At 37.1% G+C, this 144,179-nt stretch overlaps 1 protein-coding gene across 1 annotated transcript; it reads right to left on the bottom strand.

Moving 5' to 3' along the window:
* Positions 1-35,077: 35,077 nt before the first annotated feature.
* On the bottom strand, positions 35,078-94,899 carry AHR (aryl hydrocarbon receptor). The gene is made up of 11 exons (XM_062508169.1): positions 94,844-94,899; positions 87,047-87,234; positions 55,596-55,711; positions 52,311-52,400; positions 50,382-50,505; positions 46,022-46,152; positions 44,981-45,183; positions 43,204-43,313; positions 40,443-40,584; positions 38,387-39,659; positions 35,078-35,233 (listed from the first exon to the last, which is right to left on the bottom strand). The coding sequence occupies exons 1-11, from the start codon at positions 94,897-94,899 to the stop codon at positions 35,078-35,080; spliced, it is 2,589 nt and encodes an 862-aa protein (XP_062364153.1).
* Between the last annotated feature and the right edge of the window lie 49,280 nt (positions 94,900-144,179).

The following is a 144,179-nucleotide window of genomic DNA, read 5'->3' as shown; positions in this document are numbered from 1 at the left end:
TTTTAAAAAAGAGCTGAACCCAGGCTCTTGCCTGGGAATCCCCTGCTGGACAACTTAAGTTGCCTCAGATACATCTGGGTGTTTTTTAATGAGCCTCCTGGCTTCAGATATTTAAATGTTCTCTATCAGTTTCCTGGCTGTTGAGAATTGCCCACTTGTGCAACTGGGATCCATTTCCATTTCTGTATGTGCTCAGGCCAAACAGGAGGGAGGGTGATGGCTCTAGGGGCTCTTTGAACATTTTGGGGACAGCAAGGGTGGCATTGCCTCCTTGGTGGGATGGAGAGCCTGGAGACACTGGGAAAGTTCTGGTGGGCTCCAGGCCAGGGAGTGGAACAGCCCACCTCTCTCTGCAACACCACCTGAGGCAGAATCCTGCCCTGAAACTTCAGGTAATTGTGCAAAAGCCAAGGAGAAAACATATGGAAAGAATGAAACCAGGGAACCTTATAAAAAGACTGCATTTAGAAAGATGCAAAACATAGAGAACAACCTGAGAGACTTTGCCTGAAGCAAAGGCTGTGGGTACTGCCAGGCTTTTTCTGTGCAAATAAAAATCTCTGGCAAAGATTTGGGGTATGAGGTAATTGTTAGCCATGTTATGGTTAACCAATATCAGACTGGTACACTTGCAATATTCTCATTTTAGAATGCTGGATTTTAAGAAATGAAGTGAGACTTCCAGAATTTCTTGCACTTGATAAATCTAGTGAAAATTATTTGGATTCCTCAAAACTGTTATTCTCAGTTTCCTCTCCTGTTCCCATCCCTTCACATTCCCATAACAAGCTGTGATCTCCTAAATAATTTTCCATAAGAAACCTTCAACTTAGCCCAGGTAAACTCTGTCAGGATATTATGCCCCTGTTTCATTTGCTATTTCTCATTCCCTTTATTTGAAGAGTGAGAGGAATGTGTCTCATGTGTCTTGCCCCAGGGAAGCTCCCCAGCACAGCACAGCACAGCAGAAAGACAGCACCTGAACCAGTGCAATCAAGTTCTTCTCAAAACAATTTGCTGACCCACTATTTATGACAGTGTGTCTTGCATCTTTTAAGGTGATTACTGCCAAAATAAAGGATGGCAAAGGTAGTGTGCTGTTCATGGCACATCTGCAAGCACAGCCATCTCCTGTGTCCATGAATGTTGTGTTCTGTGTGCATATCTCAAATATGGGTGAGGAAGTGTATTTCTTTGAATATGATTGTTAGTCAACCTTCAAAGCGTAAAAACGTTTTGGAACAGAGTAAATTGTAAGCATGTAATTAACTGAATTATTTTTTGCAGCTGAGTTGCTGGTGGGATTTCATCCATGCTTATATTGCACTTTCAGCAGCTTTCAGTATTTTGCTTCCTGGTTTATGTTTGCTTTATGATCTGTAAATATATCACAAGGAAGATTATTACCAAGGGATACATCAAACTAATATTTTCTAATTAATAAATTAAGAATCAATAGCAGGTTACACCTAATCTTTCAGGGAATCTGACTTGGAAATTTTGAAGTTGATAAATGTACAACATTAGTGAGCAAAGCTAACAATGATTCATTCTCCTCAAATAAGTCCTGTTTCTCTTCCAGGAAAATGTAAGAACTTTGCTTATATAATAAGAATGAAGAGAAATTATTTATGAAAAAATATTAGTTTTTGATAAAACACCACACGCAGATTGAACAAATGAACTCATAAATGAACATATGTTAAAGAAAACACAGATAAATTACACGCTCCACCCCCACTTCCCCAGACTATTAGAATTGATAATATCTTGTTCAGGCCAAAATATATTTCAGCCCTATTCTGTAACAGACTCGAAAAGAACTGGGTAGTGTCAACATTCAGCTTTCAGCTGTTGCCCCTGAAATGCAGAAAAGGTATTTTGGTATTGTCTGTACCTGTCTGAACTTGCTGCACTTGCTGCTCCAGGGCTGCTTTCCACACCACTATGTCTGATGTCTCTGCTTTGAAACAACCAGCATGTATTGTGGGAAATAAACAGGTCAGTGGCACACCTACTTTTTTTGTTATGCCTGTGTTATCGGAGAAGGAATGTACACAATGCAACCTCTTGTGTTCTATGTTAATGTAGAGTGACTATAGAATTCTTTTTGAATTACTCTGCAATCTGCAAGAACAAGCAATTACAGTAGGTACAAAGCATTACCTATCAAACATCCTGTACATATCATGTAAGCAATGAAGGGTTACATGATTGCCATACTCTGTAACTTTAGCAACTTTAACTCTGTTAAATGTTTAAAAGACTTTTCACAGGGCTCCCCACCAGTATAAAAAAGTAAAAAATAATGTCAGCAGATGATATGTCACAGCCATGTTTTTAGCAGGACTAGCCACTGAAAATAATGAAAGACAATGGTTTATGAGACCTAAAATAACTCTTCAATTAAAAGCGCGGTGGGCATTCTATTTATTCAATCAAACTAAAACAAAAATGTTTGCTTGAATAATATAATTGAAAACATTTTTAAAAAAGCAAGTTAGCAATCTAAAATGAATTCAAGCAATCTTTATTTCACAGTTGGACAGTTTAATTCTGATCTAAATTATGCTGGGACTCTTATTCTTATACACTCTAGCGTTTTTAAAATTTATTTAAAATAGTCATTAAAAATTCCTTTACATGTTGAAAGCTGTTCATTTATTCTTGCTTTATAGTAAAATCCTCACTCATGATAGAACTTTGCCATTTATGCTGTTGCACCCTTTTTGAATTAATATTAACTAATTTCTTAAAAATATTTCTCAAAGGGTGTTTGATTATTTATAGGCTATTCCACAATTTTTCTTAGCCACCTGAGAAAAAGCAATCGTGTTATTGTACATATACACATATGTCTGATAAATTGAGCTTAATTTTCCAATTGATTAAATACAAAAGAGTAATTTAAATACAGTGGACAGACACGGTGCATACATGAGGGATCAGACTCATGTAAAATCACTTTTCTGTTGTTCTGGGAATTGTCAGAGCCTCTTCTACAGCATTTGTAATCCTTTAGAGCTGGGACTAAGTTACATCAGTATTTCTTCGCACAGGTGTACGTGCTCTGGGACTGACAGATGATTTGGCACAAGGAACTGAAAGATGTTCAGAGTGAAGAATAGAGTGAGAGTGAGGACAGTTTATCACATTGTCAGCAGCTGATGGAAAGCTTTATCTTGCCGAAGGAGTTCTGTGTCACCTGTAAAGTGTAGGCATAATACTGAATATAATGAAAAAATATATAATTTTCAATGACATATGATGCATAAAACACCTTGAGCCTCCAATGCATAAAATCCTAAGCTCAGCATCTCATCTTTATCTCAGATGAGATAACATCTGTACTTCATTATCTTCACATACAGATTTCTCTCTGATGTGTTTGTGAATAACTCTTTTATTTTCTCTGATAAACCTGAAAATACAGGACTGTCGCATCAGAAAACAAGGCTTCTTTTTGTTGAATTACTAGTAGTGAGTCTTTCAGAGTTATGTTTTTAATGAAAGTTTCCATAGATGGTGGATTTTATTTGGATGGCATTACACTTCCATAAAAATAGTAGGTCTTTATTGTTTCCATATATACCTTTTAGGGTAGTTTTTTGAGCTGGTCACAGGGAAAGTTGATGTCATGTAAAACTTCTGTGAAGGGACCCTTCCAAAATTTTTTGGATCATTATCACAGAAACAGAATCAAGAACAAAAATTTCTGAGTGGCCAGAGGAATTTTTACCAACCCACCTTTCTCATATTGAGGTACAAGGTTCAGCTTAGCTGTTCTTGTTCTCAGTTTTCTTAGCTGTCCTTACACTCAAATGAGCCACAGAAATAACAATGAATGTGGTGTTCTCTAGCCATGATTAATTTTAGAGCCAGGTTTTAATTTCACCTATAGTCTCTGAAGGTCTCTACACAAAAAACTTCCAGTTATCTACATATAGTGGTTTCTAGGACAGTATGTAGCACTAGCATAACAGATAACTAAGTCCTAACAACTTCCAATTCCTTTGACTAATCCCAGGTTGAGCCTTATCTGTAGCTTCAACTGAGGATTAAGTGGGTATGATCTCAAACTCCATGTATCTGGAGAAGATATATGTGTTTCCCAGAATTTCTCACGATACTAAAACAACTGCATGAATATTGATGTTATTAGCTAAGGATGTAAATTGTCACAACAAGGTGAAATAAGTTATGTGAATGAGGCAAGAAAAAATGCTAAGTATACCTTTTCTCTGTAGTGGAGATGATGTTAAATACACGTATAAATAAATGTATATTTCAGCAGGAGTGCTCATGGTACTTTGCAGACATAAGAGAGCTCCTAGAGAATTTACCATTTAAGGTTTTTTGTCATTGCTTTACATGAAACTACTAAACTTGGCAGGATCCATATTCTTTTCTAATATTATGAGGAATAAAACAAGCAGCCAGGGATCCCATAGACTGAGTAATGCTAAAAGAAGGTGTTTTATACTGTAAATCTGGCACCCTCTACTTCTGTATCTGGATGCATCTGGTCTCAAGATGGCCTGGAGTGGAAGTGGACATCATGGTAGTTTAAAAAAATCTCTATCTCAGCTTGAGATCTTGGCTGCTCCTGAGCTGCAGGTGGTCCTCTGCTGGGGACACTGTCTCTTGCCAAGAACCCTTAGCTGAGATGGGAGAAAGGAAAGCTCCAGAGTTTCCTGTTTTTTTGAACTGAAGTGTCAATGAGCATTATTTATTAACTGACAAAGGGGCCTTTTTTTCCTCTCTTTTAATTAGAAACTACAACAACTTGCTTTTCAAAGCTAAAAATACTTGAAATGATCCCAAGTAATATTCCAAAACCACTAGCCTAAAGCTGGCAGCTAGAAACCTAATGAAATCTGATCGACTAGTTGAGCCGTCCTTTTCCTACACACATACTCATATGCACACACATGCTCTCCTGTCCCAGAAACACAAAAAAAGACCCCAGACAAGGCCAGTACATTCTTTTTTAACAATCATCTAAATCTGTCACATATTTAGAGGACATTTTGGGATCTATCCATGAGAGAGTGCACTTACTGCTTTGAGAGGCAAAATCTCTTTCATGAAACCACCCAGAGCAGAGTAAGAAAAGTACATTCGTTTCACAGGCTATATATAATTTCATCCCAGGCTCATCACAGGGGTTTATAATCCTCTTCTGTGGACAGAACATCTTCATAGTTTGAACTCCTCTTTAGCAGGGTAGATTTAGCATTTGCTGTGGGAGGGGGAGAAAATCTAAATGAAGCAGTGCTGAGTTGCAGCAGCTGCTCCAGCGCAGGCTCTCTTCTTCCCCATTTAGCATGATCTCTATTCCAGCTCAGGCCTCTGCAGCACACAAACACACACACACACACCAGCTCACAAGATGTGAGGGTTTTTTCTTTTAATGGCAGAGTCTGACAGGCAGCTTGCTGCTGAGATTCAGCCAAATACAGCTGGTCAAAGCAATGCTGCTCATTTACATCTGTCTCCCATGCACTGAATTCTGTCAGGGTTTATTTGTCATGGATGGAGTTAATTGTGAAATGCTCAAAACTGAGAGACTATGGAAGATACAACATAAAACAAGCATCTTTTCTGTGAGAAAACTGAAATGCTGACACAAAGCAGGGCTAAAACTCAAGCAGTTTAAAGGGCTGTATAGACCTCATGTGTTTGAGAGCTCCAGGATTATTTAGTCGGTCCCATTCAGTCTTCTTCCTAGTGAGTTCTGTCATAGCCTGCCCACAGAAACAGCTTTTGGGTCTGTATTTCCACTGTTTTGCATCTCAAGAGGAGCTTGAGGATTATGATTGGACAGAAATAGTTAAGACTATGTCACAGGTGTACAAAGAGCAACCTTTAGAGATGGTGTGTGACTGAAATGGTTTGAGGAAGGGGGACTTGGGAGGGGGAGTGGGCAGAAGCTGGGGAGGTGGGAGACGTGTCAGTAGTGCAAACGTGAAGTAGGGACTTCTGAGATTTGGCTTGAAGAATGCCCACATCACCTCAGGCCTATTGCAGGCCTATGCTCCTTTTGCAGAGGAATGCCTTATTTAAACTCATCAAATCAGCTGTGTGTTGTCCACCTGATCCTCTTCAACAACAGCAGGATCACTGTTAGCTGGTCACAGAGCCTTCATGATATATTTGCCACCAAGCAGAAACTAATTTTTAAGACTTTTCTGAAGACATTATGGTGCCCGCAAGTTTCCACAGGGAAAATATTTCATCTCTCTGAAAACATGGAAAATAACTTCTTCTCTATAGATCTTCAGTCAATGGCTGCCTCTAGGAAATGAAGGTTTGTGGGAATATAAAACTGGCATGTGGTGCTTTTCATGCAGTATAGAGACTTTTTTTTTTCAAAAGCACAGATATTTATGAGAAATCATGTTTCATTTCCATTTGCACAAAGTTTTATCACATGTTCTCATAGCTATGTTTGATTACTTATTTGGTGTCTCTTCCCATGAAAGCAAATCTCAAAAAAGAAGCTTTCAAGGATAACCCTACTCAATATAGTTGGGATACACTTTTTCCTATGCTAGCTTTTTTATAGGCACGGGAACATCAGTGTTTTCAAAATATTCACAACACATATTGCATATGCGAAGAGACACACTTAAATCTTGTTGATTCAAGTGTGACTTCAGCATTGGAGGTTAAGCACACACTTAAACTCTTTGCAAATGGTGCCTCAAACACTTGTTAAAACCTCCCTCTTTCGTACCAAAGGGTCAAAATAACTTGGAGTTAGTGCTGCCACTCTGAGCCCTTTGATCTATGCAACAAACTCTTCCTCGTTGTCTGCTGCCCATCTGTTCATCTCCTCGCCCCAGTTGCACTCCATGAGAGGCTGTGGGCTTTCTGAAGTCTAACTTATTTAAGTGGGATGCAGCAAAAATTCAGTCCTGATCCACCAGAAAAGCTAAAATGCTGACACTCTTGAGTCAGGGGTTAGAAACTATATCAAATGTGAAGAGGAACAAATCACAGGTAACTGCAGAAAACCACTAGCAATCCATGGGAAGAGGCAGAACTCAAACAAGAAATCACACAAATTTTGGGAACCTCAGAGTTCCTCTTGCCCATGGTGTCTGCACAGTCTTTCGCTAAACTCATCCTCTTGTCCTTTCAATGGCAAGTTAGCTACCCCTTTGCTCCTTTTGTGTATATCATTCTTTGCCATTTTTTTTTTCACAATCCCTTTCCCATCCTCCTCCTTACCTCCAAAAATATACAAGTAGATAAATAAGCAGTGCCTGTGACCTCTCCCTGTCTTTGCTCTGCTTCCAATAGAAACAGGGTGCAGGTTGATGCTTGAGCAGGATTCACAATAATTTTAATCCTTTTGAAACAAATGTTTCAATGTTTTTGTCATCTGGAGCCCTAGGATAAACTTTGGAAAAAGAATATTCTGTCTATATTTGTTTGCATAATTTTCAAGATCTTTATGTCGATTTGGTTTTTATTTATATACAGTATGGTGCTCACTACCAAATGTCTCTGTGGAATCATCTAGCTATCTGTGGAAAGTCATGCAGAAATTTGGAACTCTCTTCCATGTTCAGGGAGTCAAACGCCTTCAGCAGATCAGTATCACCCTCTTCCAGGTCATAAAAAGCAATATTAAACCTGTCATGATCACTAACTGGTTTGTCTTTTTTCTTTGAAGTGTCATCATATGGAAGGCTGTACAAAGAGCAGGTTTTTTTCCTAAATCTCCCTATTTCTTTATGCCAGCTATTCCCCATGCTTTATATTTATACTACTTCTCTTACATCAGCAGTTCCAGAGTAACAACATCTGCCTATTTTGTCAAAAATATCAAAAAATGTTGCTTTTTCACATTGATCAAGCACTTGACGCATGATAGGTACACAGTGCAAAAGGTGTCACACACCAAAACCCTGTGACTGAGCAAAAGGCTACAAATATTTCCAATCTACAGAATTCAGAGCTCCATTCCAAATGCAATTGGCAACTAGTTTTGGACAATTTGCCAATATTTTTTCCAAAGGAACTTATGGATTTGCTTGGAAGAAGTGAACAGGATTGCTGGACTGTCTAAATTATTACTTTCTGTAATCCTGCATTGGGCTCTACATTGTGCGTTTATGCTTCCAAATTCTACTGTAAAATAAAGGAAGGCTAAGTCTCAGCTCGTCCAGCTGGTAAATGTCAATATTTACACCTTTTTGTCTGCATTAGGAATTCATAACATCTTAATATAGAGAAAATTAATGTAGGTACCCAATAAGTACTGATTTCTTTGGGCCCATAAATACCATTTATTTAATATAAGAAAACAGAAGAATTAAATAAAAACAAATGTGTAAGTGTGTTTTAATTTTCCCATACTTAACAGTTAAAGAAAGAGCTTCAAACATGTAGTTATTTCTGGGACTTGCAATACCAAATCTAAGATCACGAAATTTTAAAGAGCATAAAATTTATTGGAACAACATTGTGCTTGTTCATAAAAACCAATATTTTGGCTTTTAAACTCAGATAATTTTTGTGGGAAATTAATGTTTACTGCTAATAACTGAATACCATTTCTAATAAATCCAGGAACAGTCTTCTGATAAAAAAATTAAAGATAATTTGTGAATTTACCGCATGGCCCAGATTAAAATTTGATCAGGTTCTCTACTGTCTTCATTTGCATTATTGAGAGCTAGTTTCAGAATTAAGTGGCTTAGTTGCAAATTTTTGAAGGACAGCGATGACGATGATTATTGCATGAACAAAGCCTAGGATTTTTTAAGAACTTAGGGGAATTAAAGGCCCAGCTTGCAGTGGAATGTAGACACCTAAAGCTCCTAAAGCTTATTTATATTATGACTAAAAGATGTTTTGCTACAGAGTTACCTCCTTACAGATGGTAGTGCTAACTATTGGTTAAGTTTTGACCCAAGACCTCTATTGTAGGCAGGAACATGAGAAGTGCATGACCTGCATGTAGCACTGCCTTTTTGGACCTCCAGCCACCACCCACTAACAAAAATTCCAGGCATGGCATTGTGAAGAAATATCCTGTAACAGGGAAAATCTCCTTGTTTCACATCAAGCTGTCTTACTTAATCATGAACATGAGCAGAACAAGAACAACAAAGAAGATGAAACCTCAAGGAAATGGTCAGTGGGTGAACATGTCAGCTTCTGCCGCCTCAGTAATGGTGTAATACTATCAGTTCTTAGAACATGTTATTGATATTTCTCCCATCCTCCTAGAACTGCCTCAACAAAACCTCGGGATAAGATGGAAATGAAAAAATTAGTAGTTTAGATCTGAGGGAGTGTACAATAGAAAGGCCTTCAATTTTCCTTTTTCATTTGACATGCCCTTGTGAATCTTCAAGCTTCCCCTTGAACACTTGCTTTCAGCTGAAAACATGGCACTGTGCAATCCTGTATCACAGGTATTTAAAAAAAAAGTTGTTTCTTAATATCAATTTTAGCCCATTTTAGAATATCAATCTGCCGGGTTTCTATCTGAAATGTTAATGCAACAGCCTTCTGCACACCAATTGGTGGTGCCATTCAAAGCTCTAAAAGACCTTTCTCCTAAACTGTGCTGGCCAGAGCAGTGGGAGATGTGAGGCCTGGAATCTGATGTCTGCTAGCAATGCACATGTATGGACAAGACTAAAAGAACAAAGGTGATCTTCCAATTCTTCTTCTGAATCCTGGATAGCCAAGAAGAGAGACTTAGGGAAGTTCAAGGTCAGGCAATATTTTGGTTAAATATGGGGATTCTGAAGAAGAGAGGGAAAATTCATTTTACTTCCACGGGAGAATAAATATGGTGATTGGAGTTGTGTGAGATGAGTCCTCCCACAGCCATTTATTATAAAAAATTTTGAGGTGGGCAAGCTGTGCAATGCATTGCTTACTGCGTTAAATTTATTGCTTAGGTTAACTAGAATGTCATATGTAAACTTATGGTACTATTCAGCCCATACTCTCCCATAAAAAGGGACTGTTTTTAGCTGTAGCTAGTAATTATAGAGCATTAACTTGAAGCTCTGGTCCAGATGACAAGGATCTGCACCTTATGATCTGGTCTGGTCTGTGTTACTGATTTGAAGAACAAATAGGCACAACCACTGTTTAAGACACCTATTTAGATCACACTTGGCAACCCCCAGAATGGTTAACATACACACTCTCTCTTCAGATTATGTTTCAAATTGAACTGACACCTCTCTCTTTCCATTGACTTTCAAACCAAGTATAAATCTTTGACATGCCTCAAATGAGAAACTGGCTAACCCTATTATTTTTCTTGAGATGAAAAAACCCACAAAACAGAACCTAATAGCCAAAACAGAACTAGTTTAGTTGCAATACAATGGACTACTTTTTGGGTGTAAACCCCATATATGGTGACCTAGAGTACACCAATAATTCTTCCTAGATAAGACAAAAATGTATATGGTTGTCTAAAGCATATATACACATAGAAAATGTCCCAAACCTTATTCACTTTGGCTGTATTTGTGCTTATCTAACCATAAACCATGGTTTAAACTATTTTGGCAGTGTTACAGTGCATTATATAGTTTATTGCTTTTTTGTTTTGGAAACTGAAGGCTGCTAAGATATTGCGGTTTGGAAGCTGCTTGCAGAGCATATACAGTGTTTCTCAGAGGCACACACTTTCACTGTATTTTTGCTTTGTCAATGGGTTACAGACATCTCATACAGTTAGGCTTTTATGTACCTTTTCAAAGACTCTTAAAAAGCATAGTTGGGCTTTCCACTCAGTTTAATTTGAGTCACTCCTATGGCACTAAGAGTTATGTGTTATATCATAGTAAACACAATAAAAATGTACCATACCCCCCCAGAAGTTTTTTGGTTTTTATGGATTATTGTACCAGATTTTGATTTCTTACTTGATAACTGAATCTTTATTCATTTTACCTTTCCTTAAGGAAGGTTTCCTACTGAAATCTACCTCTTTCTTTCTTTCTTTTTCTTTTTCTTTCTTTCTTTTCTTTCTTTTCTCTTTCTCTTTCTTTCTTTTCTTTCTTTTCTCTTTCTTTCTTTCTTTCTTTTCTCTTTCTTCCTTTCTTTTCTCTTTCTTTCTTTCTTTCTTTCTTTCTTTCTTTTTCTTTCTTTTCTTTGTTTTCTTTCTTTTCTCTCTTTCTCTTTCTTTCTTTCTTTCTTTCTTTCTTTCTTTCTTTCTTTCTTTCTTTCTTTCTTTCTTTCTTTCTTTCTTTCTTTCTTTCCATTCTGAAAATTATTGAATAAATGAGAAAGAAATTCCAGTCTTTCTTTTTCTATTGTGTGTACTGTGTGATGCCAACACACACACAGAAGTAGATATGGAGATACAGGTGAATAAAGAAAAGGAATTAGAGGAGAAATAATGGCAGGGGTGTGTGATGGGTCCAGATCCTGTGGGGTTGCAACAGCAACAGAATTAGATTTCGTATTGAGAAGGATCACAGTGTTTATGGCTTAGGTTATTTTTTGAGGACACTGAATGTACAGAGGGATATGAGGGGTAGTATCACCATAGAAGTGGTGATTAACATTTAATTGGAATTGGGAAGTCTGTTGAGTAGCTTTTCACATAGGGACACTGGGGCCATCAGAGTTGTACCAGAGTCCTGCTTTACCTGGAGACCTGAAAGGTGACCTGAGGCTACTGGAGCACTGATGGGTTGTATACATTTTTCTCACCAGTACTTCCAGCCCTTACAGTTGTGTTGTAATTACCTCTCATCTTTAAATCAGGATTGTTCCTGCACCCACTGTGCTGGGTGGTGATAGGAAACTCCTTCTCTGTTTTGCTGAAAATTAAACCTAGTGTGGTGAGATTTCAAGGATTGATAGGGTAAAGATAAAATGTTTCTGTCCAAAGGTTACAGCAGAGATGCAGACTCTGTCAGGGGTCCATGGACCAGATCGCTTAACTTCCCGGCATGCTCCCAGTGGTAATTTCTAACATGGGATACATCAATTTAGTTTGAGGAAGGTTTCACAGGGATTCCTGTGTTTCCTCCCTTTTATGAATAAAATGGCCAACGACTGTTTAGGTCCATCTCAGTGTCTCTTTCATCCTTTATACCTCCCACTTGTATATCACTATCAGGGAAAGAGTAGCTTGAGCATAATTAACAGCTTTGAAAAAGGATAAAATTTTTTTTCTCTTCACTTTTATCTCAGGACAGAAAAGCTGACAGAAGTCCAAGGAAATAAATTACTGACTTATTAAAGTGCTTGTCAGAGAGAAGAGGTTCAGTTTTGCATGGCCCAATATGTGAGCTGAGAGGAAGTAGGGAAATATTTTTCTAATGGAAAAATATAATCTCCAAGTAGTCATAAGAGTGAGCGGAGGCTGAGTGGTGCCCAGTTTCCAGTGTCCTCCCACCACATCCATGTCTCCCAGGCAGCTTGCCTGGCTATGCCTGGCACTGTTCAACCCAAGCATGCTGGGGCAGGCACCCCAGATCATGGGTTCCAGGTATGCCTGGGGCCACACCTGGAGGCATGTGGCACATGGAGAGGAGTCTGGCCTGATCAAAGACCATGTACAGAAATTCAGAGCTAGAGGAAGCAACCTGAGGACACAGGCTTTTAAGACCACAACACATGGTAAAATACAGACTGCATTTATATGTGGTGAAATAAGGCACATACTTTATAACATAATCAAGCAGATATCACACTGATTGTACACACAGTGGTTCTCACACTATTCCTTTTTTATTGCCTCCTGTTACTTGTAGCCATGCATTGACATACAACAGATATGTGTGTGGAATAAATATTTGGATGCTCTCATTTATGGCATGCCACTGAAGGGAGTAAATCAATATAAAAGAGATTAAAAAGCAAATTAGTCTTAAAGGCTGAAGCTACAAATCAGTACTGTGCAAAGTGTCAGTCAGATTTACTTGGTGCTTTTACTGCAAAAATACATAGCAGTAGGAATTGGCTTGCATGGCACAGAATAGCAGGTAGGGCACACAACCACACCTTTGCCTTTGCTGCCAAGGTCTGCCTCTGCCAACACAACCATGCTTTGACATACTAAAGATCTCCTTTTTTATGTTAATCTATCTCCCAGCACCCTGGCACCTGCACTGGGCTGGGGGGCCCTGGCTGTGCACGGGGGCCAGCAGAGCCCTGGCAGACTGCAGAGAAGCTGATCTTTTAGCAGTGCTTGCAGAACATGCTGCCAGGATGGTTCACCCTCTGTCCCACAAGAGCATCCTCCTCCCTGTCTCCACCGTGGTGTAGACATGCAGATTCTTCCAGATCTGTACCACACACTGGTCCAGGTGAAGCACACTCACTCCTACAAATGTACTACAAACTGGATGCAAGCTTTCCTTTTCCAGGAAACACAGCTTTCCTGCTGGCCTGACTAGGAAAGCTAAGTGTAGGTCTAGGCTGAGTTCCCAGATCCTGAAGATAACTGCTGGGGAAACAGAGGTGCTTTTCTGCAGCTCGGGTAAGTGCTGTAGCCCTGTCAGTGAGCGAGAGAATGCTGCCAAGGAGCCCCTCTGCTGTGGCAATGTTTAAAGGGATGTGTCAGTCACGAGTGTGCTCAGCGTGCCTTGCAAATGCCTCTCCAGCCATGGCCCGTCAGGGATTTAGGAGGAGGAATGCCTGCATCCCCAGCTGCTCAGCCCTGTCAGAAATGGGCCTGTTCTGGTGATGTGCTGAGATGTGAACCCTGGCCCCAGGGAATTGTGAAGAAAGAGGAAAGCATCTCTGGTGTCCGCAGGCTTCTGCAGCAGCTGTGTGCTCATATTTGGTGCCCCAGTGCTGCATTCACCACTCAAATCTGCTTGAGACCCCAGTGTGAATCCAGGATCTGGATCTGTCCCACTTGGGGTGCATTAACTGGCACACAGAGTAATCCCTACTCTTTCTAAAATGGATCTTTTCTTCTCTATCTTCCTTTGGTTCACCTCTTGTTGACTCCAACCCTTCACCTGGCCCCTAAACTGGCCCTTTTCTTTTGACCAGCAGCTCTGGTCCCATCCTGATAGGTCCCAGTCTGTCCTGTGACCACCTTGTCCAAACCCAGGTTTTTCTCTGTCTCCCTCTCCAGGGTCTTTCCTAGCTCTGGCCAGGCACTACACCTCTGGCTGGTCTGCCTCAGATTATTCCCCAAACATCTCCAATTTTCTCTAAGGCTGCAGTCAGGATGCTTTCATGGTCTTCCACTCCCAGTGACTACAGCTGCTCTTCACCAAAACCATGGGGCAAACTTTAGTTTCCATAACACAAGGATGATTTTATGTGTGAACCGTAGATTTTTTTAAATTATTTTTTTCTTTATTACTTCCTTCCTGAAAGTCTTCTCTGTGAAGGTGCCTGCAGGTAACACACGTATTGCATAACCTGGTCCAGTTTTGTGTTTGATCTGGTAAACAAACGGGGTGCAGAACACAGCCAGTTCCCAGATTTCATACTTCCCCCAACTGTTTTCACAGGAAAGAATTCACATTTCACTTCCTCTGTTGTTGCAAAGGTTCAAAGCATTCATACTTGGCATATGGTTTTATTTAGAATTTTATTTATCCTTGTTTTCCCTTGGTATAGAAGCCGCCGTAACGAAACTGTTCTGTAATTCAAATATATGGATAACTACATAGTGAAAAAATGAAAAGGGAATTTAAACAAAAAATAAGTGAACTCAGCACTAAACCACAGCATATATCCAAATGAAACCCCATAGAATCATTACATTGAGTGTGTGGTGGGATAAAATGAAAATAGCCTCCATTAATGTTTTTCAGCAAAATGACAGCTGTGACTACATAAATATATATATATATATACACGTATATGTGTGACATAAAATTGGCTAATATCACTTGAACTTTATTCCTCTCTAGAATATCCTTGTTTGCACAGTGATTACCTTTGATTTATATCAATCTGAAGAAGAAAAGGCATACCTACCACTTACAGACAATCAGACCATCAGTCTCAAATGTAACCTCTGTAACAAGCATATTTTCCATTATATTTTGTCTTCTTGCATTGAGGGCTTTACTTTGCATTTATCTCTTCTGTGATTTTTTTCTTTCAAAAATTATTCTTATGGGGGAAGGATGACTGAGCTAATTTCAACAGCTGTTGAAATTTTCAAAAGTAGAGAAATATTTATTGTGTAGTATGGCTTTCAAGTAAACAGATAATTATGTCCAAAATTCGTATTTATGGATTGTTTAGGAAAAAAACTGTACATGGAACAGAAAAACCCTTCCAAACTAGATCAAAATAGATAATCCCACATTTTACCTTAGATTTTAAAATTTAGGGGAAATCTCTGTGTGAAGCAAACTCCATATACTAGAAAGAGAATACTTTTTGGCTAAAATAACATTAGACAAGGGATTTATTAGTGCAGTCAGATATCAGTCAGCCTAGCTGTTATAACTCCTTCAAAACTTAATGCTCAATGTAGATTAATAGAATTCTTAGCAGTCACAGAAAACACCACTATCCAACTGGAGAAGAAAATGTTGACAAAATATGGGAGTGTCGTAGTTAATCTCATGGAGAACAATGAGTTCTTCAATAAAAAAAAGGGAGGATTTGCACTGCAGGAATTTTATATCCCACATTTAAAATTAAATAATGATCAAACAATTTGCTGTGAAGATGCATTCTCCTTGCATTAATTGTGGCAGAGTGAACAAGTTCTAACAATATGGTGATTAAAACCGATCATATTTCAATCCAGAGCTGCAAGGTTTCAGTAGGTAAGTACTGCAAGACAGCATGTTTCATCTTTTTGTAGCTGACTGGAGGCAGCCCAGATCAGTAGTAACCTAAAGGTTTTATTGTCCTGAATAAAGATCTACTGGTTTGTTTTCTTGGAGAAATGAAGCAGCAGGTTCAGTTCCATGTACCAGTACAGCTCCCAAGGGCTCATCAAGGGCTCTGTGGGCTGTCTCAGTATATGAGCAGAAATTCAGCATTTGGGACTGTGAATTTAGATCTGACCCTTAGCAATATTCACCTGAAGGGCAGGCTGGGAGAGCTTGCTGTGGGAATGTCTGATGGAACAGACAGTATTAAAGTCACCCAGGTTAAATTAACATGTAAATTATACAAATTGCTTCAAATACTTGTACTTTGTTTTTTTTTATTTGGCATGCTGTCACCTGCTACAGACTTGCTGCAGACCTGGTGAACATCTTCAGAGGCTGCAGGAAATGTGCTTACTCTAAGTCATATGCTGCACTATGTTAGCATCAAACTGCAAAGCATAGGAAGACTGCTTTCTCTGCACCTTCTGCACTCTTTTTATGCTTTAGTCTTCTGTAAGAGTTATATTAACACTCAGTGACAACCTTATTCTGCTTGTGTCTGAATTTGAACCAGTCAGGAAAAAGTCTGCACTATATTTAGAGAGAAAGCCTTGCTTTCTTTTTTTATTAGTGTAAATTATTTTGCTCTGAGTCAAGAGCTGCCAGACTTACAGGAAATAATAAATAGGCCTCTGCTTTACATGCAGGAGTAAAAGGCAGGAGGGAAAACCCCTCTAATTTGTTTGTATGAATGATAGCATATCTCTTTTGTACAGTGCCTGAGGTAGTCTCGTTGAGGAGCTGATGTTTCAGTTTTGGAAATGACACTCTGCAGTGAATCTGTGCAGATCTACAGAGCTGGTGCAAAGAGGGGGATGGCTGAAGGGCAGGAGCAGTGCACATCCCTGTGCTAACAGGTACAGGACTCCTGCCTCAGTAAAATGTAGTTTTCAACATGGTGGACTGAGTGAAACTATTTTTTCACCTGATCTTTAATTGCCCAGCCTTATGTAGATGTTATTCCTCCTACTGAGAGCTTCTCTGTGGGACCGCTCAGGCAAGAGCTGAGCTAATGACTTAAATCTGTGAAGCTGAAGCATACAGTCAACATCACAGAGAGAGTGGAGAGTGTAGGTCAGACTCAGCCTGCCTCTTTGAGCAGTCTAAAGAGATATATAAAATCAATTTAGAGTGAGAGGGAATTATTTTCTAATTGTTCTGGAACTAATCAGTTAAAATTTTGGACTGCATGTCTGATGCTCAATTTCTTCTAGCTTCAGTTTCTGTAAATATATTTCCAAACAAAACAAGCCTGTATTCCCCACAGATCTTGGGATGCTTTTAAAGAACTACTGAAAAACATCACTCATGGAAAGGACTGCTTATGACCCTCTGCCCTCCTAGTTCAGTCTGAATATGACCCTGCAAGATTTTCCCATGTGCTGAGAAAATCAGAATGTTCTAGAGCAGACTGCAATGTACCCTTTTTCTTTTGTCTGTGTCACACCATGTGCCCTGATGACCAAAGGTGGGGGGGGGGGGGGGGGGAGGGGCGCTACAAAATTAATTCTGAAATTAATATATATCTTGCAATTATCACAGGTAGGAGCCTTAGAGACAGATTTTTGCTTTTGCCCTTGAACAGTAGTAAAAGAACATTTTGAACAAGAGGACTTATTTGACTACTTTCAAAGTTCAAAATATATTTTTAGAAAGTTGGGAAAGAATAATAATAACTCCAGGTTCAAGAAATTTAATCTTTTGGAATATGAACAAAGCCCTGAAAGTCTTCAGAAACAAAGACGTTTTAGAAAATAAGCCAAACTGATAGAGAAGCATTTTTTGAAAGTTACTTCTCATGATACCAAAAAAGATAAGAAAATCAGAGAGTCACTTTGCACACAATACTGTGCCACTTGCAAGCAAGAAACTGAAAATTGATGAAGACTTTTCACTCTGAAGGCAGGAGTCTGAAGATGCTTTTTTTATTGTGCCCTGACTAAAAGGTAATCAGAAAAATTAAAAGGACACAAATTAGAACTGCTCTTGCTGCAAATGAACCACATTTTGAACTCTAATGGATTCTGGTTTATCCATAGTGTTGTGTGGAAGTCTAAATTATAGTGTTGTGTGCAAGTCTAAATTATAATGTTTTATGTACATGTAGTGGTAGGTTAAAGCTACGTGTTTATTAAAATAAAAGCTACAAGGCTTAACCAATATATGATCATCCTAGATAAAAGCTGATTCACTTTGGCCCAAGGGCAGAATCACTGGGATAAAGCCTACTAAGCGCTAAAATCAGAAAGAATCAAAGCTACAAATCTGGCATGCAAGAGCTTTAATCTAGAAGCACTATATACATTGTATTATAGTTCTGATTTTAATGTACTTGTTGCTTGAGGAAAAACCATCTGCTTTACATTATGCCTGTGGTGCAGAGTACATAGATTTCATCACATCTCTGTACAGAATAACAATAAATGGACTGTGAACCATTCTTCAAATATCTTCTTTAAGAATATAACAACTGGTATAATATTTCAAGGTATGAATACCACAAAGAGAATGAAACAGAGAAACTGCAAAAATGCACTTTGAAAGAAAGATTCAGAATGTTCTTGGTCATGTTCTCTTTATCTTAATTGTCCACTTTGACAGCTGGCCATCTTCAGCTGTCAGTGAAAAGATCGATTCAAAACTTTCACTTTATTCCTGCTTTAGAGATACTAAAATAATAAAAGAATTATTATATTGGGAAGATATATTTACTTTCTACAACATGAAAAGTGCCGGACACACTGTGTGTTTTGTTTTGGTTTTTTTTTCTCACAAGAAAGTTGTTAGTTAAAACACTGAGGAAAAAATTTACAAAACTTCAGATTTTCAAGAATAGATTAAGATGGAAAACTTTTCTAGGCTTTACAAATAGCTGGGTTTAGAAAACGTTGTCAGGTTGATTTCTGGAATGGAACTTCCATAACAAAATAAAAACAAACAAACAATCAAACAAACGAACAAACAAAAAGCTCACAAGTGTTTTCTAAAAGAAGTCAGTAATCTGTTTCTACAAGAAGTAAATCTAACTATCTGGAACTGTCAGAAAAGCAGCACAGATGTGATGATGATCATAATGTTACACAAGATATATAATTGTGCAAATATTATCTACAGCATAAAAAGACATACATTGTTATGGTCACCAGCCAGCACAAAGAAAGTTCAAAGGATGAAGCAACAAGGTGAAAGTAAATATAAGTCAATGGCACAGTTCTCCACTGTTTTGATGAAGAACATATGCTTACTCCATGTAGTGTAAGGCAAGGTACTGCAGCATCCAGAACAAATGACAAGAGCCTGAAACATCAGTAATAGCCAAAACAGAACTGATCTGGGATTATGGGACTGCATGGTGTGAGGAGCAGGCCCTTAGGAGCTGTTGTTCTATCAGTGTGTGATCCAGATTCCACTGCTGTGGAGGATAAATGATCATGGTCTAACCACAGTTAGGCCAGTAATTAGAAAATTTGTCCTAACTGTCTGAAAAATGCAGTGGTGCTTGATAACTTTGTGAATGGGATGATATGAACATATTCCTTTACCACTAAAGACCTATGCTGGTGACCTGGAAGTTATTCTCAACTGATATCAGGGAGCCTTTCTGTTTACACTAGACCAGACTTCAGTGTCTGAATCACTCTCCAGACTTCACTTGACTGCAGGTTGAGATCTTTGCTGATAATAATAATTGAAGTACTGACATCAAGCTCACAAGTAGATTCTAAAATTAGGCTGGTGCTGACTCCACACCCTTTCAGTCTGCTGCTGTTTCTGTAGCACTTTTTCAATTGTGTGAATCAAGACAGAACTAACCAATGGTCATGCAGACTAGCTGGCACAGATCATTCTGATTCATCCATGAATCTGTAAATCAAAAGAAGTTTTAAATGCTCAATAAAAGAGTCACATATGCTGAGGTCTGCATGCACAGAATATGAAAACGTATTTTTTTAAACCCAAATTTAATTAAATGAAAGGGTTGCTTATTTAAGCAGGGACTCTAGAGAGGAGTTACATTTTATTGCTGGGGTAATCTCCCCTGCTTTGGGCCAGCCCCATTACATGACTCAGTGGTTCACAAGTGAGCAACCAAGAGTGCAGGTTCTCCATTTCCATCAAGAGCTAGTCTTACTTATGGGAGAAAGTGAATGGATCACTTCGGAACAAAATCTGCCACTGCAAAGGCAAAAAAAGAAAAAAAGTAACCTTTTCCATGCTCAAGTGAGAAAGGTACATCTCTAGAAGCTTCTATGTCTGTGCCTGACTGTGTCAGGGGAGAATGGGCCAAGCTCTTCTGTGAGTACATCAAAGAAGTTACATTTCTTTCAGTCTATTTTGACATATTTGCAAAGACAGAAAAAAAAACCCAACAGGAAATGTAAGGCAAAAAACTGAAATATGTGTAATGGGACCCCAAACTAACTTAAATTTATTACTTTACATTTTATTTTCGCCTGGGACTGAAAATCATGTGGATGCAGGAGATCATAGAACCAAAGAGTATCTCAAGTTGGAAGGGGCCCATAAGGATCATGTCATACCCTGAGCCTTCATTTTCCCTGTTTGTGGACAAAGTACACTTCTTCCACTGCAGTAAGCAGAGGAAGTGACCATACATTCTAGTTCCCATTTTGGTACCTAAAAGAAGACTATGAAACTAAATTAAATTATGCTAGCACTTTGTCTGATGTGACATTGTGTATATTATTTTTTTCCTCAATGTAATTCAGTGTCTCTCAGCAAACAGCAGAATCCAATTAAACGTAATAAATCATTATAAACATAGATTCAAGTGGGAAAGGGGGCTTCCCCAAAACTAATCAAAGCAATAGGGAAAGACTACTAAATTGGTCAAGGGGATAAAGCAAAATATTATGCTATAATTACACTAAATACAAAGAAGGAGTCTGAAGACCTGACCATACCTGGCATCTGTTGCAATCCAGATGTCAGAACACATCTACAATGTTCTGCAGTGTTTAGAGTCTGGCACAAGTGGCTCTATGACTTCAAATGACAGTCATCCCCAAGCAAAGCATGTTGTACAGAAAAAAACCCCTTAAGCAAATGACCTTTCTGGAAAAGATCATGTTGGTATTTCAGGTAAATCAGCGTTTATAAAGAAAAATGCACAAAAGCCTTAATGAGTGGCTCTGCTTTTGGCAAAAAGCCAAAGAAAAATGCTGCACCACTGTTTTTCAGAGAAAGTTATTATTCACTTCATGGGTGTGGGATAATTGTTATACTCTTCTTTGAAGCCAAACTTTTTGAAAGGCAATTTAAAGCATCAAGTAAATTGCATGTGTTTTAAAAATAAAATACCTCTTTTATTGACAATACAGACTTTTGGCCAGGAGGAAATCTATAAAAGGAGCAGATTTATTGGAAGAAGTGATAGGAGGGTTTTCTAAAGTTTAGAACTCAATAACATACAAATTTTTTTGTTGATCGTTACTACAGCTATTCTAACAAGATGACTTCAGTGGTAATTTGGTTCCTATGTAAATATGAATGTATGTATGTATGTATGTATGTATGTATGTATCTATCTATCTGTTTAAAACTCCCTGATTCCCCTATCAGCCCAGACCTTGGTAAAAGATAGTTCTCAGCCATATTCTCTTCATAGTGGAGATTCTCAGTACACTCTTTGAAACCACTCAGCTCATATTTTAGTTTTATTTGAAGTCTTTTCTTGGATAGATAGTCTGAATGATTTAATCACTTGCAACAGCTAATGTAAGGGTTTACATTCTGTACATGTCCCAGGTGAGTCTTTTCACATAGTTCTCAGAATTCTTTGAGTCATAGATCGGTTAGTTTGTAAAACTGTGAAGAATCGTCCACAGAATTTTTGGCCTGGTCATCAAGCTTGTCTTTAGCCAATTACCTCATCTGCAAACAGAAAGTCTCTCCAGAATGCGAAATAGGAGATAAGAGGGGAACAGTTATGGCAGAGTTTCTATTGGAGAAGTGGATGCATCATCTATGAAAAATATCCAGCACTGTCCCAGCTAGCTGATGCTACCCAGAAACATGCAAGACATATCCTTAAGGGATCACAATCAGCTTTAAAAGACTTTGCTTGAAAAATACCTCTTAAAAAGTGTTCTTCCTCCACACCAGGCCAGAGATCTGAAGAAAAAAGAGCAAGCATAGAAAACTAAGCTGTGTGCCAGCAGTTCCAGCAGAGCTCAAGTGCTGGGATCAGTGTATCTGGCTTTCATGCCTGCCTAAGGCAGCCTGCACTGATTGCTGTAACACCCACTGGTACTGGCAGACAGCCGGCATCCCTGTCACTGTAAAAGCTTTCTGGTCGACTTTCATATCCCCTGTCACAGAGAGGGGAACAGGCAAAATGCCACTGGCAGAAACAAATGGATGATTCCCAAGGATTCTGCTCACAGGATACTTAAAAGCAGGATGCAACCTAGCTGAAGGTGTTGGATAATTGATAGAATGAGTTTATATTGAAGGCTGAGCACCAGAGGCCGGAACAGATGTGCTTTCATGGGGTCACATTTGGACATAAATTCTGCATTTTCTTTAGTGAGGGGAGATTGGCAGTTTCTTGTACATAAAAATATAAGTTGCTTCTGCATTCCAGATGCTGTGGTGTTACGATTAAGTCTTTCCAACTTTAAAAAAATCTTATCACAATAATATTGACACAAAAGGACTGCAACCTGGGGGTGGATTAGAAAGATAAGAAATTACTAAAAAGAAATTAAATTCAGTTTTGCTCTCCTGATTTCCATGTCTGTGAGATGGTATGTAAATCAAACTGATTGCCTATTAACATGTTAAACAAATCCACATGCTGATCATGTCAGAATGTAAAAGGAATGTAATTATTTATTAACTTTTTTCCTCCTAAGTGCTTCTCAACAACATGCAGACGCCTCAATGTGGTGGTGATTCCTATATCTGGAATAGGCACCAATCTCCCCTGGCCTACCAGCTGCTTCTGTAAAAGTTGTGGAATTGTTTATGTAGATATTTTGGATAGCCTATAGCTAAAATGGCACTAGATGTCCGTGTTTTAGTCCTTGAATATCTTCCAGTGTGTCATTCATTGACGTCCGTAGGAGATTGAATTTAAGAGTTCAGAATTTCTAGATTTATTTGTGTTACCACTGGCTATGTACACTCTGAGTAATTAAATGGCTGATCTTGATCTTACACCCTAGTCATGCTCTTGATATTCTATAAAATACAGAATAAAGCTACATCTAGCATTACATCTGGTAACAGATCTGTTCCATTTCCAACAGTGAAGTATTTCAAAAAGTCACTTTTTATTACTCCAAGTTAAGAGCAAAATGGATGATGACATTATCACTGAGTGAGGAGGAAAAGATGCATACCAGTAAGACTGTGTCAGTAGATTGCTAATTGCTGTGTCAGTAGATTGCAAAGGTTTCAATTTCTCAGCAAAGGGCAGGGATTACATTCTCTGAAACTACACAGATGCTGAGGACAAGCTGAAAGGCTGAGGAGAAAATAAGAGAAAGGACAAACAACACAAAAGCTAATTCCTCCACCTGTAGAAAAGATAATTTTCCAAAGGTATTTAGAAAATAAACTACTTTTTTTGTTCTAGTGCCCAAACCTCTTCAAATAGTATAACATCATTTATGAAAAACATCTGCCAATTAGTGGCAGGACTGAAATGTGGAAAGATCTGTGGTTTTATTCTACTGTCATTATTTTCTCTCTTCCCTTCTTTGATGCCAGAATAGTTGTAGCACAGGTCAGAAAACAAAAGTTTAAAAAACCCACAGTCAGTGTTTTCAAAGCTATAAATATTGATTTTTAAAACAGGCATAAGAGCTTTCCCTGTTTTGCATGAAGCTTCAGAGGCAGTAACCATTCCTGATGGGATGAGAGAAAATTTAGGAGACCCAGAGGTGACATTCAGAGCCAGAGACTGCCAGAATTGTTTTAGGAGCATGTGGACAATACAGTTATTTTTGCAAATATGTTCTGTATTTTTCCACATCAACAGGCAGAAGTGATCTCTATCCTGAGGCACAGAGTTCCTAAATAAGGTAGGCCACTTCTAAACTCGCCTGTCAACTTGAAACCAGGTAATTTTCTTACTCTGCAGACTGAACTAAATCCAGTGTGACTGGGCCTCCAGGTGAAGAAGAACAGTCAGGGTACAGACACTGACAGGGAGTGGGTAAATTTATACTTATCTTTTTGTTTGTTTCTCACATAAACCAGAAGGATTCCACAAAACATTTTCAGAAATATTTAGAAATGACAAATATAGGATTTCCCTGCAGTTTTTGCAAAGAAGCTCAAACAACTTATGCTGCAATTTGACAAGTTCCATAAGGTAAACGAATCTCATGAGCAAAGGAATATGTATGTTCAGCTGCTGTGAAAGCATCTTGATGATAGCTGAGAACACCTGCTACAGGCTGAGATATGACACAAAAAGGCTGTCAGCTAGGGAGCAAACACCTTCCTTTTCCAATACTTCTGGATGGATTTTGAAATGTTTGTGTTAGTTATTTCCAAAAGTTTAGTATGAATTTAAAAAACACATGAAACCAAGAAGAAAAAAAAAAAACAATTTGGCAGGCAGCTATGAGCCCTTTAAAAGCACACAAGCAAGCATCCATTCTTGAGCTGTGCGCATATATTTTTCCCACAAAATGAAAGGCTCCAGTCATGGACAAAGCAGACTCATGAATAAAAGATGGGAGAAATCCAGTAAGTCATATAAATTGTTTGCAGAGTACAAGCCAGCTCAGTTTAGGTCTGAATGTCCAACATGATGGCACATATAACTAACTCCCAAGGGACCATCACTGGGTGTCCTATTACTCCCCAAGCTTCCTTAATATTTTGGTCTTTCTTCCACAGTTTTATGCAGCTCCCTGTTGCATCCTCTTCAGCCAGAACAGATCTCCTTTACCTTTTTATCTCAATTGTTTGGGAAATGTAGGCTGTCAACTCTTCAAGTATGAAGGAATTGAGGAATTCTTAGTGGTGCAGAAAGAGATATTGGATAGGCATTTGGCAAGAGTTTTCAACATAATGTTTAGCAAAATCAAACCAATGTAAGTCTGGAATGTGCAAGGAATTACCCCATATGAAGAAGGAGGCAAGAGATTTGCCCATATATGTATATCTCTAACACCATGAACAATGAATTCAACTGCTGTCTCTTTATCCAGCATGGTGGACTACATTCATTTGAGAAACAAAAATAATAACAAATGCCCTAAATCCCCTAAAAACACAGCTTGTTGAAAGAAAAGGATTTCAAAACACAATAAAAATAATGGGCTTGTGTTACAAGGGGTGGTTTTTATTGAAGTATTTTGTTGTCAAGAAAAAAATAATAGCTGCCACCTGCCACTTCTGCTGGATCATCCTATTTCTTTTTACCTTTTTCTTCATACAAATTAATTTATATCATATAGTGTGGAAATACTATTGCCTGGATACGTACTGTTCAAATTGACTAAGGGTGTTCATCACACACTTTGTTGTGTGCCTCTCTGGAAGGCAGTTTCTTGAAATAACTATACTTAGACTAGAAGGAAGAAATGAAGAGAAGAAAAATATAGGACAAATGAAGGGAAATCTTTCTAACATGGAGAGTTTTTACAGGCCTACTGGGTTCTTGCATGAATACCACAGTGACCCTAGTCATACAGATGAAGCTTTTCTACAACAATGAGGAATCCTGTTCTGTGAGTGTGAGGAGAGAGATGATGTAAGAGATCTTTGTATCATTCTGTGATTCATTAGTAATGTTTCTGTTTACTGATGCAGCTGCTTGAAGTTAATCAGATTATGTACTTCTACTACAAGCTCTGCAGTGAAGTAGCCATTTTGAAGGTTCCTGACTAATAAGCAGAGATTGAACATTTTGATCACAAGCTATAGAAAATTACAACTCCTAGTTGTTTATGCAGCTCCCCAGGAAACACTCAACAGAATGATGACAAGACTTTTCATGAGCAAGGTAAAGAGCACAATATAGCTGTAATTCACAGCACTTGACTATTTTTAGTGTCTAGTGCTTAAAAAGCAGGCTTTGAGACATTAAGAATCCAAAAAATCAAAACAGGATGCAATTTATCCTGCAAGGCCAAAAATGTTAGCCTAAAGATCTCTTTAATGTGATCTTAATGGCACTGTACTGACATTCATCTGATGTGAATGATTTTATTTAGGCAGACTAACAAAAAAAGTTTTGAAAGCCACAGAGCCTGCACTGTGGTTACAAATGAGTATGATCCCAGAAGGAGATAAGTAGCTGATTTGCTCCCAAATGTGCAGGATCTCAAAATACATTAATGGTGTGTGAGACTTTTTTAATCTCCAGCCAAAAGTTACTATTTTTTTCCTTCTGCTACTAGGCAAAATGTGCCTGGACATTTTACAGTGTGTCATAAATTAAAGAAGACCAAAGAGACCTTGCCTCTTTACTATAGCAATCTACACCAAACCACAGTCTGATTTTTTATTGTAAATAGAAAAACATATCTGGTTTCCAATTCCAGCAAGCTGAGCAGCTAGTTGTTAATGTGGCACTGGAAAAGCATTTCATGCATGATTTAAGAAGATGAGTGCAGATAATTGTATCTGAAATTGTGCCACTAAAAATATAGTATGGCAAATGAAAGGTAAAATACTAGCTCTTGAGGGATGGAAGAAGGGTCCTTCATCATTTATTGCATGCAATTTTTAAAGAAGTGTTTCTCAAGTTTTAGGTTACAACTAGGAAGCTATAAAAGTCTCCAAAGATGTAATGGGTAGAAGTATGTACAAATTCTATTCCTCTAATGTGGGGAGTGACAAGGGAACATGAGTGGGCTGTAATACCTGGCTGTGTATGTTTATCTTAGCCAGAGAATTGCTACCTACCTCTCACTGCGGGCAGTGGCTTGATTTCTCCTGGGCAGGAGAACTGACTTGGAGCTGCATGAAGATTGACAGACCAAAGTGTTGAGAAAGATTGCTTTGAGGGAAGACGTGACTAGGAAGCAACTGGAAAAGAGAGAGCAGAACTATTGTCATGTTCTCAACATGCAGGGGGCAGAGGAGGAAGAATGATGACAAGGGACAGTCCCAAGACAGGTATTCTACTTGCCAAGTCTGCTGTAAAGCTGATGGTCAAGGCCTAAAAAAAAACAAACAAAAAAAAATACACAACTCAATCTCTCCACTAAAGCAGAGTAGAGGATTGATATGCAACAATGCCCTTTATGCTGCAGAGCAGGAAAAGCTGTTTAAGCTACCACATGAAAACGTGTATGTTAGTTATCTATGTTATTTTCAGTGCTCTGAGCTGCTGTAGCAGGAACCACACACCAACATGCCACAGGTAAAGATAGCAGCTGCCAGAACAAGGAACAGAGAGCAATGAGAAGTTGAAAAGAATGGTAGCAAAGTTTGAAAAAGCTACAAAAAGCAGATAAGCCACTTAACAGCTGTTCAAATTGGGTCATGTTACCCAATAGATTTTATCGATTGAGGGCTGCTGCTTAAGTGGTATCTCAAGGTGGACGAGAGTTGACCTAGCAGTTGCCACATCAGAGGAAAACAGATTCTAAAATATTGTGGTATTTGCTTTAGGCATGAGGTGTTATAAATCATCCTGTTTAACCAACTTGTTGGAATTTTCTTTCTCCCCCCCTCCTTCCCCTCGCCCCTTAAATAACAACTGCTAGGTGTTCTGTGTCTGTTAGCATAGGAGCCAGTCATTCGGAACATGGAATAATTCAGATCAGTTACTCCAAGTTCCTGGGTGGAAGCTCAGCTGGTGTATTTGTTGCAAGGATCCCCATTTGAATGCAGTCCTTCCTGCTGCCATTTGAGCCCTGGCAGAAGGCTCAGCCTAGAGCCACAAGGCTGTTGCATAAGAGGGACTCACCAGTCAGACAAGTCTGGTCTAGGAGCTTACAAGTTGGCTCTGGGCCCTGTGGTGTGAAGAGCACTTAGCATTGTGGATCTCCCTGCAGTGCCTGTACAGGAGTTAAGAGTCTTGGTAGCAATTCTGAGCCATATTTGTCCTTTGTATATCCTATTAGTGACTTCAGCTACTTTGCAGTGCTGCTGCAGGAGTCTGGGTACCTTGTTCCCTGATGAAATGGGCACCTGCTCCAGCCATGAAGCAACTGCTCTTGCTCTACACACTCCCACTGGCTAAATTCTTCACCTTCCTTTGCCATCTGTCAAAGTGATTTCAAGACATTCTCACAATATACTTCAGCCCTTACTGCAGAAGCTACACAGTTGTCTTCATTCAGAAGAAGCAGAGACTAAAAACTACACTGATAATATCTAAACAATAAGCTCAGATTGGTCTCATTCTATTAATGTCTATTGGAGAAGGTTCTGTAAGATTTATATGACCCCTGAGAGTGGGTAGGTAAGTATATCCATTAATACAAAAATACCTTAGTTCTAAAAATAAATAAAAGCAATGAAAAATGTGCCAGTGGTAGATCCACTCAGATCTGGATCTTTTGCCACATATTTCACTTTTGTCCAGATTCTAGCAATGGGCATGCTGACTTCAAAGCACCTTGAGCTTCCACAAGTTTTGAAGTCACAGCTGAGTCAGAAAATCTGTATCTTTCTCATCTGTAGCAAGAAACATTTTAAATGCTGGTTTTAGATATCTGCAAAAAAGGGAAGGAATGGAACAAACTCGACAAAGTCACTTCACACAGTTACATTTGAGAGGAAAAGTCAGAGCTTAGAAGCATTTGATGAGGTTTATCTACATTCTTTAAACTGATCATTTCCACATTTTTGCTGCTTAATAATAATATTCTTGGTCTGAAGGTCCTATGATTGTTATTTTACTTTACAATATTAAAATTGAAATACAAAGTTAGCAAAACTTTTCTTTGCCTGAGAACTTCCTTTTATTTATTTTATTAAGAACTATTGAGGGACTGAAAGTAGATTTGAGCCATAAAGCTAAGTACATAAAAGTTTATGTACCGATTATAAGTCTAGGTCTGAAGTTTAACGCAGATCCTTCTTTATACCGAACGAGGTGTCACAGGCTCTTATTAGCCTTTCAGGTTTTGATTAGATGCCAGTATAATTAAAACATTCTTTGGCACATGATCATGTGCCTTCATGATCACAGGCTGCTCTGTGTGCGTGCATGTGCACGTTGCACAGCACTGCTACCACCACCCACCAGGGACTCATAAATGCTTCACCATTTAGTTCAGTAATTTCAGGTACTTCTGCAAACAAAGGACTGTTCTATTTTTTATAGCAATTGGCAGCACTGGGAAGTCCTGACCAGCCCTTGGCATTGTATTTGGAGCTCTACTGGCAGAGAGTCATTCTGCACTTACTCTAGAGTTCCATTTACAACTTGGAAGAGCAACTTGCTCCTTCTGTAGAAAAATGTGTGAGAGACAGTTATGATCATAACGTTGATAAGAACTTTCAATATTCATGCTTGAAAAAACAACTATTTCAGTATGGACAGGAGGATAAACTCTCCAATGAGGCCATTTGTAACATATTTCAGCTGCAGAGATCCTTCATCTACTGCAGGTATAAAACCAAGTATGAAGGTCACAGTAGTTTTTTACTTTGTTTGCAGGCTTTTCTGTATAAACCTCCATCCAAAACTGATTACATTTCTCCCCTCAAGAGACTGAAAAAGATGCTGATGAAGAGCTGAATGAATGTCCTAATTGCTGGGCTGTAGACCATCCTGGGAATCCAGCACCTCCTCTTGAAGAGTCCTAAATCCTAGACCAAAGGATACACCCCTTGGTCTCTCACTATCTCTGTTATTAATGAACTATTTGTTCCAAGTGGAATGACTTAAAAGGAGACACTTTTTCGTGTCAGGATACCTATGAACCACTATGGAGACCATCTCTTTCACATCCAAACTCCAAACAAGTAGAGGATGGGGCTAACTTGCTTTGCTTGCACATTAGCTCCCTTTGACAGGCTTTCTGGCTGCTTTCTGTTGTACAAAATTTCTTGGTGTGCTCTGAAAACACTTACCAGTTTGGGCCCCACAGAGATGCAGGAAACAGCTGACATGCAACTTTGAGGGCTTGGTAGCCAAGTAGCTTGGTATTGCCAGGATCTGAGCAGTTATAGAAGAATCAAGGCAGCCAAGTAAAGAATCTGAAGATTTAAATTTTGCTCTTTAAAAAAGCATGGATTATGATTTAGAAACTAGAAAATACAAATACCTCCAAACATCTTTCAAGTCTACTGAGAGTAAAACCATCCTTTCTCTTCCTACACCTGCCCCTCAAAACTTAACTGGCAAATATCACAAAATAATTTCATAGTTTCTTCTAATTTAGCTCTTACTTTTACTAACAAGGAGTTGAGTTCATCTGGTCCATACCATGTACCAACAGATGCCCACTACTCTGTGTTGTGGGAAGTCTCACTGTCCATAACCAGCAAAAAGGAGAAAATTTGATAAAAAAAATTCATTCTGTAAGAATAGCAGGAACTTTTACATTTATAATTATTATCCCTCTGAAGTATTCCAATTAGCCCAAATATCCCTCAGGCATCCTCTACTGTTTTTATAAGTTATTTTTTGCTAATGAAACTTCTCAAACTTCTTTTTTTACAGATTTCAGACATCCAGATTATTATGATCATAAAAAAGCTTTCAAAATTTTTTGAACTATCTGTTGACGTTATTAATTTTGAAGTTAATTTAGTAATTAATAAAAGTTATCTCGTAAGACTGATCACATCTTTGATTTCACATATTTGGCTGAATCTTTGAAATTTTTTTTTTACTTAGATACTGATGCCTTAATACTAGAGTTCTTCTCCACTTGTCAGGAAGACAGACTTCAAGAGATAAGAGGATTTATAGAATATGGGTTCACCATAAAAATCAATGCACCAGAACTTGCTAGAGTGAGAGAATGGATGTCTCTGTAGACTTGCCTCAGACTCATTGATAAGCAATCAAAGTGAGCATTGCTTCCTAGAGGGAACAGGAATTAAATGGGTGAAACTGAACAGTGCCCCATGCTGGAAATTGCTTGTTTAGATTGTGCAAAGTATATAATGGGGAGAATTTAATTTTTAGTTTTAGATGTCAACTTATATTTTAGATGTCTAAAGATGTTTTGGCCTTGCATTATTTAGAACTACAAGATACAGCTAGTGGGGAAGAATGCCTGGGCAGAGTAGGAAGATAATTTGCTAAATTAATCAATGAATAGAAGTACAGAAGAAATACAGAATAGAGGTATTAGAAGTAGAATCAGAAGTAACTCTACTTAAGCCAGTTCTCAGATAAACTGAGAGCTGTTTTATTCTTGGGTGATTTTGTTTAAGTGTGTGAGTGAAAGAGGTGGTTCCTCACTAGGAAGATCTCCAAAATACCTATTTGGAAAAGCTTCTGACAGAGTCTTGAGTAAGATGATGATTTCTGCCAGCAGAATGCCTGAGCTTTTGATGCAGTGCCCTACTGCTGGTTTGGTACCACTGTGTTAGTTAAATTTCACACTGAGTTACAGCCAAGAAGAAAAAACTTCATAAACCATTAAGCAAATGGCTTTCTCCAGAACGAAGTATCTCCTTTCTTCAAATTAAACTGGACACAAGGTCCTATACTTGTGGGAACAGGTTGATACGTGGCTTGAAGGTGTGATTTTAACAAATGCAACAGACTGCAAAGAAACCAGTGTTGCTTATATTACTGCTTGATTATTTCCAGATATTACCTTATAGATTTGCAGTCTTGTTGAATTATACTTGTACCTTAGCATGTCTTTTTGTGCAGTGCAAGAAGAGTAAACAACAGTAAGTGACATACATGGTTCATAGCCTAGTATTGATTCTGGATAAGACATTTGTCTTAATACATTTTACAAGATAATGGTGTGGTTCCAGCCAATTAAATTATTGTCCATTATGTCACTAAACTGAAGAACTATTGTAAATTCAGTAAACTGCATAGGCAATTACAGTGAAACATTTGATTTAGCATTACAAACCTTTAAAAGATTATCATGCAAAGCCAACAGAGCACACGGGAAACAGCAATATTAGCAAATATTATTAGAAATAAACTAATTGTTTTCTTAATGTTGCTATGAACAAGCAATAAACAGCAAATACCAGTGTAATGTACCAATGGCCAGCTCCAGATCACAAAAAAGACCATGCTTCTTTTCAGCAGCATCAACACAAAAATCTGTGCCTGCCTCAGTACTGTTCAGTTGTGAATTTACTGTCACTAAGCAATGAAAATAAGAGCCTTCCAACTACTAATTGTGTTTTGCTATTTACAAACTTTATTTATAAACTTATTTTCATGCAAGTATAAAATACTAATTCCATGGACAAATACACATTTGTTCACCACTCTTAATTATATACATTGTATTTGCATCTAATATTCAGAGAAGTGCAAAGTCCACAGTGACGTAAATAACAAGTTTTGTAAACTATTTTAGATGACAAGCTCTCAAAAGATATTAGTAACCATATGATAACATTTTTTGTATACTGCTGAAATCAAACATTTTTGTAGTAAAAGAACATACATTTCAGCTACATTCAAGTGAATATTTTATTACCATGTATTATGTCTTACAAACATTAGTGGAGATGAGCAAGAGCGCTACAGAACCATACCTTAACGCAAGAGGTGTATTGCACGGTATGTGCAGGCATAGCGAAGGAGAGAGAAGAATTGGAAAGCAAAACAAAGTAAGAAAACTTGTACAAAAATGGACAGTAATACTGACTAACACTGGGTTATAATTTTACTTATAACAGACCTGAAGGGCTAATAGAGATCCAATTCAGAAACACCTGTGCACTGTAGGTACAGTTTGGTGCAGATCAAGAGTGCACGAATACAGTCAACGTTGTACGCATAAGATAATGCACAAAGTACGCTGATATGCATATAAACAACTAACTTGTTTACATTAAGTAGGGCAGCACAGCTGTAGTACTGCATCCTTGGCACTTAGTGATAGGACAACATGTATTTGGTTTAACTAAACTCATAAACAGGATATATAATGGTTTGTAAGATGGAACACATACATTATCCCTTTCAACCTTCTGGTTTTACAGCATTTTTCTAATTTTCCAGTTCGAATGCAAACATGACACACTAGCTAGATATGGAAGACGTTTCAGATATTGGCTTAAAACATCACCTTCAATTTTTAAAAAAGACAGAATCAAGGATTAATTCAAATGACAGGAAGTGAATTTGTTACTATTGTCTTCTGCTGAAAACAAAATCGGAAACATGGGGGGGGAAGTGACACTATAATAAAACCCATAATATCTTTATGGGCTTTTCCTGAATAGTAACTGCTTTCTTAATGTCCCTTTCATATATGCTAATTTCATTTAAAAGAACTGCTGAAATTATTAATCTGAAAAGCTGTAACTGAGTTAGAAGTTTGGCCTAATGTATTGCATCACACAGAATGGAAGGAAATACGCTCTTCTTCAAAGAAAGCATGTTTCAGCTATGAAAGGATTCCAATTTTAAGTGACTGTCCTTTATTAAACAATATTAACAACTATCTGGAGGGAGCCAATTTACTTTTGCCCGTTTCAAATTGCTAAATTGCCATTTTACATTATATATAACAAATGTAATAAAATTGTTCTTAACACATAACGATGTAATACTTTAAAATTAACCGTTTAAAATATTTTACAAAGACATTTTATTATATATGAACTATACAACACACAAGAATATGAAATATCTCGAACATATACACATTTCTGTATTTTCATGTGGATTATTATTTTGCACCAAACATTGGTGTCTGCAATTTTACAGTCCTCAGATAAAAGCAAAACAAACCTCCAGAATGTTTAATGGATATGTTTAGTTTGGGTTTTTTCCTGAAAATAAAACCTATTGCAAGGAGAATTTCTCTAATGATTTTTTCTGTCCTCGATTTTGTATTTTGCACATCGCTTTTCAAATGGATCAACATACACAAGAATAACCTCTCTGTTCTTTGCAGTGCAATTTGCCAGGGATAAAGCTGAAACCAAACTCACCGTTTCTCCACTATTAACATTGAAGATTGCAGTCAAAATAATGTCAATTCCAATCACTACTGAGACTCCTTTACCCCTTTTATTGAAAATGTAATCCTTTTCAATATCCATTTTAATGAATATATTTGCATAGAGCAGCCTTGTATTATTTCTAAAGAACATTATGAGCATTTTAACACAAGATAAGGCACATGTTTTTCAGTATTAATATTCTAAAATTAATCCTGAGGATCTGCTCCTCCCCCTCAGCAAAATCTGCTTTTTTAATATACCCTGTATTACCTGAAGAAAGCAGAAAAGCAGTAAAACTCAGATTCTTTAGCTGAACTAAATTCAGAACATTAACAGGTCCTGATAATAGTGTAAGAAATCCACAGATGAATTAAGTCAGTCTCTGAACAAATAATTGGTAGAAAGAAAGAAAAAAAGACACAGCCAGTAGCACTGTTATGTTAGCTAAAAGTTCAAATACTAGAGATGACATTTATAGTGAGTTTTGCTAAAATAAGCTCCCATCAGAAACAAGGTAGCTAAATTGTGAGGCACTTAAGGTTGACATGAAAAGGAGGAATGCAAGGGGTCTGTTTCATAGAAAACCTGAAGTTGCATATCATATCCTTGTATTAAGCCTTCTATTAAAGTGCTAGAAATGGAGACTTAAAATGAAAGGATTCAAATACAAAATAAGTGATTACAGAGCTTAGTATGCATTAAAATTAAGTGCTTTTGATTCTCATGAATTTAGAGCTTTTTAATAGTTTTTAAAAAATAAAGTCTGGAAAAAATCCACATGTGAAATCACCTTCCTTGTGCCGTCAATGCTATTTGTAAAGTGCCCAATTATTTTCTAAGCAACAAAACCATTTGCCTTATCTTATGTTGTACAGCATGACAGTCTGTAGTATGTGTGTAATCCATACTGCAAGGACTCAGCCAGCCTGATGGAAAACAGCACATGCATACCTTTAATTGGAAGATTTCATTCCACCTGTCATTCTAAATAGCCAGGTCTTGAATTACATATCCACCCGTATATAGTGCAACCGACCTCATATTCTCAAAATGTCATTAAGCTGTTAAAGTCTAATGCTCAAAGGGAGACTCATCAAGCTTTTCCTCAGAGCAACCTGACTCCCAGACAAAATCACAGATGGAGCTCTAGATCTGAATCACATAAATCCACTAGATGCCAAATCTGAGAAGGATCTGGGTTCTTTTGGATGATGAAGAGGCTGAAGATGTGTGGCAGTCTGTGCATTACTGATCACATCTAACTGAGAGTGATACGATTCATTTACATTTCCTCCATTGAAACCATTTTGGAACTGGCAGAAAAAAAAAGAGAATATAAATGGTTAGTATAGGAAACCAATTTATTTCTAAGTATTTAAAAATCCTCTTAAAGACACAGTGGATAAAAATCTTAAAATACCTTGATCAGCTTTCATTGTTTTTTTTAATGATGAATAATGAGTATTTAATTTGCATTAAAATAGAGATTGAATCATCAGTGAATCAGTCAATGGGAGCCCTACTTCTGGCTAAGCGAAGAAATAGTTCTATTATCTGAAGTACAGTAGAGCTCCCATTTCTAGAAAGTACAGTCTGAGAACTCCCAATTGTCACATCCAGCTGTTAGATTTTAAAAGCAACCTATTTACGTCTTTCCATGCCTGCAGTGGGATCCAGACATAACAGCTCCTCCAGGAATGCACATGTAGTCCTATCCATAAGCTGAAGCACGCTGTGTGCAATCCACTGGTTGAAATGTTGCAGGGTGGGTTTTTTGACAGTCTTCATATTGACAAGGCCAAGTAAGAGCAATGAATGGCTTTCATCAGTCTTAACATAATTGTTCATAGGATTATTTTAATCACATCATGTAATGCTTCCTGCCATGCTATGGACTTCATCTACAAAATACTCCATTTGGTCAGGCAAAGAAAATACAACAAAGTATTTTAAACATTTCCATCATCTCTTTAGGAGTAGCTTATATCTTAAGTACTCATTCTTTCAAGGTTTGTCTTTAAGAACGTGTCTTATACATTCATTCATCCATTCACCTATCAAATTATGCTGGGTATTATTTCTTCTTTTTCCCTTCTATGCAAACAGTGAAATTTGACTAACAGTGCACAATTCTTCTAACTTTTTAACAAGATTATAGCCACATGAATTATGTTTTTAATCAAAGCTGACACACTTTTTAAGAGGATACATAAAGATTATTTCAGACAGAAGCAGGTTATTTCAATACTCTTCATTAATAAGATGACCACGCTCATTAAATTTTTAAAGAATGATCTCAACATAGAACTGAGTACTTAGGAAGGTTTCTTCTGCTTAATAAAGGAATACTGATCCTAATCAAGCAGACAAATAATCACAGGCCTTTTTGTCCTTCTCCATCACTGAAAGTGATTTTAGACTACACTGGCTATGCTCCTACCACAGTTACAAGACAGGCAGAAATTGAAGGCACATGACCACACTAGACCCTTCTGGCTTTCTAATTCCGTAGTCTTTTTCATGTAGAAATCCATGGCAGTTAGAAATCTGAAAATATACCAATCATGTATAGTAACATCTGTCCTCTCTCTGGACTCTTATCACTGACTAGGACGTCAATGTGCTAAACCCAACCACCAAGACTGCCCTACTTTGGTTTGGCTGTGGGAACGTGGGCTCAGACACCAGTATTTTATCTGCTCAGTCACACGAGGCTCCCATTTATGCAGTGCTACTCAGCCCCACACAGCACAGCAATACCCTAACAAGAGGGGCTGAATTTTCCTCTCGACGATTTAAGCAAGGACAACTTTGCACAAAGTGGCCTTTGTTCATTTTTTTACAGCAAACTAAATGTCCTATTATTATTGCAGCACAGCGTTCTAGTACACGTGTAGCAGTAGACAATTTATTCAGAGGTGCTTAGTCATTAAACATTTCATAGATAGATGTGAAGAAAACACATGGAAGAAAATAAAAAAACAGGGGTCATAACAAAAATTATTAAAGAAGTGTAACAACAAAATAATCTGCAAAATGAATGCAATTGAAACCAGTCATGCAAGAAAAAGAAATGGAATTGCAAATGCAATGGCTGTTCAAAACTGATGCATCACATTAGTACAGCTTTTGTGAAAAGAGTAATTCTTTGTTATTATAAAGACAAAATTGGATGATCCTGGAGCTGCTCTGGAACCCTATTAAAAAGCACTCTGAAAGACTAAACACTGAGCACAGCCAGGCAATGCACAGCCAAGCCAATCTCAAGTTTGCACAGTGCAGTTTCTCAAAGTCACTCAATGCAATTTCAACCCCAGGCACTCAGGGAGAAGACATTCATCTTGCTGAACTGTGCCATATTTTAGGTAATTTTCTGCAATTGCATTCTTTTCAGCAGTGAAGTAGTTTCAAAAAGGGAATGTTTTGTATTAAGAGTGTAAAAAAAATGGGTATGTTCTAATTGCATTCCTCACCTTTGTCTTGCATAGGTTAAATGCCAATTAATACTTTAATTCTGTAAATGCTTATGCATGTGCATAAGCATTTGCAGGATCAGTACTTCAGAACATTAACTCATTGGGATAAAACAAAAAAAAAAAGTGGCTCTGTACTTTCACAGCATTAACAGAAATAAATGGTACAACAGAAACTACTTCAAACAGGTTATTCGAAATCAGGAACTAGTAATTGAATTTTAAGTTAATTTTACCAATGAAGAACAGTGTTTACAAATGTAGTCTGTGCTAGAGCCAGGATCCAGTCTTCTATGGCTTTTATTATGCATTCTCCTTGATGAAAAGGAGCTTATTTTACTTTAAATATAACTTTTTCCAACTCTTCTTGCTTCAGCAGTTAATTTGGACAGCAGCTTGAGGAACAAGCTCACTTTCACTTATAGCAATATATAGAAATTCTTTCAGTAACATTGTGTATAAGAGTGAAATACTTCATATTTCAGGCCATTTTTATGATACTACAATCTAATACTTTCACTAATCCGAAAATCATTGATGAATCTAAATAGCTAGACAATACTAACACTTGAAAAACATCTTTTTTATCCTTACAACATATTTAATGAAACAGAGTGTGCCAAGCAAACTCAGCTCCTCTCAAAAAGGTCTATTAGCAAATTCCAGGAATTCAATCAATCTACTTTTCTTTTGCTTCTATCAGGGAAATTACGGGTACGTACCACAGACGAGTTCATTCACTCTTGATTAATACTGCCAAAGACAGCTATCAGACTGCAGGTACACATGATATATATATATATATAACTTGACCAAATGCAACTCTCTTCACTCTAATGAACAAATAAAGCAAAGACATCCCCACACTGCTAACCCATCCATTTCAAACTCAGCAATTCAGTCACGACAAACTCTTCCCTCCCAGCAGCCACAGTAATCACAATATAAACTTGATTCAAAATGCAAGCAATGCAGCAATACTGTTTACCATACCTTGTTCCCCAGTGTTTGTTGTTGATTTGTCATCACAGAATCATATTGCATTTGTTCCACGCAGCTGGGCTGTGCCTCCTGCGTGCATGGGTACATAGAAACAGCTCCTGCGTAGCATGTTTGAGGAGTGAGCATAACTGACTCAGAGTTCATCCCACACTCCAGGTTTTCAGGGACTTGCTGTAAACAACTGAGAAAATCCTCAAAGTTGGAAGAAGCAGAATAGGTCGATCCATCAAACCCTGCTGCAGGAAAATCCATTTGAGCAAAGTTAGAAAGCTGTGGCATCATCGCTGTGGGTTGCTTGTAAGGAGCAAAGTCTTGCCTACACTCATAAGGGGAAGTGTTAACTTCAGATTTGTAAGAGAACTCAGATGTACTGGCATGCATGCCAGGGAACATGTATTGCTGGGGCTGCTGCTGTGAGCAGCTAAGAGGCATGCCAGAGCTCCAGTTTGTGAACATCCCATTGACTTGCATGTGTTTCATCTTTTGACAGAGCTGCTGCTGCTGCTGCTGCTGCTGTTGTTGCTGTTCCAGAAGCTGTTTCTGGTGCTGATGAAGTTGATGTGGACCTAAGTCTTGCTGTACCATGCAACCTTCAGCCTGGACCAAGGGCTGCTGCTGGTTACAGTCTGAATATAAGAAGTCAGATTTATTTAAGGAATCCTGAACATATGTCAGGATTTCATCAGTTATGTTGATGTCCCCAATATCATCCATATCAGATAATTCAGTTTTAAAAAACTCCTCATCCTGCTGAATATACTTTAGATCATCAAAGTCAATACCCAGATTTTTCATGATGCTGTACAAATCACTGGTTTTGTTATCCTGGAAGAGTGCTGCACTGTCTTCAGGAAGTGGAACAGTACTGTCCTGGGAACATTCCATCAGCTCCCGTTTGAGAATGCTGTGATTTCCAGCAGGTAGGAGATTGTCTGTCCAGCCACTGCTAACAACACCACCCAGTTCATCCCTACTGTCTGCAAAGACGTTCCGCTCAAAAGAAAGTTTATGTGATGCTGGAGGGCAGAGATAAACAGATTCGTCTTGCCTTAACATGACACCTAGGAGGGAGTTTGGATCCACAGAATCATCGTGTAGCGCTGCTTTGGCTCCTTTCCCCACTGTGCTTTTACTCTTTGGTTGAGAGGGGTCCATAAGGCTCGACATAGGGAAAGATACCTCATACAACACAGCCTCACCAGTGGCAAACATGAAGGGCAACTTCATGTTACGCTTCCGTAGATGTTCTGCCCCTTCTTCATCTCTGAAAATGAAACAGATATATAGCATGGTACTTCAGTACTAAACAGTTACTCTAATCTTTTTTTCCCCTGGAATTAGCATAAAAAATGAACTAATCTGTTCGTAGGCATATTTCAAATTCCTACCTATTCTAGCTCAACTTGGCTGAGTTAAACCAAGAGGCAGATTATGAAATAAGGAGCTTATGACTGTAATGCCACATTTACATATTACATTTGTAATTAAATCTAGATAGCATACACCACTTTCTGTGCATTATGGGCTGAAATGAAAATAAGTGAGCTTTGTTCCACGCATTAAGCTTTTCTTGGTATAGCTAGCAACTCAACACTTGAAGTATCTCTTTTTTCTCTATTTTACAGACTCCTTAGCAAAAACTATTTAATCTATTTAACAAGGCTGAATTTCACATTATGCAGAACTTAGTTCAACACTAAAATTCAGGACTGAATTTCTTTGTTATTTGTTGCTCCTACACAACTACAGTTGGATTTCTCAGGTTTTGCTCAAGTGGATCGAATATGGTGGATGGAATAACTTCATGCCTCTGCTGATCTTATTCTTTAAAATAAATCAATATGTCTAAAGTTTTATGCAAAAGGACTATGCCACAAGTTCTGAAATACCAGAATTCTTTATATGTTTGTTAGCAAACTGAAAGAATTTTGGGAATTTGGAATATAAAGGTTAATAATTTTAAAACAAACCTTCCTTTGTGAATATATACAGCCTCAAACTAGTTTTCAGTTTTTGAAGCATACTACTTTTTGAAATGATGACTTACGTAAGAGGTCTTTGTGTGGCAATGATGTAATCTGGTCTTCCATTTTTGTAGACAAGACGTGCATTCGCCTGTACCCAGGCCCATCGATTTTCTTTGGTTAGAAGCCTAAATACAGTCATTCCACTCTCACCTGTCTTCATCACTAAAGAGTAAGCAAACTGTTTACTGTCCAGAAAAATCATAAAAAAACCTGTATGTCATGAAAGGAATCCCATCTGCAGTGAAATTTGACTAATCTCATGTCCTCAGTCACCCAATTCAGTGTGGAACTAATGCATTCTCAGTGAATCAGGATGACTGATGACTCCAAGATGTCTAATTTACTCATAAAATAGAAGTCAAAACTGCAAGGTATCTGCTACAGATTGGCAGCATGCTAAATAGGGCTTTGTCCAGCATTTCTTCAATAACAGAAATTAATAAATAACTAGAACACATAAATGACAAAAGCCTAGTCTCTCTTACCTTCAAAAAACAATGATTACTTTAACAATTAGAAAACACATTAGTTCTGAATCCAAATCTTTTGCATTTTGACTGGTTTATGCAGCGGTACTTAAAGTCTTACGCTTCTTTCCCACTACCACTAACAATGCTTGATAAACAAACTCAATTTTCACATTATATTTCTGTATTGGGTTTGTGTGGCCAGGTTTTGATAGTGGGGGGGAGGGCTACAGGAGTGGCTTCTGTGAGGAGCTGCCAGTAGCTTCCTCCATTTGCAGCAGAGCAAATCCCTGACAGCTCCAAGGTGGACATGCTGCTGGGCAAGACTGGGGCAATTAGAAACTGCTGTAATGTCTCTGTGATAACATTTAAGGAAAAAAAAAAAGTTATTGTGCAGATATAATTGTGCCCAGAGAAGAGTGGGTTGAGAATAGGTGAGAGGAACAGCTCTTCAGACACCAAGGTCAGTGAGGAAGGGCGGGCAGGAGGTGCCAGAGCTGGGATTCCCCTGCAGCCCATGGTGCAGACCATGGTGAAACAGCTGAGCCCATGCAGAGCCATGGGGATGCACAGATCCACCTGCAGTCCATGGAGGAGACCCACGCTGGAGCAGGTGGATGCCCTAGAGGAGGCTGTGAACTCATGGGAGGCCAGTGCTGGAACAGGCTCCTGGGAGGAACCTGCAGACCCATGGAGAGAGGAGCCCATACTGGAGCACGTTTCCTGGTGGAAGGTGTTTTTAAGGCCTTAACTTACTTCACATTACCCTGCTCTGGTTTTGTTTGTAATCAATTCATATAATATGCCCAGATGAAATCTGTTTTGCCCATGACAGTATTTGGTACTGATCTCTCCTGGTCTTTATCTCAACCCATGAACCATTCATTATATTTTCTCTCCCCTGTCCAATTATGGAGGGCAGAGACAGAGAGGCTTTGGTGGGTGCCAGGAGAGAGGCTTCAGTGGGTGCCTAGCGTGCAGCCAGGGTCAAGCCACGACAGTTGTTTTGGTCCCAAAATCCAGGATCGTGAAGATTTGGAGATAAGGATAGTAGCCAGGAGAGGTAGCAGGCAAAACAAGTACTGAACAATGTTAGAGAGCGGAATTATCATAGGAAAATTTTGTTGTAATTGTGGTGAAGGAACAGGGGGTGGATTTTGTGTAAATTGTCCAATTTGTTCTGTGTTGTGATGAAGTTATCTTGGTTTTTGTGTGGGGAGCTTTAGTTTGTTTTGGCTGGTTTTCTTGCTCTAAGTGAAGCTGGTGTGATGAATGTGGATTTGAAAGATAATTCTTAAATATGTGATTCACAGAGGCGAGGGGTGGGAAGTAATAAAATTGCTCAAAATCCCTGTGCTTCTAGACAGAAAAATTAAATAAAATGTATTAGGAAAGTCTAAGAAGCTAAACGAAAATCCCTGCTACAAAACTTATTTTCTTTATTTTAATCTTAGCATCAAAAATGTAACAAAACCAGTTTTAAGACAAAGTTTTGAACTATTCAAGTTTCATCTCTTTCTACTCTGGAACCATCTCTTTGATTTTCTTTATGGAAGAAACAAAAGCACTGATAAGCAACAGTGCCTGAACTACACCTGAAACAGAAAATGTGCTTTAATTGGTTGAGGACAACCTGCTGAGGGGCATTATCTAATTTTCTATGAGGGGGTAAACAATAAAATAATGAACTTTTCAAGAGAAGTCAGTAGAAAAGAAGTATCATAATATTCTGAAGATGATTCTGTAAGTTCCAAAGATAACTATTTTACTACTCACAACAAAAGTATAAAACAGAGTCCCCTAAATAGCAATACATCAGATAGATGATGCTTATTTCCTTAACACTATACTTCTCTCCATAATTGTTACTTAAACCAATGCAAGCTGTCAAGAATCAAACCCAGAAATGTTTGGATGATAGCATGTTAAATCACAGATTAATTTCTGGTAAAAGTCTTACACCAATATCAAAAGAAAATGCTTTATTTAACTTGCTGACAGGAAAGCTATCTTTGGTAGTCCCCTTGCCCAAAGAAAGTTGTTGAAATAGCAGAAGTTGGGTTGAGCAGAGAGGGAAGTGAGAAGAGTAAGATGTGACAGACTAGAATTTTTATCCTAAAAGGGTCTAAATAGGAATATTAAACATTTCTTCAACCAGTGTAAGTTTTTAGAAGGACAGACAGAACATATGAAATGAACAGTGTTCTTTTTATTAACAACCTCTTTTTTTTTTTACTGTAATTCATACTGCATTCATAATGAGAAAATACCCCTTGCTTTGATTTTTCTGCCTTTCTTAGGGAATGAAACTTACTTCGGATGTGATTTTCAGCACAATAAAGCATATCAGCTGCATGAATAAACTGGTATCCTGTTCCTCTCATACACAGCTCTGCTTCGGTGTATCCCAGGACAATCTTTCCTCTGGAAGGTAAAACCAAAAAAAATGCAACCCTGCTGATGAACCAACTCACAGATTTAGTGACAAGCAAACTAATTATAGCTAGAACATTTCAGATGCAAGTGCAAACCACAGTTTGTTGCTATGTCAATTGTATGCGGAAGCAGAACAGCTCTAATAAAAAAGAGAGTCAACAAATCATAAAATTTTAACTAGTCTGCAAGGCTGCCTTCAGTGATTAGGACTGGGTTCACATAACCATTGGACAATTAAAAAAAAAAAAAGTGGATGCCTACAGCCAGACTCAATTCCATACCCTGAACATATTCACTCCTAGCAGTAGGGTCCCATTAGCTCCAAAGAAAAACAATGGGCTTTTTTACACTGTTTCTTAACAATTACCTATAGGTGCTTGCATGTAGAATTAAGTAGGGATTTAACTTCAGTGATCTAAAACTTCTTGCCTAAATTAGAATTTTTAGTAGCTTAAAGTTTGAACCCGGATATATCTCAGAACTACCTCCCTGTTGTTGTTGAGTGGTTTGGGACCCTTGTGTTTGCATTTAAACAAGATACAAATCAGAGGACCACTAGCAAGACTCATGTTTAACCCTGGCAGGTAAAATTAGAGTATTTTACTAGAGGCTGGGGAGATGCAACACTTAACAGAATTCACATGATCTTTGTGTGATACATGATAAAAAGACAGTCAAAAAGAGACCTAAACAAATTTCAAACATAGAAATGGAGATTCAAAGACAAACAGTTAAAAAAAAAGGGGGAAAGTAGGGATGGGGGACAATATACATAAAACTGTAAAATATGACAAAAGCTGAATGTTTCAAGTGAATAAAAATATCAAACAGAGGAAAGAAACACTTGTGTTAACATTTTGTTAACTTTTACTTGTATCAGCTTAGAGAAATAAAGTATTTTGGTCTCTCAGTAGACAAAATACCAAGTAATTCAATTCTATCCTGTAAGTAGGCATGGAAAACCATATGAGAGAACCCACTGATAATGAAAGCATTGTCAGTCAACAATATGAGGGAGAGGAGAAGGAAGGAGGCCAGAGACTTTTATTTTGATAAAAAAGCATCCTAATGGGCTTCCTGCCATGTTGATGCATAGTAACATTATTTTGATCTAGTATTGCTGTAGTGTTTCCAAATTTTGCATAGGGAAAATAGTGCTTTGGAAATGGGTAAAAGTCATAGTATAAGAAAGTATTTAATTTGTTTATTTTGTAGGAAAAAAAAGTATTTCCATTGTATGTTACACCTATTTGAACTGAAGGGACAATGTAGAATGAAATGAAACACTTGTTCTATCGGTTCTAAAACCAAGTTTCAAACCAGATTCAATATGAAACTTTTCTTTTCCCTTAATTCATTAGTATGCTGTCCTTAGGTTTTTCTATTTTGTGTTGGTTTTGTGGGTTTTTGCTTTGTTTTTCTAACAACTGAGAGACAGAGAGCAGTATGCAATTTCAAGGAAACAGACTATGACAAACCCATTTCCCTTTACTCCATAGCAGGGCTGGAGAGAAAAACCTTAAGAACTTCTAAACAATGGTCACTGAAACAGTTTATGTACCGAAAGAGTCGCCTGCTTTATATTTCAAACACATACTTGAAACCTATTTAATTGGCAAATTATTAAATAATTATGCACAATAATTTACACCTACTTTGCATCACAGCCAGTAGGTGTGAAATCCAGTTTGTGTTTAGTTCTGAAGATGAAGTTTTTGGTTCGTATCTCAAGGATAGATGGTGGCTGCAGGGGAGTAGCTACTGCAAACAGTGCAAGCTGAGGAGACAAAGTGGCACCATCCTTCCCTTTCTTGTTTTGTCCATGGAGAAACTTCAATCGTCCTTGAAAATTCATAGCCTTAGGATGAGGAAAAGAGTCGTTTTTATATACTAGAGATACTTAAAAGCAAGATATTTCTGTTATGATGAAAACATGTACTTTTCAATTTTTCTTAAGATCCATCAGATTCAAGCTTTATGGGATGGCATACATAAAAGTTAACTAACAAGTACAGAACACTGTTGTTATACCCCTGAGTGTGCTGCTTCAATATCTACTAATAAACTTCCTGAAAATATCATTCATGGGAAGATTATTCCATTTAAAAAAAAAATTAAAAAACCCAAACAAATCAAATATCAACTGGGGCTTCTAATATTCTAATGAATATACATGCATATAATTATTTCATTATTTCTCTTGCAAACTTGTAAGTTCAATTTTGCAATTGTAAAGAATTCTATTTTGTAAGATATAACAAAGAGGATAGAAGATATCACAAACATACTTGTTTTAAAATCTAAATAGCTGACTAGCAAAAAATGCATTAAAAAGAGCAAGCAAAAACTTTTCCAAATAAGGAAAAACTATGGTCCTCTTAATTACTATAACTTATTACATCTCAAGATACTCAACTTGATACAAGAAAATACTCTTGTAATGCTTTTTGATCTACAAATCACACAGCACTTTACAAAAGCAGTTGCTTATTTGCATTTCACTCAGGAAACTGGGCCATGAGAAATGAGAGAACTTGCACCTGACAACATGTTAAAGGGGACATTTGGTGACACTAACTGAAACACTGTGGTTTGAGCAGCTCAGATAACTTTGGAGACTTAACAAATAAAGTAAGTTATTGGACCTCTTGTTAGGATAATGCATACTTCCAACTTTTATGCAACTCGATACTCACCAGGAATCCAGATGAATTATCCAGGAGACATCGTAACCTGCAGATGAAATTCCTTTCCATAAAGGAAGAATTCTCTGGAGGAAGTTGGTCTGGGTTATAATAGGTTGCTGGCTGTGAAAAACCATTATCTCCTGCAGGAAAGGATTATTTTTAGAAGAACACCTAGTGAAGGCTATCTATAACAAATGATCTTCTGTCTCATAAACAAAGCATTAGGTCAGGACCTGAGCAAGAACAATAAACTGGAAACATCCTCAGAACCTATAATGATTGTAACACTGAGGTTAAGCATCAATTCTTCTAATGAGATTATGTTTTACGGGCTATGGTATTTGAAAACTGAATGCAATTTATTTTTAAGCATTTTTTTTCCTTTGGGGCTTTTGTTTGTTTGGGTTTTTAATTTATTCATTATGTTTATCAACAGCCTAGATTCTGGACCGGTTGCAAAGAGCAGAGTTCTCAGCAGAGAACACACCCATGTTCCTACAATGGCAGGATCCGCAAAAAGGCACAGCAACTACAGGAACTGAGTATTCAAAAACTCAGTAATGGTATCAAACTGTGAAACTTACTTTCCAGACATCCAGGTGAAAGCAATAGTAATAAATAAAAATCAGCAACTTTAGGAAACCACCACAAAAAAATTCTTCTCCAACAAAGGCAAAGTCACCCTACTAAATAGTGAAAATATTTCTGAGCTCTGCTGATCAAAACACCATAGTTACCTCTCCAGATATACCTGGGGTACTTACGCTTTGGGGGTTGTTTGTTTTAAAAAATGCCCAAAAACATGATTGTTAACTAGGATAACAACATGGTATCCTTCCACCTCATCAGGATAAGCATTTGCTGCTAAATGGTATTTACAAAACATACTTAAACATTCAGAATAAAAAGTAAAACCAGAAGGTTAATCAATAAACTTCTGATAGAACACACATGTTTTACATAAGACTACATACACAGAGATACCAGAGCATGACTACTCACAACAAATTTAGCAAAACAATCTTGTTTGCAATATATATTAAAAAATCCCAGTAATTCCCTAGGAATTCATACATGCAGAAAATTGAAAGAAAAATCCATCTTATAAAGACATTTTTTAATAAAATAATCTTTAACTTAAAAACAGTCCATGTACTCTTAGAGAACCAATTATCAAGTATGGACAAAATAATAATACAGATTTTAAGAATCCATATTGACCTTCTAGACATGGAGATGAGGTCAGGGAGAGCATGTCACTTAATAACACACCACATTATATTTTCTGGAATATAATTTTGACTCATGAACAGCTGGAAAAACTTATAGATAGGCTTAGAGGTTAGAACACTGGCAAAACACACCCAAAGGTGAACAAATCATTACCAAAAGCCAGTTCAGTTTAATCTCCTATGAATTCAAGGGACTGAATTGGAGCCAAATAATATTGCTGATGTCTTACCAACAGGCCTTGTAGCCTAAGGCCATCTAAATCCTACAAGTATGCTGAGTTATCCAGCTTTTCAGATAAAATCAGGAGATACATTTTTTTCCTAAAAGAATTGCTATGCAAGGTAAATTGTCGCTGAATAAACTTCAAGGTATGGAGAAAAGGAAACCTTTTCCTGTCCTAGCTGGTAGTGTGATGAAATGGGATAATCTGAAAATACAGCCATCTAAAGAACTGTATTGGCTAGTCAGCATTATGAGTACATCCCACAGGCAGACAAACTCGGGTATTTGTAGTCCAAGACATTTACCATATAACTTTGAAATCAGAAAATAAGAAACTCTCACACTCATCATATGTATGGCTCTCAACAGACAAAGCAAACTTCTTTACTCGCTCCTGCTGCGGATTTTTTTTTTTTGTTATAAATTGCTTAATGGATAGTGAGAATTTTCAACACTTCTGAGAGGGTGCTTCTCTGAGAAGCTCTCTGAAGAAGCAATGATTATGAAGAAAAAGCGTCAAAGAAACAGCTTGAAAATCCTAAATAATATTTCAAAAATGCCAACTCTGACCAGGTGCAGATCTAGTACCCAATAAGCAGTGCCAGGGTTTCTGCTGGCATCCTTGGCACTGGTAGGTGTGTCCTGCAGCATTTCTGCTGCAGGAGAAACTCAGCGTTGCTCTTTTGGTAAATACAGAGCTGGAATTTGAAGGTTCAACAAGTCCAGCTGCATCCTGTGGAGTTTGTCAAGTTCCATAGTAAAATGCACAGTTCCCAAAAATGAGCAAAGCTGTGGTGAAAGAAGTGGCTCCTAACAGGAGGGAACAGAACTCAAAACAGGAGGCAATGGGCTTCAAAACTGAACCTCCTACACTTGTGAAAGCAGCACTGCTGCACTTTTCCAGGCAGACAGAAGGCAGGAAGGTTTAACTGCCAGGATCTTGAAGTGACTCACTGTAAGAAGGCAAAGAATCTTACAGAGCATCTACAACCCCTAGAACAAAAGCACCAGTTAATACTACAGGGGTTAGAACCCATATCCTTCATGAAGCTCATACTGGATCTCATCAACACCATGGAGCAATGAGCAGAACATGCAGTGCATTAAGGCTTGTCTTTAAATTCAAGATCATATGGTTGCACAACATGCAAAGTTCAAAAGATAATCCAGACTTAATGCCCCAAAGCAGATATTTGGGACTGAAAAATCAGAATTTTGAAAACATCTCTGGGAACAAAACAAAGACTGGGAGGCATGTCTGGGAAGGACAGTAACAGCTGAGGAAACCAGTGGTCTAGCACATACCAGAGTATTGAGTGAGAAATTACCAGTTCAGGCTAACTGAAGCAGAATTAGTTCCCAGTCTCAGGATGGAATCTGTGCCTGAGCACAACTGTATCTATAAATATCTACATAATACTAGCCAAATGTATTAAAACAGAAATAGATTAAATTAGCAAAAATCAAGGGGATCCCTATGGTCACAGCATTATCCTTTGCTATACATAAGAATTCAGTTTAAAAATCCTCAAAATCCAAACATTTTATTCTACATGAGGCTCAAAAGTCATCACTGAATCATAGAATGGTTTGGGATAGAAAGGACCTTGGAGATCACCTAATTCCAATCCTCCTGTCATGGACAGGGACAGCTTTCACTAGACCAGGTTGCTCAAAGCCCATCCAGACAGGTTCTGAATGCTTTCAGGAGCGGGGCACAATTAGCAGCTTTTAACAAGCTAGAAACACAAGATACAAAACAAAGAATTGTTTGTAATCCTGCTCAGCACTTCCTGTTGGTCAGTCAAATCTGAGGCCAATCCAACCTGGTGTCATAATTTTCAAACAACCTTTTCTAAATTCATATGCACTTGCTTAAGGTCCATAGAGCACAATTTCACTCTAAAGCAAAGAGGATGAAAATCTGATTTCTGAGAACTGTACTCTTTGCTGTTCTGAGCTCTACTATTAGCTAGCCATGCAGCAGGCCTGTGGAGATGGAGCTAGAGATGATATAACAACATTGACTGCTCAATGAAAAAACTGAAATATACAGAGGTGTGTTACAAACACAGTAATTTTTCTCTATCAAATCGTGACATTTCCATACTCTTAAAAGTTAAGTTACTTTAAGGTTTATTTTTTTAAATGGGCTTTTTATGGATTAATAAGCCTCCTATAATCAAGTCACAGTAACAGAAGATTTTACCTGCATGTTTAAACAACTGTTGTGCAAAGGGAGCATTAAAATGGAGCAGTTGTCTCAATGGCTTTGTTGTCATTATGATGCAGGCACATGTTTCCTGTGTTACACACAACCACCTGTACCTACATATCTTTGCTCTGATCCACAGGCAATGTGTGTATCTAAGGCAATTCTTAGTTTCTCAATATAGCAGCTCACTTAAGAATTAGCCAGTAACATGTGACAACTCTAACATGCATACTGCTTGATCTTAAAGGCTCATCTATTTAATCTTTTATTTCTCTTCCCCTTTTATCTCCAAGAGAAGTACTGGTCTATGTGGCAATGAATGCACTATTCCCTATAGTAACACTAACTAGCACATCCTTAGACTGATCAGTGTAAGCAACATGGTCACTTATACTCCAGATTAAAGTCTTCCAAATTAAAGTATAATTAGTATTTTAATGGTTCTGTGCTATGAATAACAGTGCTTATTTAAAGTGCAAAAAGTCTCACTGTTGGCTAAATATGTCCGTAAAATTCCAATAAATCTGAAAGATGCTATTTCTTCCTTTATTCATCTAAAATTATCTAAAGTTTTTACATAGACAAATTTTAAAAGCAAAAAAAAAAACCCCAAAAAACAAAACAAACAAAAAAACCAACCAAACAAACAAAAAAACCCCAGAACTAATCAAACAGGAAAACAATAAATTCTGTTCTCACCTTGTACACTGGGTCCAGAATCTCCTGGCTGGGCAGGATTTAATGCCCAATGTAGCTGTCGTTGAAACTCAGGTCTGTCTTCTGTGTGAATCAACTCAAATACACTCTGGTGTATAATATCTGACTATTAACAAAAGGAGAATGGAAAAACAATAAGAAAATTATATGACAACATGATACAAGTTTTCTGATTGACATGGTTGTTATGGATATAGCAAAATCCATTTTGCTCAGGAATAAATACAATCACATGTAGGTGGCAAAGATTCATGAAACAATTTTTAGCAACACAAAGAGAAGTTCAGCTAGACCCATGACTGTAAACATGGGAAACATAATAAAAAATATTGCCATAGAAAAAAAAATTACATTCTACATTACATTATTACAACTATTTCTTTCTCTGCTTTTACCTAAGAAGACCTGGAAATGTTATGCTTAGGTTCTGTTTCAATTATTTAATTTTACATACTGGTAAATAAAGTACTTGCCTGCTAGTACTTGACTTGACCCATTATAGGTGCTACAGGAATACAAAAGAAGCTAAAGACCCTGAACCAAATTACTGCCAAAAGTAAGCCAAGCAAATTATAAACAGTGGATTTCTTTGCCTGAAAGCTTTGTCTCCTCTTAAGGATGTCTTAAAACATGTAATTATTAAGCCCTTATTCCACTACCAATGGTATGGTTCCGAATGTGACCTAAATGGCAAAGGCTCCAGAGAAAGGATCAGTGCTTAAATTTAAGGGGTGAAAAAAGCAACCAAATTATTCAAGAAAAGACTCAGTTGACTGAGAAGAGTTAAGATCCCTGGTTTTGGCATGTTTAAAAACCCCAACCATTATATGTACAGAAGATATTTAAATGAAACATCAATCTAATATAATTGAGATGAACTGGCAAAAGCAGAAGCCTAGGTCAAATTTTGCTATGACGAATTTCATAAAACAATCAGTATGTTCCAGAATAAATTGCCAGAAATGCTAATTTTTGCAACTTTAGGACTTTTCTTCTATATCATGCACTTGATTTACTGCCATTACTTCACGAATGTTATGCCCAATTTGTTTTCCAAGCTTTTGTCTTTTTTCATTCTCCAACACTGAAAGAATATGTAAGCCCAGGAATAACAGTGGGGTGTTTTTGAAATATTTTCTTTTACACAAACTTTTCCCAATCTCTTGTCAGTTACCTGAAATTGCAGACTGAGCAAGGTCTCTCCCTATTTTTAGACAGCAGCTGAACCTACCAATATGCAGTACCCATGGATGTACATTAAGAACTATAACTACATCTTCATTCTATCATCTTCACATAAAGTAATCCCAGGAGTTTTCTAACAAAGGCAGAATTTGCCTGCTATGCCTCAGTCATTAGTACTTTGGTACCTGGTTTTCAAGCCCAAAGAAGTCAGCCATATGTGATCTGCACCATAAATAGTAAAAAAACAAATGCTTGTTTTGAAATTAATAATTAAATAAATAAATATGAGCAAGAGAACAAATTCTAAAAATACCAAAATTACTCACTTGATATTTATAAATCTCAAGGCATATGGAAATAATTTTTCATGAAAGGTTTCTATTAAAATAATTACCTTCCCACTGAATTATGTCTCACTCAGCATCATAAACTGGGTAACACCACAGTATAAATTTCAAACAGTTGTTGCAGTAAAGAATAATTGAGTGTGAAAATTTCCTATCTTGCCTAACTCAACTTTGGAAATTATATTCCTGTTGTGCTTGGCCTGATATTCTGGCTATGTAAGCTGATAGAAAAGTAATATAGTTTCAAAGTAATTTAACCTAAAGTACCTAACTAAGATTTTTATTATAAAAAAAAAAATTTAAGACGCTAAATACAAACACTAATGTTCTCCAAAAATTAAGCAAAAACTTTATAACACAGAAGAAGAAATGAACTTACTTGTTGGAATCCCAAGTAGTCTTGGATAGTAGAAGAGACGTAAAAAACCAGAGCATCTGCTGTAACAACTAACACGAATCCATTTAATGCCTGGGGAAGAAACACAGCAATTTGTCAGCTTCAGAGAAAAAATTCCAGATAATTACTGTGGCTCTAGGTCTACCTATGCTGTACTCCCCCAGTAAAATGTGAAGCATGCAAAAGCACATCATTATCTAACAGCACAAACAGAAAGATTTCTCATTGCATCTCTCTACAGTATACGTGCTAAAATGAAGAAAACAGAATCTAACAAAAAAACCCTAAACTTTTTTAAAAATTCAGTGGAGAAGTCAAACCATGTTGATGAATTTAAATACTCCTGATTGCACAAGAAGAGAGACAGTAGTATGAAGAACTATAAGTCTACTGAAATCAACCACAGTTCACGATGCTTGTGTGGCTCAAGCCTTGGATATCCCCAGCTGCCCACAGCACAGATGAGAGCCGTGTCACAAATCCAGTCCCAAAAATCCATTCTATTCATAGTGCAGACAGGCCACTGTGGACAGGAAATCAAGCTATCAAGATCCCCTATATAGTCCAAAAAAACATTTTATAGTTTACTTAAAATAGAAAACCCTCTGCAAAAGCAGACTGCTGCAAGTAAACAGTGTTTTTGAAGAGATTTCCCCCTCCGTAGAGCAGCAGACCAGGCGGCTCCGCGCTCAAAGTCACGCAAAGGGCATTTATCTGAACTCCCCATCAATATGGGCCATGGCAATTGTTGTGATAGCAAACAGCACATTTGTGACTTGGCAGCTCATCTGAAAGGTGCCGATTTACTTCTATGGATTTCAGTCAAGATTTAACAAAAGGCAGTCTCTAGGGGCTGGATTGAGTATATTGTGCCACTTAATTTCCTCAGCTGTACTCAAAGGCAAATTTGGCCACCATACTCAAAACACTTTTTTTAAAAAAAAACCTCTTCATTTATGCGGAATTATTGTACAGAGAAAATGTGAAGTAAACTAAGACTATTCTATATCTTACTGCAGCAAAGTAATAATATATAAATGAAATATCTGATTAAATGACTGATCTATAAATGAAGCACTGTGAACTACTCCAATTTAATGTGCAGATATTATTTAATCTACTCTCATAAACAGTCATTAGCTCTATAAAAAAATCCTTAGAAGTTTAGTAAATTTTACATGAATAAAGATTGATCTTAAAAAAAAATCAATAATAATCTGAAATTCAATAGCATAGCCAATCCAAGAAAACTCGAGTGGTTACACAGAATCCTTGGTTTTTGATGAAGCTGGCAGTAATTTCATGGGAGCAGAATGCCGCAGTGGCAGGTGCTCGTGTCCTCTGCTGACCTGTTCTGCAGGGCACTTCACCTCAGCTGGTTGATATAAAAAATCTGCAAGCTGCACAGCATCTAACTTTGTATCAAATGTTAAAATTTGTTATTCTGGTCCATTTCATACAGAGCTACATACATCTTCCCTATCTGGAATTAAATCACAGTTTGCAGTGTCCTTGATACACAGCTCGTCTCAAACCAGGATTGTTTCTGAGATAGCCACATGCATTCTTTAAGCCAAAAATTCTGTAAAATGCATATATATATATATATATATATGTGTGTGGATATACCAATAAGTGGGAGATGAGTTCTGATGGAGGTTTTTGCAAAATTCAATCCAAAAATAATTATCTTAAAAGACATAATGAAATTTCTCAGGGAGTTTATTATTCTGGAGAGCTAAACATGTTATTTGTGCCTCTAAAGATTACTCTCAATGTTCCTAATACAAAGGTAATTACAGAATTGTTCATTACTGGTGGGAATCCAGTTTTAACAATTTCTTAGCGGTTGTATTTTGTCTTCTTATCATAAACATAGATTATATATTTAAAATAAGAATTTAAAATAATCTAACCAATTTTAAAGGAAATGTAGCTTGATTTTAAGGAAGGCACATTTAGGTATTTGATGTCTAGTTCCACAATATATTAAATTGATAAGACAGTTTCCATATTGGAAATAAAAGACAATTTCTGTTTGTTAGGAAGCAAGCAAAAATCTGGTAAACATATAAAAAAGAAAATACAAACAACAGGGTGCTTATATCACCTTGGCAAAAACAAAGAAGTATGGAGATAATAAAAGGGAAATGTTCATCATCAGTTATAATTTATTGACACTTTTGAAAGACTTCTAAGTATGAGTGGAAGAACTTTGATTTTTTAATTCCCACTATCTTCTAGAAAATTCCCAATTTCATCACACTTATGACTAGTTACATAACCTAAGAGAACTCTATCTGCACATTCATTCTTATAAATTTTTTCACATACATAAAATATTTACAAAGCAAATTCATTCAAGACATTCAGTTCATTTACTTCCCAAATGAGGTAGAATTTTCAGTAATAACTATGTCACCTATTTAATTTTCATACTGGAAAAGAGTTCCCTCATATAACTTCCACTCAGAAGTCATAAAAACCCCTATATTTCAGATTAAATAGATGCCTCCAATACAAATCATATATTCTAGCTTCTTAGGGTTTTTTTCCTGTTTAAGAGAAAGCTGGCAGAAGCTCCACAACAGTTCTTTTTCATACTTTATTTAGGTTAGAAAATTAAATGCATGTCCTAGCTTACATATCTGTAATTTCTTGAGTTTAATCTGAACTTGGTAGTATGTCATTTTCCATAAGCTTTGACCCTCCAGGACATTAAAAGAGGCTAGACAATATTTAAAAAAAAAAACCCCACACTTAGTGTATTAGTATTTTCCATTAGTTATTATAAAAGTTATTCAAGGTATTTTAAAATTTGTCCTGGATCTACACTATGTATGTGCTGAGTTCTTCTAAACCACTGAGAAAGCAAGATACTTCAGCAACCCCAAAGTCTTTCAAGGAGAAATTGTTTCTTTCAGACAATTAATCACCAAATTTACAGTAAATTAATAACATACCTGGCCCTTATAAAAACTGTTCTTTTATATATTGACAACAGATGCAAAGAGATAGGACCCCCCCCCCCAATAAATTACTTAGAAACATTGAAGAGAAGCCCATACTCTAACATCCACTCTAAAGTCCCTACTGCCAAAGAAAATCCAAGAGCTGTTTAATATTAATCTAAAGAAAATGAAAAAATAATATGACAATAAGAAAACTTACTTTTCCTATCTCATCAGTGAGCATCTAGTATGCTAAATACAGGTGGAGCTTTTTAAAATTTACGTCTTTGTACAATATGTCTGTTGCAAAGCATACCTGCAATAGGAGTTCTCCTTCCAGGATCTGCATCCCTTCTCCACACTTTCCTGTTGTAGAGGTTTCCTGAATGCCATTTCTTTCTGGTCTTGTAGAGTTAGAAGATTTTAATGCAACTAGAACAAAGAAAAGGAAAAAAAAAAAAACAAAAAAAACCAAAAACCTGAGCAATCTTTGAAAGGCTCACTAGAAATTTAGGTAATGATCTACTACTTGTGTGAGAAAAAATTTATTTAAATCTACACATACAGATACATACATATATATATATATATATATATATATGTATGTTCCCATGTCAAACTTTTTCCTTACCTTTAAGGTGAACCCCCTAATTTTGTCATCCTTCTCTTTTCTATATATAATACTTTCACAACAAAATCAGTATTATGGCAATCAACCAAAGTCTCATTATTTTATACCTTTTTTCCTTCTTCTCCTTCTCTTAACTACAAGACTCACTTCCAGTTTGTCACTCTTGTGAAAAATAAAGGGAACTTTTGTTTTCACAGGCCATCCTCCTATGATGATAGCAACTCTGTGTTAAGGTAGGAAAACACTTGCACTTATTCTTATCCCACCTAATTTCAGACATCAAACTATGGTTCATCAGACAGGTAAGCCTGCTCTAGACCTAAAGCCCCCTTCAGGGAAAGGAAGGAAAAAAAACATGAACCCTAAATGCATGCTACACAGTAGAAAAGCCCAATAAAACAAAGAAAGGTATTGCAAACAAAAAGGTGTGGGCATTTCCTGTCACAGTTAAATTTTAACATTTTAAACAACTAGGCACTCTTTCCAACTTCTGATAAAATACCACAACGAATCATCATTATTCAGATCACAAATATGTCTAATTGAAAGAAAAAATTACCCAATGACTAAGAAATTAAGAATCAGACCATATTGCTATGAAGTTCCCAAAAAGACATTTCCATCTCTGCAGCCTTTTAATAAACAAGATACTGTCAAATAAAACCACATACTCAAAGATCATCCATAACTCAGAATTTAACTACTTTTCACCTCTTCAAAAAAGAGGGGGGGGGGGGGGAAGAAAGGAAACCTTCAAATCTGAAATTAGTCTGAGTAGGTCTGTAGTGCCTAAGCAGCTTAAAAGTGCTTGAGCAATGTACCTTAAACCTTGACCATAAAGTAAAGGCTGTGACCTTCCAACACCAAAATTTCTTTGCTGCAAAGCAACAAAAATTTAGAATAGAATAAAATCCATAAAAACAACTGCACTTCTGCAAAATACAAGTTTCTCATAATGAAGGGATATTCCGCCTAAATTTCAAATGGTTTTTCAACCTGCTGAAAGCCTTCATTTTTCCACTGTTCATAACTTTAGTCAAGAATCCTGAAGAACTTCTGTTCACTCACTTTTAAATTTCATTAAATGATATTTTACACTACATATATTAACTGTAAGATAAATGATGCTTTTCACTTTTTTAAAGCTATATTTTTTTTTTCTAGCATTATTTCAAAAGGGTATATAGAATATTCACTAAACACCCCTGAAGACAACAGGGACTAGAAGAATACATTTTGAAATTTATATTGTATGACTATTGAAAAAGTCCATGTTCAGCTGTGAAAGCTGCAAGTAAAGATGCCTAATCACCCTTGACATTTTGCAAAATACTGTATGTCATTAAACATAAGTGAGTTTTTTCTTTTATAATGTCTGATAGGATAATATACTATCTGAGAGAGAAAATCTACCAGAGCTCCTGAACTCAAATGCAGCTCATGCATTGCAGGTTATATTGCTCTTAACTTTCAAGGTGCACAAGACGTACGTGTGAAGTTAAACATTTTCCTGAACTGGAATCTACACCTTTTGCAGAAATCACAATGTGGATGGAATCAAGCTGTTTATAACCAAGGCACATGGAAAATTTCCAACAATCTGGATTAGTAAAATTGGAAGATACAGTGAAAATTAGAGCTGTACAGCCATAATTTGGTATACAACTTCTGAAAAAAAAAAACCAACAAAAAAAAAACAAACCTCAAATTTACCTTTTTCTGACAGATGAATGAATCACAGGCCTGTCAGTGCATGCTACAAGGCACCCAAGTCCCTGACACTGAACAATCAGGATACCAGGATGCACACTTGTAATGTGTGCTTCTATACTGTCAAATTGAAGGTTACCAGATACAAGGAGCCATAGAGCATGGGAGGACCACCTTGCTAAGCAGCAATTCTAAACAGACTTAGCCACACAATGACATGGCCTCAGAAATACCAGCTAGAGATATAATAATGGGTAATGGAAAGGAGAACTAAATCTTAAAAAGCATAATTCATCCAAAAGTAATATTACAGTCAACATTACCTAGCTTAAAATCAGCCATGTGTGCTCTGCTAGTTCTCATAGTCTTACTCATGTCATCAAACAAAATAATCTCAATAGTTCATTACTTTATAGTCTTTGAATCTCTGAATTAAATAGAATTTATTGTGCGCTATCCCCTCTTAATTTTCCTACACAGGAAATTAAAGCATGAATACTCCCACAGATTAAAGAGGAAAAATTTGTACACAATACTCTAGAATATATTCACTAGCAAATTACTTCTCAATTTCCTATTATAATTTTAAAGTATCAAAAATAAAGCAAATTTGCTTATACTTGTAAAAAACCCCAAAACCAAATGAGTAAACAAAAACACCCCAAACCAAAAAACATCTGTTACACAATTTTAGCAGGAGGGTTGGATTGCAAGCACCTGATTTCCAAGTAGGTTAATGATTGTCATTTAATCCTAAGGCCAGCCATATGCATCATTTCATTGCCTAGACTTCCCTGATTTGAAGTACAAGCTGAATCTCAAAGACAATCAGATATTGAAACTTAATAGATTTTTTCTAGACATAAAAAAAAATAAAAATATATATTCTGATACATTTTCTTTATGATTGTGAAATGCTTTAGCACCCAAGCCAGCAAATGTTAAAGAGCTGCTTTTACATTACATCTACAAAGATAAATTACATAACTATTGTTACATCAGTATTTACCAGATCCTTGACTGTGACTTTAACTGTTACATTCAGGTGATAAGAGACTTACGTGGAGATACAGTGTACTTTATTAGACTAGCAGTACAGAGTGGGGGGAGGAAAAATGTTTGACATACAACTACTTCTTCAGGTCTGAAACAGAATTCTAGCAGTTGAGTTCTAACTTACTACCAAAAGCCATCTTTCATTTCAAAATCATGTAAGTCTTCATTAAAAAAATATTTTCAATACATACAGACAACAGGTATTAGGTAATCTTCCTTCTTTCCAGGCACCAACAGTCAGTGTAAGAAACTGCATGAGTTATAAGCAGCTTGCTGAATCAACTAATAATTCCTGATTGATTAATTTCATTCATTATCTGCTGAGATATTTAGAAGGCAATCTGAGGAAAGTTATTGAAAAAAATAAACTTTCTCATTAATAATAATAAATAATTAATAATTAATAATAATAATAATAATAATCTCATAATAATAAAAAACTGTCTCATTTAATCTCAATGCTGTCCTTCAAAAGAGACTCTGTCCAAGATGAAAAAGGTCTTTTTCACCTTCAAACACCTGATCTCTAGGATTTAGGCGTGGTAGGGATGCTCGCCCTCAAGCTTCAACCCATAACCAGCATCCTTTTCCTTCCAGGCTGTCACTCCTGTTCTCAGTAAGAACCTTTGCCATGACTTCCTCACTTGGCAGGCTGCTGCTCTCAAGTCCCAGCTCCAATATTTCATCCACTTCAGGTTGCAAAAATCAATGACCAGGCAGCCATCTGTCGCTACCAGAGCACTTTCAACAGGAATCCTGTAAATGATGATTCCTTATTCTCTTTACCAGAAGTTACAACAGCAGAGAATTACAAAATTGTCACAGAGCAAGTGCAAATACACTCTAACTGATGTACATGAGAGGGCCCTCCCTACCTGTACTAATTGCTGCAAAGTTAATAAAGTAAGTGGAGAAGCAGAGAATTCATCACAAGGTGTATATGTTAGCAACTATCTAGCCAAGTTTCTGATGAGCATTCATGCAGAAGCTTGATTTAAAACATACTTGAACTGCTGAATTTACTACTACTTTAAGAATACAATACAGATAGTTAAATCACTTAAAGACAAAGGCATTCAAAAACTGTTCCACTTTCCCTATTCATGAAAGAAGTTACACAGCTACAACACTTACAAAAATATTCAAAATATCAGTAATGACAACATCTAATAAAAATGCCTTTAACCTCTATGTGACTAATATCTTATGTAACAATCTGACCATAGAACAGAGTGGCATCGATCAGTGGGTATCAGGACACTGTCAATACTCAACTCAGCCAAACCAAGTTTATTACACTATTTTCCTCAAATCTAAAAACTGCTATGTTTGGAAAAAAGTACATTTTCTTTTCCAAGTCACCAGAAAACACAAAGTAAGTGAGAAAAATAAATAAAAGTTCTTTTTTTCTGTGTTGAGTGAATAAAGGATTGTTTCTGACATGAATGCACTTTTGCTGGTGCTCAGCTATAAAGTCTGCAGAGACTTTTCTCCACTGAAACCTGAGCATTCACACACCAAATGTCTCTTATTATCAAAGGAGTGAAAAAATGTATGATTAAACTTTCCATCTAAAAATTCATCTAATCCAGCCACGTGTTATTAGAGCGCTGAATAAAACCATTTCAGCAATTGCTGGCTGAAAAGCTTCATAGAAACCATACCAAAGTATGATGTGTTTAGAAACTTTTCTTTTCCCTACCTTTTATTCCCCAAAGAAAAAGCATAGCAAATTGTTTTAAAGGTGTCAGGATAGTTCACTACTGAGAAGTGTAGAGAACAGAATATCAAGATACCAAATTTTAAGCAGACCTTTTAAAATCATATTGAGATGCAACAGATTTCTTTGAATCAGACTTGAGATAATTTTCACTTTTAGGTGAACGATCTGCTTAAGCATAAAACTGTATTGAAGCAACACTTGTCTAATATTGCAAATATATCACTAGCACATCAGTCACGCAGCCCTGGAATTTAATCTTAAAGGGTTTCCCAGAACTGCTTTAAATCAAATCTTGGCACGGTTTCCAAAATCCAGCCAAACAGGTCAAAGTTTGCAGTCAAAGCCAATTGAGACCGTTTCATAACCTTTTCAGTGGATTTATAAATTCTACGTGTCTGTTCTAGATTACTGTACAAAAACAACAGTTCTCTTGAGGGGGGTGGTCTTGCTCCAGCAACAAATGCTAAGCTTCAACATGAAAGTCACTAGCTAGCACAAGACTAGGAGGGCACTACTGAGAAAACAGTAGTTTAATATTAAACTCTTGCCAAAATCATTAACACAAGCTAAACTGTTTATACTCGTGAAAGATCATTTTAAGTGGGATAAAGTAATACATATATGTGTGTGTGTGTGTATATACATATATATATATATATGTATGTGCATGTAACCTTATCTATTTCCATTACTTCATTATTTAAGATTCTATAAAACATTTCGCATTTGCAATCTCTGACACTGTCAAGGCAAAAATGTTCATGAAAGTTAAGTAACACAAGGAAAAGATGCAACTATTTTTCTAGGAAGATAAAAGATGCATATTTTGTAAATAGCTACACTTCTAGACAGCAAAAACTGTACATTTTAGTAAACTTGTGAAGGATTGCTCTGTATTCAGGGATACAAGAGAAGATAAATAAAATTCAGAATTATCATAACTAGTTCAAAAGTTGTAGTTATGTCACATGAAGCAAGACTGACTTCTGTGTAGGCTGCACTTACAAGCAAAACGTGCTACATGTGGGGGGGGGGAAAAGGTTTTCACTGTGTTTTGCATCCTTAAATTTTCTATTTCCTACCTCTAAACTTATGATTCTGAATAATTGTCAAAATAGGTTTACAGTGGGTCCTCTTCCTTACACGTTTGAAGATGAAATAATCTAAGAGCAGCCTTCCTGGCAAACTGTATTTTAAATTACAGTACAGCTTCTAAATTACAGTAAGCTGTGGATGGATGCAACAATGTATAACAATGTGTGTTCTTCATTATTACTGAAACAACTAAATGTAAATACATTAATAAAAATGTAAAAAAATACATCACTTTTCTAATGTGCAGAGCAACATCAGAAGATTTCAGAGCAATAATAGAAGAAAACACCTTACAAAAGTAGTCCTGGAACCTGAATAACTGGATTTTGTAAATATAAGTAAATTGAAGATGAAATTGTACATTTGGTAGTGACTAGTATCAAAGAATACCTTTTTTCCCCTTAAACATCAATGAATGAATCTAATTATGACAATACTGGAACTGCTTTCAAAAAATATATTTTAAAGCAGAAAAATTACCAATAAAGAATACCCAGAAGCTGCCTTTACTTCTCATAAAAAAGCCAAATATACTTTAAGAACTACTAACAACCAACCTTCAGTCTCAGAAGACATGGTACACTGATTCATAAGCATACTTTCAGCTAAGTGGAAATATATAAATATGTCTACATGGTTAAGAAAACTACTGAAACCAGTAAGCCACAGAAGACACGTTTTTCTTGATTTGACCTCAAAAATATTATTCATGGTTCAAGAGAAAGAAAATGCCATGAAGCATCTATCAATCACAAGAGGATAAATCATACCACCATGAATACTTTTCAAAGAAATATTAGTAGATTATGGTTGGTGAAAGAAAAAAAAAAAAGAGACTGAGGGGGAATAAAACTTTTACCAGAGTAAGTTTTAACAAGAGAGAGAAAAGGAAGGAAAAAAAAGAAAAAAGCCTGAAAAATTAAATTATTTCCACAACTTAAAAATGGAGAACAGAATGAGTGCAAGTGGTCAGGTTCTGGGCATTTCCTGGGCTTTTGAGAGTCAATAACATAACTGCTGTACAGATATAGATCACTTACTGATGTTACTAATCTCTAGAAATCAAATATTTCCAGGTATGCAGATTCTGTGACTGCAACCAGAGACTGCCCAACAGCAGCACAGACCTGCACTGGATGCACTACAAGTTCTGTGCATGTGCACCCCTCCATTTCCAGTCACGCAGTACTTTCTTTTTAGCCCAGATTCAAACCAAATAAAAGACTTATTCATCAACTTTACAGACACAGCAGAGAGAGCACAAGTCTACCCATCTGCAAGGATGTTCAAGTATAAAATAAATTTTATTGAAGGGAGGAAGAATCATAGGACTTGCCCAAAAATGCTTAGGCTAAGAAAAGGAAAAGGAAATTTTCATCTCCAAAGCAGATGATTCCAAAGGTTAAAAGTGCCTTAATATAAAATACAAAATGTTTCAATAGAAACAGGAGTGCAGCTATTGAAATGCAAGTGAAAATGTTTTAACAGAACCTACGGTGGCTGCCACCATAGCACCTACTACAATACAGCCATACGCATTTTTTAGACTATGGTGGAATATTTATACTTTTGGCATAATCAAGATAAAGAATTTCAATATTAAGGTTCTACTAAGAATCCTACTTGAACATTTCTGAGACCACAGATAAAGACAGACCTACAAACCAAAAATAAACCAGTAAATATTCTGTCAGTGCAGGACTGAAATTACTCAAGGTACAGCTCCAGAAGTTCCCAAGGGCCCCGCTGTACTTACACTTCAGACATGTCTTCATGCATATTTTACACCCAACAAGAGAAAAGTGCAGAAGTGGTACACATTACTTGAACTGCTGCAGGAGTCCAAAACAGTCTCTTCATTGCAATCAATATATAACAAATATACGTGAGGAACAAAAGCAGCGCACAACATTTGTCTCAGTACCAAGTACCATGATTTTTGAGTGTGTGATATTTCATCTTCACCTAACAAAACCCATCTAAATTTAAAATGACCTTGTGTTTCCCCTATTACACAAAAAAGGTCCAAAGTAAAAAGTACTATTTTTCATTTATGTGTGATCAAATAATATGCTTAAATAATTTAGCATGAAAGCTATTTTTGGCATAGGGAAGTCTGTTGCTTGCCCTTTCAAAATTGACATGTCTGGAGTTCAGATAAGTTCTACTTGGTTTCCAGGTCTACAGCAAGGATACATTTCCAGTGCTCAGAGTTATAAATCATGAAACTGACACAAACTTGGCAGGAGTAGCACCTTTTTTTCTACCTAAACTTCAATCAAATTTCATTGGCCAAGACTCAAAAGGAGCCACAAATTTGCCAGAAATTAAATTTCTGAATCACAAGATTACTTATAAGATAGTAAATGAGTGCAGTCACTTGCCCTACTGGGGGAAAAAAGGAAATACTCTTTTCTCTGAATCTAATTTTGCTGCTTAGTAAAATTTACCAACACTAACAACAAACAAAAACAGAAAAAATACTTTCAAAGTTTCTAAACCCTACAGCTTTTGTTGATAAACCACCATATCCTAGAAATACTGTAGTGTGGTATTTTATTCCTCTTTATTATATTTTAAAATTGAACATATTATTTTATAATTGAACTTACTGAAGAACAAGATTTTAATTTAAATTTGCAATTTTTTTCATTTAAATAATTATTAAACTACATCTAGAGAAAAAAAAATACTGTCAGCTACTTTTCAAAATATCTTGAAGTTACAAAAGGTGAGCCAACAAGCTGGTAACTTACTTGCTATTTTATAAGTTGTGTGTTTAGTGGACCACAATTTAAATCCTAAAACTCATTTATAATAAAATAAGGAGATATATTTTAATGGTGGTTGTACTGAAAATTTACTGTTTTGCTAAATGCATGACTACATGTGAAAATACTAAAGAGGAGGAAGAAAATCATAAATTCTTTCTTTCTAGCACCTGAAACATGGGAAAGCCTGTATGAAACATCTCTAACTCTTCCTAGCATTATTTTTATACCGGCTAAAAGCCTCTTAGAAGAAATGAACCCTAACCTCAGTCTCCTATGGAAAGCTGAATAGGTAATAGCAGGTAACCAGGACAGGAATTAGATCTTTCCTAATGAGTTTATCAGGGGCTAAATGTCTAGCAGCTTCCTGAGCCAGAATTTGGATAAAATACTGGGTCTCCACTGTTATTCTGGAAAAATATCCAAAACTTCATGGTTAAACACGCTAAAAGAACAATGTTTTAAGTGCAACAGCCTGCAAAAGTGGCAGCTGTCTTTCCCCACAGCTTCAGTCATGGCAGCATTTTAAGACAGCAGAACTCTGAATCCAAAAATGAGCAAGACAATAAATAGTGCAGAATCTATGGCTTACGTATATTTTTTTCACATGGTAACAGACACTATTATATTTTTCAAGTAAATATAGGATTATAAGATACACTACCACAGGTAGTGGGGCAGGTAAGAAAGAGAAAGACTGAAAGGCTGAATACAATGAGGAAGTTTTCAAAAATATGCCTCAAAGTTGAGAGAAGGAATGGTTTTGTGGTTCTGACATCTCCCTGTGCATTATGGTGGAAATCATACAGGCACTGTACACTTCATTTCCTTAACCATGAAACCAGAACACGAGCACTTCAGCTCCACCAGCAGTGCAAGGATAAATGCAGTAAAGGTTTGAAAGTCCAGATTCTCTAACTGGGAGAGATTTCAGTGCTCCATATGAAAATCACATTAGATTACACAAAGCTTAAAACTTATAATTTCACAGTATTTCAATATCATCTTCCCTGACAATTCTGGTGTGCTACGTTGAACTACAAAGTTTATTAATGAATGGTCATAGTCCCCATATAACAAACAAGGTAAAAATTTCAATGGCTTCCTATACAGAAAGAAGAAAAAGGAAAAAAATGCAGACCAAATTTTATCCCAGACACTTTTATTGAAAACTGTGTCTAGGAGGTATCACAGGACAGAGATCTGTACTTCTGATCTAGCATCAGAAAACAGAAATAGCAACAGCAAACGTTATGTAACTTATGTTGCTAAGGGTTAGGCTGTGACGCAAAGGAAAACTATATTTTATTCATTACAACCCCAAGGAGGAGGGAAAGAGAAAGCCAAGGAATGATGCAAAGAAGGGGAACTGGAGCACACAGACAAACTTTGGAAGAAGAGGACTTGGGGTAACAGGAACCTCTACCTCTGTCATCTGATCTCCTTCACAGGGATTTATTTTACAGAGAGCCTGCTCTGGTCTATCCATAAGTAAACCTGATAGAAGTGGTCTGATAAAAGCACAGACAAACCATGGGTGTAAGTTTGCAAAGCTTATTCCAGTAATTCTAGCATTAAAGGATTTATATAATAATTATTTTAAATATTTAAAACTTTCAATATTAAAACACGCCCTAGACACAACAAGTATAAACAACAACTTAATACTGGAACAATTCATTTACTCATCTTTCAGAAACAACTGCTCAGTTGAGTCTGACATGAACACTAAACTTAAAGCAAAACAGTATTTTCATTAATATGATACCAGGTATGTCTACCAGTTCTCGTAGACAGAACATTTTCTTCAATAACACAAAATATTTTAACATACCTTATGTTCTTAAAATTCTAAAATTAATATATTAAATTTTACTTATTATTTTAAAATAATCACTCCAGTTAATGTTCTATTCTCAATAATTCTAACTACTGAAATGATATGCTCCTTTCATAGCATAAGCTTTTCAGTAAACCAAAAGGCACACAAAATTTTCTTAATATTTTTTTAAGCTTCCACTCTACTTTTAATAAACTTCTTCAGAAATCTAGACAGATACTTAAACACTATTCACTAAACATCACAACTTAATTGACCCACAGATACACATAAACACAGAAAGCTCCTGCCTTGATGAGTTTGCCCTGGAGGGCAGCCACACACACAAAGATGAGTGATAGGACAGTATCAAGATTTCAGTTTCTCACTGCAGTTTCATACTCTAGAACTATTCAGCTTGTGTGGAGTGACCGAATTTTTTTGGTTGGGGAGGGAGGTCTTTGTTTGTTTTCTATTTGTGCTGTGGGGAAATTCTGTTTGTTTTGAAACTGTCTAGAAGTACAAAGATTGTTCTGGGAATCTGACAGCAAAAAGGACCTCTCTGGAGCTGTGACACTACCTGGCCATGGAGTTCATAGTGCGCTGTTGCAGTATCTCCTATCTCTGAAATCAACAATACTACAGCACAATTTAAAAGGGATTTCCATCTGTTTCCACATAACTTGGTTCCGCAGCTTTACAGTAAACATGAGACTTTGCTAGATGCTCAGAAGGATCAGCCTCTCTCACTGACTCTTCATATAACACACATTCCTTTCTTGTTTGGGAATTCCATAAATTCTTATTTCTAAAGAAACTACAACACTAGAAAGGCTGTAAGTAAGTAATTACCATTTCCTCACAAAACACTTTCTGAAGCATGTTCAACTTTCACTGCACCTGAAATGCCATTAAAAAGCTAAGTTGGAAGATGCAATGTCTTCAAGGGGACAAAGCAACATTTTCAGACAATAACTGCTGTTACACCACGTCACTACAGTAAATATTTAGTTAAATCTCAGTAATACTTAGTTCTTCCTCTTTTTTTTTTTTTTTATTTCTTTCTCCCCTCACATTCTAGGAAGGCTTATTTTACTAGAAATCCTCAAATCACCGGTAACCATTTTGTCATGTCCAGCTTATGTCCTCCTGTGATAACACCATTAACTTCCAAAGCTCTTCTCCCTTTTTGGTATTACCTTGCTTGGTATACTCACAGACAGCAATCATAACCCCCAGCCTGCATTCTGCCGTGCTGAACATGACAAACACAGTCATCTCCTGTAAATTGTACTCTCTAGGGCGTCTTTGCTCCCATTCCTGGGATATTTCTAAGACCCTAACGTGATCTGACAAACTGAATGACACCAATCAGAACTTCTGGAGTATCTCAGTTGTTTTAAATTTCTTGATAAATGGAGTAACCTTGAGCTACAGAAATGCACCTTTCAATACTATCTCCAAGCTTGCTTCAAGAGAAGCTACCAAAATCTTCAGAAGGGAGAAAATAAAAAAAAGGCAGCTAAGTCCAACTTAATAAAGTCTTCCATGTCATTTGTTTTAGTCCCACCAGACAAGCTGAAATGAGAACGACTGCAAGCTTACAAAAATACTTATCAGTATTTACTAACTGTAGCTACTGAAGTGAAAAACATTCTTAACATTTTAGTTTAGCCAGTTATTGTCTGGCTCCCGGACTTCTGAAAACAGTTATGTAACAGGAAACATTGTTTTAACGTGGACAATTGCAATAGAGATGGATGTGGCTATAGGCCAGAGTACTGTACAACTCCAGAAGGCCAGATCCATGTAAAGGACCTGATACACAAAATGTGGGGTTCTACATCCAACATACTATTTAGAAAAGTCACAATTTAAATACTACACATACTTCAGTTTCCTAAGTTCCACTGTAAGCCCCAGCATGCACAGCTGCCATGTGTCCCTCTGGATGGGTAAGAATGGCTTGGCACTCACTTCACCCTGACCCTAAACATGGTACAGAAACTGGATTTCTCCTGACTTTTCCCCCATATGGCATAAATCCAGGTTCTTCGGGCAGCTGATTCTTTTACAGGTCTGAAGAAAATTGCATAGCTCTTTTCTTCAGTGGCAGGGTATAAACCCAGGTTTTATTCACTCCTCTGCTATAGGTGGTTCCCAATCCTTCCTTTTCCACTGCAGAAGAGGTCTGAAATCTGGGGGCACAGGTCATACTCTTCCTGTTGAAAAATATCTCCAATATAGAAAAGAATTTTTAAAATGTTTCTCAAGCCTGAAAGATCAAATCAGAAAGCGCGTTCCATCTACACTGACCAAAAAAACAACATCAGTCCCTGACCCTGTCCCCATTGAAAGGGACCACACTGTTATGGGATAAGCGCTTCATGGGAAATGCAAAATCTAGTCCATAAAATTCCGTTTTCAAAAGACTTTAGATCTCGTAAGGTAATAAAGAAAAATCAGAAGCCACATAAGGAGAGCCTACTGAATTAATCTCGACAGAACATTTTTTATGTTGTAAAAAGTGGTTTTTATAGGTAAGGCTACATCAGTAAGGCTATCTGCCCAGAGAGTGGACACTACAACACAGAATTGGCAATCACTGATATTGGCCTCCACATAGAAAAGAGAAACAGAAACAAGCTTAGAGCCAAAATTTGATTGCAGTTTTATTTATAATAGAAGGAATAATGTGCACATATTTTCTTGTGAACACCTGCATGATATTAAATCTGTTTTTACAGTTACACAGGCTGTTCATGTTCTTACCAAGATAAATGTACTTTGCTTCAAAATTTCAGTTAGAAGTTTGTGCCATGTCTTTATCAACCACATTCAGATTCATATTAGAGTAAGCACAAATCAAGCCATATTTTAATGGTGCCATCTGTCATATTTTTTTTGTATTCTGCTGCCAAAGAAATGAAAGATCAAATGAAATAAAATCTAAACATGAGGTTTCATTTACCCTGCCACAAGAAATAGTTTTCAAGGTGGCAAAGACAGATCTGTTTGATAATTACGTATTTTCTGCTAAATTGTTCCATATGCTTAGAATATTTGGGATTTAGCCAAGAAGAAAAGAAAAATCACTTCTCATAGTTGAGCAGTTCCTCCCCAAAACACACATCAAGTTATCCTTGTGCAGTTGATTTTTAGATAAAAAAAAAATTACATTAACTTTTTTTCACTATGTTCATCAGGAGAAAAATCCACACAGTCACAGAAATGTATGCATATAGCTGAACAAATTGAAATGTAAGCGAAAATAGAGCAAAACTACTTTGAAATACTCTAGCGACAATTTCACTCCATTTACTCCACCTGTGCCACTAAGCCATTTGAATTATTAATAACAACACTCACAAATACATTCCTTTGACAACTGTCATTAATGACAAGATATATTTTTATATAAAACAATCCAGTTGCAACTATTCACCATATTTGTTTAATCTTTTAATAGAATCTAAGTGTTGCTTCCATATTTAAGACATTTACTTTAGTCCTAAAATTAATCCATCATATTACAGATTAGCTTTGATAAGCCAGAATGAGAATCTATTATTAGTTTTAATATGTTAGTGAGGGAGATGCATACAGGACAGATGAAAAGATGACACGGAACTCTCTGCAGGATTCAGATGGTGACTGTTAGTGAGATGAACCCCACTTCCTTCCTGCATCCCAGCCCTTTGTGCTGAACTCACCAAGAGTGTTTTAATTTGAGTTTATAAATTATAGCATATTCTGATAAGAACTTTTTTTTCCAAATATACTGCTGCTATGAATTGTTTTGTAGAAATAAGTCCAGATTGATTCCAGGCACAACTTCATACTAATTTCCCTGATCTTATAGAACAAAAGAAGGAAGAGCAACATGAGAATTTTTGGCAAAAGCTATACACATCCCCTTTACTGCCTTGCACATCATCACTTTTGTAACACTACTGCCAATCATAATTTAAGTATTTAATTTTGCCATTACATTTAATTCATCACAAATTTATAAAAGGACATAGAAGTATGTTTCCATTTCTAAGCAGTTTTCATCTCTGCTGGAGAAGAGCTTGCATACAAACACATTCTGGATATAGTTTATTAATTCTGCAGCTCAGCTTCAGATATCTGCATTCCAAATGAACATAAAGTTGAACAATCCTCATTCTTGTAGAAAAACACAAGCAATAAGATGGCAAGAAATGAAATGGTTTGAAGAACAGAAGACTTTGATTTAGAAAGGTGAAACAGCCCTCAAGCACTTCCCCCCAGCTTGCTTTCCAACCTGAGAGTGGACATGGTTCGCTCCACAGCTTGGACAGTTTCAGCAGGGAACATATTTGCTTTTAAGTTACGACAGCCCACAGCACACAGTGCTCAAGCAAAACAACCCCAATGATTCTTCTTCAACACAGTGAGTAGTAAATCACCACAGTTCAACATTCACCAGAGCATTCAGCAGAGCTCAACAGCTAACACAAGCTCAGAGGCCAGATAAAGTTTAGCAGAACCTATATAGTAACACATATAGCTGCAACCTCTCAATTTTATAAGCCTCCTTTGCATACATCAAATATTTGCCAATGTGATGGCCAATTACTAAATGTCACTGAATCCAACATTGCATTTAACAAAGAGTTGAAAACTACCTTTACTATCTTTTCACAAGTATTAATATTCCATAACCAGTTCTTAACTCTCTCTGACCCAAACATTCAACAAAAACAACAAGGCTGTGCAAGGCTATAGCAAAAGTTCATGATTTATGTTATTTTACCAGTTAAAGAAAAGTGAAATGACTCTATAATGTTTGAGCTTTGTGGTACATATGTATAAACGACTCAGCAAAATAAAATTAATTCTGCTAAAAGCATAACTGGTTTTGCAGGTATGTTTAAACTAAAAAATGTAAGTGCAAAAGGAAATTTAAAATAAACTTTATTTACATAAAAATATACCAGCATAATATATAAGTATAATAAAAATAACATATTACTGCTGATGACTATACTAACATACAAGCAGAGGAAAGACTGACCTGTACAAAGATAAAATAACAGGTGGGATAGATGTGGTCTGTTTTGCACAAAGGATATACATTACTTCTGAGATTTAATTGATCTTGTTCAGTCTCACAAAAAAACACAAAATTGCCAGGCCTTTTTTCTTCAGGACAGCTTGGGTTTGCAGGGAAGATAAAAGGTTAATATCTCTATGAGCTTTCCTAGTCTACTTTTAGCTCTAGCAACAAAAGAAGTTATTAAAAAAAGTAGGATCTAATGTACCAGATTTATTTTCCTGCTCTTCATGCAGGCTGTGAAAACTATTGATACTTGTCTCTCTCCTCAAACATAACTGGCATAATTTAGGGGTGAACTAAAAATAAACTATATGTAATTCAGTAATATATTTCTCATGAAAGGAACTATGGATGTTTAGTCTAGTTAGTACTGTAGTAATTTACAGTTTTTTGCTTTTATGTACCAAATGGCATTTTCATCCTTAGATCCTAGTGCCAAAAAAAAAAAATCTACTATTTAATTCCAAACATTTAGCAGTATCACACTTTGCATACATAAATATATAACTGCCAGCCTTGCAGAATAAATTCATGTAACAAATACTTTTCATACAATCTGGAATCAACTCGCTCTGCAAGCAAAACAGCAAAAACTTCTGCTATAAGCTATTCATCCTACTGATAAAATAAACAAAAGAATCAGAACTGATTGCAACTCTCACTCTTGCATGGCATAAAAATAGAAAAATAATCAGCTTTTATAAAATAATTTATTATTTGCATCTCTTAGTTCCATTTATCTTATGCACAGAACTTTCTTATACAGAACCTTTAAGTGGGGTGAGTCTCTTTAAAACTGAGTAACACGTAGTCCATTATCACATTCAGAAAGTAGACAGCAATGTTTATTTTCAGAGATGTACATAGAAAAGGTGATGCTGCAGCCATTTATAGTTGAACTTACTGCATCAGCTAACAATTTACCTGGCTGAGATTAATTTTGAATTACTAGAGTTACAGTTATCATTTAAGTGTAAATTGCTTAAGGTTATTATCGATATCTTAAGAGGAAGAGAGTTCAGTGGCCTTAATACAAATTAAATTAAATAGATATCCCATTAGATGTATTCTTTAAAATTTATTTCCTAGGTTGTTCATACAAAAGAAAGTGGCATTTTTGGGAAACTTGTTAGTGCTTTGACTCCTACTGATTACAGTAATCAATACCAGAAGGAAAACCACTGAAAAAAATGAAAAGTTATTGAAACACAGAACTGATTCCCTAAGCATCTCTAGATGCTGCCACATGGGCTACATCCTGCTAAAATTTAGGTTTCTCATTAGGGGAGATGAAATCATCTGGTGTTATATCTTGGAAAGTGATAATCTTGACTCCCTATCTTCCAGAGAATTTTCCACATACCTATGAGCCTGAAGTATATCTGTGCACATTAAATAGTATGTCTCACATTTTATAAGTTCCTTGAATGCAGAGTTCAAATTTTTGATGCGAAGAAGGTTCTTAAGAGCACCTACTGGGTTCTTCCATCAGAGAAGGCAAACAGAAGGGAGAGAACTTCGTCGTGACATATGAAAGTCAGAAAACACCTCTATAACGGCAGGAATTCCCACCAGGAAGTCCTAGAAGGATCCCTGTAAGAATTACATACCTGAGCAGACAGTGCCATCATAAAACCATGAGTCAGAATATCTGAAAATGTCTGAAATGTGTGCTCTCACTTCTGTACCTTCATAAAAAAAGTGAAAGAAAGTGAAGAAGTTTCTCCAAAAGTCTCTTGCACTTAATTTAATGTGTCTCTGACATTTACTTTAATACACCTATAGAGTGGGGTTACCTAATGCAGACAAAGAATCTCCAGAATACTTGAAAGATACCTCAAGTACGAAAATATTGATATACAGTGCAAATTCCTGTGTTTTATTTTTGTCTTGAATGAAAGAATGACCCACTTTATAAAGACGAACAACTGCGGGCTTTGGGGCCATTACCAAATCCAAAAGGAGACAAATCTTTTCCTGTATGATTTCACCCAGATAAGAGTTTTAAGCAGCACATGGCTTTGAACAGCACTGAGCCTGCACAAGTCATTTTCTCCCATATGGATTTAGAGCAGTAGTCTTTTCTGAGCAGTTATAGCCATCTAAGAGTGTAGCATCGGAATCTGCCCCCTTCCACTTGATACTGCCTTCCCTCCCCATTCATTTATGTTCCTTAATCAGACAAATCCTCTACAAGAGATTATAAAATAATTTACATATGGGTTTTCTGGGAGGGAAGAGGCAAAAATGAACATAGATATATTCTTTTCTAGGACACTTATGAGCTTAAACTGGGAAAATAAGGCAAAGGGTTAAAACTGAAGGACAGTCTCAGCTATTTAGGTTAGTCTGACCAGCTTAGTCACTAACAGTCAGGTATCCTCAGTAAGAGGAAGGCAAAAGGACAGCATAGTTTTCTGTCTCTTCCTGGAGACACTATTTGAAGAGCAGGAGTGGGAGCCCTTCCAAAAACTTGTCATTGTATAACATGAGTGAGATGTAGTGGCTCACTTGAGCCATAGTATTCCAGAGAGAAGCATTTCACAGCATTGGCTGCCCCTCAGCACTGCTACTTGATCCAATGAATGGGAATGTAAGTAAATAGGTGCACAAGAAACACATACAGACAGACTGGCATGGATGTTACAGGTGATATAAAATGGTGGCAAAGTAATTGGAAGTTGCATGGCACAGAATGAAAACACTTGCTAAGGTTAATCCCAAACATAGCCATGGTTTCTTCATTTTGTGCAAGTTTTTTGTTGCATTCTTCTGTTTTTGTCTAATTCAGATGGATTCAAATCCTGCAAGAAACAAGCTTTTAAGACTGAACCAACATTCTCGCACACAACAGGTAGAACCTAATTCTGTTATTAGTATCTCTAATGCTATCTTCTCTTTAGTTACAAGAGGCACTGTAAGACCATTACATTTTTTTACGTTATTAGTAATCCAATCCTTTGCCCGAATTCTTTTTTCCTATATAACTTATAACATTTACTACAAGATCCATCATTTTTCAGGCTTCCTTATTGCTTATTGTAAAATTGTCTTCTTTGTTATTTTATCAGTGCTTTTAAACGTATTTGTGCACAGCGATTTCATATCTTTCTCTCTCTTTTATGAGATGTCTTTCTTATTTAATTCTCTGATATGTATCCTAGTGATTTTTGTAAGTGTTCTCTATTTTCCTCCAATCTTGCATACAATGCCAGTTTTTTACACTCTCTATTTTATTGGGAAAACAATTCAGGAAGAGGTCAAAAATACAACTGATCCATATCATGCATTCATGACTTCTTGAAAGTTTGCCCCAACTTTTGATTTCAAACATATCCTAAATCACACATGATGAGTAGGCAGCTTGGAGCCATTTGGTGAAACGTGACATGCTTACACACACCAGCCCACTCAGAATATTTTGTGTCTGTGTGTCTACCATAAAGCCTTTTTATTGTTTTCAAAAGTTAGCCTAATTACTTGACCTGTCTAGCAAAACCAGATTTTCTTTTTTAAGCCTATTCTCATTACAGCAAGCACTTTTAATTAAGTAAGCAGAAGTTGTGTCTGAGAAGGAAACCACCTAGCACAGCATAACACTCAAAAGTCCAGACAAACATCATTTTTTTAAAAAAACATTTTCTCAATCCATATTCCATTCTGTATCACTAATGCAAAAAATTACATCAGCAACAGAAACACCCAACTTTATCTTTGAACTGAAACTGCCTAGCAACCTTTTCTTCCAATAGGGTTTCAGACAAGCAAATGTCTATTCTGCTCTTGAATTTTGAAGCGAGTTGAATATGTAAGCAGCAGTTTTAAAATGTTTTCAAAATATACAAATCAGACTAAATGCAATTGTAAATTTTGTTAACAATGTTCTGCTCAGCTACTCCTAATTCAGCTCAAACATGCAAAACTCGTAACATCAGCAGTTTATCCTCAAAAAAATTCTTGATGAAGATCTCCCAGCTTTTGAGGTACTAGAAATGTCTGAAAGATCACATTCTAGCACTAGACCCACTAAAATGGAAAGCTAGCGTGAACATCAGTAGTTTAATGTCTGAGCTCTTAATGTCCTCCTTTCCTCCCACCCAGACAAATATACAAAATGTTGGCTAAGTCTCACTCCTCAAGTCACAGCCCCTACTATCTATAAAATTTACTACTAACAAACAGTAAATTTGCATTACTAACTACAGAAAAATTATGAGAAAAAGTAATGAATGAAAAAATGCCTGCTGCATGCTTAGAACAAAATTCTTTGCAAAATATTAGTCGTGCAGGAATTGAGCCCTTTTCCCTACAATATCACACCCATGTAGAACGTTTCTTCTAAAAGTGTTAACAGTAGCTATGGTATCAAATTTTGGCTGAAGTGATAACATTGAAACAAACTTAGTGGCTTCAGAAACATTTTACAGAATGAAGACATTAGATTTTACTACTTTTGCCTAACATATATACCATATTCTGATATAAAACATTCACCTAACCCAAAAGCTTGGAAGTTTAATCAGATCGTGCATGGGATGATGTTCCTCAACTTTCACAGCATACTTTCTTTTGAGCCATTCCCAAAACAAAGCTCAGAAAGCCCTAGACTGCTTGTTGAGCTAGATTGGGGTTTCTCCTGAGACCATTAAAAGATTAAAATAAATAAAATATCTGCTGTTAAAATCTGAATTGCTCACAAAGCTATTTAAAACCAACCCAAGCTCTGCTACACAAGTCAGCTGAATTCAGGTTTTTATATGTTTTTAGCCTTTTTAATGTTGCTTTTTAAAGAAAGAGTTAACAGCATTATTAAGTGTGGAATGTTAAGTGTTTATGCAGTACGCTCCCTTAAATGGGGGACACATCCTCAGTTGCTGCAAAGTGGTACTTAACACAACCCTGTTTGCTTAAGTAGAAGGTAAAACCAACAAACAAGTTGTGTATTTTTTTTCCTTAAGTGACTGATAACTGAACTTATTTCAGAGCATGATAATTAATCAGTCCAGAAACACCACACAAAGTCGACGTGCACCAACCTACAAGAAAGAGAGTTCAGTCACTGCTTTTGGAAGATTCAAGTCTTTGCTCATACAAACAGTTGCACTTCCTATAGCAGATGTTCCCAAAGCATGATACGCATTAGGAGCCACTGCTCCTGATCTGGGTGTGAGAATGAAGACCAAATAAAAAGGAGAAAAAAATGGAATCATAAGTAGTTGCAACCACTATGCAATAAATGCTCATTCCCTTAAAGCCTAAAGGCATGTGTGTACACCTTGCTGAAAATACCCCCAGTCAGGCTCCCAGATTCAGAGAATGTAAAAGGAAGGCAAAATGAGATTTATATGGGAGCTGAACAGCAGTTTGCGATTTTTGAGAGCAAGAAGAGGGTAGAAGATTACAGGACCTTGCGAGTACAGGATCTGGAATAAACTATTATGCCTTTGTCAGGGAGGGTCAAATGTGGGTGGGAATTTCTAAACTTCTAAAGCTTCTGTGGTAGTTCTCAACTTCTAATAGAGTTAAGAATAAAACAAGCCTCAAGAATGATGGCAGATGACATATGTATAATGCAGCAGAACAGCAATCACTGTGCAGTGCCCATATGGTTAGCCAGTTGCACCTAGTCACCTGATAAAATTTTGGTTTGGATTTTTTTAAAACACACATAAGAAATAAAACTTCACATTTGCTTTTATCTTGTACTTAAAAACAGAAAAGTAAATCTCAGGAAATGTACAATGGTTCAAATTTGTAATCTCTCACTTGGGCTTTGAAGCTTAACAACCACATACCAAACTGTATACTGCTTGTGGTTTCAAGACTTAGAGGCAATGAACTCTTGTCCCTTAACTATCACAGAGATGACAGTCACCTGCTGAATCAACAAAACCATATCCTGACATACATACATTTCTTCGGATCTATTTCCCATTCAGTTGCTTCTCTTGGTACCTCTGCTTCTTCAGAAAAAAAAAAGGTCATCAAGAGGTGCATGCTGGTTAATTGTAACTTATCATCAGACCTATTAATGTGATACTGCTTTAGCCATAAACAGGAGGAAAAAGGGCTTCCTAATTGTTTTTAGGTGAGGCATGAAAAATCAAAGAAAGTGAAGTAATTTAATTCCTTGTGGAATAAGATCTATGGGAAGTTGAACCTAGATTAACAGTTTCCTATTTAAGAGACTTTGGTTTCCTAAAATCAGTTTTCTCTTCCTATAAATTTTTTTCAGTATGTTAGAACAAAGCAAAACCTAATCAAATACTACATATTGTTTAAACTGCCATTTGTCAGGCTTTTGGTTGGTAGAAAAGACAAGTAAATAACAACAAGAAAATAGCTAATACCATAGATTTTTCTAAAATAAATCTAATTAAAAATAAAATTTAAAATTAAATTAAACTAATTCTGAAATGGCCAAACTATTTGCTTAAGAAAAGAATCACACTGAAATAACTGCTACTTTTTATCATCAGTATTAATTTTTATTATAGAACCTAGGAACCAAAAGTGGCTTTTAAATTCCCTTTACAGTTCCCAGTTATTTTCTTATCCATCTGTTTCATTTGGGAACTCACCTCAAACAAACTTGGACCTGGTACTCAAACATTAACTCAAATGATTTTTATTTTTCTTTTTTTTTTCTACTGAAACAATGCCTTGACTTTATCTTCATTGAACTGATGGCTCAACAGCAACTTCATAGGATTTTTGCCTGGGGAAATTCTTTACCATCTTAACTAAAAAAAAAAAAAAAAAGGAAACCAACAATTCTATTCCATACATGAAAGAGGACAGTTTATTCTACTAGTAAAAGATAATCTTGATTTTTACAACTACTGCATGAAAAGGGTATAGAAGTGGGTTTGGAATGTTTCTTTACAAGACCATTCAATTCCAGATCTTTATATAAAAAATATTAATGAATAAGCACTTTCTAACAGAAATATCTCCTATTTAAATTGAGGAAAAGGTACATTTCACCAAAAGAGATGAAGTTGTATTTCTACACCAGTTCTTCATAACTCCTCAGCAATTTAGCAGAAGGCTTTCTGAAATGACTGAATTATAGCAAGGGAATAAAGTGGGCTTTTGGAGGATTGCTTCCTTTCCAGACCAAGACTGTCTTTTCTCTATTTGGGATATGGGAGTTACTCTCAGCTTATTTCACTGCCAGAGCCCATCGGCTTATCTTGTTAAAAGCCACATGCACATCCTCAGTCTGAAAGATGATTCCTTCCTTGTCCTTTGCAGAAACTTCTAGTAATCCCCTGAACTTCACAGGTGGTTGTCATTGAGATAGACAGTGAGACCTCGGTTGTACTACACAGGGGGAAGTGGAATGGATCACTTGGGACAGAACTGGAGAGATTCATCTTAACTCACCAGCTTGGCGATACAAAAACAACATTGAAGACCCCGTAAAAGTCAAGGGAAACAATATTAACTGCTCTACTGCTGTCCACAAAACCAGGTGCTGTTCAAAAAAGGCAGTCTTTTTGTCAGGTGTGATTTGTCTCTAGCCTATAGGTGAGACAAGTACTATCACAGGATAAAAGCTGAGGAAGAATTTCTTCACTTAACTAAGGCAGTAGCTTTTTCACAGCAGTACAGCCATGTTAGAAGAAGAACTGAGGGATTCAGTGTAGCTGATGCTCCTAATGCCAAAGGCAATTAATTGCAAGGGTTCCTGCACAGGGCTTACAGTCAGCTAATATAGATAAGACAAACAGAGGGAAGGAGGACACTTCAGAAACACATAGACTTAAAATATTCCTAAAAGCTCTAAGCCATGGGACACAAACCCTTCCTGCAGGAGATCATTAAGCCTTGATGTTTACCTTCAAATGATGATGGGGCACATGAAGAGGGGGATGATTTTTTTTTCCTTTCTACATCACTAAGTAGAGCACATTGGCATTTATGCCACCTGATGACATGCTGACCAAGAATTCATACTGGCACTGCTGTCCTTCTGAAGGATCAGCTACAAGCCATGCAATTAGGTTCTGATCATCAGACCTATTAATAGACTTCACCTGTCTGCACAGTTTCCATTAACTAGGTCAAGAAAGCATATTAACAAAAGCCTTCAGTATAAATATGCTGAATGAGATCAGATGCATTTCAACATCTTTTAATGTGATCAAATCAACAGCCTGGTCTCTGGTAAGATATTACACATAACACCATATAAAGCATGACAGTATCAAAGAAAAATTCAGAGCAGCTGTGACGACAAGCAAGAAAGACTGTTTTGTTCTAGGCATGTCTCTTATCATTGTGTGGTAAAAGTAAACCAAACAACAAATGGTATAACCAAGGAGGAAACTGGGGGCTAACCTTATTTTTTCCTCCAAATAAGTAAAATACAGCATATTCAAAACTGTGGCATAAAGAAAAGAATCAATAAAGGAAAGACATCGTCCTTCAGTTTGTAGCTCAGATGAACACACCAAGAGGAAAAGGGGAATTCACTCACGAAGCTAGTGCCTTCTGGTCATCCACAGGAACTGCACTGTTGAAGATTTGACAACAGAGTCAGACTCTTTGACCAGTCAGGCAGTGGACTTACTCCAGTAATCCCTACTTTATGCAATTAGTTAGAATTTGTCTTGAGGGGCCAAGGATGTATATATTTCAGCTTATTAGATGTTATACAATGCCATGCATCAAGTGTGCAGTACTGTGAAATTCAAAAGGCACATGGGTTGAATTTCAAGAGGCAATTATTCAGTGGAAAAAAATGAGCATCTCTTGGTTCAATTAAAAACAGAGTTTAGCATGCATCACTAAGGGCAACTAATTCCTATTTGTAGGTCCCCTTTAATGTTCACAGCTGGCAGGCAGCAAACCTACATTTTCTTAAGGCAGCTTCAGACAACTATTCATTCTAGTTCTTACAGTTTACTCCATCTGATTTTCTAGAAGAGCCATGTTTAAGTTTTATCATTAACAGAACACCTTGTTAAACATACTGATTGGACACAGCACTGATGAGCCGGAGCTCCCAAGAGACTCTTCCCAGGAAATACTTATAAATATATTACCTGAAACTTTGAAGAGCACATTTGAAATTCTTTTTTTTAAACCTCTTTAAAAAGAGGTAACTAATAAGTTAAACAATTACAATGACCAAGATCTGGTAAATGGAATTAGCTTCCAGTTATCTAGCTGGATCTCCAAGACAATTCACAAAGCAACCATTCTTTAAGTAAGTACTTTATGAATGTATGTACGCAGCAGAAACTCTTCTAACAGAGGTGAAGTTTTTGTTTACTCAGGAAAAACAAACAGTGTTACAACTGGCTAGAACTGTAAACATCTACAGAGCTCAATCACACATGTCTTATTTCCTGTTTGACTTTATCTGTATTCCGATAAGGCAAAACTAGGGCATTTCTCCCACTGGCAAGCACACAGAGGAGGGAAACTGCTGAGTCACAAACAGCACAGACAGCAGCAAAAACTATTCCAGTATTAGTAAATTATTTGGACACATTTTTAATGTGTATTTATACTGAAACCTTAAACAACCAGGACATATTTCTAAGGTCATAGTCAAGCAAACCATACTTCCACAAATTCAGAGGGATGAATCACAAAGACCATGGGAGACAGATGTTGAGAGCCCAGTGCAACCTAGTTATAATTCTCCATTCAAACTGTCATTAGAGGAGGGAGCAACAGTTGTGGTGATTTGTATAACAAAAACAAAAAGCTCCAAATTGCATTATCTTCAGGTGCTACAGTACAGGAATAATCTTAGCAAAGATTACAAGACTTGGAAAACACAAGGCCAGAAGCAGTGGTACTTCCTGAGGCTAGGCTTTTTATCTTGCTGCCTGTTCTAGGTTTGAATATCATACAACTGTCAGTCTCCAGAACACTGATGTTAGAACAGGATAAACTATATTTTAGGCTCTGATCTTGCAAACAAGAGTCAGGAATCCAGAGCAAAGCCCAGAACAATATAAAATAATCTCCCTATTAACAAGGCCTACAGAGAAAAAACAAATGCTCTGCATATTGGGACAGGGTTTTAAAGAAATTTTACAACTGCTTTGTGGAACATAAGAGGCTCCTACACTGACTTTTCATATGCCTTTGATTAAATAATACACATAGGGCAAAGTAGAAGAGATAACCTTTCATTTATCTTCCTTGCAAAGGGAGTTCTAATAATGATTAACATCAACCACTGAAATACCAGAATGCAACAGGAAAAGAAAATCCAAAGAACACATTAACTGTTAGCATTTATACCTGGTTTCTCCTTTTATGCTACAAATACAAAAACATTTTAAGTTCTTATTTTGTTATATAAAGAGAATTTTCAATTTTAGATGTTCGACTTGGGTTATATTAAATTGCATCAATCCATAGGGGTATAGAGCTGCATCAGATGCTTAGTGACACAGCACTCCTAAAAATAAAAGCTAAGATGATAAGATTGTGAAAACGTACACATTTTGAGATTTAGAGTGATGTCACAGCTACATGGCTCTAATCATCATTTTTGAAGACCAGAATTTAGGACTTCAAAGCTTAAATCCCTACTTATCGTCTGTTACGTAAAATACAGGCTGAAATAGTCTGCAGCAGACAGTCCCAAATGGTCAGTGTGAATCTCAGGGGATTGGGGGCAAGGGAGGAGGTTTGGAGAAAGGGAAAAACAAAACAAAACAACCCCACAGGAAACAGAGACAAGCAGTGAAAGAACAAGCACAGATTAGGAAATAACTTGAATGGTATAGTAATGTGATACTGAAATAACTACACAATTCCAAGGTATGCATTTTTTATTAATTTTGGATTTGGGCTGGGGGGGGAAGATAGTACAAAAGGAAACAGAGTTGGTTTGTTTGGGACAGGGTTTTTTTCCCCCCAACTATTTTCTTTCCTTCAACTCTCAGACAAGATTCAAACAATTTCATTTAAAACTGTAAAAATGAATTAATGCACATGGTATAAAATACTAGATACAGAAAAGGTAATTAGAGAACAACCAAACCATGGGGTATATTCTACCTTGGGTGTAGAAAAACAGCTCAAGACAGTCATGAATCAAGTAACACTAGCCAGGCCCACCAGAAGCTGCTGGCAACAGCAAATTCCTATGCAGCATCCACATAAACACTCAAAAGCAGTGAGTGAAGCCTAATTCCACTGCTCTGCAGGGCTTTAGCTTTTCCTGGTGTGGAGGTCAAGTATCTATGTATGCAACAACAGGAGCAGGAAAAGGAGGTAACATGAAAGGGATGTCACACTTTCAAAAAATATATGAGGAAAACTGCATTAGACAGACACAGCAGGCAAAGATGGTAGCTGTCTAAAATAAAAGCAAGTCAGCACAGAGCTACTGGAGACACTGTATTATTCTGGTCTTACTGGGCTGTGTTTTAATGATTTTTGTATTTTCAGGTTTCTGTTCCATACTGCCACCTGACACTTGGCAGAAAGGCTATCTATACCTGCTAGACTGGAAATATGTTGCTGCCCTTCTCAGCGTGACAGAATAAATACACTGTCTCCCACTTTGCCTGTCTTTCCCACTTCTACATCTTAGCCATATTCCCCAGAACAGGAACCGCATGCAGTCTGTTCTCTCCAGCACACAGTATGATAAAACAGTGGACATGACAGGAAAACTACTTTATCAAAAAATATATTTTATGTGATGACAATGGCTGCACTGCAAATTTAAGCCATACGACACCAAGGAATGTGTGTTAATTATATTACAAAGTTAAAGAAAAAAGGCAATGCAAACTTAGTGGAAAAAAGAAATCTTAATTATTTTGTTATTGCTCTGCTTGCCAGAATCACTAGCATCCCACATAAGAAACCAATTCTAAACTAATTTTGAGCGGAAACTTTCTTCTATAAATGCAGAATACTGCCCAATAAGCAAGAGGGGGGGAAAAAAACCAACATACTTTAAACCACAGGAATTCTTAGTGAAATGGATGAAAGGACAATTAATAAGCAACATGTTGAATTTTGTTCCTAATGTATTGATACACACACATAGCACAGCTACTTCATTTTAGATTCTGCAAGCCTCTCCTTTATTCTCAGTACACCTTTAAAAAGAAATATTATGTCCCTAACATTAAAGCAGTCATACAAACTCTACTTTTAACCCTTTAATCTGTTTCACCAAAATCCCAAGAAGAACAATTATGAATGCTTTTCTTTACCACAGTAAAGTATTTAAGTGATCATCAATTCATATAAAGACCAAAGCTAGAGGCAAAAGGGCTTTTTCCTTTAGTATGCATGGGGAACACAGGCTATGCCTAAATGATTGTCCAGTTGTGCTCCAGATGCTGAGCTCACACTAACCTGCATCCACACAAAGAGCTGTTGTCCCACATTCTACTTCATATTTTTCACTGCTGAATACACACATGAATGGGCACTTAACAGCAAAATTAACTGGAAAAATACCAGGACAACACATAGTCTTTACTGATTGTCAGCAGACACCAGCCTGATTCATTCTAGTCTCTTAAAAATAAAAAGCTTGCCTTAAGCCACTTTCAGAAAGTATCTTACATGCACAAAATAAACACTCCAGCTGTGATTTAAGCTAACCTGCTTGACTTTGAGGACGGCTAATCCACTTCAGTACAGCAGGTTCAGAAGTGTACAGCTGAAAAGTGACACCACCCTAAAACACTTCTTAGCTTTGAATCACCACACAAGACTTTATAAAGAAACAGACTTGAGACTCACTATTTTAATCCACTACTACAGTTTCCTTCATTGGTCAAGGTCAAATCTTGACCAATATAAAAGCATGCCAGAGTGCCTGACAAGGGCATACAGAAAACCTGTTGACATCATACGGATTTGAGACTAACGTGATCACACGAAACTATAGTGCATGTGTAGGGTGACTTCGCAGCACAATAACTTTATTAACAAAAACCAATAAGCCAAAGCAACTGCTTAACAGAACACAATCACCAACACCAAGATATTTTGAGGTTGTGGAAGAGTAAAATGCATACACCTATTTCCTGAAATACCACCTGAAATATGGCAAGCATGCAGAGGTCTACCATATTTCAGTAGACAGTATAGAAAAACTCACCTGTCTCTAGCTCCAGAGAACATTCTGTACCACTCTACCATCTTAATAACTAGGGTCAAGTGAAGGTGCTCTTTGGTGGTGTTCTTATACATATATATATATATATATACACATATACACACACATGTATATACACACACATATATATACACATATGTATATACACATATATAGTATACATACACGCACACATATAAGATGGATATATATACACATATAAAATACATACATACACACATATACACACAAACTTAGCTTATAATTAACACCAAAAAAACCTTGTAGACATTTAAGTGAGGCACATTTATTCAAATTGATGTAACTTTTTGAGACGTCTTTCAAAAAACAGTTCTTATTCTCCCCCCAGACTTCCGCCTTCAGAAAACAGACATTCACTCTAGATTATTTAAACTTGGAAAAATGCAAGTGTTTTCTTTGAAAAAAATATCTATTGTTACAGCAAAAACTCGGGTTTCCTTTCAAGCAAGATCATATGATTACGCGTTTATATTTTACTTTCCGCAGGAATTTACACACCCCCCATTTACATCCTGTTATTCATTTAGCGTTTCCCTTTACTTCAGCATGCTGCATTAATGAAGTGGAGCATTGGCTCAGTCAAGGCACTCAAGGTGACAATCAGTGCTCCCTCTTGCATTTTTCAGATTTATTCTGCAGGGTCTTCCACATCTATCCAACTACACAAAGCACTCTTTCAAAAATGCCATTCTGAAAAGCACTGCATATACAGAGCATGAAAATCAAATCTAGGGCTTTTCAGGTTGTTTTTTTTTTGGTTTTTTTTTTCTGTTTTGTTTTTTTTGCTAATTCTTTTCTTCAAAGTACTAATTTTCCTTTCGGAAGGTGAATTTTACTGAAATATGAAATAGATTTCATGTTATTTAAGACAACTGAAATAGTATAAAGATCTCATTTTCACTCTTCTGACTGGCAGTCACAAATTGCTTACTTTTGTTTTTCTTCACTTAAGTCATCAATTTTAGTCTAAGTCAGAGACTGATACTAACAAAATTTGTAGTCCTACAACACAAAGGCCTGAAAAGAGTAGCAAAAATACCTTATCCACTAATAAAACCCATTAAGACAATTTCTACTGAAGGTATCAATTCTTTTTTCCCTGTAGAGAAGTCATGGCCTTAAACTTTATTCCAGGACCTTCAAGTGCAAATTTGGGGGAAGAGTAAGGAAGAATAAAAATCAAGCAGTTCCACTGCACAAGAAATTGAGATGAGAAATTAAGATTTGCCATTATCTCTCCATCCCAAATAAGACAAAGACTTGCAATCTTGGAATTATTTCAGAAAACATAAATAAAACAACCACAACAAAACACATTTCATTGAGACTAGAACTTCTTCAATTCACCAAGAGAACATAGACAAGCCAAATAATTTCTTTTACAGCAGTATACTTGAGATAACACGTTGCAAAGATTTTCATGAAACTGAGGTGCCAAGAGAACTCTCATTTGATGGGAGAAAATATTTGCACTTGAAAAAGCACCACTATAAATATTTGGCCGGCTCTAGACTTAGAGCTAAGACTTCATACTAAGAATTGTCCTGAACAAGTACAGATATCAAGACACTTTGATATATTCTTCAAGCAATAAAACAGAATATAAATTCATAAGTACTAATAAACGGAAGCCAGTTGACATTCTATATTCTATAAACATTCTATATTCCTGCAGAAAAAAAAAAAGTGGAACTATTTTAACAGGTTTTTTGAATCCTTTCATCTGTGTTTTGGAGGCTGAGACAATCTTAAACTGATGAGGACAGAGGTTATTTTAATGTCGAAGAACGCTTAAAAGCAACTTGAAACTTAGTATCAACTCCATTGTAATCAAGATTCTTTAGCTACACATGATCAATAAGATTTCCTCTTTAACATAATAACTGTAAAATCTCAGTGACTGGTAAAAGAAAAATTAATTAAATACAAGCTCCTTGCTTTAGTCCTGCCATGAATAGGATCGAACTATTGCTGCCTTTGAAGAAACTGGCCTGAAGCCAAACTGCATCTCACCCTACAGAGCAGCTCAGGTAGCAAAGCAGAGAGAGCAGGACAGGACTCCTTGGCCAGCTGGGAGGTGACCAAGGACACACACTTCTGACCCCATGACCACTCTGAGTGCTGCTGTATTACCTTTCCAGGACTGGGGTCAGTGCACACCTGCCCACATAAGTGAAGAACCTTAGCTGTCGTTTTAATGCCGCATGTCCTGCATTAATCAGGGCTTGGACATAGGAAAGATTTTGTCTCTATTCTTTACAAGTCACCTTTGCAATAAACTGTAAGAAGGGGCACTATCAATTACTTTATATCAAAGCAAAGTCATTTTTGATGCATCATTAAGCAAAATACAGCTGGATGGATGTCATATGACTTATTTTTGAAACAGTAATAGTTTTACTAAGGGAATTTTCAGAAGGGGGAAAGAGAAATCTCTTGGGTATCTTTGACAGTCTGATGAAAAGGATTGGAGGACTCATTAAGGGCAATATTACTTCCAAATGCAAAGTTTTGACTGACTGGTGACCTAACTGAAATGCAAGTAGTTACATTTGGTTTCAAGAAAGTGGAAAGCTTACTTTACAAAGTTACATTGTATATATTCACACTACCGGCGGTTCCATTACAATACAGATAAATTTAACAGTTTTAAGTACTTAAACAGCTGAAATCAACATACAGTATAAACTGAATTTTACGAGAAGCTCAAACCCAAATAAATTCCCAATGCTTACCGTCAAAAAAACTTTTAGCTCTCAGGTAACTGACACTAAGCCTAAGCACAGACAGCTTATCCAATTTGGCGATAACATCTTGAGGGAAAGGCAGCAGGCTCGCCAAGCGGTCCAGCTCCGCATTCAGGCGGTCCCTGTGCCTCTTGGATGGATTGGACTTGACTCCTTCAGCTGGGGACGGCTTTACACTGCGGCAGAAAAACAAACACTATATAAGTGCCAGTTCCTTTGCAAAATGAAGGCAAATATTTGCCAAGCCTGATGTTACACATTGTCTCAAACTGTAACAACCAAAACGTTTTCCCCGGTGACTTTGTTTTCCATTGCACGAAAAAAAAAATAACCTAAAACAGCCTAATCTCCCCTCCAACACACACATCCTTAAATGAAGCAGTTTGAACTTTTGAATGAACAGTTGAAACCGTTGAGATTCAGCAATTTTTAAAAAAAGGTTCCTATGTTTTCAGTCAAATGTCACTTGAATTTTTCCAAATGTTAGCATTCCAAATATATCAATAACTTTTAGCAATATTTGCATACAAAAAAAATGCGACAGTACACTTTGTCACTTCAATAACAATTTCTCACAGATGTCCTTAATTTTTATCAGTTTGGAACAGGCTAGTATTAATTGAATACAACAAGAGTTCTAGTAGCTTGCTAGGCATCCAAAACTATATTAAAAACCATGAGATATAGCTCAGCCAGCATGCAAAACCTTAGTAAGAAACACTAGGAGCTCATCCTTTAAGTCATCTCACAGCTGAAGGCGTTTCATTTGAGTACAGCATGGCAAAAGCATGCCTTTGTACTGTACAAAGAACAATTTTAAAAGCTTTGTGTTATGAATTACATAATGAAGTTTTTGTAAACTTGCTATTTTCTATTCATATCCACCCTGAGCTCTAATTCCAGATACTTGGATACTCACTCCTTCCCACATACACAGGAGTCTGGGAAAAGGTTTAAACCCCTACTCATTTAAATTACAACTAGTCATTACAAGCCAATACTGAAACCAAATAATTTATCTGCCTAAGCCATAGTACATTTTATGTTCTTTATTAAACAGTTTTCTAATTAAAGAGTGACTCATTGTCACTTTTCCAGTTCTGCAGTTCTACGTGAGATCTACAGCAGTTATCAATTTACGTTGCTCTCACAGAAATGTTGGTTCTGCAAGATGCATCACTCCAAAATACTGAGCAGAAAGACATTCAGCAGCTAATTTCTTCAGTATTTCATTTAGTCTGCTCCCAACTGTCATCCTTATATCAATTATATTATGAGCAATTGCAAAAGTCCCAACAGTTATTTTTGCCACTGCTTAAAGTAAACCATACAGAAAAGTAATTTCATCTTGTGTTTTCAGTCAAATGAGTACTGATAGAGTGGATTTATTTTTATCTATGTTTCAATTATACCTCTTGTTAGTGTAAATCCAAGCCCTTCTCTTTACAGACATTGCTTATCCAATTGTCACTTGTCAAAAACTTGCATTTAAGCCTGGCTGCCTGCTCCCCAGCACAACTGACTCCACGTTAAAGGAGCTTTACGTGGAGCCTGGAAATGCAAAGATGCCATAATGCAAAATGTTGATAACAGACAAATATAATGTATCAGCAGAAATTACTTCCCAGATGGATAAAGTTAAAATTGCTGCAGCGTAAATATTGTAAATTAGTAGTGCTTTAGCCTAAAAACATTTGAAAAGTGGGCAAAACAGTTGAATCAAGAATTAGGAAAGTTCTTTCTCTTTAAAGAAACCATAGATTCATCATCAAGGGCAATGGATGACTACTTGATTAGATGTGTGCTTCAGTCACAAATCATGACTTTGACACCAGCAGTTCACCAGATTCCCAAGTGAACATTAAACAATTTAACAAGGTTTCCTTCATATTCCCTTCATGCTGACATAAAAATAACTTGTATAAGCCATATGATTATCAAAGCTTAAACAGAGCCCGAAAAAAATAAAGTTAAAATTCATCAAGGAATAGCAGCAACATTAAAGGGTATTTCTTAAATATTTTTTATGTATTAGACTGTTTCTAAACATAGAAACAAAATAATGAATTTCAAACATTAAGGACGTAACAGTTGTATAACAACCAGTGAACAGCCAACAAATTAAAGTGGTCTGCTTCCGAAAAGCAGAGGACCACATAGAAACTATTTAACACACGCAAACTTTACAAAATAAAACAGCACTAAGTACCAGGCTTTTTTTTCTTAACAACTGTCCCCTTCTTTGCTTCAAACTTGTAAACTGACCAAGTAGTTGAAACTATGTTCAACTTGCAGTCATTTCATCAGATTGTCAGTTAGATGTGATTGTTTTTCTATTTTACATTTACTTTCCAAAGATTTCTCTTTTAACTAGCTCAAAGTACTTCTGGATACTAAGTTTCCAATATTTTTATCATAAATCTTGCCATATTCTCTGCCCCAAATCAAACACCGATTATCCCTAATTTTCCCCTCTGTCACCCAACTAAAATTTATTATATAAAATGGATCCTTCAGTGATGAAGGGAATAAGGGCAGAAGTATCAGGGCATAAGCAGCAATTTAACAACTTTCCATCCACTTATATAAACTCTCGATGATAAAGACAGCCCAGCCTCAATGAAGAAAATTATCTTCAAGGCAAATTATGTGCTACGTCAAGATTAAATCCATGCAAGTGCTTTATTTAAAGGAGAAAAAAAAAAAAAGAGAGAGAGAAGACTAAAGAGGGAATGTATTTAAGCTGATCTTTCCATTCTTAATCTTCTACCTTTCTTAGGAAATTTGAAATCTCCAATCAAAGACCAGAGGTCTCTGTACACTCGGTGCTTCTGGACTTATCTACAGCCCTTGTGACCCAACAGCTGCAAGACAAGCAAGAACACTTAATTTTTGATTAAACAATTTTAAAGGATTTGCCATCATGACACCAGCTGACTGCTGTTCTCATAGGTCTCCCACAGCATACTTAATCAGAAGTTTTTACTACACATGCTCATCACATGCACCTTCATAGACATTAACCCTATTTTTTTAAAAACCTGCACAATTACTTCAGCCTTAATTATTACCAAAAGGCCAAATTAAGTTTCGATATTTACATGCTCATTTGTATTATTTTGAAGGGAAAATTTAGCAGTTTCTGAGAAAATGCAAAGAGAACACAAGTTTATTTTGTTCATAACAACATAAAACATCAGGGAAAATAGTAGAAAACCCAACAACCAAGCACTGAAAACCACAATACCTTAGTAACAAGATCAGAGTGTGAAACGATATCGGACGATAAAAGAATGAGCAAGAACACTAGAGACAGAGATGTGTTTTTAAAAAAACTGATTTGTTAAAAATCCCTAATTATTAGTTTATCAGAACAATCTTATTGCATCAGAAAGCGGGACATAAGGAAAAACGTACAAGTCACCTAACTAATGGATTTAATGTTCTCAGTTTTGAATATTTTTCATTTCATATTTCATAGTACATGCAATAATGTATCTTTTTCTTATGCATAGGATTTCACTCAGTGGAGGCCAAGTATATAAAATCGGTTATGACACTAAGCAAGAATTAATCGAATCCTTAAAAAATCTTTATTGACTTTAGCAACTGAAAAATACTTCTTACACATAAGCATGAAAAATACTTACACATAAGCATGTACTCATTTCCCACACTGAATTTATGATTACTGAAAACTCAGCTGATTATTTCTTTGGAAACAACAGATAAGAATTACAGATTATTAACCTCTTAAAGTTATTGTCAACCAATCTAGAAGGTGCAGATACCCTTTCCAGTGGCTCTTTCAGCAGAGACTGAAACCAGTCACAATTCAACCACTGAAGGGATAAAGCTGTTTTACTAAAAGAAATTCAATCAATGACATACTACTCATCTGATGCTCGGCTGTTTGTCATCCAGCAGTAAATAGTTCAGGTTGGTTTGGTGCATGAAAAATTCAACCAGAGTGATAGAATAGTCCAGAACACCAATCAAGGATGAAAGTTTGATACTCAGTTTTAACATATTCCACAACTTTCTAAGATAACAAGCCAACATTTATTGGGAAAAAAAAAAAAAAGAAAAAATTATGTTCCTGTCCACTCACTATGTTACTTATCTATGTATACCTCCATTTACTGCAGATTCTCTTTCTAAAAAGTAATATTTTGCAAGAAACATTAACCAAAACCAATCCATCAAAAAAACCCCCACAAACCTTAAAGCAAGTGACTTTTAAGTATCAGTCTGTGTAACATACAGCTACCCCAAGACTAAAATATATATGTATAAGAAGTTTATTCTATGAAAGACAACATTCTTACTGCCTGCATTTCAAATAAGAGGTGCAGACTACTTTGTAGCAGATACCGCTTTACGCAAAGGAATATTTTAACTATTATTTTTCTTTTCTGATGAATTTCCTTTTTGAAAGCTTATTCTGGCACTTTTTATTTGTTTCTCTTGAATGAAAACATAGTTTCAGTTTTTAAAATTAAAATGTCTCTCCTCTGCTTTTTAACATTACTAGGACTACTCATCCCTAAAGATCAGTCAGCCAAAACTCTGGATTACTTAATGTCACAAATGCATTTAAAATGACAAAGAAGAAAACCCTATCACATTTTTTTTAATTTACTCTACAACATAAACAAACCATTATGCTTTTTGCCTCTTCATAGCACGAAACATTTAGAACTCCCCACCCCATTCATTGTCTATTACATTTATCCAAACACTGAAAAAAAAAGAAAAACAAACCGAATCACAACTATTAGGCAGAAAAACATGAAAATTGCAAGTTGGAGCTGTACTTATATAATGCCTTTCATCTCACATTAGAATCTATCTGCAGTAAACCCTACTTCCATAAAACTTACTCTTTTTTTCCCCTCCAACTACAATGCTACTATATTAGTTCACTTAATAATCACTAGAAAAAAAAAAAAGAAGTTGAAGACTCGGAAAAAAAAAAAATAAAAAAAGACAAAGCAGAAAGCAGGGGCCACACACACATTGCTCCTCAAGTCTCAGTGGGGAGTCAGACATCCCCCAGCCCTGCTGCCACCAGGGGGACTCACAGGGTTTAAACCCTAAAGAGGGAGGAAACTGAAGGACTCCAAGATATTGAGAAAGTGATTTCTGTAGCAATTGCAGCGCACATGTTCAGCATCTTTTTTTCTCTTCCCTTACATGACTAGATAACAAGACTAATTTCAGGAACAATTACCTATTACGTTCCCCCACAATTGCTTTTCTTTTTCTGATGCAATATTGTAATTCCCAACTGAATCAAAAAAGCACATTTCAACACTTGGCACTGTCAGACAACAAACAGCCTGTGAGTCCCTCACAAATTCAACTCTCTACAGGGCACATAGCAAAAACTGGGAGTAATAAGGAGGAAGTTTCTTAAATTGTTATAGAGTTATGGCCATGGCTTTCATGAGTTATTTGTACCTGAAAAAAGAAGTACTTCTATTTTTTTCCCCATGGCAACTATGGCACTATATTTAGAACTTCTTCCATTTCTATATGGTGTCTACACAGATTAATAATTAACATGCTCCATTAAGAGGTACATATATATGGCAAACAAAACATTAGAGCTATCAACAGATATAATCTCTTCTACAAAAGATACTAGTTCCAGTAATGTATCACCTCTACCTTTTCCTCTTTTTCTTTTTTGAATAACTGTGAATTCTACTGAGAGGAGGAACAAATTAATTTAAACAGATTAAAATGACAGTAGTGTCAAACCTTTATCAGCCAGCACCAAGTACATCTTTCCTCTCTACTGCAATCAGTTAAAAAAGGTGCTTTTTTTTTCTTTCTCAGTTTTTTTGGCCTAAAGGTGTGGTCCGTAAGAAGTTATGTGAGAAATCAGAGCCCTCTGACCTACTAGCAATGTTCTCCACTGCTGGCCCAACAGAAGCAGCAACCAAAGACCATAAGGTATTTCGAGACGAAACAAAACACATGAAGATGGTCAATGTGTTAAAAGCAAGATAAATGTCTTACATAAAAATAACTTCCAGTAACCCTAGCAAGGCAGGTTAATAATCAGCCTCCAATTCAACTGCAGGTGAATAAACTGCTTCAATATGAATACTTTTATTTTCAGAAGAAATTTCTCCCTCTGATCCTAAGGCAAAGTCCCTCAATAGATAAATAATTCCCATTAGTAATAAAGCTTCAAGTTGAACTAATCACAGCAGTTCAGACAACTTAAAAGAATATACAGGGAAAATTATTACTAACATAGACACTACAGTAATGCAAAACAAAAAGGTTTCACATCCTCTAGCCAAAGCTAACCAAAATTTAATAATAAGCTAGATATTAAGAGATCTTACCAGCAAGGCAGAACACCTCACCCTTTCACAATCAGACCCAACTGCCTTTAGCTGTTAGTAGGCTACAAATGCTACCAATACATTTCATTTCCTCATGAGCAAACAGCGATTTCATTCTTAAAAATCCAAATCTACAGTGTGAATTTAATTAGGTACCTCTACATTTTTATTTGGAAATGAATGGTCAAAAAAAAAAAAAAAAGCAGGCAGTTGTCTTTTCCTAAATAATGTATTTTCTAATAGGGGAATTATATATGTGTGTGTATTTTACACATTTTCAGGCTTTTTTTTTCTCCTAATTTGTGGGGTAAAAAAGCCAAGCTGTGTATATGCATTCATATATGCACTCATTCTAACAACTCTAACCGAAAAGAAGCAAGCACTCAAGCTAATTCCCTTCACCCCAAGACCAAGTTGTCTGCTGTGAATCTAAAAACATATAGTTCACAATATGATTTCATCAAATATTTTTCATTCTCTCCTTTAAAGATTTGTAGCCCTTGTAGTTATTTTACAACTACAGAAGTGCACTGGGATTTTTTGAGCTTTGCTTGTTTTTCTTGCAACTCAATAGTTTACCTTTGCTACTCTTTATGACCTATAGATTCTTGACTTTCAGTTGAAAATGCAAGTTAAGCATCTCCTCTAAAGTAAAAATTCCCCTTTCATGAGAGCAACGTTTTAGTGAAGGATATAAAACCTAGGATGGAAACCTAAAGCAGGTGCATCATATAAAATTACTCTGGCACTAACCTGTTCTCACAGTTTCAAAAACTATAAATTAATAAACAAAAAGCCACCGTATAGCCAAGCTTTTTTTTTTTTTTTTCTTTCCCCCTTTCGACTGGTCTACAGCACTTGGGTTCCTTTGCGCAAATAAACGCATCTCATGCGCTACCAGAGGATTCAAGAGGAGGGTTCAGGCCGGGGGTGTTCAGCCCTCCTAGGCAGGCCCTAAATGGTGGGAACCAGCCAAGCCTTTCCCGACTCCGAGCCCGCATTCTCGCGGACACCTGAGCGGGCGGTGCGGTGCGGGTGCGCAGGGGGCAGCGCGGCACCCCCTGCTCGCCCGGCGGGGCGAGCGCAGCCACCGCGCGGAGCCGTCACCTCAGATGCCTCCCAATCTAGGTCAGCCGGCTGCGCCGCGCTGCCGGCACCGCTCCCTCCTTCCACCGCCCCGACCCTCCGCGCCCCGACACTCCCTTCTTCTTTTCTTTCGGGGTGTGTGGGGAGAAAAGCCCTAAAAGCAGTAAGAGCCCTGCCAACACCCCGAAGCAGCAGCAGCACTCCCTGCGCTGCACCGCACGCCGCCCCCGCCGGGCCCCCGCGGCGCGGTGCGCGGCGGGACGGCGCGCCCCCGGGAAGCCCGGCGCTCGCTCTCCCCTCCGTGCCTCGCCCCCCGTCCGCCCGGGGGGCCGCTTACATTTTCTGCACAGGTTTCCGCCGCTTGCGACTGGCGTAGGTGACATTGGGGTTCATCCTGACGCGGGCGCCGCCGGCCGGGGGCCGCCGCCCCTCCTGCCCGGCTCGCTCCGGCTACCGGGAGCGGGCGAGCCCCACCGGCGCCGCAGCCCTCGCCGCGCTCCGCCCGCGGGCCCCGGTCCTGCTGCCCGCGGCCGCCCGGAGCTCGCTCGCAGCGGCGGTGGCGCCTTTCCCGGGCGGGCGAGGACGGGGGGCGGAGGCGCCGCGGGGCGGGTTCCCAGGTGATCGGCGGCGGCTACACCCACTCGCCGCCCCCGGAGGGCACAGGTACGGGGGCGGTCGGGGCTTTCCAGCGCCGCGTCTCCCCGCCGAGGCGACGCCGTCTACCCTGTCGGCTTCTCTGCGGCAGTGGGAGGGTGCGCGGCGGGCTCTGCACCCCGGCGCGGCCGCCGTCTGCTGGCCGAGCGCCTGTCAGAGTGCGCGGCGCCGGGACCGCCCCGCACCGCCCGGCCCGGCCCCGCGCCCGCTCCCGGCCGGGTCCCGCCCCGCCCGGCTGACAGCCGCCACCGCCCCCTCGCCGGGGAGGCCCCTCGCGGCAGCGGCGGGCGGAGGGAGCAGGGGCGGCCGCGTCGCCATGTTGGGAAGGTCACGCCGGGAGAGGGAGGACCGGAGCGGCGGGAGCGCTCCGGGATGGGCTTGGGGATGGGGACATGGAAACACCCCCAGCCTCTGCTGGCCGAGGAGCGATGCGAGCGGGGCTCGGCGGTCAGTGAGAAGGAAGGTCAGCTCCGAGCGCTCATGTAACCCAAATAACAGAAAATAATCGTAGGGGGGTGGAAAAAGAATCAGAGAGTTCAGGTTGAAAGACAAGTGACACCAGCTCAGTGGCGCCGTGAGGTCGGTGTCTGTCACTCCTCCGCCCCGGTTCAGCCCCCTTCCCGCCTCCGCCGGGCTGACACCGTCGCAGCCGCAGGTCGCCCCAGCAGAGAAACTCAAAATAGCGCGCGAATAGGGATTTACGGGGGGAGAAGCGGAAAGGCACCGGGCTCCACGGAGGGCAAGGACAGCAGGACACCTGGGGACAGAACGGCAACCACTGGGGGCAAGGTTGTCGCCCGCCAAGCACCGGCAGGACCGGCGGGTCTCAGTGACCCAGGACACGGCTCATGTCTCATTAGGTGATGAATCTCCGAGATATTACGCTGACGTTTTCGGCTAAACAGTTGTTTCAAATGAAAAGAGCTGCATGGGAAAGTTACTGCCACATTGCTGACTGGTAAAACCGTCCGAGGAGAGCCCCGGTGCAGCTCTGACCCGCCGTCTCTTCCCCCGCCCGTTCTCTCGCCCCTGTCCCTTTCCCCTCTGCTGCCGCAAGCATCAGAGCTCTTCCTTCCCCTGGAATAAACGCAATAAATTTTGTCTCAGCGCTAACTTGAGAGCCCGGGAGTCGCCCTGTGTAAACACAGGTTGTTCGCGGTCACGGCTTAGACGAGAGTCGGGAAGAGCATCCTTTTCTCCCTTTCCGACGCACCCGCGCCCCATGGGGACGACCCTGCCCCGCCCACAGCTGCAGGCTCGGCCCTGGCCCCGCGGTGCGGTGCGGTGCGGTGCGGTGCGGTGCGGTGCGGTGCGGTGCGGTGCGGTGCGGTGCGGTGCGGTGCGGTGCGGTGCGGTCCCCCCGGAGGCAGTGCTGCCGAGGCAGTGTCCGTGGTGCTGCTCCGGCTGCCCGTCCGCCGGGGCTGGCCGGGCTACAGCATCGCACCCGCGGTGAGAATCTCGCCCCTTCCTTCGCTGCTTTCTGGAGACCCGGTTTCACGGGGGTTTCTGCACCCCTCTGCCGACAGAGGAGATAGCGGTGGTCCCGGTGTTGTCGTGCGGCCAAAACTTAGGGCTGAGGGCGGTGCCCGCCCCGCGGCCCAGCGGGTCCCGCCGGGTCCCTCCGCCGTCCTATGCCAGGGACAAATTACACAGAAGCCACAATAGGCAGATAAAATTAATTTGACAAAACCTTAACGATGTTAGGTGGGCTTGTCAAATGCCAGGATCAAATGTCAAATGATGTTTTGTAAAATTAACTCTTCAGAATACAACAGTTTTTAAAAAATATAGTGGGATGACCTTATGCCCTATGAGGTCAATACCTTGTAGTCACAGCCCTGCCAACTTTCTGACCTAACATTTTGCAGAGGATACCAACTTTTTTGGTAGCTTTTTTCCTCTGTTCCTTTTCTCTTCCCTCTCATCTCTTTTCATGAGATGATATCAGCATCCTGGATAAACAAATGGATAATACTGTATGTGTCTTACTTCCATCCCTTTTCCCGTCCCTTTCTTCTTTTGATTTTGGAGCTGAAACTGGAAATTCATTCACTTTCTTCATTCCAAACATATCAATTTATGGAAGCACTCAGTTTCTTCCAACCTAAACTTCCCAGTCCCCTTCAGTGCTCTTTTCAGCCTAAGCCTCTTCCTATTCACTAGTTTCTTTCTCTGTCAACACAAGTGGGCTGTGATCACCTCCATACAACATAAATCGCTGCTCTGCTTTCATTCTTCTCTTCAGTTACATTATCTTCAGGTTGAAAGGTTGCAGTCATTGTTCATGGCTCCTCTTCTAATTTTTAATTTAATTATTTCCAGTCTTTTATTTATTCATTTTGAGATTGAACAATGACTTTTTATTCTCCACTGGCCTCAAGATCCTAACTTTTTCCTGGTCTCTTGTGTTACCTAGGTAGCAGAGAGACACCCGTACTTATGCTGTCTTATTTGCTAGCTCCAAATCTACTGCGGGTTACATGAAGAAGAAAGTAGCCTCCCATGATGAACTCCATCTCCCAGTTCCCTTCTGAGGCCATGGGAATTGCATAGCACTAGCAAGGTACTGTGGTTTCTGTTAGCTCCCTAATTCAGAAATAGAGAGTAAGGTAAGTTCATGCTGCTAGGCAGAAGTTGCGTCTTCTGTACATTTGTAATCCAATCCACTGCTTGCTGTTAGAAATCCACTCAGAAATATCATATTTGCTGTTAAACAGGCAGCCACCTGTTTAACAGCAAATATGACATTTCAGATGTTCAGCACACAGAGAACTGCAGAATGCATGGAGAATGTCCTTATATATCACTGGGGCCTTTTAGGCAGTTAACTAAAAAAATTCTAAAACTTACCCACAACTTTTGCAAATCAATTCTCATCTTACTGTCTCTTTGCCTAATGCACTGTCTCAGTATTTTCTATTTTCTATTTTCAGCTACTTGATAATTTGGGTACAGTAGAGATGTTGCCTCATATTGAGTGTAAAACAAGAAAAACTATACAACTGTTATTCAACAACCTTAGAATCTCCTTCACAGTGTATGTTTTTTTGTTGGATTTTTTATTATTTTTCTTTTTGAACTAATACATTGTCACGTTTAACAGCATGTTTAATCTCGAAAAGGATGACTGTTGTTAATGTCATGTGAACAATTTAAAAAGGTTTAATTCCTGTGGAGATCACTTTCATGCATATAGTACTCGCATCCCTTCTCATTTTATCTTTAGGCTACTACCCAAGTGTTTTACTATGTCTAAAGAACACATCTTTCTGGAATAAATTCTCTCAAACCACTAGCAATCACTTTTCTCCTCATACTCAAATCCAGCAATTTTGCAGTTAGAGATAAGAACTATGATGCCAATCAGTGATGAGATTTTTCTTTAAAAAGAAAAATATGTTTGTGCTTCTAGTGAACTATACCCTTCCCCATCCCCAGCATAAATGACATCCAGTATCCAGTATGCCTTGCAGTTATCATCCTCTGAAACTTCCAGAGCTCGCATTTGTCAGCAGTCACACCTGTTGCCCTAACTTTCTGCCCAATTTCTACATCTTCTGCTCTGAACAGTTCCCTCCTAAGCTCTGTCTCCTGGTCCCCCACTCATTTCATAATGTAGGGGCTATTTGGAAGACTTCTACTAAATAGACAGAAATTCCAAAGAGAGCTGAGATTCACAGGGTCACTATGAGACCAACAAAAATCTTGTCATTTGGGAAGAATTTGTAAGAATTATAAGCACTGCTTTTTGTCTTAGGGCCATCTCTGACTCATTCCAAGCTTTTATCCTACCCTTTCTGTCCGTGGCCAAAATTTTACTTCCGTCAGCTTAATTCTGTGTGCTGACTTGTTCTATCTGTTTGCAGTGCAAATAACACAGAAGAAATCTAGGCTGGCTATCTGTGATTACTTTTCTCCTTCCCTGGAGACATGGAAAGAAGATTGGGATTTAAAACTGTGATTTATACATCTCAGGTTTTATGGCTATACAGAACTATTGCTGATTTTGCAGTTATTTTCTGTGTTCTGCTAAGAAGGAATATATTTATGGCAACTCAGATGAGTCTTCCTACTCATTTCAGAGAAGTAATCATCTGTGGAAGATGAATGAGAGTTAGTGAATCACCTAGATATATGGATTCTTTGGTGACTGGAAAGGTCATGCAAACATATCACTGCAAGAAACAAGGATTGTTGAGGGAAATCCTACTCCCCTTTTTAAAACTTAAAGAGAAGTAATTATATAGAGAAGCAAGAAAGTCAGTAATGGGACTAATATTACAGAAGCTTAATTTGCTTGTACTGAATGAACTGTCTACAATTGTAAAGGGAAAATGGGATTGACAATAAATTTCTGCTTCCCCCACCCTGCTATTTTTATTTTGTCAACATAGGACAGAACCACCACATTCTTTTTCTTTTCTCCCATCCAGACACCTGCCTCTCCCCTCCCGCTACCCTTGCAGGTCCTTCTAATGTGTTAGTGCTTAAAATCACACCCAGTTTCTATTGAATATTTAACTAGGGGAGCATTTCCAGAAGTTGAAGAGCCATATCAAAGATGAAAAATACAAAATATAACTAGTATTTGGGCAAGTAGAATATAAATCTCATATAGTGGCTCCTGCTGATAGGTCTTGGTTAATAATGGTGTTTTAATTATTTTAAATTAATTGACTTGCACTAATCCAATGTAATCTATAGTCTTAATTGTTCCAGCAGAACCCCCAGAAATTCTTCAGTATGTGAAAGATTATGTTCAAAATTTTTCAATTTGGAGAAAGTTTGGGAAATCAGTGAGAATTGTCTGTAAGGCAGGATCATGATTTTGCCCAGATCCTATGCTATATAAACCAAAAAGCATATTGCACCTCTAAGTACAGGGATAAAGGAGCAATATTATTCTAAAGTATAAAAGTCAGTACATTGCTTACTATTCTGTTTTTTTTCTTGTATGCAGAAACAAGTAGAGGAGAACAAATTTATACAGAAACCTTTTTGTTCAAGAGAAGTCTTTTTAATCTGAAACCAAAAAGTTCTGAAGAGGTGTACAGATATAGCAACCATCTTAAATGAAAGCTGCCTGCCTAAAGCATTCATCAATCCTCTTTTTCCCACAAACATTGAAAGTAAATGTTATGTTATAGCTGAAATAGTCTTCCATTATTATGCCCAAGGACCTTTGTCCTGAAAAGTAAAGAGCCACTCATTTCAATCCAGCATAATCCACTCCCAGTCAAGTACTGGAAGACATAAAGCAATCAGTGATAACCCAGTGGCAAGTCAGGATGACCCAAGAGAGACTTTTTACCAAGACCCCAGCAGTTAGACCCCAGTATGACTGACAGCCACTCCTTCCTCCTCCCCTCCTTCCTTGTTGGTGGAGCAAGTTTATGTTTGTTACATGAATATAGAAAGAGTTGGGTCTGCAGCTACAAACCTACTAAGAGAAAAATAGTGGGTTTGCATATGTCGTATGATGCTTTCTACAGTCAAATCCCCAGGATCAACAAATACATTATGTTCCCAGGATCCTTCCCTGCCACTGAGGCTCACTGGTACAAAAGGAATCAGATCCAGACTGTTATATTTTCTTAGTTTTCAAATAAAGTTGATTGTAGACAACCTGCAAACAACCACTGGCCAGTGCTAGCCCCTGAGCTACCCCAGGGAATCATGTGGAAGCATGCTGAAGATGTCGAAAGGCTGATTTTAACAATTTAAATCTACCCGTGGTTGTTTTAACATCCTTGAAGTTCCACAAGACTTGTTAAATTTACTAATACAGACTTAACCTCAGAAAACATTTGTCATGCTTTTGGCCATAGATGTTCCAAATAGCCTACAATCACTGGGATGCAGAAGCAGGAAAGTTCTGGTCACAACAGTAAATCACCATGACAATCAGCAAATGTGGGCAGCATATGATCCAGCTGCACCACAAATGCAATCTTGTTTCACCAAGACCTTCTGTTCTCTTATAGACACAACAAATACATAAAGAACTGATCATTTTACTTCTGCTTTAAAAACATTACTGCACTCTATTAACAATTGCTAAATTGGCTTATAATTTTAACAAAACCTGTGGTTTGAGAGGTTCTGAAACAAGCTTACAATTTTGATGGTGACTCAGTAAGCTGCAAATTCTCTGCTTGCATTAAGAGGAAAGGATATACACAAAGTAAAAGACTAATGAGTAAAAAAATTATCTAAATTAGACATGACAATGCTGTCTCTGTGCCAGAGTTTAATTTCTTTGAAAAGAAACTCAAGCTAATTTTAATAAATAAATTTAGGTGTCATACATTTTAATTTAACTTTATAAAACCTTAACATGATTAACATGAGCTACAGATATTGTATCAATGGCAGTTGTACTATTTCTTATTCTAGTGGGACTTCCTATTGAATCTAGTGGGTATATAAAGAGAATAAACAAAAATAGCAATAGGTACACATATATCTAAATCCAAAGACCAAGGCTAAAACTAGTATGAGGTATGTATAATTACACAGAGAGATTTCCAAAAATATAATGTATAATTAATAATAGATAAGAGAAAACAAACAAGAAAGCCCAAACACGGTGATTTTAATACCTGCTCAGGAAATAGCCTGATTGAGAAAAAAAATGTGGTCTGTGTTAGTTTCATTCACATTGTTTTCATTGGCATGATACAAAACACAGTCATTCCTTGAGCCCATAGTTCTCCAAAGCATAGTGAGCTGAATCTGTGTCATCCCTAACAGCTAATTACCCTACCCATCATTTACTGCCTTCTGTCACGAGGAGACTGCAGCCTCCCCAGTTAACGTGCTCAGGGCTTACTCCTAGAGACTTTTTCTCATTGAGCAACTGTATTTTTATAGGCTTTGTAATTTAGACATCTAACATACTTTCCCATTCAGAGTGACTACAATTTTCTGTCATTCCAGCTTTTTTTGATTTTTTTTTCTTTTTTTTTTTAAATTTCATCTCTGACTGAGCCACCTGAGGAAGTGAAGAGAGAAGACCTTGCATCTGTTAGGGCAGAAAAGTAGGGAAACAACTTCCTTTGAAGAATTAAAGCCAGCATGGATTCTGAGATCTATCACATTGCATAGAACAAACAATAACACTGGAGAAACGGTAGCAGGAGCAGGTATTTTTTCAGTGGGAAAAACTTCAATGTTTTTATTCTGCAAATAGTAGGCATGGCTTGTTATTTCTTCTTAGCACTAATAGACAACATGCACATACTGAAAACTGCCCACAAACCATTTGCTGTATTGTTTGCTTTATAATTTCTATTTTTTTTCCACATTCATCCTGTTAAGAGTCCTAACCAGACTGTGTTTACATGTGTCCCTAAGCAAGCCACAACTGTTGCTAGCTACATATCCTCTTTATGGTCTCATTATCTCTGGTTCTCTGAATTCTGTCTGGCTCACAGACTAACTTTTAGTATTTAACACTTGCTTGTAATGAGTCTTCTCAAAACCTTCTAATCGGTGTGCCCTGCATGCAAGATAAATTTTTAGCTCCTCAGTTATAGTGACCTGCATGTTCATTTTCCAAACTAGCTCTCTAGCATCAGCTTCAGAGTAGAGCCTTGGGTGTTGCCTGAAAAGTATGATTTTAACAATCTCAGCTATGCAGAAGCTGTCTCTTATTTTCTTTTTTATGTTATATAAAAGAACAACAGACCAATGCCTAATGTGTTCTTTTGCAGTTCAGAACGTCCTTAAAATATTTTTCTATTTACAACAAAGAAGATACTGAGTAAGAAGATACTGAATAAGAAAACTATCTGTCCAGTGGAAAAAAGAAAGCTGCTCTTTTCTTCTAAGGAATGCTGCCTCATTTAAAATTTCTATTTTGGATTATATATATAGCTATATAACACTGTAAATAAATGACAAAATACTGGAGTAGATTAGAGATATCATAGGCATTCTTTGCAATAAAGGGTCTTTTAAGAATAAGTGTTTGTTTTTAGTGTATGTCTTTAATCTTCTAAAAACATTAGATGAAATCAGCTTTAAAACCTGCACATTGCAATTTTTTAATGTCAGGGTTTTTTAGCAATTCTGATAATCTCAATTCAATAGTGTCGTAACTGTTTCCTCAGTGTTTTGTACAAATATTCTTATTATCCTGGCACTACAATAGATTGCATCATCAAGATACCATGAAGCTTTAGAAGTTCACCATTTTCCCTAAACAGTCAATGGATCTGTTTTCTAAACTATCTGCCAGAGATTAAAAATTGCTCATTTCAGAGGTATGAAATATTGCTGGTTATTTCTGAGGATGTACATCGGAGCCAGTTCACAGCTTCTTCCATAAGGAAGTTTTACCAGAAGGGATGTCCTAGAGGCAGCAAAACTTCAGCAAACATTACTTTTTCATCCAGGATTCCTTTTATAGGAATTCCAAGTCCACACTTAGTAAATTTTAATCTGAGCTCTTCCAGTTTACAAAGTTAAGGGTGAGGTTTCCCTAGTGATGTGCAGCATGATAGATGATCCTTCAAAAGTAGTTGATAGTCCTTTCATGGAACATATGAGACTATTTTGAAGTAGAGTAGGATTTGAAAAGAAACCAAGCAATAATCACAGAAATTGAGTGAGGTGATCTCCTCTATGTTAAGAAAGACAAACAGCTGCATGTTGGTCTATCTGAACCTTTCAGCTAGCCTTTAAACTCGCCTTAAGGTGGCCTGTGATCTGCATAGAGTCTCAAGGCCAGTGTGATGTGCTTTGAGTGAGTTTCCAAAGATGAAAGAAGTAATTCCTGTATTTGTTTCTACCTCAAGCCTAAAAGAATCGGGAGCTGCAGCTGAAGTTTACTTCAGTTACTGAAGTTATCTTATTGAACAAAGTGCAGCAACTCTGTCAAATTTTCTATTTTCTGTTCTGTTTACTTGTTTCCTGATAAATATTCCTACCACACCTACTAAAAATATAAATAGATGTAATAATAATTGAGTCTATGTTGCATTCAGTTCCTTAATTCCATCAGATTAAGATAACTAGCATAGTATTTCACATGCTAAATTATAAGACAACACTGTGTTGTCCATGGTGTGTTTATTCATTCTTTATCTGGTAGGAGTAATTAAACATCTCTATACAATTTTGAGATGTTTAATAACAAAAAGTCTTGGTACAATTTATCAGAGTCACAGAAATGTTTAAGTCTTACTTTCTAAAAATGGGATTCCTACAGTAGGTTTCTAGAAATACACCCAGATTAGAACAGGAAGATAAAACAGATGAAAAGCAGAGAATAAGCACAGAAAATAAGGAAATCCAGAAATAAGACAATAGTTAAAAGAGGTGGGAATTGAAAACTAGCAATGGATGTGGAGCAACTTGAGAGCAAATAGAAGACACTAAAAAAACTGGAAAAAATAGACAAAAGACAAAATTATTGAGTTCCACTAGTAGCTCATAGAAACATGGAAGCTATTACCTTGTAATAGCTCATTTTAAAAAGTCACTGTAAGAGCTAGTCATCAGTATGTTGTTACATTAAAAACAATTTTCTTGGAGCTTTTATGCCAGTAGATACAGTGGCAGAGAGCCATACAAGGAATTCTAAAAATTGAACAGAGTACATATGTCTCAGCAGCAGTATCTGGGTCATTGACAACACCTAAACCCTATTTAATTCCCTAGGTATGTTGCCTTTCACACTCATGTTTCAGAATTAGCCAGTCCAAAAAATGGACGAAAAAAGGGAATGGGAATAATCTTCAGCTTGTCCCCATAGAATTTTCTTGTGTCTTTTGGCTCCCAGAGCATATTGTGAATTTACAATAATGCTTCCTCAATGAAGCCCTCAGGGAAAGGCGCACACAGGGAAACCTCCAGCTTCCCCGTCACACAATCCTTCTGCAATAAACAGAAAAAAGAAAGCCTTTCTAAAAGGAGACCTGAAAACAAATTTACTTCAGGATATTAGTCTTCCTGTCAGAACCTCTCCCCAGGAACAATTGTTTCAACAATCCATGTGACAGAGTGTTATGGCTAGGTAATCTTTGTTAAAGACATATTGCTACCTTGTAAAAAATATTTGTGTTATTCCCATAATATTCTCAATAAGTAGTGAATATATATTTTGTGGTCTCCATTGTTTCAGGCCAAAATTTTAACCAAAGTCATGAAAACATTTATAATAGACACAATTAGGCAATCATCTTGATCAGGGCAGAACCTGGTAGATACCTATGTGTGTTTTCCCCTTGTTTACCTTCCCTTTGTAACTATACAGATGGAAGAAACACAGCTCAATGGTTTTGGTTTTATTCCTTCATCTCAAATTTTTCTATTGCAAGCAAAGCAGGATAAAGAAAACTGCCAGTTTAGAATTTTGCACCTAAAAGAGTGCAGTTTCTGATGATTGGAAATATGGTTACCTTAAAATCATGGCTGCAGGTCACTTGAACTGCTTTTATAAAATGAAAATAACAAGAATTTCAGATATGTTTGTGCCATTTTGCTCTTGTTGTGGTTATTGATGCTCTGAGTTTGCTGAGTTTGTTCCTTTAATACCTGCATACACTCTATCCACAGTTGCTGCCCCAACATAATTCACACAGGATGCTGAGTGGCATTAAACATGAAGATATTGCTCATGATTGTTTAGGCTTGTGGTGTCTAGAACCACCTCCTGTGATCCTCTCCAAGCTTATTACAGCTGCATTATATAAATATATACACACACACGCATATGCATCAAACTATCACACAATGATTTCTATGTGCCTAACACAGAGTCACATAAAACAATAATTTCACCAAGCTATATGCAAACCCAGAGAAGAATTTTACATAACTTAATAAATTATTCTGGTTTAAGCCATAATGTGTCATGGAGGAGGGAAAGAAAACTGTGATACCCTTTTTGCTGATAAGTTAATATTATTTAGAATAGGGTTTTCATGGAGATTCTTGGTATTCACATGCTGTGAGAACATCCAGTACTGGCAATATTTGATAAATTATATTAATTTATTTGTGGGGTTTTATCACACTGATAATGTATTTGCAATGTATCCAAACAGCAGACATAAAATGTATTTTCTGAAATACTTGATAAAGATGACATAACTACATAATTGACAGAATAAGCTTTGGTTATTACTGTATATTCTAAGTCACCTGTGTTTTCTTTGTGAAATAAAACATCATTTTTGAATAGTTAGGTCATTTCCATCTATAAAAAGCACAGAAATCAGTGTTTTGTCTGATGCTATTTTTCAATCCCTCCAATCTATTTAGCTTAACAGATGTACTGAGGCACACAGATGGAAACAACTCAATCTTTTTCAGGCTTGATGCTCAAGAAAATAATTAGGATAGTGAGCTGGTAGCACTACGCCTTGCCTCCTTTGTAACTGAAACTATTGCAGTGGTGATATGGGAAAACAATTATTATTTTTTAGAAAACTATGGATTTGATGTTGGTTATCTAATATCCAACCTATGTCTCTCTCAGAAATCACTCCAGTTCAAAAATGGTTGTCCTACTCTACTGTGAGAGTCGTGCTGCTTCTGTTGAAATTAATGGTTCATCCAAACTGCAGGTACTGTTTGACCCTGAGCCTGGGTGCAGGCAGTGGCTGCATTCTGTGACGGAATAAGGTGATCTGCAATTCAATATAATTTTCTCTCTTCATCTATCTTTATTTCCTGTATTCTAGTTTACACTGGAAGATGAAACATCAGTAGGGGAGCAAGTCAGTGTGTGTGCTGTGCATCATCGTAGCTGAACTGCAGGATCAGTTGCAAACTGCTCAAGACTATTAGTCTAAATACAGTCCAGGAAGAGATAATAATGAATATAAATTCAATGGAAGATAATCAGTGAATGTTACTTTTGTAATTTCATCATACTTTTGTAAGGAGTGATAGGATTCAAAATAAATCTCCGATGGTGCTCCTTGGTCTGATGAGCAGCCACCTGTACTGCCAGATGTACAGATCCTCAGGCTTTTCTACCTTTCAAGTTAGTGTTCTGCAATCTAGTCACTCTGACCAGCAGTCAGGTAGCAAATATTCAGCATGGTTCACTCAGGAATTTCAGCTGGGATTTGGACCCTACAGGACTTTCCTTGGGGGAGCTTGTCACAGCGTGTTTGTGCTGACACAGGGTTTTAGAAACAGAGTAATTTATATTACCTTTTGCAAGGTAAAAAGCCTTTGGGAAAAGTAATAAATAAATAAATCCTCTTTGTGAGCAAATCCCTCCACTGAAAAGAAAACAAGCAAAAAATCATCTTGTTGTTTTAAACTGATGTCAATGGCACATTTTTGATAACTTCTTTCTTTTCAAGCTTTCAGCTATTTTCAGGATTTTTGATATTTGTGGTTTCCCCTGATCGAGGATTACTGACTTATCTATGTTTTATTCCTGACAAGCACCCTTATCCCAATCTACCCAATATTCAAACACTTTTCTCTATATCTTTGAAGAGATAGAGGGAATTTGTACCAGTATCATTATTGTACCTTTCTATCTCACTTTTTAAAGTCTTCCTTTATTGCTTTCTTTTATCTAATGCCTTGCTGTTGAGCATACAGGCAACAATACAAAGCCAAACACATTAGTCATTGAAAGCACCTCCTTCACCCTTTATCAAAATGTTTTGTTTCTTCTGCAGCTGTATCTTACACAAAGACACATTCATGAAATCACACACAACTTTGATTATTTTGAAGGCACGGAGAAAATAAGCAACAAGAGAAAAGCAAGTAAAAAATCCAGAAGTAGAAATATCTCTTTAATTGCTTTCATACTGAAATTAAATTATATTTTACAAGAAAATGCTCAGGATATCTAAACCAAATACTTGGGAAGTGATATGAGATGCAATGAAAACAAGTACTTTTTAGAAATAGTTCTTCTGAATATGCTTACATGCAGTTTTACCTACAGTGATATTTACTGTGTTAGTAGACAAATACAGAGGTTGAAATTAGTAGATATAAATCATTCTGACTTGTAAATACAGCAGAAAATTGAAGGTTTAGTGTGTAAGTTGAGACCTGTTCTTAAATATAGACTTCTTTTTCAAGAGGTGAAAAAGAAAGGTGAGAGAGAATAAGAAAAAAATATTTATTTGGGTTGAACAGAAACAGCAATAATTCAGACTTGCTAGGAAAAATGAAGACTTCCACATCTCCAAGCTTATTCTACAAAAGTAAATTCCTTCATTTGAGCACGGGTTAAGGTTTCCAGCCTTTGGAGTAAACACTTTAAAAAGTACTGCAATATTTTTTTCTTTTTTCAATGTCAACTGAAGCAAAGTCAGGATTAGTGCTCAGTGGACTTTCTGAAATAAGTGAAATACATAAATAAACTTGGATCCAGCTCTACTCGAAATGGTTATAAATTTGCTTTTTGCCATGGGTTTATGCAGTACCATGCACAATGACTACAACACAATTAAGGCCCAGATATTGAATGGAATCTCAGGCACATTTCCCATGTGTTATTTATTTCACTTGAAGCTATCCAGATTAAATACATCGAAATCAGTTTATATTCTGCATAGTAATTAATACATAGATTTGAATTATCCTAAGTACCTGGGCCTGAAAAGTCAGAATTAAATTGAACATTGTGCCTGGTTGTGGAAAACCATACATTCCTTAATATACCATATTAGAAGTACAAACACAATTAGCAACAATACAGGTAATAATGATATCTAAACCCAGTAGCAATATATTGATACCAAATCACCTGATTTCTTCTGAGAGCTGTTGTTACTGCCTGGAAAAAATACAGAAGAGTTCCCAGGGAAGTGTTGTTAAGGAATCATTGCCCTTACATGGTTATATCTCAAGCAAGCATATAGATAACAGCACTAATTTAAAAAACGCTTAAGCAGGTCCTGAAGTAGAAGCACATTGCATAAAGCCTGGTTAGGCAAAACCCTAAGTCATGCCTGTTCTCTTTCATTCCATATTTTTATCCTGGATGGAAACATAGTCAACACACTCTCTCAGTTCTCTGAATAAAACCTCCAGGAATCAGGTGCTTCAAGCTCAACACAGGCAATGAGAAAGAACAAGTATATAGGGTTGTTGTAATCAACCACAATAGGAAATTCACATCTGTAGTTTCAAGCACCACAGTAAGCATTTAAAAACTTCTCTAAGAGTAAGCTAAGATTCACAAATCCATATCACTTTTGTCTTAAGGGAAGTACTGATGGTTCTGGAAGCAGCACTCCTATTAACTGCTGCTTGTTCGCCTCAGTTTGTGAAGAAGGAAAGAGATAGTTATTAATAACAATGTGAATTGTGTTTATGTATGGTACAACCAACTAGTTACAAAATAAAAAAGTTACAAAAATGAAGAGAGAGTAAAGTACTAAAAATATGGCATTTAGGTAATGTTATCCTCATGGAATCAGGCTGTATGGTGGGAATGGGCCTATAAATATTAATAGAGATGAATAAAACAATAGATATTCTTAAATAAATATAGTATAATGTCAATAAATTGGACAGAGTAGCCTGGAAAGAGTACACAAACTGTTTCCAAAATCAAAGAGAACTGATCTAAAGCTTGGAGGCAATGAAGTCAAAGAGAGGTTAATCTGATCATGCAGCAATCCTTATGACCTCTTTATGTTGATAGGATCATTCCTCTTAAGCAGAATTAAAACTTATGGAGGAATAAATATGCTAAACTGTGCTGAAATGAAAATGATTATCAAATTATATGTTGCTGAAAATAGCTGTGATGTGAAGGTTGCCCACGAGACAGCACTTGCCATCACTACATCACTACCTGCTTCTGAAGGCAAGGTGCTGATTTTGAATAACCTGATTCTGCAGCAATCTGTTGATTTGCCCAGTGTTGCTTCATTACTTCACCAGTCCTCTCTCTTCTCCAGCAGTTGGCAGACCACCATGAGACACTTATGTTTTACATTTGCTTCAACTGAAAATAATGCTAATGAAATATCAACCAGATATCATGAGAGATTAATTAATTTTGGCAGACTGAAATTATTAAGTGCTATTATTTTTTATTTTTTTTGTATCCCAATTTATATGCAGACCTGGATGTTTCAGGAAAAAATTAAACTAAGATGCCTATCAGTTAATATTTTGAAAGTGATCCAACAAATCCAGGATTTCTGATAACGGACTGTGAACATAATATTTTGTGTAGTGTGTATAAATACTGAAATAAGGTTAAAACGCTCAATCAGCTTTCATACATTGAACCATCTGGAAGTCAAAAGACATTTTTACAGGGATAGCAAATGAACTGAATAAGAGGGAAGATAGATTTAATGAAAATGCTTAAGAAAATATTTTGATTGCAAAGTATTACTGTTAACAGCATTCACTTCAAGGGTTGCAATTGTGTCTTCCTTTGGACACAAGTAATCAAATTGCCTCAGTATAATTTAATTATTTTGGGTGTAATAAGCTTAATTCTTTATGTAGCAGTGCTAAACCTAACAACTGTACAGAGCCCTGTAAATGCAAGGAGCAATTTGTCATTGTATAAACCACCTTGCACAATTACCCTGGTTTAGACAAAGCCATCAACTACTGCAAGAAAGACTGCAAAGGTGTCAGCACCTGGCACAACACAAAACTATTTGTGAATTTTCCAGCCACTAAGAATATATTTTATATTTACAAAGCACATGGACACTCTTTTTCTTCATTATGCAAGACAGCAAACTCAGACAACTCAGCATTACAGATGAGTATGTAAATGCTCAGAGGCAGTTTCAGAAATATTTTAACTGAGTTATCAATTACAAGAAAATAATTGCCCTCATATATTTTCTTACCCTTTTTTTCCAGCTGTGAAAATTTCTGAGTAATAATGCTTTCTGGGAGCAAGATGGGGGAAGGAAGACACCTCATATCATAGAGTTTTTGCCATAATGCTAAAGGCTAGGTCTGTAGTTGGTATGTGGCATATAAAAAGACAAAGTATCAGTAGTTCTGATTATCTTTTTTTTTTAAACCTGAGGTGAGTTCTGAGTATATAGACAAATAGACTCCTATGCAAAAGCAGCCAACCTTCTATTTAAAACATAGAAAAATATTTTATATAAAATATAGTTTTAAAGTTCTCTTTAGCCATAAGGATCAATATTTGAATTGATATCATATGACCAAATTAGCTACTCATTTTGGAGTATAGCTACTATTATTAAGATATATTCATAATATCTTCTATATCTAAATTCCTTTTCCTAAATTGCTTTCCTAAATTTCCTTAAATTTGGAGTCCCCTCTCCTTGACTACTATGAAACACTGTTCTGGCAGAACAATTTAAAACATAAATCAAAAAGAACTTGCTTCTTAAGCTAAGTGTAGACATAGTATTTGGATTATTAGAAACAAAAGTACAATATGTGTTCCAGTTCACCCTCTGTGGCATTTGCTGTTGGCTTTTATTTTAATTTAAAAATGCCTTCAAAACCAAAGCAAAACAAACAAACAAACAAAAAAAAATCTTGCTTTCTTTGTCCTATACAAGAGAAAAAAACAGAGTTCTGAACAGACTTCAGCATTTCAGGACTTGGTGCCATGATGTATTCATATATTTTCTGTGTGTGTGAATTATTTTGCAGAAATGTGAAACTTGTTTTTATGTTTGTCATAGCTATGCAATTTACTGAACTGACATTTGAAAAATACATGTGGCTCATACTGTCTCCAGTGTTGGGGAAAACTTCTGTATTCCCACAACTCCCAAAAGAAGGAACCTATGGAGACCTTTTGATTTGCCTAGGTGGTGTGACCAACTTCAACCACTTCTCATCTCCAAGCAAGACACCAATTGTCTCTCTTCTGTTGCTTTTGCAGCAATTGGACACTAAATTTAATATGCAGGAAATATTGAGCTTCAAGATGCTTCCAGGGAGAGAAGCAGAGAAATGGATCCCTCTTTGTATTATACACTTGGGGAGGTACTGAATGAAGGCATGAACTAAAATATAGTCCTAAGACCACTGTAAAGGTGTAAGGATAATGTCGTGCATAATGGTGTCAGCTTTCTTGAGAATTAAGGTAAAAGAAGCAAAGGCTTACACCATAATGAAAAATTGCTTCTTCTTCAAAGAGGCACTGTCCCACTTTAGTAGTCATGATAGTACCTCTGTATTTCATGTACATAGATTTTCATGTCAAACTCTTCTGTATTCTAAGTTTTCAGTTTTCTTAACTGTTTTACACAGCAACGTGGATTTTTTTTTAAATGGGACTATAAATAGTCATTTCTCTAATCAACTTCACACATATGTTCATTCTATCATTTTTACCAAAACAAGGGAAACCAAAGAAAGATTTGGGGTAAAAAATAAAAAGAGGAAGAATAGTGAGGTAAAGTGTTTCCTGGACTTTGTCAGACTTCTTTATTCTCAGAATTTCGTCATCTTTTTCACACAAGAATCTACACAGAAACACACTGACAGTGCTGACAAGTCCACTCAGTCCAGGTTTACTTCCCTTTTCCCTTTAACATATTAAAAATGGTAACAAGAACAACAAAGATGTTGCAGCCTACTAGCTTCACAAGAAATTGAAGCAATATTTAGTGTGTAAAAAATAAAAAATTGACAGTGCACTTTTAAATTGTAGCTGTAGTTTTTTCTTAACTTTGAAAATATCTGTACTATTGCTTCACAAGGGGTTCATGAAGGCCATTTAAAAAGCAACAAACTGGCGCAGCAAGATAAAAAAGCAATTTAGAAAGATGGGCAAAGATGGAAGATTAGGATCCAAACCTGAAATTCAAGCGCTTTCAGGAATTGTGCACATTCAAATCCAGACATGAAAAAATCTATATATCTACTGGCTCTGACCTAAAAACTCACACCAAAAATCCTGGTGAGCTTTTTTGGCTAAAGCCTGTCTGTATTTAATAATCTTCATTATAGGCTTGAGAATCTAAATAATTAACCTTTTTTCTTTGCAGGAGATCTTTCTAATGTTGTGAATGAAAACAGTCCCTCCATTCCTGAATACTGATCATATACACAAAGACCTCTGAGGAAAAAACAGAAGCATTGTAAAAAATAATCAACATCTCATATGGACTTACACTCCTAGATGGGGCTAGATTTCAAAACACTCTCAGGAGTTTCTCCAGCAGATGAAATGTCTCGATGAGCATGTAATTTATCTTGTCTGTCATGCTTGGTAACATGTAAGGCAGAAAACGTTATTTCTTTAGCCACCCCCCAAGCACATTCTGTATTTTCATAAGAAACAATACAAAGAAGAGGTAAATTCTTATCTTCTCATCTGCGTCTAAAACAGTTAGACGTAGTTGTCCTGCAGGGCTGGCATGGAGAGGACTGAACACCTGTCACCATCCTGTTAGCCTTGTGGAAGTTGGACCCTAAAGCAGAAGAGACAGCATATAAACTAAAGGAACTTTATTTGATCATTTTATTTAGAAACAGAAAGATCTGGTTATAGATTAGATTATCCAACTTTATGATAATGCATTACATCAGATAAAAAATAAGATAGCTATGTTAACTTGAAATAAATGTACACCCGGATGAGTCTCCTGTAAAATTAATTGAAATGTAGACAGGAAAATGAACAATAATAGTTTTGGCCTCTACCTTGATGCTTTTTGGGGGGATTATTCAATGTTTTATCCCAAGAGAGGCATGTATGTACATCACCTATGGGATTTATGCATGGGCTTTTCACTAAATGAATACAGTCAAATGTTTTATTCTGGCCTTTATTCCATTCTTCAGTGTTGTTCCTGTGACTGTGACAACAAGAGGGATGGTCAGCTCCCCAGCATCTTACTCTAATCATCACTTCTCAGGAGAAAGCAGCTCCCTGCAAATCAGAAGTATTCACTCCTCAGGTGCTTTCCCACAAAATCCTTCAGATGGGAGGCTTAAATTAAGCCCTTAAAGGGATCAGATTGTGCTCCTGGGGAGTAGTTGCTTTTATGTTCTCTTCTTTTTCTGAGAAAAGGATCAGCAAAACATCTGCTTGTAGGATATGAAGTAGTTAGAAAAAAGAGGCTTTTAAAGGCCTAAATTAGAATAGGGCAGATGAATCCTAGAAAATTGGTAAGCAGTATTAATATCCTACTTGAATGTAGTTTTGTAAACCACCGAAGATACTTCCATCATATCTACCACTATTACAAAAAATATAATAAATTGTTGCTTACTGCAAAGAAGACAGTAAAAATTCTAGCATTTGCAGTTGTTTGAGAAACCTTAAATCTACCTTCTTATGTAACTCTTGAGAGATAAGAATAAACATAGAGTACTATGGAATAAGATTGCCCATGATCATGTAATTGAAGGCAATATCATAACAGATATATATATATAAATGCAAAACACTACTGGTATCTTTTCCTGCACTATAGAGCTTGTCCTCTAGACTCAGTAGCATTTTACTCAGTGTAGCATTTTACACTAAGGAGTCCTATCTTCCCATTTTTCATTACTATGACTTATAATGTGTAGGATAGCCCTCAAGATGTCACCTGTAAGACACCTTGGCTGTGGAGAAAATTTGTAACTGTAGTGTGGTTTTATACATTTTTCATCCTCTGAGATAAAATGTTAAAGGGCCTGATAGGGCAGACAAGAAAGTAATTTCCATGAACTATACCTACATTAGCATATAGGTTTAAATAATTTCTGAGAAAAATAAAAAAAACGTTACTTAGAATGTAAAAGAACTATTGAAATGTAGGTCTCAAAGATAATGAAAGCCACACTCCAGCTTTACAGCAAGTTCTAGCTTCCACAATTACCTCCTGAGACTAAGGTCTGATTGCTCAGCCTTAGAAATTCCAGGAAAAATACATGAGAAAGGGATTGAGAATTTTTCAAAAGTTTTGTGACAGTAGTCACTGATGCCTGGACAGCTTCCAGTAACAACTGCCCTGAAGCAGCTATGAAGTCCAAAAATTAGAAATTAGTTTGGCATAGAAATCAGTAATTTTGAGGAAAGGAGCCAAATGAAGAGTATTTCATGTATCTGGCATCTGGTGAATAGCTGCTCTGTACAACACGGAAGGATATTTAGGAAAAGATTTAAAACAAACTGGAAACAAGTAGCTTAAAACAAGCCTTCTGGGGACTGAGAAAGATTCTGTGTTGATAACAATACGGAAAAGATAAAATATGAGGCTTCTGGGGAAAAGGGTGAACCACAAAATAGGCATGACTTGTAATGAGACTGAAGTGTATATGACAGAATATAACACTTAGTATCCTTTTCCAAAACCCTAGTTTGCAGATAAGCTAAAAGCACTTTTCTCTTAAAAATGAAAACAACTGAGATTATTAATATATAATTAATTATGTGACAAGTAAAATAAATGTGTTTTTTAATTTTCCAGAAATACTAATATTAATCTGTCAGTTCTTAAAACAGGCTATTTTCAGTGTGAGTGAGAAACATGGAACTGGCATCTACAATAATAAAGCAATTCTGAATAATGATTTAACACAGGGCTTTGTCTAGTGCTAGATGAAAGAAAGCTGTGAAAACACTGTGTTCTTTAAGCCCTAATGGGATTAAGGCAGCAACATGATGCAATTTGATTATTCTTTCCAATAGGAAGCTGAAAGCATTTAGCTTGCACTGCCATAATAGAATCATTCTTTTCTAAGCATTTTTAATTTTGATGGGATATCCAATACAACATTATGTGGATCAACTTAAAGGCAGTTATGTGTGATTATTTTCCTCTCTTTGTTTATTATGTTCCCACTGATTTTTTAAATAAAAGGATCTCTGCAATTCTAAGGGAAACAGATTCAACAACTGCAATTAACAAACTCTAGATATGCACAACTCTAAATATATACAAATACAAGAAAAGTCTTGAGCCAAATCTGAGCTCGATGAGTAAATTATTCTATCAACCATTACTTAAGTATCCTCAGAAATTCCAGGAGCAAATTGGAAATTGGAAACATGACTTGATATTTTCCCATCTGCAGGCAGTGAAAATTTGAACAGCCTTACTTGCTTGTAATAGTGTGCTGTTAAATCTCTGTTAGAGGACTTCAGACCTCAGGGAGGTGACTAGGCCCACAAGTCTCTTTTGCAAGTCCTGTGACCTTATTGGGTTTGGGTTGCTTCTGCCACCACACTCTAAGAGGTGATGCACTTACCAAATGAGTCTGCAAGGCTCCTTTGGCCCTTAGCAGGAACAAACTCTCTACCCTCTTTCATTCCAGGTCTTTCTTCAGCTCAGCCTCTGATTTTAGTGTTAGTCTTTTAACTGTATGATCACCCATTTTCTTGAGCTCATCAGGAAGGTGTCTGCATCACCCATCAGTGGGCTCTGAGCATTAGCACATCAACATTGCCCTGCATGTTTGCACTGGGTAGGTGCTAACACTCTTCTCAGAAATCCACCTATCTGCCAAAAAAGAGAAGGCGTTATTTCTATTTTGTCAGATCACAAGTCAGTAGCTTCACATGCACAAGAAACAAAAAAAATCAAAACAGAATGACGATGTGGGAGACAGTCTTGTTCCCCAGGTCCACAGCTTCTGTACAGGTTGAAGGAACTCAAAGGTCTCTCTAAAGTGCAAACATTTTCTAGTGGCAAAGAAATAAGGAATTTTGCCTTGGGACATTGCAGTATAAAGGGCCAGGTCAAAAGATTCAGAGAGCAGAGCTTTTTTGCTACTTTCAAGTTGTCAGGTTTAGTTTGTGCTAAAAGGCACTATGGTCCCCAGTGAAAGGTAAGTACTTGTTTGGACCTCACAGAGAAAAGAAAGTACCCTTCACTGAGGTTCATGAGACATTCCCTGCAGTCAGAATCCTTCATAGTCCAGAGACCTTCCTTACCTGCTCCTTGTTCTGGGGACTCCACTGGTTTCCACGAGGGAAAGTCAGACCTCTCCCTTCATGTACCAGAAGTCTACCTGAGTGTTGAGTGAATTCTTCCTTCAATTCTCCAATTACTCGCAGTTTTACCAGACTGGATAAATCAGAGCAACACTTGTTTCTAAAGTTTCCTTCTTTAAAACTATGTTTAAAAAAAAATCCTGGGGGCAGGGAGGTTATTATTGCTACTTTAAAACTGATATTTGAGTGGATGTATAGTGAGCAGAAATTGTTAATCTTTTAAGGCAGATTTGGATTCAGTGACACCATGTTGACACTGAGGTCTGCTATACTGCAGCAAAGCACTTTTGTTTTGGTGTTGATATTTCAATTTGACATTCTTGGTCAGCTCTAAAATGTCTCTGACACCACCTCCTCCTCCTCCTGTCCTTTTTGTACACCCCTGCCACTGCACAGTGTGAATTTGGCTGGATACATTTCAGACCAAAGCAGCCTAGCAATGCTTTAAGTGTTATTCTTATGTTCTGCTCATCCCTCTAATTTAGACAGGGGTTGCTCCCTTACCATTTTTGGCAGTTAAATACGAAGTACATCAGGCCAGAAGTGAAAATTTCTGCCATTTCTTGACATTTATACCACAGAGATATTAAACCACTTGATAGACAAGGCCTTTCTATATTTGTTAATCAGATAAAACAACGGAAATCCAACCACAACTAGAAATACATGATTTTATTTCAATACCAGGTATTCACTGATACAACCAAATAGTGAACTATAGATCTGAAACTACATCTATTGTTTCTGAATGTGACAAAATCTTCAGTGTAATTTCTCCTCCCACTATATTTTTCTGGATTCCTCTGTTTAAGAAGCTTTTTGTCATCACACAGAGAAACTAATGAATCACATTTTCCTTCACAACTAGCCCCACATCTACCAAAAAAAGGAAAATATTTTAAAATTGAATAACAGGAATATTAGCCATTATGTTGTCAGCAACTGAGCACCATGCAGCTGTTAGCTCACCACCCCCCACCTGTGGTGGCATGGGAAGGAGAATCAGAAAAAAGGTAATACCTGTGGGTTGAGATAAGAACAGCTTAATAATTGAAATAAAATAGAATATTATAATCATACAACTGTAATAATAGTAATGGAAAGGGAGATAACAATTAGAGAGAGAGAAAAATAAAACCCGAGGAAGATAAGTGATGCTCAATACAATTTCTCACCAGTTGCTGACCAATGCCCAGCTAATCCCTGAGCAGCTATCAGCCCCTCTGAGCCAACACCCCCAATTTATGTGCTGGGAATGATGTTCTCTGGTAGAGAACGTCCCTTTGGCGGGTTCAAGCCAGCTGTCCTGGCTATGGTCCCTCCCAGCTTCTTGTGCACCTGCTTAACAGCAGAGCATGAGGCACTGAAAGGCCTTGACTAAGAGCAAGCACTATTTAGCAGCAAATAAATAGCAAAACAACTATCCTCACACTAAATGAAAGAAGCACAACACGGTAGTACCTGTTACTCAGAAGAAAATTAATTCTACCCCAGCTGAAACCAGGACTAGTTTGTGCAAAAAAATGAGAACAAATGAAGAAACATGACTTCTCAAAATGTGACCAGTGACAAAAGTTCCATGAAGGGCTTTGAATGAGATCATAGTTGCATATAAAGCCAGTGTATGCTGCACTGATCAGACTGTCAGTTCCCTACCCAAGGGAGCCTCCCTCTTAAGAGCATCTGATCACTTCCATGAAAGAGCAATCCCATGGAGGTAAGAGGAACAAATGATTGTCAAGCTTAGCTCAGCTTATTAAAATGTCAGAAAACAGGGGAACACCCATTTTCATTCTATGACTGTTTTCTTCAAGCATCTCAAATCAAAAGCATTCTTTTAGTGCTGGCTAATATCAAGAAAACATATAGGATACGCCTATAAACTGTGCAAAATTGAGCTACATTTCTAACTGAAAAAAGAAAGAAATCCAAAGAATAGTAGTTAGAGAAAATCATGGTATAACACCACCTCATGATGTGAGGAAAGTTATAGCCAATGATGAAACAGTATTTCTTAGAATCACAGCTGAATACTTCAGTCTTTGAATACCATGCTGCTTATCAAACATAATGCATATTTCTGCTTTCCAGAGTAGGAAGCAGCCGAAGGAAAAAAAATCTGTCTAGAAGGAGATAAAACATCTGTTACATTGACTACTTATCTGTGGGAATACATGATTTAAAGAACCAGCCAGGGTATATGTGCACATTTTAATATGCCATATACTCTACAATCTAGAATGCAGTTTAGTTTTAATAATTAAGAAATGAAGTTGAGCTCTTCTATGGACAAGTGGGCATATGTAGCATTGATTTTAAAAACTTGTTTAAATAAGTAAAGAACTATTTTTAGACACGCCATTCTTTTGTCTCTTCTTGTTAAAGAAGCATAATTTTTTCCCACGTTGCAAAACATTACCACAATATCGGGGAAAATTTATTTTCAGTTGTGGTTTATGGGATATATTTAGCATGGAGAGCGTGTACTCCTGAGGCATTTGGGGCAGGAGGGATTGTGAAGACCTGTGACATTTCTGTTAAGTGTGTGAGGCTGAAGAAACAGGAAAAAGAGAAAGCTGAGTATAAAATTACCTATGTAAGTTGACTGGGTGAATATTTATCTAGAGTGATGTATGTGGCAAATATTGCAGCATTATCCCTCTGGTCTTGATACTTGCAATGGAGTTGTTTGGGATATTTAACAAGGCAGATGAAATGCTGACCTTAGACTCTGCTGAACAATAATTAAACACCAAAAAATTATAATGTACTACAGACTAGCACAAAATCTATTTTTTTTCTGAGAATTCACACAAGCTTGATCATGTGAAGGGTTTGAGACCCCTTCTGAGAGTTGTACCCAGTTGAGAAAAGGAGCAGAGAAGTATAGGGATGTAAAAGTGTGGGTTTCCTGTCTAGGCATACGAGCTCTATTTGGAATCTTGAGAGATGCCACCAGTACTAGAGAGTTCCTGTCAATGAGTACTCATTTTGTAACATAATAGACAGCTCCCACTTCAGCTTGATAAACTGCAACTGGATAAGAAAACCTCTCTGCTCTTAGAACTTAAAATTTAATTTCCAGTTGAACAAGTGTTTCTTGGTATTATCAGGAGACTCTGCTATATGTAATAGAAATTATTACACTTTATGGAATAACAGTTTTTATTATAAATTGTTAAATTATAAACATAGTCTTCCCTGCAACAGGAATAATGTATGCATCTACAATCTGGAAATGATGCAAATCCCATACATATAAATATCACATGACACCTTTCTTTCTAAATAGAAAAAATATTTGATCATGTTATTAGGGAACAATGTGCCAAGAGTGCAACTCTGACAATAGTGCTCTTACTGGAGTAAGTTATAAAGAATACCTATTTCCTCCACACACCACAAACTATCTACATTTCAGCAGACGTTTTCTCACAGCAGAAATTTTGGAAACAAAAAGTCAGTCTTCCTAACCACAAGATATGAATCACTCTACCATAGCATGGAAACCAAGATGATGTACATTCAAAAATAACAAACAAAATCAAAGATAGCAGTCTATTTTGATAGCTATAATTCTTAAGAATTTCTACTGAAAACTCTGTTCGCTTTATGAACAAATTAAATTCTATAGTTTACTTATGAATGACACAGATTAACACTACTTCTCTGAGCAGTTTTAGTTTACATTTAGTCTCTTATTTTCAATTATTTCTCACTTAGTTTTATGGGCATGAAAGGCTACTTGCACTTTAATTTTGCAAGAATTAAAAGAGCAGAATTGATTTTCATTTCTTGAATTCTTCCATCACTTTTTCTTTTTCCATATCATGCTCTAGATTATCATTCTTTCCTTCTTCCAAAACTACACGTTCATTATTCCAGGGCTGAGAAGTCATGACCTGATTTTATTCTGACTATCAGGTGCCTCTGAATAAAAAAAAAACATAATAGTTAAAACTTCGAAGTTTCTGGGCATCTTTACTTTTATATAAGTTTTGTTGCATCCCAGTTGCCACTTCTGCAAATGGATGTAACCTTGCAGGGAGATGTCTGACCCAGGTCTAACCCAGCTGTGCCTACTCTGCACTATGACACAAAGAGCAAACAGCCCCAGTATCCCCAGCAGTGTGGTTTGCTGGGGAGGTGCTGGATCAGCCTTTGCTGTGCTGGGACATGTGGCTTTCCCAGCAGCTGTAGACCTGGCTCCAGTATAAGGCTCTGCTGGGGGCACTGCACCTCACTCAAAAACTTCTCCCCTTCCTTTGCTCTTACACTGTGTTCAACACTTCCCTTTCTTCCCCTTCACCAGTACACTTATCCTGCTGTCCTTGAGCACACAGTACTTTTTCTCAATACTCCTACCAGTTACTCAATATTAGCATTGTTTCAATGTCATCATAGAGTCCGTGTTGTAACCACAGCATAGATGGGTGAGCAGAGAGGAGAGAGACAAGGCACTCAAAGAGATGAGTCTCAAACCTAGACTTGTTTGGTTTGCCCTGTCCTCATGAAGGAGTTGTAAATCTGACCTGCTTGGGGGTTATCATCTTACCTCCCACAGGCAGTTAAACTCTAACACGTCTGAATGTCCTACAGACATTTGTATAAGGATGAAAAAGGCAAATCAGTCTGTCACAGAAAGTAAATGTACATATGTAAACCCCCCCAAATACATGCATTTTGTTAGCAGTCAGACAAGACTCATGCAAACGAAATTCATTCACCCTACTAGAATTATTTTTAAAAGCCCTGCTCTGGATCTGTAGTTTGATGCATTTTGATCTGTAGTTTGATCTCATCACAAATTTTGAGATTTTGGCCTATGAAATAGAGGGCAGTTTTGCAAAATGAAGAATTATATTTATCCCCATTTTCCCAGCTCTTCTTAAGCATCTCTGAAATGTCTTGCTTTTAAAGACTCTGAATGACACAATAACCATGTATGTATTTAACAAAATACTAATTGAAATTAAAAAAATTAAATGAATACTAATATCCTTTATTTCTCTTCCATACTGCAGGGCAGAAACCATGAAAATAAATAAAACTGAATGCAACAGAACTCTGCCTTCAGCTAAAGTTGAGATTATTAATGCATGCAGACAGGTCAAATACTGTTGTGGTTTCACATCAGTTTCTTCTGTTTTACTTCCAGATTTTTGAGAGCTTCCCTTAGGTAAGGAAGACATCTGTTTATGTCTGAAAACAATAGATATGCTCAAGCTGGAATGTGGAGGAGGTTTCTCTACACAAAACAAGCACAGCACTCTCCTGGCAGGCTTGCCAGAGGGCACAACATAACTAAGAATATGAACTGCTCCACTTACAATCTCTATACAAACACGAGGTTTTTCTCCAAAAATGCCCTTGATGATACCAGAGAATGTATCTGAAGCTAACACTGGAATATTCCCATTTACTTCCTGACACTGGGATAAACCTATCCATCTACCTCATAAAAGTGGGTTACCTCCTGTGTAGTATCATCCAGATTATTACAGTGCAAAAACCCAATAATAATAAAGAGCCAATGTGCCGTATCAGCAATAAACTTATGCATGAACAGAGCAAAATACTGGCCAACCTACAGTAGGAAGGCTTTTGTCCTCATTTTTCATGAAATTAGTGCTTAGCCTTAAATGTCCACAATTATTCATGCCATTAAAGATGTAGTCCATAGAAAAGAAATCAGGTCTACTTTAACATTTTTTTTAATTTGGCTAAGATTTAAAGAATCAATCATAAAAATGTTACATTTACACTACTAGCACATGATCAGTTACAGATAATGCTTTGGCAATGATATTGCCTTCAAGCTATGGTGAGAATAGAAAAACACATTTCTGGTGCATTCATTAAGTTAACATATTCTATAATTAATAAAGAAACATGAGTCACTTTCTGGGAACAACATTAAAGGAACCTCAGGACGTAATATTTGAAGAAAGCTAATTTGGGAAGCCCTGTGATAGTGTGGAACTGCATTTCTTAATCATCCAGGAAAATGATTTTAAGGAGATGGGAATTGGTGATTTCTTTTAGTAAAAATTAATCACAGAGGTGCTGGACTCTGACAATCAAAATGATACCTCACCAAATTATACAAGTGACTAGCAATATAGTTCTGAGACATAAGGAAACCGCAGGTTTCTGGCAAGTGTTTTCTTAAGAAAACCTGGAGCAGTCAGAGAAGATATAAAGCGCAGAGCAATTAGACTGTTTCTTCTTTCTTACTGTTGAAGACTTAAGAGTTTAGCAGATGATTCTGTTAAGAAAACTACTAGTTTTCTATTCATGCATGTTTCAAAGCATATTGGCATATGTTTATATGCTTTTACATACACTTTTCTTTCATATTTCAAGTAACACAGTTGTTGAGAAACCAACAGTGAATGGAACTCATTTTATTCATGTGCTTATTTCAGATGCAGCTACAGCAAAAGGTTGGGATAGTGGTCCCTGACTCCAGAAAAGGTTTTGATTTTTTTTTCAATGATGATCTAATATGAATGCATACATCAACATGATTTAATATAAATGTGTACATGGCATTTCAGTTGTGTCCCTTAGCAGGTGTATTGTTTCTGGCTGGGATGGAGTTAATTTTCCCACAGCAGCCCTCACAGTGCTGTGCTCTGCATTGACAGCTGGAAAGGTGTTGATAACACACCAGTGCTTGCACTGCTGCTGAGAAGAGCTCACACAGCATCAGCTCTGTCCAACATCCACCCCTCACCAGCAGGTTGGTGGTGGGCAGGATCTTGGGAGACAATATGGCCAGGGCAGCTGACCCAAACTGACCAAAGGGATTGTCCATAATATTCCATACCATGTGCATCCTCAGCAATAGAAGCTAAAAGAAAAGAGGAGGGGGTGAGAGAGTGGGGTCAAGGGTGATCTGTTATTTATGTAATTTTTCTTCTGGAGCAACTGCTACGTGTACTGAAGCCCTGCTTCCTGGGAAGTGGCAAGACATCCACTTCTGATGGGAAGCAGAGAAAAAAATATTTTTGTTTCCTGTGCTTCTGCTTTGCATGACCTTTGCTTTTGCTTTATTAAATTGCCCTTATCTTGACCCGTGAGTTTTTTCCACCTTATTTTCTCCCTGCCCTGTCCAAATGAGGAGGGGAGTGATAGAGCAGATTCAATTATCTCCAGTTTGAAGAGTCCAGTACTACCCATATTTTTAACGGCCATGTCAACTTTCATCAGACTTAACTTCATATCATACTTCTCAGATTTTCCTGCAAGACTTTGAAAAAGTAGTTCTTTCCAGGACATCTACTGTGAGCAAACATTCACAAATTCTGGAAATGCTGGTCAGAGAGGGGAAGATCTGACAGTTCTGAAACTTTTAATCTACAAATGTTGTATTCAAAGTCTGGCAGTCCCTGATATGGATGAATTAAAAATAAAGTTATCAGATCTTCTTTTCAGTATCATTCAGACAGATTCTGCTCTACTTTATTATGAACAGATAAGAAGGTTAGTCCTGCTTGTATTGAGGAAGAGGAACTAGGTCCTGTGCCATAATTTCATACTTCTCTAATTTACTTCAAAAGAAAGGAAAAACAGATTAGTATGTTCTTTTCCTTCTTCTCCAGATAAATTACAATTCTTCCCTGAGACTTGTTCATGTAACATAAGGTTAAAAGTAACAATAGCACATTTAATAAATAGTACTTTTTATTGATAAAAACTAAATAATTTTATAAAGTAAAGTAGAAACTTTAAAGGAATATGTGAAAGAATGCATAACTTATCTTCTCATCTTCCTTTTCCATTCTGGTTTTTTTTTTAAGTCTTCTTTTCTGAAATTGTTATCTGTCTCTGTCTCAGATTCCAACCCTCTTACACAAAGGCGCTTTTTTTTTTTTTCACTCCAGCAATCTCTTTTCTACCCTCTAGCAGAAAGATGAAAGGCAGGTAATTTGTCCACAGAGTCTCCAGACTGATGAGAAGCAAGAAATTCTGTGTGCAAAGGAAGTTCTAATACTACTAAAGAAAACATCTCAGCAATGTGTTTCTCAGTGACATAGTTATTATTTGAAACAACTCATTGATCAGGGCATACATTTTATATATTGTATATAGTATATATTTCCACTGAAGGTTAAAAAAAAAATTTTCTTGGGAGTAAGAACCAAGAAATTATAATCATATCTTTACAATCTTCCAGAATAGTAGTACTCATTTATCATCTTTAAGAGGAAACCTTATGAGTGTGCTTTGTTTTGGCTACTTTGTAGTTCTATTCTTCTTAATATTTGAAACATTTTATCTCAAAGAGATAAAAATTTGCTTTTCTGAAAGCTAAACTTGTCAATACAGTGCTTTGTTGAGCCTTTTACAAAGTTTGAGGCGCAAGTTGCAATAGACACATCTGTAGTTTTGTCTTTTGATAGAATTTCAGCCCAAAATGTTGAAATAACTGAAGTCAGATTGCTTCTGCAGGTAAAGTAAATAGGTCCTGATATTACTTTCAGTAATGCTTTTTTATCTAAAATGAGTAGCTCACCTGCTTTTCTTTCTGTTGTTTTAAGACTGACTCTTTATTTGAAGAGAAGTTTTCTTTCCTGATGGGGAAATATAAAAAATTGGAACTGATATCAAAATACAACAAGCTTTACAAATGTATCCAAGAGACAAGTACACAGTGTCTTGCAGGGAAATTAAAAAAAAAATAAAAGGAAAGATAAGAGTAGGCTATTTACAAATGTTTTAAATTTTCATCAATGACAATCTCTCCATAAGAGTTGACATTAATGCCCCATATAACAAATCCCCAAACCCCTCAAACTTAAGAAAAATTCTTTCCAGTTCCTCTGTTTTCTTTTATATCTAAGAAGGGAAACTGAGATATCACACAACAGGTAGTTAAAGAGAAAACCAGTAGAAACTAAAGTTTACCATTTCTCTGTGCAAACCATTCTGAGACTTTCAGTGAAGCTCCTGGCAAAGCCCAGGGTGTTTCCACTGGCAGTTGAATGCTGGCATTGGCTGAGACCAACTACTGCAATCATTTTTTTGCCTTTGTGCTCTTTTACTACAGTGACCAGCAGTCAATGCAGGTAATTCTGTTCCCACTAAACATTGTCCACAAATTAATTCATGGCCTAAATAACTCTGCTTATTCTGCATCACATAATTGCAGGAAATGTCCTTTTTTTCCCCTCAGTAATATTTTAAAATTTTTGCATTCCAGGCAACATAACATCTGCACAGTATAATCAACAGGTGACTTCTTAGGGATCCCTTCCATGCCTTACCACAGCTGTCCTTCCAGCCAAATCTCCTTCTCTATTCTTTCTCTCTAACCTCCCACTACTGCCAGTATTCTCTACTGTTTTTCAAAGGCACAGTGGAGAATTATGGAAGTGTGGTTCAAGGGCTATATTTACCACATAATACTAATATTTATTAGCTATAAATCCCATGGCAGGTATATGAAATACAGTTGTGTCAGGCACTGCAACTTTTCAAAAATAAGCATTCTTCAAAAAGTATAGGCAAAATATAATTTCTTAATTCTTTCTTCAGTTAATAGTAAAAAAATGAAGATAAGGCAGATGACCTCTTCTTCTCTTTATTACGAGTGATGTGAAACAGCCTTTGCTCCTCCAAATCTTCTATGATCAAGCATTTAAAAGATGTGAGTAAATGCTCACAAATGCAATATATCATTGACAGAATTCCACCAGGTTTCTTTTCTTTATGTATGTCACAATCTAAAGTCTCTCCTGAAAACAACTCTATTGTTTCTGCTGCCTTGTAGTACTTTATCAATGCTGGTGCAAATACCCTGTGTGTCTATCTCTCATCTGGTCATTAACTGTACTAATGTAAACAGCTTCAAAAAAGAGTATTTAAGGATCTGTAAAATATGTAAGTCCATGGTTTCAGATGAAGGCTCTTAGTTTGAAAGCTTGCACATCAATCATGAAGGGAAGTAGAAAGAATAAGAAGGAAGAAACTCTTCTGCAGGTGAGTTTCTCTACCATCAAGCCATAGTATTTTTCAACCCAGAAGGACTATCTGAATGGTCTACTTCAATAAGACATATATAATGCACAGCAAGCAAGCTAACACCCAGCATAAAGTTTTGTGAAAATTCATGCAGTGAGATGATCACATGCATTATAACACATTGCTGACTCATTGCTAGTAGAAGAGAAAATAGTTCGCCCTCAGGGACAATAACAGCTTATCTAATTTGCAAAGAGAAAGAAAAATAACCATGAAGTCATAGAAAATTATCTCCACCTGGTGAAATTCTTAGGTGGAGCTGGCCAGGTGAAACTGTTTGGGTGGAAACTGCAAATTAAAAACATCTGTCTGGAAAAGGTTGTGTATTGAGACACAGGACTTTCTTTGAAGACGATAAACAAAAGGGCAATGTTCAGTTATTATTTCTGTAAAGAAATATAATGAGTCAAATAACCACAGTGTATTTTGTAGATGGAGGGAAGGGTGGGAATATGTGTGGGAAGGGGAAAAGACAAAAAAGCATCTTCTGTCTGAGTCTGGCATCTATGAGAAACAAGAAGTTCCTTTCCTGAATAAGTTTCTCTTCTTAATAACTTCCTAAACTCCCAAGGTATACTTTTAATTTTGCTCCTTAACAAAGGAAGTAGAAGCTAAAAAATTGAGAAAAATAATTGCTCAACCTCACAAAGTAGAGACTATGTCTGGTTTATAGAGGGGTCATATTAGTCTGTGAAAGCAGAAACTTGGTGCTTGTGAAATTTAAATGTCAGTATAAGCACTTACTATATTTGAAAATATGTAGACACTGGGTACATATGTTTGGGTTTGTTTGTCAAAACTTATAGAATTTTTCTCACCACTGATCTGGAGTCAGCACAACTTTACTTCAGTGTGGATTGAGGCAACCATGGGTCCCCAGCTTGGCTCAGATGGACTGCAGGCATGTTGAGATACACATTGTCAATCACTCTCACTCACTGTATACAATTTCAGGAATTATCTTTATGAGGAATCACTCTTCTAACTCACAGCCTAAGTTTAGTTCTGTCTTGTTATAGTTTTACTTGCCTGTGGTAAGTTTATTGGTTGTGAAGGGGACTCCATCAGAACAGGTCCTTCATTTCCTCTACAGTCACTAGATAGAATGATAAATATTTGGAGACTGGGAGAGGAAAATCCAGTCCATTTACCATAGACGGTTTCCATCTCTTTGGATGCACAGGAAATTTATAAAATTTTCTGCAGTTAATTTTGGTCAGAAATCTAGTTCTTCTACTGAGAGTATAAGGGACTGAAAAATGTTAGAAAAACCAATCTTCTCATAGGTCAACTGACCTACCTTTCTTTTCACAAGCCTATCTTCTAATATGACTCAGTAAATGTGAAATAATAAATACTTTGAATCATCTGGGGTACTGCTACTGATGGAAATAGAGACAGAATCTACAGCATAAACAGGCATTATTTTTTTTACTAGGGTTCTGCTCTGTGAAGATTTAGTAGGTAACTGTAGTGCATGGAAGAATTACCCACATTTGGGTAACCTCTAGAGTGGCTGAAGCCTATGAGAAATGTAAAGCTATGCTGAATAGCTTGGGAGTACATAATAGGAACCAGGGGAAATATACTCATTTGACCAAAACCTTTCTTACTCAACTTTTAAGTCAACACAACTGCACTTACACCAGTCATTTCAAGCACAGAGATGTCTGGCCCTTTACCAATAATTACGGGCTTCAGTTTACCAAATGGTTATGGAGGTCTTATTATATGTCTGATACTCCAAAAATCAAACTGGACAAGAACTTTGTCAAGTCAAGCTTAGACTCAATCTTGGCCTACTTGGGCCACTAGTTTCACACATTCTTATGGTAAAATTTCCTAATTGTTACTGACAACATCATGAACTGGCATTATGTGGATTACACATTTTTGACTGTACAATCTCAACATTCAAGTACATATTTACAGGTGAGAAAAAATTTTGGAAGTTTTGGGTTTCAATTTTCACCTCTGCAGAGAGATTTACTGAGCACTATTCAAGGTAATAGGTACGGAAGAAGAAGCCACTTAGCTCCATTAAAGACATGAAAAACTTCGATTTACTTAAAAATTTAGGTTTCCAAGTTGGTGGGATGTATGTAAAATTTCAGGAGACAGGAAGAGAGTAATAGTCAAGAACATTGTGTCCTTGCTTTGAAAGCTTTTGCTGGAAGCTAAGTTTTATGATTTAATTTAACTTAGAAAGAAAAGGGTATGGAGTGACCCAACAAGATCTTTCACAGTTGAGTATGCTTCTGTAATTTAAAACATATGCCAGAAAATGCAAAAATTTTAAAAAATAAATTAGTGGTGGTGTTATTCCCAAGAAAATAGCTTACACATTAAATTAAACCTACTCTTTTTTCTTCCCTAAAATGGCAGCCAGAACCAGTTTTGAATTTGTTAATTTTGCTTTAACCAGAGACAAACATTTCACAAAGCATTTGTTAGAGCATAGATGATTTAAAAATATATAAATCAGTCCAACACGCAGCACAGTGCTTCTCTTCTGAGGAAATTTCTCTCAGTAGAAATGTATACATTAATACAGAGCATATAATGTTGTGAGTTGATAAGGTCATACTTCATTTTCATCATAGCCATTACACTGTCACTTTATCATTGCCCTACACAATTCTAATGGTTTTGTTCTTTCAGCATTTTCTTAGTGTAATTGCAGTGGACTATAAGTTCGGGAGGGTTAAATGCACGCAAAAATCATCACAGAGATCTGGCTAGATTATAACACCAGACCATTGCCAATTCAATGCAATCATTTAATAGCAGAAATCAAAACTTCAGCAAATATAATTGTCAATAAACACTGCTGTACATACATGCATCTAGAAATGCCCAGATAGCAAATGCACAGGATACATTTCTTCACTTGCTTTACCAAAATTTGCCCATGCTCTCCCTGGTCCTGCCTGCTCAACGCATGCAGTTGGTCATATAGAACAGAATAAACAAAGCAAATGGAGAGTAAAGCTTCTGGCACCAGTGGTCCTGGTATCTGTCTGGTTCCCTCTGGTGTGACAAGGCACCAGAACCTAGTCCTACCCACTGAGCTCCTACAGGAATTCTGAATCAATGTAAAATAAACTTTATGTGTACATTTATAGTAAATATTTCAATTCAAGTGATTCAGTCTATTCCAATCTGACAATCTGAACTCGAACATTGTTTTTCAAACTTTTGTTTAAAAAAATAACTCAGCGTTGATGCTGATGATAATGAACCCATGTATGTACATGTATACATACACATCCTCTAACTAGACAATTTTATTTTTCCCTCTAAACAGCCTGATATTTCTTACTTTCAATCTTAGCATCATGTTTTAAATTTGAAAGAGCTCCCAGTTTGTTAGATTAGCATAGCTTATCACTTTATTTTTATTTGCTATCAAAATACATATATTTATTCACAGTAAAAGCTACTGTAGTTCATTTTCCAGCTCAATATGTAGCACAGTGTGTGCTTAAAGGGTGTGAGTTCTTGCAAATTTTGTGAAAGCAATCCAGAACTGCCTGAACTCTGCTGAACTTAGTGGTTTTGCTGCTGGCCATGAAGATGATGTCCTTCTACCCTCAGCCTCTCTTGTTTTACAAAGAACCTGAACAGTCATTAACTCTGACATTAGCCAAAAGAAGCAATAAATGCTGGTTGTTAAAATTTCCTATGTTCATGGTCTTAGGAAGTCTAATGGCCATCAGACTCTTACCACACGCTTGTGAACACTGTGAAGTGTTCACCTTCATCCATCATTTTAAAACTGTCATAATTTTAGAGTCTGTAAATAAAAGCCAAAAAAACAGAAGCAGAACTCTATTAGTGATTCATTGGTGAGTCAGTGTCTCATTTATTCCCTATTTCTCACTAAGGGAACTTGACACTCACTTCCTATCGCATCATTGTTACAACCATAAGCTTCAAGGCACAATATTGTTTTGTTGCCGTTTATGATTGCTAAATGCCAGCTTCTTAAAAAAAACTGCAAAAAAATAGGTTTCCTTAATATCTTCATTAGGTTCTATGGCTTAAACCTGTCAGTGGCCAGCTGGAAAGCACACAGGAAGAGAAAGACAAGATCTGCAGATCTGCAGCTTCCAATCTGTCTTCTGTGATACTTTTAAATAGGTTCATCTCAGTCATTTGAACCTTGGTACACTCTGAATCTTGAATTGCCTAAGGAGGTTTATAGGGTGTTACTGAAATATTTTCTTGACTTCTAAAACCATCACAAGAACTGAATTAGAATTGGAGATACTTGAAAGTGTTTTTCTGGTTTGTAAAAAATGTTCTTGGTTTAGTTTGGTTTGGTTTGGTTTGGTTTGGTTTGGTTGGTTTGGTTTGGTTTGGTTTGGTTGGTTTGCTTTTTGATTTTTTTGTGGTTTTGATTTGGTTTTTTTTTCTTTGCATATTTAATGTGTTTTACATTCAAAATAGATTAAATTGATCTTTTCCAATACTTTCAATGATTTGAAAATCATTGAAAAGCTTCTCTTATGTTGTTCACTGGCAGTGAGACTGGCATTCTTGTCACCAGATTATGTCTGCTTTGAGGATAGGGAAATGAAGCAACATCCAATATATTTTAACTGAAAATTTTCGGGCTTGAACAATACACCTCCAAAGACAACAAATTGCTGAAGTTTTTATGTCCTGGTATGTAAAGATAATTCATATTTGTCCTATATTTTCTGACTTTAAATCAATTTAACTGAAATTTAAGGGACTTTTTTTTCCCAGTCCCTTATATCCTCAGTAGAAATACTTTACAAAATTCCACATATACTTTAGACCCTCCTGTGGAATCACTCAGTGATCTCTGTCATCTTCCTCAGACAGATCTCTTTCTATCACTGTAGAAGAAGAAAAAAGTCTGAAGAATATCAGTTCTTTAATAAGCAATAAAATAATGCTATTAAATAATAACATAAACAACCAAAATTTTAAAATACAATATTTTAAGTATCACAGTATTTACCTTATCATAGTATTGCAAGGATTCTTTGGAAGTTTGGCTATCAGAATTCTTGTTCTCACTGGGGCCTAAGCTTTACAAATTGCTGGACAGTTCTGTGTTAATTTCCTTGTCACACAGAGAAAATTCATCATTTTTGGATGAATAGAATGAACCCAAGCAAATCATGGAAGGAAGAGAAAGCTCCACACCCTGCTAGGAAAGGTACTTACTCCAAACTAAGAGTTTAGAAATTCTACACTGAAAGTCCATACTTTTTTTTTAAATTCAGAATGACCTCAGACAGAAACCTTTGTTTCAAACCTCTGAGAAAAGTAATAAAAATCTGCATTTTCAAACCACAGAGTAAATCCTATTCCCCAGGCTAATCTGGGCCTGTGGCATACTTTCACTAGAAATGCATCTTCTCAATATTTTTAAAATTTCTCTTTGCCAAACCAAAAGTTTTTGAGTTTTACTATGATATGTTTTGGCAAAAAGAAGTTCTGGCGAACCTGGTTCAGTGCTAAGCATCATGGCCTTGGTCCATAAAAGCACTTGCATTCTTAACTCTAAACAAAGACTTAAATCTTATTCTTTCAGCTACTTGAAATTATGTAGTGTTCTTTTAACATCAGGGGTGTAATAAGATATGAATCTAATAAGAATATATTCTAAGACAAACATTGTGATTAAAAATAACCATGTTCTAGGAACTCACTAAAGTTACACTGTTTGGGCTTAATTTGTCAAAACCAGTTAGAAGATATTTGGAAAAATATTTTTTGAACTTTCTCTCTATAGTTTGTCTAATTCTTTAAGAAGTAAAAGCTAAAACTTCCTTAAATTACTATCAAAGCCTAGGACCTTTGGAAAGAATAACTCTGCAGTACAAAAGTGTGGAGATGGAATATGACTCCATTTTATATGTTTTCTTCTTAATACTATATATACAGTACTATATCTTTATATGTTATCTTTTTAATACTGTACAGTATCTTTTTAATATTTTACAGTATTGTATGCTTTTACACAATGAAAACAAAATCTATTTGACTGTAGCAGTGTTTAGAAAACTTATTTGCATTTTAATAAGAAGCTGTACACCTTTGTAACAGTTAGGTATATGAAAATAAAAATATGAGGGCATGCGAAAACCAGAGACTTTTATCATTTCTGTCTCACCAAGGTTGTGCAAATAAAAGTAATTTGTAGTCGTATACATGTCTTTATACACAACTATACATGGAAATAGAAGAGATTTCAACAAAATGTTCCAAGGCTACTTTTGCTTCCATTGTTTCTCACCTGAGAAAGTAAGTATCTCCTACATTTTTTGGTGTTTAAGTACACTTGACATAAAAAGCAATATAATCATGAATAATAAAGTCATAGGTAAGCAGAGAAGAAGACAATAACCAAGATCAGGGAGATGACAAACAAAAGAAATTCCTTGTAAACCTAGCATTTGTTGTGAGATGCTCTGCAATATGAGAAAAAATTAGATGATCAGTTCATAGTCTTCAGGGCAAGATATAGTCTATTTCTGGGGCCAGAAGATATTTCTACTAACTTTTTCATGGAATACATAGCTGGCTAGGGAGAGTGACTGAAGCTGGAGTCCACTTCCAAGGTGCTGATGCAGAACACCTCACTCCCCACAGCTCGTATGTTCACCCCCTACTGCACACACTAGGGTATTCCTTTAACCTGTCTGGAAGCTGAGGCAGTGAGAGGTGATTTTCCCATCCCCAGAGCAGATTAAAGAATCTGTGGCAAGAATGCAGAGCCAGGGGCTCTCAGCCAGCTTTTGGCTGCCACATCCAGGAGCCTGGGGCCTCAGCTGGGTGGATGCTGGAAACCAGGGAAGAGCGTGCGACACATTGGCAATGGCTTGGTGTGAGAGACCAGGCTGGAGCACACTCATGAGTCTTTAGTGCCTTGGAGAGAAACGCAGGAAGGAAATACAGACTTCAAAGGCCCATTATATTGCCCAACAAGCAAAAAGGAACCTAATTATATCTGAGAATGTGGCCAGCAGGGTCAGTGGTCCAGCTGGAAGCCAAGCTCTGTTTGTTTCATGTTAAAGATCCCTTGAAGTTCCTATTGTGCCCAATGTCAAGCATATTTCTTAGCAAAATTTTAAGTTTTAGCTAGTTCCCATGAAATCAGCAATAAAAATCTTTATTGACTTCAGTAAGAACAGAATTTTACTGTAATCCATGACCTGAGAACATTTCTCATGGTAGATAAGGATTTAATTTGATATCAAGTTACTTGCAGACTTTTCTTGTTGATATCTTCTGAAGGAAGGTATTTGTACCCACAAAAAATAAAGGCTAATACTGAGTCTGGTACTTCAGAGAGAATAGACTGTGCTCTTTTAAGTCTTCTCAATAATATTTTCATGCCCAGAAGGGAGGCTGAACAGCATCGCTCTTGTGAAACTTTCCTTCAGTTACCACTAGAAAGAATGCCTCGGGGATTTTTCCACTTTCAAAGCACCAGGTTTTGTAAGCCCAATTTAAAACCATGATAGAATGCACTTCTTTTAAGCTGACTAAGGCAAAATATTTCTGTGTTAGGGAGGATTTATACATTTAGTGGTACAATGTGACATTTGTTTTAAAGCAGCAAAATTATCAAATGATTAAGAGGTTTTAACCATGTGATTATTATGTGTCATAATTATACTGTAATATCTTTCTCCATATCTAAATTTTTGGGGGATCAGGGTGGGTAAAGAATACTAAAATTTTGGTGACTTTTCTGTTCTACAGAAATACATGGTGGCTGCACTTGAGACAAAAACTTGAATTTTTCTATGAAGAAGAGAGATCTATCTTTGGTCCCTTGGCATCTTCCCAAATCCTCATTATCAGGAACATTTACATTTCAATTCTTTTTATGTAGACCTATCAATTCAACAATAATCTGCACAACCCATGAAAAAGGGGAGGGCTCATGTTCTCTTGCATGCCAGCTGCAGTCTTCAGGTGTCTGGAACTAGGTCCAGGATTTGGTCTGCCTGAAAAGTGATCTGGTGAAAGCAAAGACAAAACAAATCCAGCAACCTGCACTGTGGCTGGGTGAAAGCATCTGTACAGCTGCAGTAATAGGTAGCAGAACTGGTGTTCACATATCTAGGGTGGCCTTGGAGCTTTAGTAGTATATTCTGAGGTCCAGGCTGCCACCTGGCCAGAAAACACCACTGACTTCAGCAGGGCCAGTTTGTCTGGATTCCTGAGTGGACAGCCATCTACTTCAGCCTGGAACCAAACAATATTGTTGTAGAACGCATTCATGTTTCTACCTGCTACAGATCTCCACTTTTACATATATCAGGAATGTTTGCTAACTTTGAAATGTTTCAGACAATGGTGAATAACACCATTTCATTTTCCTGATCTATTTTCACCCCAAGAGGAAAAGAAAAACAAAATGATAGCCAGATATCTTCAGGGCTTCCCAGGTAAGAATATGTTGTGTTGTTCATTGTTATGTAATCACAATTGAAATTAATTCTTTCCCTTCAGTTAGTAAATTCGTGCTTTGAACTCCAAGTGTTGGTATGCACTTAAGTCAGAAAAATGTCAAAAGCTCAGTGCCAAAGGCATGTCTCCCTTTTTAGGCAGTGCTCAGGTCTTGAACTTCGGAAGAAAAAAATCTCTGTTTTTCTACTACTGCTGTGATTACATCTGCAGCTGTCAGGAGATCTATATCCAATAGCCCAAAAGGCATTTTGAGATGAGTAAGTTTCAATTTTTGATGGGTAAGAAATAACTTAGTGTCGTTTGTTAATTCCAGTTAACCTCCATACACTTTCTCCTTTTCTCGTACATTACCAAAAAGAATGTCAGCCTGATCTACATAATTTCTGACACAGTATATGAGCTCTTGTTATGGAACTTTTGTGTGGAACTTTGTTTTTTGGTACTTATTTACTGTCCTATGTCAGAGCTCACCAAAATGATTCAAAAATATTCATTAATGCAACAAGTGCTGGAACAAAAAGATGTTTAAGGGCTGCTTTTCTCAATACTATATAATCAGAAAAAAGTAAAAATTTGCCTAATGTTTTGATTCAAGAGTTATTTTCTTCTGTATGGGTCTGAAATCATTACTTTTGTAAAAATGTATTCTGTGTTGTAAACATAGCATCTACCTTTTTCTGTGTACTGCCCCTACTCATTCTAGGGAACAGCTATAAGCAGTCACTGCTTTGCTTTCAAATCATGTTTTTCTCTATTTTTTTCTGACCTATTTTTATAAAAAGAAGTGTTATTAATGACTTCTCAACTATCGCAAAGGCTGAGTACATGAATGTGGTACTTTATCTGAAATAGACTACTCCAAGAATAAAAATTAGTACTATAATAATAAGGGAATGGGTTAAATAATTCTGAGATTAAAGTGCTGTTCGCGGAGGGTCACTGTCAAACATTTTGCAGTCATTAATTTTTTTTCCTGATGTCACCCTTCTTTATGTTTAATAAAATGCTTATTTGGTGATGATACATGATTTCAGTGTAATGTAGCTTCATACAGACCAACTGTTTTGATTGCTAACAGAACTGTGTACATGTGGCTTGGCCATATGCAGTCGCTGCTGAATGATTGGATATTCTGATAGTGTTGCATCTGATTGATTCTTTTTAACTGAAACCTTTAGTTTCAGTTATAAACCTTAGAAAAAAAATAAGGGTTTCTCAGTAGTGAAATTTCCCACCAGTAAGATTACTGTCTTTCCAGAAATACTTTGATTTTTTAATTTCATCTTTTATTTTGGTAGAATAGCTTTAAGTGCAATATAAACTTACAGTCACCTTTTAAAAATATGTGAAAGTATACCTCAAGCTGCTTTTTACATTTCAATCATCTTTGCAAAACCCAAAGATTATTCTAACATAAATAAAACACAGAACTGAAATCCATATGTAATCTTTTTTTCTAAAGGTTTCAAAGAAATATTTTATTTGAGTTGTGAGAACTAGAAGTAGAGATATAGCCCACCTTCAGTTGCAGCAAAAAAAATTGAAAGGGAATTTTATCACCTGCTAACACAAAAGAGTCACGGCACTGCTTTTCTTAAATTAATGGATCTGTATTGAATCACAAGACAAGAGAATAGGAAAGGTTGTTGAGGCCTGGTGGTGCTAAAGGACTTCAAGAAAAAGTACCAACAAACACAGCTTTAAGCTGTCCTTTGTAAAAGAGCACTTAACTTATTTCAACTAACTCTGTAGTCAAAATAAATTTTCAAACTAATAATTTAGAGCTTTAAAGAAACCTCCCTGAACTGTGCAGAAATATCCTTTTGAACACTGGTGCTGGTTATGACCATGGATGTTGGAGTTCACTTGAGCAGCACTAGTCAGAGAATGACTTTGCCCTCTCCATCCTAAACATGCACCCACCAGGCAGCCCCAGAAATCACCGCCCACTGAAACTCTCTAATCCTTTCTTTTTATGATGCTTTCAAGAGCTAGTTGAAGGTGTGTAACTGCAATTGTAGTGAAATCTTCAGTCCACACTGTGATAGTTCCTTCCCACATGGCAAACCATTTTCACTCTTGTATCCATATTATGAATGCATTCTTTTTTGTTCTTAAAATAATTGCTTCCCTATAAAAAGGGTAAATGAGCAAATTGTTCTCCAATGATTGACCTACATCAGGAAATACAAATAAGATTTTTAACTTCAAAGACCTAATGTCCTTTTTAAATCGATATGCTAAAGAAATTAGATTTATACATATCTCATGTTCCTCAGTCTTCTAACTGAATTAGTAATTGAGAACAATCTTCCCATTTCACTCAAGTGGAACTATCTTGGGTAACACTGCCCTAGTGTACAGCTGTATTTAGGTTAGGTAGTGGCTGAATATTTTTTCATGGTAACAAAATCCCTATAGCCAGCAGACATTACTGTGGGATTTAAGAAAGATTAAACTTCTAGGATCCTGCCAAAAGCAATAATTAAAGTAACTAGGATCTGCTTATATAAACAACTGTCATTTTATTTAAACTGGGACTTTTGCCTTTTAGTAGTGTCAAACAGAATAATCTTCCAGGGGACCTTACTTTCAAGATGTTTCCTTCAGTAATTATACCTTTTATGAGATAAAAGATGTCTCGTTAATACAACACATCATTTGTATGCTCTGCCTATACTAAGGGGAAAGTATAAAGTCTTGAGAATTAATTACTGAGTTAATGATAAATAAAGTTTTGAATTAATAAAATCCTGAATTTGCCATGAAGTAAAAGGTTTTTGATGCAATGAAAACATTAGAAACATAAGAAGTAACAGGAATATTTATAATGACAATGAAAATAGCAAGCTGGGTAAGAGCAAGAAAAAGCAGTTAAGTGTAACCTGTACTGCAACTGTCTGTATGCTGAGCACTCAGGGCGCCAAAACTCTTGCCCTGTAAGAACTTGTAAGTCATCCAGTCACTGTTTCTTATAAATTTCAGTGACAACTGATCATTTCTCCAGGATGAAGCCTGGGCAGGGCAGATCACTGGGCAGCAGAAAGTTCTCCCCTAGGAGAGCAGAATAATGTAGTGGACTCCTGGGAAGTGCTCACTCCTTCCCCCATCCCTCTCCCTTTGATCTCCCAACCATGCCACACATGTAGAAACACAGCCTGGGGCTGCCCCAGGCCAGCCCTGAGAGTGAGATGGGCAGCAGGGGACACGGTCCCCAACTTCCCTCTGAATACAGGCATGGCAACAAGGCTCCAGAGACCCAGAGCGTGCCCGCACGTCAGGGGCTCCTCAGCCACTACACAGCGACAGCAGGCATGGCTCAGATCTCTTTCTGGCTTCTCTAGAGACCTATATTGTGGGGCTGCTGCTGGTGGGCCCTTCGTGCTTCTCTTTCTCCAGTTTGGAGCCCTGAATCCTGTCTGTATCTTCCTGAAGGTTGAAATGAGCTCCCATCCAAGTGTTCCACGGCCAGGGGTCCCAGTTTTATGAACTTATTGAGTATTAAGAGGAATTCTAGGATGTGGCCCATGACCTGTTACTTTTAACATGTGTTTCATTTATGTCTCTACTTTTTATTACATTATTTTGGCAGAAAAATAAGGAAAAATTTGTGTCAGTCTGCTGAAAATCCATTCTTAGCCACTGGCAAATACAGTGCTTAATTTTCATTCTCCTCCAAGTCCTGTTTGAAGGACAGTGGTTTGAACTCTATTTTCCTATCCTTTAAGTAAATTAAAAACATTGTATTAAAAACAATGCTAGCAATGTTTTCCCTAATATACAGATAGGCCTACAGAGTTTATTTGTGTAATTAAAGGCAGACTGGTCTTTAAAAGCTATTAATTTCCACAGAGTCTGAAAGTCTCTCATTGAATTAAGATGAAGAAGTAGATGCATTTCATGCCCTCTTTGCTGAGGACCTGCCCTTAAAACTAAGTTCCAAGTTTCTAGGCAAGCCTAAAAGAGTCTTAAAAGCCCCTTCAGTTCTCAGGATGCACATTATTCCAAGCCATTTTAAATCTGATTGATTTAGTTAAAATTCTGGCTGCTGAAAATCATACTCTGAGGAGCTAGAGAAAGGTGTACAGGAGGAACGGCCAGCAGAAGAGTGTAAGAAATTTAAAATGAAAGCAGACACCAACTACTTCACACAGATTATGTTCTGGTATCTTGCTATTTAAATTAGCAACATTTTAGACACCCACATCACAAATGCTTTTACAGACTTAGAGAGATTAACAAATGCAAAACATGCAAAACAAGGAATATAAGATACTATTTTGTATATTTTTTATAGACTTGATTGCCTGATTGCTCTTTTTGTTTTGCAATTAATTATCTATAACATAATGGCTGATAATTTACCCTAGATATAGTGGACATGAGTATTGTCTCTCCTCCTGAAACCTGTGCCCAATATGACACAAGCGTGTCCCCATGGCAGAAATGGAGACTTGAAGGCTGGTCTCTCATCAGAGAGGATATGAGGGTTGGGCTGTACTTGGAGTTTTGTTGATTCTGGCATGCAGTGTTCACATCTGTCTGTCACCAGTTGTCACAGCTCTACAAGTATACAGAATTGGGCAGAGCAGATAAGTTTATTTGAGAAGTGTAGGCATTTCTGTGGGTGAGGATGACATTTCTGCAGTGTTGGTGTAGTGTAGCATTAATGGTGCTTTCATCTCCTTTCAGTACTCGCCTAGAGCTTCTGACTCTGCTGTTCCCATACTTATTTGTCTACCCTTCAAAAGCTTTATATCTCTAAACTCAATGTTTAATCTTTATTTTCCATGTACACCATTCCAGACAGCTTGAGCACAGCTAGCTTGGGCTATGTGTTATTCAAACCAATTTTATAAAAATAAGGCAGCTGTTGAAAAATGGTCATCAAATCCAGGGTGTAGTTAACCAGGACCAATACACTGAATGATTTGTGACAGCCATAACTCTGAGAAATTTTCTGAAGAAAAGTTAGGGGAGGGAATCTACTATCAGCTGTTAAGTTCTTTCTACCATATTTGTTGCTGGCATACAAGAAAGAGGATTATAAACAGGGAAGAATTTTCTGGGTTACAGACAGAGCTGTTAGTGTAACAGAGAATTTTGTTGTTCCCTGGAGCATATTTAGAATTTCTTAGACAAAGGAGAAACAGTGCATTTCTGTAGCTCATTGACCCATCTTCTTTTGAAAATATTGGAAAAAAATTAAATCTGCAGACACTGCCTCTTAGGACTGCCTTTACAGATTTAAGGACAACTGAAGGCCCACCCTCCTTGCAAGCACAAGCAGATACTTTCAGCAATATGCTTTTGGTAAAGGAATTGCAGCACACAATAGTGTTCATTTAGGCCTCACTAGATAGCAAATCCAGGGTAAAGGATGGATAATTTCTTCAGTGCCCAGACATTCTGGGGCAGTCAACGCACATGACTGTGGTTGTGCTGCTCCTGTAACACAAGCATACAGTAGTTCTGCCACTGTGATCTTGTTAAACAACCTCTTACAGGGTTGTGCTGTACAGCTAGAGGCCAAGTGCAAGGAACAGTTCTTGCTGTCAATTGGAAATGACCACAGTTCTATTCCGAATCTTACTTAGCAAAAGTGGAAAAAACTCACAATCATGTCACAGCTGGAGGCACTGGGTACTGGTGGTCATGTCACTGTAGGATTTTTAAAGGAACTTATACAGACCAGCAAAACATCACAAGTGCAGGATATAACAAAGACTCTGGGATCAAGAAGAATCATCAAGCCTGTGGTCTGCTGATCTGGGAATTTTGTTGCCAAAATCCCAGCAGACTGACTGCAGGAGAAGACTGAGAAAATTCCACCATTTCAGCCTCAGCAGGTGAATATTTATTTATGTATTCCCTGAACCTGGAGGTGTTCCATTCCCAAGGGACATTCATATTTTGATTTATGAAAATTCCATGTTATTGTATAAAGACAAGAATTTAGCCATGCAGATAGCAGGACTGCTAGTCTGCACAGTTCTCACCCTCCCTTGTAGGGATCTCACATATTAACAGCTGCAGTAATTTGTTGCAAAATGACCAAGATGAGCAGGACCGTGAACTAAAATATTCAGAAGATTCAAAATACAGGCAAAGCCCAGTGAGTGAGCCAAAGGAGGGGCAGGTTAAAATTACAGAAAGCACCAGAGGGACATATTTCCATTTCATGTTGAACATCTTTGTATCAGGAACTTGTGGTACTTCTTTAACCAGAAGATTTTATAACTGTGGAAACCATCAGCCTAGTTCAGTGTAGGTTTCTCTTTGCTTGATGTTATTCATGCTAACTTCTTGCAGAATATGTGGAGCATCCTGTGGCATGATGGCTCACTGCAGCATGTTTTAGCTGTAGAATTCTTGAAGTTCATGTAGGCTATTACCGGTAAAAGATAATGTGAAAGTCACCTGGCTTGCCTACCTCGAGTTACACTTTAACAAAGCTGATTTGGAACCAGCTTGTCCATCTCATCAACAACCTCTTCTGTTTTGTCGATTTCTGAAAGAGAACATAAACTGAAAGTGCTGGAATGGCCCGTGGGAAAGAAAAAACCAAAACACAAAAACCCCACATAACATTATATCCCCACTCTCGCTCATTACATCCCCACAGGATATTCAGTTTTTAAAAGAAATAAATAAAGCTCCATGGCCCAGTTCTGAACCTTTGAAGTTTTTCCAGTTTCAGTATTAAAAAACAGAGTTTTGAGTTTTGTTAGTTATAATACTAATGAAAAATGCAGATCATTCCATTAAGGTGTCAAAGAAGCTTTTTTGATACATCACTTTAAAAAGCTATTTTTACAATTTCAGATTACCAAGTTACAGTTTGTTTTTTCTGAAGCAAACTTCATTTTCATTCAAATTCAGTACACTTCTCCCAGCCTTTTGATTTTCCTTGATTTAAGCAGCAGTTCTTCTTAAACCACACCACACTTGCAGAAGGCAAATGGGAAAGTGTGTGTATATAAATCCTACACAAAGATTGAAAAGTTTACTTCTAAGTGCCCTTCAGTCTCATGTAATCACCACACTCTTTGTAGACATGTCTAGAAGAACTGACACAAACTTGAAATAAACTTAAAACAATTACAGTAATTTAATCACTAAAGTACACCTTACTTATCAGCACCATTTAGAACTTGATAAAATTGTGGAAAGCAATTGAATGCTGACCCCCCCACTCACTTTCTTGTGATCAATGTAATAAAAAGAAAATCTAGTAAAAGAAGACAAAGATTTGATGAGTAACAGAGCACCTTTGTTGGTCACTCCAGGCTGTAGCTGTCTATATGATGGCACCATGAGGGAAAACAAAAACTTTCTAAAGTAAAACTGCAAGTTATTTTGAAACCTGGAGCCATTTCATACTTGCATTCAATGGAAGTGAATCAGTCCTGGGTATGTACATACTCCCCAATTTATTTTAAAGTACAGTAATACATTTATATGCTCAATGCAAGTAGTATATTTTAGGATTAAGAACTTTGTTTTTGCAGCAGTTTCAGAGCACTTTTTAATAATTTGGAAGAATATTTCTAATGCTAGCTATGTCTGGCACCACGGTACTGCCAGGTCTCATATTTCAAGTATTTCATGGTTGCCAAACACATGTGCAAGCTAAGGATGCCAGCAATAGATCTAAAGTTAATTTCTTCTTCTTTTTCACATTCATGGGGTTTCTTTCCCCCACCTAGTCCCCAGGATCCAAACACTGTCATCTTTAATTTGGTTTTTTTAAATATATTTTTATTGAGTTGGAATATGTAATACTTTCTTTTAAATGCTCAACCTATTTTTGCTAATGCAATAAAGCCCATTCTTTGTGCATAGGGAATGCAAAATTTACACAAGAAAAACCAGAAGTTTTCATAAATGTTGTGAAAATTTATTCTTGTTTTGCAAATACGTAATGTAAGCACTATTTATATTGTTCTTAAGGTGCTTTGAAAAGTAACTCAGTCATCATATTTGAACCAACATAGGGAGGGGAGAAAGGAGTGCAGACAGAACACTTGCAAAAAGATTGTCATCAGGAGCAATTTATTTAGCAAAACGAGTATTAGTAAAATACTCATAGAAAGCCAAGCCCAGGGTTCCTTTCCTTGTCTTAACTGGGGGAAATAAGAGAGGGACCAAGGGTGCCTTGAGCTTTCCTAAATGTGTGACAGCTGCCACAAAAAGGAGTTTGAATGAAAACAGGCCACCAAATATTGTCTGCACCAGCTTCAGTGGAAGTTTCACCAAGATCTAAGCCTGTAAGAAGGCTCCAGTTTGGGCTCTGAAAAAGAGACGTAGTGGTAAAAAAATTAAGGAAATTTAAACAACTGCAAGCTCAGTATCCTGGGCTGGAACTAATTTTTAATGAAGAGGTGAAGTATGAAGATCATGAGATATAGAAGAGAAAATTATTTCACTTAAATACAAAAAGCCTCAGGGATACACTAGCTATTATATTTATATTATATATAAACATATTTAAATAATTTGCTAAGAAAAACAAAATTTTATGCAAGAGGTAGAGACAGCTGAAGGGCCAAATTCTGTTCTTAGTTACAAGTACATAATTTCAAATTCATGTACTTGCATGTCAGCTGAGAGCACATGCAGGAAG

Source organism: Cinclus cinclus, chromosome 1 (assembly GCF_963662255.1).
Source record: "Cinclus cinclus chromosome 1, bCinCin1.1, whole genome shotgun sequence".
Lineage (NCBI taxonomy): Eukaryota > Metazoa > Chordata > Aves > Passeriformes > Cinclidae > Cinclus > Cinclus cinclus.
Note: the sequence above shows the minus strand (reverse complement) of the source record. Positions and strands in the feature narration are given on the sequence as shown.

Coding starts and splice junctions, on each gene's coding strand:
- AHR (XM_062508169.1), bottom strand. CDS start 94,899: ATGAACCCCAATGTCACCTACGCCAGTCGCAAGCGGCGGAAACCTGTG. Junction 50,506..52,310: donor ACTACTTGGGATTCCAACAA/GTAAGTTCATTT, acceptor TTTTGTTAATAG/TCAGATATTATACACCAGAG. Junction 46,153..50,381: donor TTCTGGACCCAGTGTACAAG/GTGAGAACAGAA, acceptor CCTTTCCTGCAG/GAGATAATGGTTTTTCACAG.